At 40.6% G+C, this 136,210-nt stretch overlaps 2 protein-coding genes and 1 pseudogene across 2 annotated transcripts; 2 read left to right on the top strand and 1 right to left on the bottom strand.

The window, feature by feature from the left end:
• Positions 1 to 24,626: 24,626 nt before the first annotated feature.
• Positions 24,627 to 67,985, top strand: clmna (calmin a). The gene is given in 15 exon segments (XM_051078335.1): positions 24,627 to 25,080; positions 51,235 to 51,296; positions 54,122 to 54,217; positions 54,377 to 54,460; positions 54,542 to 54,634; positions 56,196 to 56,392; positions 57,615 to 57,808; positions 58,098 to 58,114; positions 58,116 to 58,181; positions 58,304 to 59,011; positions 59,888 to 60,550; positions 62,902 to 63,080; positions 64,258 to 64,348; positions 64,454 to 64,509; positions 65,202 to 67,985. Coding segments are annotated over 15 exon segments (2,715 nt in total). The 5' UTR covers positions 24,627 to 24,995; the 3' UTR covers positions 65,326 to 67,985.
• A 3,095-nt stretch (positions 67,986 to 71,080) lies between these two features.
• Positions 71,081 to 109,903, top strand: dicer1 (dicer 1, ribonuclease type III). The gene is given in 31 exon segments (XM_018697701.2): positions 71,081 to 71,317; positions 75,810 to 75,857; positions 76,765 to 76,872; positions 77,308 to 77,508; positions 77,679 to 77,841; positions 78,220 to 78,350; positions 78,466 to 78,600; positions 78,718 to 78,878; positions 79,377 to 79,545; positions 80,967 to 81,439; positions 84,378 to 84,510; positions 85,563 to 85,805; positions 85,969 to 86,123; positions 86,238 to 86,370; positions 86,486 to 86,561; positions 86,691 to 86,830; positions 86,984 to 87,163; positions 87,301 to 87,514; positions 87,654 to 87,807; positions 87,931 to 88,113; positions 89,244 to 89,349; positions 91,436 to 91,611; positions 92,085 to 92,826; positions 93,662 to 93,814; positions 95,517 to 95,824; positions 95,826 to 96,153; positions 97,397 to 97,652; positions 99,597 to 99,865; positions 101,399 to 101,561; positions 101,740 to 101,815; positions 102,526 to 109,903. Coding segments are annotated over 28 exon segments (5,700 nt in total). The 5' UTR covers positions 71,081 to 71,317; positions 75,810 to 75,857; positions 76,765 to 76,872; positions 77,308 to 77,394; the 3' UTR covers positions 102,692 to 109,903.
• Positions 109,904 to 125,492: 15,589 nt separating this feature from the next.
• Positions 125,493 to 125,672, bottom strand: LOC127143660 (uncharacterized; annotated as a pseudogene).
• Positions 125,673 to 136,210: the final 10,538 nt, after the last annotated feature.

Below are 136,210 nucleotides of genomic sequence, written 5' to 3'. Positions count from 1 at the left end.
AAGTGAAGCTTTAGCTCTTAAATTACGCTCAATCTTTTATATATATATATATATATGTATATGTATATGTATTTTTTTTTTTTTTTTTGAAGGTCAAAAAATAACTTGTGTGTTCTTAGTTTTATAAAATAAACTGGACTGTTATTGTATGTTATTGTATGTTCATACTGAGAGCAACTTGGCTAATGCTAATCAGCTTTGAATGTGAATGTTTTACTGATTTAATGTGTCAACATAACTAGTTCTCAGTCAGCAGTTAGATGGTGCACAGTGCTTTGTTTCCACATCACAGTGTGGGTTGTACTATATGGACCCCAGTCTGAATGAAGACTAAATGTAGAAACAGAGCAGGAACAGAAAGACCTGGTCCTGATACACCTCTGGGACCAGCTGATGTTTCTATTATCAGTGTTCCTGAAAAACTGAGTCATGTTGCTGGGGTTTACTGTACACATTACGTATTACATACATGAGTAACCAATTCTGAACTTGCTTTGATTTATTAAAACCACAGTCCTGAGCTCTCTTCTAATACCATCTTTACAAGTTTTTTTAGCTGACACAGTCCAGCCCTCCCTATCCATTCTCATATATTCCATTTGACTGTCTTCAGTCTTTCTTGCTGGTGACATTTAACATTTGATGGAGGTATTACTTTTTTTTTTTTTTAAAATCACCATCCCTGTCGACACAAATTGAATGAACTACATGAGATGCTCTCAGACAGGACTATGTTCTATATATGCATCACAAGTGTCATTGTGATTTTGAAGGTTTTCTTATTTCTTGACCAGAACTCAGAAGGTCCATTGGTTCACTTCTCTCTGCTGTGGATTCAGGCTTTAGATAGACAGTGCACATGTACACAGATAAATGGCACTGTCAGAGAGAGCGAGAGAGAAAGTTCTACAAATACTGCATTTGAAAAGAACCAAACAAGCTCCAAACTTTACCCAGCTAAACAGAACAAAGCCAGTCCCAGACAGGGCACCTTGTTGGAACCTGTTGGGTGTTGCAGTCTTTGATATCAAAGTTGTTGAACGGTGGTGATCATGTTGCTCTCAGTGTGGACACACAGCTGTGGCTGACTGATTCAGTAGCAATTCAGCTGAGGCAGTGTCACATGAAAAATCACAAGAGAATGGTGTCTTTATTTTTACAGTGTTGAAGGATGATGGTTGTTGACATTTTCTGATGGTTGCCCAATGAAGGTGTGTGTGGACAGTCTGCTGATGTAGCTCTCCTCCCTCACATTCTGTTCCCCACTAACACATTACCTCATGGAAACCATGGTCACTGCTCTGAAGTATAATTGAGCAGGACTGTTTCAATATTTGTGTATTATTTGCAGAATGTACTCTGAAGAACCAAAAATCCTCCTTTTAGGAGATTCTGTCTGAAGAAATCTGAGTTGGTTTAGTGTTTGTGCCTGTAAGCTTAAGCTTTAAACCTCTACTGTTATCCTGTTCATGACAGCTAATCTGTAACTACTGAAGCAGGGATAAGGAGGTGTCCATGGTCTTCATACTTTAAGTCTGTTTATGTTTCAGTTAGGTTAGATCATGTTTGCTTTGTTCTGTGTGTTTTAACTGTACAACCATCTCATGAGAGCTGATACTTGTCTTTTCTGAAGGTGCTATTTTAGTTTGAACACAGTGATTGGTCTCACAGCCAAAACCACCAGCTACAAAGCAATCTACCATTGCCTCTGACATTTACTTGGACCACAGCGTGCTCTTGATGCCATTGCCTGAGCTATAAAACTTGGTATTTGTTTTTTTTTGTTTTGTTTTTTTGTGCAAACCCAAAATAACCTGCAGCAGCTTTTTTATCCCACATTCTCTTTTCACACCACGCACACTCCTAAAAATACACCCAAACACCTCCACACACCATCACATGCACCGTTAGTTTCCCTTTTTTGGCAGTGTTTATGTGCATTATTGATTTATAATGTTGCTGTGGCAACAGTGGAAAAATCAGGTCTATTACGTGTTCTTATACAGCAACAGTCTATGTTCACAGCAGCTCCACAAGTTCTACAGCGTGTGTCTAATATCACATGAAATTAGGGCTTTGATAAAGACTCAAAGGGCACAGGTGGGAATTAAATAAAAGATGTTACATTTCAGAGAATTCAAAAACTCAGCCAAGACTGTTTAGACATGATCATAAAACTCCCATCAAGAAATGAGACCCCACTGCCCAGACAATAAGATGACAGCAGCCTCTTTTTAACACAAAGTACTGTGTTCACAGTACAGTGGAAAACGTTTACTGGGTAATTCACTATATCATCCTTTAGAATCAGTTGCAGGCTTGGTTACACAAGTGCTGATTCATTCTCCATACCAGGGCTTCCACTGTGTGAGAACTAAAACATTATGTATTTAAATAAATTATTTATAAACTACAATTAATTTCCATAACCATTCATCTTCTGCTGCCTCACTTGGAGTGGTAAGTGTCCTCAGATTTATTGTATTTGTTGTGATCTGTTCAGCAGGACACACTAGTTTTGGCAGTTTGGACAGATCAGTGTACATTTGTTAGTTGGACAGGCATATGCCTGGAAACCCAGTGTTGATCTTAGATGATGCTTTGTCCTGCAGTAGGTCTCAGTCTGTGTTGTCCTAAATCTACTAAACCCTTTGATGGGTGCAGCAGCATCCTATAACCCTGCCCTAACTTATCTTTAAGCTGCCTTTACTCAGTTTTATTATATTATATCTGCTAACCTACATTAGCATTACTGGCCCCACCGGTCCAGTTACAATCACTGTGTATCTCCACAAGCCAGGATTTTCCACTATAACGTGAACACCGCTTTATATAGTCAATCCCAAATCTGTGTAGATACCAACTCCATCTGGTAAAGATCAGGAACTGATTTATCTGCTGTTGTCTTTACTTCTAAGTCATGTCATCGCAGTCACACGATGACCATTGACAATAATAACTTACCAACATAATGACTGTCAGGCGTCTGTTCAACCTTTAAATCAGGTATCTCAAAGATAGTTCAGGTTGACAGTGTTAACACAGTGGTTTCTGAGGTTTCCTGAAAGGAGAATAATGGACAAAGTGGTTAAGAAGTTGCTGTGTATGGCACAACATTACTTTTGATGATTACTTTTACTATGTAAATATGCTACATGCAGTACCTTAAAGAAAAGTGCACCACATGTTAATGAAGGCATATAGTTATTCTGGCCTTAAAGCCTTATGTATACCATCCAGTTAATCACCTGTACTCATTCCATAACCACATGTATTTTATTCAGTGTGTGAGTCAGTATTTAGGCTTCATGGTACTGCTGTTATTGCACTACTCTGCTCTGTCGTCTCTTATGCATGTGTCCCTTTAGAGAAACCTATGCAACACCTGGCCAAATCCCACATAATTACTGTGTGTGTCTGTTGATTCTTTATGCAACATACTAAAACGACTTGAATCTCCTGAGCACAGCTGGTCCTTTAGAAACAGTATGTGAACAAAGCTGTAAGAATTGTTGTTATGCAAACATGTCCTAAATGCCGGTGTCTGCTCTCAGATTGAGGTATTGATTATGAAATGCACAGATAAAGATTGACAAGTCAGAGCTTTTTTTATTATTATAAAATGATACAATTCTATTTTATTAAAGTTTTGAAATAGAGTAGAAATGCTTCATATTATTCAAGAGTGCTTGTATTTAACCAGTGTTTTTTTTATTCCGATGAAATAAAAATTTGAATCTGATTCTTGTTTGTTCTTGTTTTTTTCATTTCAAGAATATGATCATTTCCAGTGGAGCTCCTGTTCTCTACTATCTCCATACAAAATGAAAGTTTTTACAGAGCTTCCGGTCTTTATGTGAAGCGAGGCTAAACAGTTCACCCGTGCTCAAATAAGGGCAGAGCCAGGGGCCCTCGCTCTCCTCTGTGACACCTGCCTAAGTGGTCAAATATAATTTATCAATGATGTGATGTTCTGTATGTTCATTTGTGTTTTATTCTACTGAAGCAGAACAAGCCTGTGGAGCAGCATATAGACCTTCCTGGGATTAAACATAGAGATAGAGAAAGAGAGAGAGACAGAAGAGGACAATACTACAGGAAAGGGAAGATATTGAGTTAGTAACATGTATTTATGGGATATGAATCCATACTGATACTGAGTTTTGCAGCTGCTTTCTCCAGGATCTTAGAAAGAAAGGGGAGGTTAGATATAGGTCTGTAGTTGGCACATAACCTGTTACCAAGGACAGATTTAACATATCTAATACAGGACTGCAAATTAAGGGCAGAGCTTCCTTAAGCAGCCTAGTTGGGATGGGGTCTAGGAGACAGATTGAAGGTTTAGATGCTGAAGTAATTGATGTGAGCTGGGGGAGGTCGATGGGAGGAAAAGAGTCAAGGATAGGTTTTGCAGCTGAGTCTATGGATCCTGTGTTTTGACATAAATCAGTGCTGGTTGAAGGCAGTGATTAATTTTATCTCTAATAGTAGAAATTTTATCATTAAAAAACCTGCTGAGGGTTATAGGGATGCGTGGATCTATAGAGCTGTGACTCTGTCAGCCTGGCTACAGTGCTGAAAAGGAACCTGGGGTTGTTCTTATTATCTTCTATTAATGACAAGTAATAGGCGCCTCTTGCATAACAGAGGGCTTTTTTTATATATTTTGACACTAGATATAAACACTGGGATTCTTCCAGTTTGGTGGAACGCCACACTCTTTCAAGCCTAAGTGCTGTTTGTTTCAGTGAACAGGTTTGGGAGTTGAACCATGGAGCTTGCCTCTTTCTCTTTATTGTTCTTATTTTTAGGGGGGGCGATGGAATCTAAAGTGGTACGTAGTGAGTCTGCAACACTGTCTACAAGATGATCAAGCTGGGAGGGAGTAGCTTCTGCTAAATTAAGATGAGGCACTGGACCTAAGTTAGTGGGAATCATTTCCTTGAATTTAGCTACTGCATTATCGGAAATATTTCTAGATGTTTTTTGCTGATGATACATAATCCAGCAATATGAAGTCAAAAGTGATTACAAAGTGGTCTGATAGAACGGGATTCTGTGGGAAGACTGTTACATGTTCAGTGTCAATACCATAAGCTAAAACAAGATCAGGTGTGACTGAAACAGTGAGTGGGTTTATTTACACACTGAGAGAAGCCAATACAGTCTAGTAATGAGGAAAAAGCATAGCTAAGGCTGTCATTGTTGACATCAACATGAATATTGAAGTCATCCACTATAATAACTTTATCTGTTTTAAGAACCAAACTCGACAGGAACTCTGAAAATTCAGATAAGAAATCAGAGTATGGACCAGGAGGACGGTACACTACAACAAATAGAATTGGCTTTAATGTTTTCCACCTTGGGTGGGACAGACTAAGAAGGCTTTTCAAGGCTTTCAAATGAATTATAATTTAGGTTTAGTGTTGATTAGTAAACTGGAATAGAAAATGGCTGCGACTCGACCTCCATGGCCGGTGTCTCGGGGAATGTGAGTATTAATATGACTGGGGGGGGTGGATTCATTCAGGCTAACATACTCATTCTGACACAGCCAAGTTTCAGTCAGACAGAATAGATCAAGATGGTGATCTGATATCAGATCATTAACTAGTACAGCTTTGGATGAGAGAGATTAGATATTAAGCAATCTGCATTTAATTATTTTATTTTGCCGAACATTTGAAATGGCTGTGTTGATTTTTATCAGGTTACTCAGACTAACTCCTGTTTTGTTGACCTTTGAGTTAGTTAATTTAAATGGTCGGGGGGCAGACACAGTCTCTATGGGGTAATGGGGGGGGGTGACTGCTCTAAAAGAAGCACAGAGAAGCGTGTAAGACTGCAGCTCTGTCTCCTGGCCTGAACTCTGGATCTACAGCCAGCGGCTGAGTGAAGACATGCGGCTATACATGTCATCACTGGTCAGATTGGGCAGGGGACCAGAGAAAACTACGGTGTCCGACATGGTCTTTGCAAATGTACACACCAAATCAATATTAACTTTTGTGACCTCTGACTGAGGTAGTCGAGAGTCATTAGCGCCGACGTGAATAACAATTTCACCACATATACACTTATCCTTAGTCAGCAGCTTATTATGATTCAATGTCGCCCGCTCTGGCCCCGGGAATACATTTAACTATGGTCGCTGTAGTCTCTATTTTCACGTTCCGCAAAATGGAGTCGCCAATCACCAGAGTTGGCTCCTTTTTTTGCTTACAACTATGCCTGTCCTTACGAACAGTCACCCAGCCAGCCTGCTTTCCCGGCTGCTTGGGAACTGCCGGGGGAATGCTAACAGGAGCTATGCTAGGTTGCTCCGCACCGGCTACAGGGGGCTGTTTAGCATTAGCTGCTGAATTAGATTCCATGGTGCGGAGCCGGGACTCTAATTCGCTAAGCCTCGCCTCGAGTACAGCAAACAGACTACATTTATTACACATAACATTATCATTAAACGAGGCAGAGGTGTAACGGAACACCAGACACGCAGAGCAAGAGAAGGCAGGAGAGGGAGAAGGAGAGCGAGAGGCCATGGCTGAGAGTTCAGCTAAATCACTAGCAGAAGATAGCATGAATCAGTAGCACAGAGAATTGAGGAGTTGAGGGTGTTTTAGCAACTACTGTTACCGTGAATGTACACATTAAATTGGTGGTAGACTCAGAGATGTAATGTCGGTAAAGAGAAAGTATCTGGTCTGAGACAGGTAGGCAAGAATCACCAAACACCGGTAACTGGAAGTGACAGAACAGGCTTACCACAGCACGTCAGCCCATCAGCCAGGGCATTCATTTGTATGAGTGTTCTTGTTGAGTGTGTTATGTTTCCATCCCATGTGTGTGTGTGTGTGTGTGCAGCCTCCCACACTGTTCTCACCTTGGCCTCCCAGCCAAGCCCACCGAGCTGTGCTGCAATCTGGAGCCTCCACTCTGCCAAATACATGGAGCAAACTTACCAGATCAGCTTCTGTCGAAAGGAAGGTTCCAGTCCTCATCAGTCTGCTGTATTTTCTCTGAAAAGCCTCACTCAGATAGGCAGTTCATGGAAACCTTCTATATTTGTGACATAAAACAGCTTGATAACTTCCTCACTGAAACTTGTTTGTAATGTTCTGATAAATATGACCACACAATAACATAATAATATGGATTATATGATAATACAACAAACTTGTTGAGCACATTTCGACATGTTGTACTGGAAGTTTTCTCGAAAACACAGTAAAGTAATTTTGTTTTAACAGATTTCAAAATTTCCAGATGGGAGTATCATTAAAGCAGGGTGACTACAGGGTGAGCATTACTACATACAGTTTTGACCAACTATAGAGTTGTAGAGTGGGAAGGGCAGCTGGCCCCAGCAGTGTTTTTCCTGTTCTGTACGCCCATTGTATTTTTTTTTCCTCTGTGGAATTAAGTTCTTTGTTGTTTCAGCAAACAGAATGAATTTACCCAGAACCAGAATGTGAAAGTGAATTGATTTGAGCTGCAGATTGTGTTTTCAGTTTTCAACACTGTAATCTTTAGCTAATATAAACACCCCCCCAACCCAATACTGTGTCTGGTTGGTTAGTCAGCAGCTGTTTGTCAGTCTGAAACTTGAAGTCCCACAGGATCTTACCTCTGTTGTTGTCATCCACTTTTGTGGTGTGTCCCATTGGGTCTTGGGGACTTCATATTTTGTACAGACGTCTACCTTTTACCCTTTGCCAGGCTGTCCACTCTCCCAGCCGCTTGGTTATGCCTCTCAGAGTACACTGCCCCAGCTTGCATCTTACAGCCTGCTACTACATGCTGGACTGTCTCAGGTGCACTTCAGGTGTTAAAGTGTTTACATCCATCTAAAAAACCCTGCAGTCTATTAATTGATCTACAGCTTATCCTCAGAAATCTCTGGAATTTCTTTAATCCCAGCAAGTCAACGCAAGGACCTCTGCAACCCATTAGAAGATCCATAAAACTTCCTTGACAAAACCTGCAACTTGAAGTTCCATAGATCATCCTAAAAGATCATTGCACTATGCTCACAGACTCTTGGATCTGCCCCAGTGATCCAGGGAACTTCTTCAAGGCTTCCTCATTCCTCCTGAGGGATCCACAGACACAGACACCTGAAGCCTTTGTCAACTTCTCCTAGCATCTGAAGGCTTCAGTGAAACTCCTCGAGGACCCCTAGGTGATTTCCACAACTTGTCATAGGACACCTGAAATCACTGGATCACTCTCAGAGGTCCATGGGGTGTCTTCAAGGACAGAGACCCTGCTCAAGTTATTCAAGGACTTTAGATCTTCCTGGAAGAAGAATTTTTCAAGGTCTCCTTTCGCTCTTCTGAAAGATGCATTTATACTGATTCAATTGATGCATTTTTCTTCAAAACAACACACTTATCAGGTTCAGTCTGAGTCACAGTGGACCAGGCTGAAACCACAGAGAATAAGTTCCATGTTCTACCTGACACAAATGCCACAGGGCAGCAGGGCAAGACTGCAGTTTCAGATCTCTGTAATCATTTAATTTCTTTATTCCTATCAGATCACTGAAAGGCAGTGTGTAATACCAACGTAAGAAACGATCTCATCTCAGTTAAAGCCATTCCCTCTGTTGATACATCTCTTTTCTGTCTACTTAATGTTAGAGTTTAAATTTTAATGTCCGTTTTATCTACCAGGATTTTATCACAACCAACAGATTAATCCTGATGAATATGCCCCTCTCACTGAGAGCCCAGCCCGGTTTGACAGGCTGAGCCGCACCCGTCTGCCCTGACAGCAGCAGCACCACCGCTCCCTCACTCTCACTCACCCACTCACTCTCTTGGCTAGTTTACTGTTAGCCTGCACACTGCAGCTAACAGACTACTGGTACCTAAAACTGTCAAGACCACCCGAGTGGTGAAGTCATTGCTCGTCAACCAAACTGCTAACAAAACTGGCTGTCCTTAATATACAGTTTCCAACACGTTTGTTTTCACAGTCTTACCTTCCCACAGACAGATCAGCTGCCTGGCTCCACAACTGTTGGTTATCCTGCTTCCACATAGATGCTTACTGGCTGGTAAAGCTGTGGATCCCCAAACACTGGGCCACGGACCGGTATTGGGCCACACAGAAAAAAGAAATAATTTATATTATTTGAATATTGGAGTCTGCGGGGTGTCTTGTTTTGAAAGATGAATGAATGAAATCTCTGCCCATCACATCCATCTGTGCCTCCTGGTGCCACTTAACAATCATGCTTAATAATCACATGCTCCAGGCCTCCTCTACATAACGTGGCAAGAGGCTATCAAAGGAGGAAATGAAGCCCTCGAAAGAGAGACAAAGCACTCTGCATTAAAAGACAAGCCTGAACCCGAGTTCTTTGAAGAAATAAAACGGAAAAAAGGACAAGAAGGACAAAAGCAAGTCTTCAGGGCCACCACAGCAACTGTAGCTGTACTGAGAACACTGTACTTCGTGGCTAACCGTGTTGTTAAGGCTAACAAGCCTTTCACCGTTGATGAAGAGCCAATGGTGCTGAGGACATCTGCCGTGAACTTGCTCCCTCTGATTCTGCCTTATGGTGAGTTTTGGTGGTCATGGTGTACACCGTACACAGACCATTTTCACACTTCTCATTTAATATAATGATAGTAGTGTAACATGTCGGCACAGAGCTGAATACTTGGTATATTCCTGTAGTTTGCTCTTTCCATCATCACTGACAAAACAGGCTGAACACATACAGGCACCACAAAAAGGCAGCTGTCACTGTAGGGGCAACGTTTAGTGTTTGAAAGAGGCATTCAGGGACGTCAGTGATTGTTTGAGCAGATGAGAGTAGCAGGCGAAGAGCTGTGATTAGGCTTAGTGCTCAGATTGATATGTATTGGACAGAAGCCTAGTGGAGCGACATTGATTAGTCAGAGAGCTTTCAAAAGCCTCACTGCTGCAGACAGCGGAACAATACTAGACACAGCTCAGTACCATTATGAAGGATTACAAGAACACTACTGTTGACTCAGTACTCAAAAAAAAATTCTATTGCAAGCCAACTTGATAAGGGAGGAGAATCATGTCACTTATTTTCATTCAAAAATACCCAGATATTTTTAAAGGTCCCCTGCAGAAACGCTCAAAAGACTTTTCTGGTCTCTCTGAAACAAGTCCTCCTAATGAAATGGCAACATACATCATTTGTTCATATCCTCTGGACCAACAAATAGAGAAGTGTTTTCTGATCTGATGCCTCCATCAGCAGCATCTTTGAGGCTTCTTGTGTTACAGATCACGTGTAACCTCGAGGGACAGGGTCTCTGGGCTGCTTTGGAATCATCATCACTGTGGACGAGGCAGTACGTTTCCTGGTAGAGAACTTGACTAATGACAGAGGTTTGCCACGCAAAAGCTTTCAATAAATGAGACGTAAAACACACTTTTTCTTCCAGTTTTTGTTCCATTAAACCAGACATGTCAACCCCAAATCATTTTATGTGCCCCGCAAGAGCTTTCAAAGACTGTGATTATTGTATAATACAATGCTGTCGCGAGTTGGGGGAGAAAACGTAAATAGAGTCCAAGAAATGTCCAAGAAAAGTTGATTCAGAGGGAAGGTAATTTAATGAGAGCTGGAAAAGAAAATACATGTTTGTGCTTAATGGAAACAAGCTGGTACGTCCTCTTTGCTACGAGGCAGCGGCAGTGCCCAAGGAATACAATTTACATCGATGCCTAGACACCAAGCATGGAGCTAAGTATGCTAATCTTAGCCACCAGGAAAAAGCAACTGAAGCTCCAAGAATTAAAAACATTCTGCATTCTCAGCAGAATGTGTCAGCAAAAGTTACAGCAAGAAAACTAGCAGTGAAAACTAGCTTTATTGTGGCTGAAGAAATCACCCGAGCGTCAAAGAGGTTTTCAGAAGGTGCATGTTAAAAGCAGTTTATGCTGAAGGTATGTGACCAGAGAAAGGCTTTTAACAATGTTAGCTTGTCAAGAATCACTATGGCAGTACAGAGTCAGGGAACTAGCACTGCTGACTGAAGAGGTGCACAGTTATCTGGCTTTTTCATTAGCCGCTTACAAAAGCACAGACAATACTGATACAGCATATTTAGCCATTTTATTATAAGGCATTAAGGCAGACTGTCAGTGAGGAGTTCTCACTGTGGCCACCATGCACGGGACAACAAGGGTTGTCTTGGTTGGACTGGTGGAAGAGAAAACTGCCACACATTATTTATTATTTATATATTATTTAAAACTAATAGTAATTGTTTGCAGACGCAATTGGCAATAGGCAATAATGGGAGAGTAGTTACATTTATACAGTCTTACAGTTACAACTGGCCCTTTGAGGTCACCAACACTGCTGATGTGGCCTGGGTTGAAATTGAGTTTGACACCTCTGCATTGAACAATTCTAGCAGCCCTGTGCTGACATAATGGTTTTGTGGTTCATCATTGGCTCATCCAGACTGTGGACTTCATCATGCAGCTGCTGTCACACACAGCGTGTCAGCCAAGTTGTCTACTGTGTGTCTGACTGGTAGAACCTCAGATAGCAGGACCTCTGATTTCAACTGCCAGTCTTCATCCATGTAGTGACATATACCTGTGTGTAACTGAAAGCCTGCACCATTCACCATGTTAACAGGCACCATGTCCTTTCCAATCATTAATCCAGTCATTACTAATTTCAGTTATTTTAAGATGCATTTTTAAATTTACAAAAGCTGTCATTTTTGCCAATCTTTAAACTATTTTAAAAAATGTGTCCAATACTGCAGAACTAATGACATGCCCATTACCTCAGCTGTTCTTTGTGTTTAGTTCTAATCAGCAAACGTTAGGAAGCTAAAACAGTAAAGATGGTGAACAGGGTACATAGCATACCTGCTAAACATCAGCATGTAACGTGACGTAAAGTGAAAAGGTTTTTCACATATGGCTATCAGAAAAAACAGAGCTAAATGGAGAGTAAATATCAGACTTACACCCATCACATGGACACAAACACCACCTCAAATGAGTGATACTGTTGCACTGTAACTTTGGGATGTGTAACTATACAACTCCTTTGTCATTGATGATGTGTCAGTGCTGTGTTCACAGCGTATCTGCTACACCCAGGTGGCCAAAAAAATCTGTCATTGTGGGTTTAATGAAACAGGAGGTTGAACACACTGAAATGTGCATATTTCCAAATGCAAAGTTTCAACCCACGAGGTCTTCATCAGGCAAACATCCACGTGAACAAATATCAGACTAGACAGACAAAAAAAGAGACGAACAATTAGGAGGTCACCTGATGCAAAATAATAACCCCTATTAATTGCACTATGGCCTATAAAGGATGTTTGTGAAACACATTATTATCATTTTTAAACTGAAGGAGCTTTTCAAAAAAAGAGAAATGTAAAGATTACACACAGGAAGCAAAGGAGTGTGGTCAGAGCTGTTCTAAACAACCCTGAACATCAGTTTAGAGAACGAGTGAAATTACATTTCTAAGAGAAAAGTTCTCTCTGCCACAATTAATGCAGACCGCACAGACTGTGGAAACAAGCTGAGCTGGTGCTGATTTGAAAGTGAAATGATGAGCCAGAGAAATAAGGTCATCTGCAGTATGCAAAGTGAAACCGAGATCACAGGAGAGGACTTAACAGAGATCACTATCAGGATTGTTTTACACATTATGATATTTGCAAATGGTTTTTCTAGTCCTGCTTCCTACATCTGCCAACGAATCCACATGTAGACACTCATATTCAGAATATTGTTGCTGAATATTTTTTGAATGCTAACTGAGATTTCACTGTTAGCTGCATGATGAGACAAAGTGAATCAGCTCTGTGTTGGTTTACTCAAGTGTCCTCTAACTGCATGTAGTCTCAGTGCATGGGAAAGGCTGAAACTGATGATGACTGTACTGTGTGTGTGTGTGTGTGTGTTGTGTGTGTGTTCTCTGGCCTTCAGCCTTCTGATCCATACAGGCACACAACAGATGGACTGGGAGGACACTGTGGCTGTGATAGGGATGGTAGGAATTTGTGTTTGTGACAGTGTGTTGGGATGTGTGTGTGTGTGTGTGTGTGTGTGTTATGGGGTTTAGGATAAGGAAGTGTTTATGACTGGATGAACCTGTTTCTGTACTTTGACTGTTTGCTGTGATTTAATTTGACCTTACTATGGCTTTTATTTGAATGTTGATGTTCAATATCGATATCAATAAATATTATTATAGATCAGTGGAATCGTTTTGCCGCTCCAGACTTTCTCACTGGTTTTAAAACAAAGCTTCAAACAAACAGAGGGAGAGTTTATCACACTAAATAAAGACATAATAACTATGATAGCTTCATTTTAATTGAAGAAAGATTCTTTCATCCACACACTGTTGAATATTTCCCATGATTATAAGTGAACGTCTCAGTCAGACCTCATCAGACATTAACTCCTCTCCTCTCTGCTTTGGCAGCAGAAACACTCTGATGTTACTTTATCTTTTTTCTCTGCACCACGTTTCAGAATAGTTTGTTCATCATCAGAGAAAAGAGCAAAAATACTGTTTCCTGTGTGTAGCTCCCAGTCTGTTTCCTCCTTGTGTCTCCTCCCTCCTCTGCCTGTGTGTGTGTGTGTGGTGTGTGTGTGTGTGTGTGTCTTTCCATGCAGAGGCGGGGTGTGGTACCTGGTGTTTTGGGCTTACCTGATTCTTATCTACTCATCAAGCCCAGTATAAGAACTCCAGTCTGACTTCCACTCTTCACTAGATTGTTGTCCACTCACTCTCAGCCGCTTAATTAATCAAAGTATTTTTCTCTCATGAATCTCTGGAGTTTAACTGTAACCTGTGTCTCTGGTGCTCTAGTGTTGGCAGTCACCTGTGCTGCTGCTGCTGCTGACTCCACCATTCACTCACCTGCAAGCCTCTGCACAGACAACAGAAAGATAATCTTGTGTATCTTGTCTCAAAAACAGAGGAAAACAGTGTAACAATGTTATTTTGCTTATTTCCTGCAGTTAAACCAAATAAGAATAAGAACGCTCTCCAATTAATTGTTGTCTACTTAGCTAAGATCATGAAGGTTTCAAATTCTACAGTCACGTGCTGCAGTTACCTAAGAACATGGACAGTAAGACCCAGATGCATGTTCCACTTTTTTTCAGAATAACCTATGAAAGGAGCCCTTAATAAGAAACTGTAGTGAGTTACAGAGGGTAGCGGAATAGCAGCTAGCATGACATTATATCTGGACTCTCAATAATAAAGGCATGTTGTGTGTGTGGTCTTACTGCCATATGGTGCATAAACATGTTTTTCTAACTCACATGAAGCTGCATTCGTTTGATTTTCCTGATTCCAGATCAGCTGAATCAGCTAAACAAGTACAACTGACATAGTGAGGCCTCATAATGCTGTCATGAACATGCTAACAGCCAACTCAGCAGATACACTGCAACATAAGCATTCATGGATGAGTCCAGTGTTCACTCATCAGCTCACCTGCTGCTGCTGGAAACCAGCTGTAGGACCAGTACTAAAACAATGATGCAAAAGAGGCTAAACATCTGTGTAGGGCTGAAGGAAGCTGCTCATTACCATGAGCGACCTGCAGTGTGTGGCTATTAAACACAGAGACTGGGCTGGTGAGAGCTGAGCCAGCATTAATCTCATTATCTAAAAGCCACGTCTCATATTTCACATTACGTGCCATTTCAGTCAGTGTTCATGTAAAGAATATTAGTGAAACTTGAGGTGACTTTTACTGGGGGAATAAGGGCTCAGGATGTTTTTAACAAGGAAGAGTCACAGTATTTCTGTGAAGTCCCACATTTACAGTTTTGCCTGAACCCAGACCAGATATGGTTAAATATAGCCTGCCCTGCTATGTGTCATCTTGCTCCTGATTGGCTGGGTGCCTTTCAGGCAGGGACTCTGTCCTATTAGCCTGCTTCTCAACCAGAGGAAGGGTTAACCTTGTCTCTGGCTTCTGGTGGAAATGTCCCCCCGAAGATAACGCCTGGTGAAAAACTGAGTTCATTCCTACACAAACGCTGTTAATGCAGTGAGGAGACTGAGTCACAACTGAGGGGCAACCAGCACCTCTGCTCTGCATCACCACTCATATAGAAATACATACAAGTGTGTTTATGTTTAAGTTGTCTGTATCTATAGAAATATTTCTTAGGACAGAATGTATCAAGCAGAATATATTAAAGACAGGTTAAAGAAGATGGGTAGTTGGGTAGTAAAGGAACAGTCCACCCCATAATAACTGTCTTCTATTATGATGTAATTGTCTGTCAGGTCAGTTCTTGTTGCTCACAGCGTCTGCCACTGGAAACACAGTTGCACATTGAGTGTTAATAATCTTGTCAATCTTGTCTCAGTTAGGTCCGAGTGACTGTGTTGCCAAAAAATGAAACTCCACCTGGTTTTAATGTATGTCACCAGTTCAGGGTTTCAGGTCATGGAGGTAATTCATTTAGTTCAAGGTCCCTCCCTTTGTGCTTTAATCTACAGGTCCTCCTTAGACCTTCTGCTCAAACTGTGTCCACTTATGTTTCATTTTGAGTCCTCAGTAGGATCTCTGCTGACAGCTTTCATCAGGCCCTCACTACTGCATCTATATGCACTATTGCATATACAGTACAATAAAAAAAAACCAAGCATGTCCACAGACTACTTCCTGCATAACTTCATCAATACATTTAAAGTTGTTTTGACTCTGTGTCACCTGCAAAAATCAGGAAACATCAAACCAACCCACACACAGCACATCCTGGCTAAACAACAACACCAGAGAAATAAAGAGAAAATGCAGACGAGCTGAGTGGAAATAGGAAAAGGGCTAAAAAGACTGGAGGTGTCATGAAATTCAGACAGAACTAACATCCACTTATCAGGGAGCTGTAAAAGAAGCCAGTCAGAAACCACTGCACACAGCGGGTGTGATATTTAACAGTGACTGTTATTTCGAAAAGAAAGCTACAAAAGATGTTGAATCATGTTTTTATCAGCTGAGGTCTTTTTTCTCCTGTCCTATCTTGAGAAAGTCATATGTGCTTTTTTGTAATCTCGGTTAGATTAATGTAATTCATTGTCCCAAGGGTTAAACCAGGAACCACCTCATGCCTTCAGCTAGTACAAAACACAGCTGCTGGTTCAAAGTTCAGCAGGAGACTGGTGAGCAGTCAGAACTGATCCAGTCTTCTTTTTTTTTTTTTTTCCACCAGATTCATTTGCATGTCACAGCCAAACAGGATGGAACATTCAAATTCATTTGCCAGGCTGTAAAGCCTTCCCAAACATGTCTCCTTCCAGGATAATTATCAACCTCCAAATGATCTGTACTCGTAGTCACTATGTTTCTCCATATCACAGTGATGATTATCTATATACCTCCTAAAAAGCAACAAGTGAATACTGTCATTGCCAGTTGTAGCATCTGACTCAAAGCACTGCAGTGGCTAAGTCTTCATCTTGTAAGAGAACAGAGGTTTGTACACTAATACAATGATAACACACTCACTAAATGGGTCACTCACGATTATTTTGATTGCGAGAAACATGAGGATTCACGTTAGACCTTAAGGTCGAGGACTTCCTGGCTCCTGCTAAATGTTTGCCATCTTTCAGCTATCTTTCTTCCTTGTTATTGTCGAGCAGGCAGTCGTCCCTCTTTAGCCGTCTGACAACACATGATGAGATTGAAGTTTCTGTACACAGCTTCCTCTCATCTGTGGCATTCCCCGAATTCCCCACAAGCTATTACTAGGCTGATGCACTTAGATAAAGGCCATACACACCAACAGGGTTGAGACCAAGTATGTGATTACGCTCAGACTGAACCACATAAAAATCCACATCATGGAGACCGCGGCGGTCGAATAACATACAGAACCATTTTTAGCACTGTCACTGGATGAGATGTGTGGTGTGCTTATTGTCTGACAGTAATTATAAGAAATAGACTGTTGTAGTGGAAGCATTGCAGTGTGATTTGATTATGTGTTGAGGACAGCTGGCTGCAGTGAAACGTGCCAGATGGCTTTTAAACAGATCAACTCCAAAATAAATAAATTACTCCACATGATATCAGCCGGTGGTTTGCTGATTTTAGCTCACCAAAGATTAGGATCGACTTTAAGGTTGATGCATTCACTTCAAAAACACAGTGTTTTTGTCAGTAGGAGGAGGATTACTTTGCTCTCTCAAATGGTTACATAACAACACTTGCCTCTGCTTTGTGTAGGCCAGGCTGCACCCACTCTGCTGTTTAAAAGACAGCATCCAAGAGGGTGAAAAAAACCTCCTAACTGTTGCACTGGGTTAATGTGGGTCAGCATGCAAATGTACTCCTCTTAGACATTCTCCCTCTCTCAGATCTGTATGTATTTATAGAAATTCCACTTTGTCTATTGGCTTGTGTGGGCTTCTACATGTGACTGCTTGAAATAAATAATCTAGTCAGTGATAAAATATGCATTATTTGCCTCAGGAATTTAACTGACTTCATGGCACTTAATATCAAACTCTTTTTCCTAACTTTTCCTAACTTTTCATTAAAGGAATAACCAGTTATTTGGGAGGTATACCAGTTTGCTTCAGGGTGAGATAAGAAGATCAACACCAATCTCATGTCTGTGTTAAGTTCTGAGCTGGAGTGCAGATTTATGTGTGGGTGTGTGTCTAGGTGTATGCATACATGATACATGTATGATACATTGATGCTCAGTAATGATTTGTGGGATCAGTTTAGAGGGAGAGAGACAGAGAGAGAGAGGAACGATGATATAAACAAAGAGAAGAGGGAGGGGGGAAAGGTCTGGAGAGTGTTAATGGATGAGGTGTAGTGAAATATGACATATGGCTATTAAATAATGAGACTGTGCTTATGAGGATAAAACCACGTGGTTCACAGTCACACTGAGTGTGATATATTAAAGGTTGGGTGTTCACACACAACTGCTGTAAGTTTCCAATAGGTGACGTCTTTAGTTCACTGCAGCTACTGATTGAAGTAGCATGTGTTTTTGCTAAGGCGTCGGAAAATGATTAAAATTTGCTTAAAAGCTTCAAAGTTGAGCAACGCATCGACTTGAATTTTTTGGTGAAACTGAACAAAACAGCAGCTGAATCTTTTGGTACATTGTATGGGGAACACTGCATGTCACATGTAGGTGTGTTTGAATGGCACAAAAGATTTAGTGAAGGCAGAGAGGACTTCCAAGACGATGAACGTTCTGGGCGTCCACATCAAAAACTTCTGAAAACATTCCACAAACTGAACAAATCAGTGGACATGGTCGAGGACTCAGTATAAGAATGAGAGCAGAAATGGTCTCCATTGATAAAGAGACAGCATGAAAATTTGAACATGACAAAAGTGTGTGTGCCAAACTTGTCCCAAAACGTCTGACTCCTGATCAGAAGGAAAAGCAGTTTCTGTCCCAAAAACAAATCCCAGTGCTTGATCAGCCGCCCCTGTTCACCTGATCCAGCACCGTGTGACTTTTTCCTTTCTCCTAAGATCAAATCTGTGCTCAGAGGAACACGTTTAGAGTCTGTGTCAGAAGTTAAGACAGAGGTTCTGAGACGACCTACTTCAGTGGGAGACCTGAATGCAGCGGTGTGTTGATGCAGAAGGGGAAAATGTTGGAAGGAGAAAGACACTGAAAATGTTTATGTTCAATGAAATTGTATTATCAGCATTAGTCTCATTATTTAATAGCCATACCTCATATTGAGTGTATGATATGTGTGTCACTGTGTGAGTATGGAGATGGGGTTGGTTTGGTGGCATTTGCTAACTGCTTAAACCAAAATGAAGACTGAGATTGGTGATAAATTTAGTCCCAAGTTTTCAAGAAGTGTATCATTTATTTTCTTTGAGTGGCAAATACTGTATGTTCCCACTGAGTAATATTCAATCGAGAAGATTTTAATCCACTGACTAATGTTTATTTGCTTGGCTTCCCAATTTAGGAAAGCAAGGATGACTCTCATGGAGATAGCCGGGGCAGAAAGACTGGGTTTTGTGTGTTGTGTGTGCACAGACAGGGGAATGCTGTGGAAAGCTTCTGTGTTACCTTAAACTAATACTGCTGTGCTCGTAGACAGTGCCATATGCTGAGCTGCAGTTGGCCTAGTTTAGCATGAAGACTAAAAGCAGAACCAAAAATTGTCATTCCTGTTTATATACACACTATGTAAATAAGGTACAACAGGTTAATCAGTGAGCTGTTTGTAGGTGCGATCTTTGCACAGAGCAAGGCTAGCAGCTTCCTCCTCGTCTAGTCTTCATGCTAAGCTAGGCTAACCAGCTAAATCCAGCACTGTAACTAACTCACATGCATGAGATTGATATTAATCTTCTCATCTCAAACAAGCAAAACACTTTTTTTTTTTTTCAAAATGCTCACCTATGACTCAAAAAACTTTCTGTTGTTGTTATTCTCCATTTAGCATTTTGTAGCCATCTTCAGCAGTGCAGAGAGTACTCAGAGCTTTGACTTAGGTAAGAGTAGCAGTGTAGAAATACTCAGGTGAAATCGCTGAATTTAACATCAAAGTAAAAAAAAACAAAAAAACATTAGCATCAAAATATAAAGCACCAGAAGGAAAGTACTCATTACTCAGAACAGCCCTTGTCAGAAAAATGCACATTATTATTATTATTATTATTATTGGATAATTATGAATCCATTACTGAGCGCATCACTTTAATGTTAGAGCTGGTATAGGTGGGATTGTTGATTGCAGTCATATAGATGTATGAACATTTCATCAGCAGCAGTATTTTGTGTTAAACTGGATCTGCAAAGTAACTGGCAACTTTAAGCTTTAGGAGAAATGTAGTGAAACATAGTGGAATAGGACTGATAGCATAAAACTACGAAGCATAAAATGAAATGACTAAATAAAGTATAATCCTACCAATGCAATGAGATTTGGGTGGAATGAGATTTGACACAAAAAGAGTCAAAGAAAGAAAATAATGAATAAAATAATGCAGTTTAATCAAAGGCTAAAGCCTGTACAACATAACAGACATCATATTGATGATTATAATTAGAATGAATATCTACTCAGTCCCACCCTACACTGTCCTCTAGCTAGAAATGGTTTTGTGTCACCTTCTGAACAAAAAAAGAATAGAAAAAAAAAAAGAATGGAAACTGAACTTTTGTCAGCTCACTGCCTGTGTACACTCTCACCTCCAAGCCTTGAAGCACCACTGTAAACTGAGATATGATGTGTATATACATGCGTCACTAATATGATCCTCATTTCCTGTGTGGTGACAGTGTACAGAGACCAGACACAGTTTCAGCCTGGATTTAATGACCTGCTGCACAGAAAGTGTCACAGTTATTCAACGACACATTCACTCTGCAGCGATGTTCAGCTGCAGTTAAAGCACAAAGTAGAAATACTAAACCAGCGTTCTACTTGTTTTCACATAATCCTACCTGCAAGTGATTAGGAGATTTTGTTGAACCATTATAATAGTTCATCAGAAGAGAATTAGAGTATTAAGAATCAAGCTTTCACTGGACTTTAGTTATAAAACTGAAGATTTTTCTGATTCAAAGAAGATTTTCACTCAGATTCTATTTGGACTCCAAATACACTTGGTTAAGCTCTAACAACCCAGTGATTGTCATCTTGAATGACCATTACACAGAACACATACACACACAGGATGTGACTGGACTAGTGATAATGTATCAGTGTTGAATTACTGTATGATCATGATAAATTGGAGGCTGTAGAAATCATTGTTATCTGGATGCTACAAAGCTGAATTACATGAACACACAGCAGTTGATGAAATGTTTATGTGTGTATATGACTGCACCGATCTCACACTATTTCAGGTTTAATACCACTGTATTTCAAGTTATAATAATACCAGAAAATGTGACAAAACAGCATGTGGTCCTGCATTTCAGTAATAAAACATAAAACAAGACAGACCAACCTACATGACTGATGAGCTGCTGCAACTCAGTGTCTCCTCTCCTCCCTCATAAACGACATGAATGAATGAACTGGAGGAGAAGCTGTGGACACCAGTGCAGACTGATTTACTGATGTTCCTGCTACAACCACTGTATACATTCATTTTTATGGCAGTTTAAACACATCTGCTGGTTGGATGTTCATTAATACATTAATACATTTTAAGCATTATTCAGTCATTGCTCCAAGCATTGAGTTTGCTCTTGTTAATAAAATAATTAAAGTGTCTTATGTCTCATGTTTACACTCATGCAGCAGCTCCTGTGCTCATGTTAGAAGTGGTGACTATCATGATCAATCACATTCACTACTTCAGTCCCCTTTGAACACAGGACTTTCCCCATCATGATGTGCTGACAGACTGGGAATCCTGCTAGGTGCAGGCTAGGACTCTTTAAAGTTGAATTCATGTATGAATTCACTTTGGATATGTTGATGATTTTTCAATCACCATGTTGAAAATGTGAAGCTCCACGTACTTTTATCCAGTGTTTTGGATGCAGGGGGAAGGACTGGACAGCCCAGAGGGAGTCGTCAGCCGAGGGAGAAGTTTTAATTGATCTAAGATTTTTCATGAGTCTGTGTTTTCAGTGTGTCAGTATCCAACCAGCATGCCTGTTGATTTACAGTAAAAACTGTAGAATAATCAAAACAAGACCTTTGATTTAAACAGAAGTACTTTAAACCATAGAAACCATTTGTGGTCATTTTGTTGTGTTTTGTTGCACAAAATGCAGAAAAAAAATCTGCCATGTGTAATTGTGACTTGACAGTGACAACACCACTCGTAGAGACAGGATGAAACAGACACCTGCTGCCTTCAGACGACTGTAAAGAGACTCACCACAGTAAAGGGAAGGCCTTCAGGATAGACCGCCTATTAACTGCTGCAGATCACTCATTCATCTTTATCCTGTCTGACTGGTATTAATACCATAATGTCTGCATGATCACATGTCAGAATAAAATTGGAGAGATTAACAATACATAACAAAAGTTCTCTGAGTGGTCAGCATGCTCTGAGCAAACTGCTGGTGAACAATGTAAATCGTACTCATTCTTGGCACAAATTTTGCAGCACACCACTGGATTTACATCAGCAAACACCCCCCCCCCCCGTCTACACAGCACACCGAGTCACCAAGATACCGAACAGGTGCACTTGAAGAAATAACCTGAGTGCACCTCGGGAAAATAACACCTCACCCAAGTGGTACGAAGCGAAAATAAAGCCCTGAGAAACATCTTCCATTAAAATACCAGCAGCTCAATTTGCATTACCTGATTTGATTAAACCTCCCACCTGCTTGTGACTCTGTTCCCATCTGTGCACAGGGCATCAAAACACCACACAACAGGCAAAGCAAACTTCAAGGTCAAAAAAACAAACTGCCAGAGTGCTGCTTGTTGTGCCACTACAAAAATAGGACTCTTGATTCTCTACTGAGTATTTGGGGCAGTGAGATGGTGTATATGGGACTGAGTCAGAATAAACTGTGTGTATTCATGTTAATGAAGTAACATGTCACCCAGTGCAATGGTAATAAAATAAAAAAATAGAATAACACCAGATAGTTTCCTTTAACTCAGAGGTCACTTACCAGCAGTAAGACAAAGCATTAGCTGTTTGTCAACACCTGACTGAATTCATATCTGACACCAGAGACTGCTTTTAAACAGAGGCAGGGGTTACCGTCTCCCCACATGCAACCATCCCTTATCTCATGACTGAGGTTCCGTATTCAGGTCACTTGATGAGAAATGAGCCATCTCCATGGCAACTAGTGGACTCCAGCCATTGACTGGTGTTAATACTCCAGAAAAAGTTAGTAAATAGAACTTGTGTTAAGACTTTTTCATTGTTTTTAATCCAACTACTGTTTCCAAAGTCAATAATATATATTATATATACGTACATATATGTGACATAATCATGTTAAAGTATGTTCTGTTCATTCAACAATTGCAACCTGTAGTTAGGTCATGAAAGTTTTTTGTGTCCTGTTCAAACACTTCATTCCCTTTACAGAAACCAATCTTCTGGTACATAGAAACCAATGCCTTCTACACATGGGAATAAGCAGTGGAGGACCTGGGCTGGCAGCATGGTTGGAACTTATACTTCTGTATTAATGATGAATGAGTGTTACATAACCAGCTGAGCTGAAAACAAGAGCAAACCAAACAGACCCCACCATCAGCCACCTACGAGCACATTACAAGGAGATTGTCAGTAATGATTGAAATATCTTTTTCTTCTGTCTTTACATTTGCACCTTACGCTGCACTGCTCTTCTGAACATGTTTACAGGTTCATTCATTTGACCTGTTAACCATACTCTGTGGATAGAGAGTGACATGAACTGGGCCCAGCAGTAGATTGTTTTAGATGGGAAGCTGTCAATACTAACAGCTGGCATTGAATGTCTGGTCAGATTTGTAGTATTGTTATCCCAATCTGATCCAGAATCTGTGGGATGATCCAGAACAAGTCAGATCCATGGAGGCCCCCACAGGACCCAAAGGATCTGCTGCCAATGTCCCGGTGCCAGACACTACAGGAGACCTTCAGAGATCCCATGTCCAAGCCCCAACAGGTCAGAGCTGTTTTGCCAGTATGAGGGGGACCTAGGCAATATTAGGCAGGTCCCACAGGTACTGAATCAGATTGGGATCTGGGGAGTTTGGAGCCCAGGTCAGCTTTGGTTCTTTGTTGTGTTCCTGGAGACATTTCTGAGCAGTTTTTGTGCTGTGGTGGGAGCATTATCCTGCGGGGGGAGGCCCCTGACATTGGGGAGTGTTGCTGCCATTGGAGGGGTGTGTGCTTGGTTTGTTACAATATGTAGGTGGGTGGTACGTGACAAAGTCCACCAGTGGTCATAATGTTATGGCTTATCAGTGTAGATTGTATATAAAAGATGGATGGAGCCATAGTGATATCACCCATTGGTTTGTTGGCCATTGCTCTAAAGCCTCGAGTTTGGCTTCTCATGACACAGTCTATGATAGGAGTGTACCAGCAGGAGGCATACCAGACCATCTGTCAACCTTAACGTGGATTGGTCAATTGGTCATGGTTTGGTTAGGTTTAGGTTTGGTTAATATAAGTATCTCTTTAAAGTTAGAGGACTGTCATTGTCATGGTTACAATACAGTTAAGGTCATGGAATGGTCAGTGAAAGCAAAATGAAAATGAACAGAACAGCTGTCTCCTGTGTAAAGGTTCTGTGTTTGGTCAGCCCATCCATCCACCCCATCCTCCTCCCAACACACACTCTGTCACTCTGTACACTGTGTCACCTAACTTCCTCTTTTGCTTCCATCATAAGAAACTATGTGAGCTAGAGGTCGCCTAACATTAAAAAGGAACTATTTCCATTCATTTTTCTTTCTTTTTTTTATAGGAGAGCAGTCTCCATTTAACTTGTTTTCCCCTTTTTGTAAATAGAGCTGCAACTAATGACTATTTAATTATGAATTCATCTGTTAACTATTTTCCTTAATAATTAAACCATAATGTCGAAGAATTTAAGGGGACAACTTCAGATTGGTTGTTGTTGTGTGCATGTGTGTGAGTGAGGAGAGAGAGAGAGAGAGAGAGAGAGAGGAGAGAGAGAGGTGGGCGGGCACTGGATCAGCTCCATCCCACCTCGGAAATACCAACCAGGTGCTGCAGCTCCTTCCTCCCCCTGCTCTCCACTCATCTCTCCGGACGTTTATCTCAGAGCTCCATCGCTTCCATCGGGAAGAAACCCGCAGAGTAAACACCGGCGATGCCCGCGGCCGCTAACTGAAACCCCTCCCGTTCTCACCCCGAGTGCCCGGCCTGCATGGTCCCCGGTCGGCCGCCCGGACAATAGACAGCCCGCCTGCCCGCTGCAGCAACGTCTCCTCTTGCAGCCGGTGGTGGTGGTGGTGGGGGGGAAGCTTTTCTGAGTGTTCCTGCCCAGGGTCCCTGCAGCACCGTCCGCGGCTCCAGATGGCTGGACACGAATGGGAAGACTGGTTCGAGCGGGAGGAATTTATCGGGCAGATCAGCGACATCCGAGTGCAGAATCTGCAAGGTAGGAGCATCCCGACGAGTTGTGGTGATATTACTGCTGTTTAATAAGACGGTGAGCTGCGGGAGCTCACCGTGGCCTGGCCGGCCACGCATGCACAACTTCACTGCAAAGTGTGTGTGTGCAAACTGTGTGTGAGAGTGACTTTCGGAATGGTTTTCGGGTTTTGGGAACTTTTGATTATGTTTCGTTGCTTTTCAGCGCGCGCAGCAGCCAACAGAGGCTCAGAGAGGTCCGCATTTCACCACAGAGCCTCATATCGCAGTCTGTACTCGGGGGGTAATTCATGAAGTGCTCATTGTGTATAAAGAACGGAGACTGTAAACAGCGAGTTTGGTCCCTGGAAGAAACTCTCTGCTGTGCTCTTTAAAAATAGGAGCTCAGGGTTCATTTGACTGTGCACGAGACATTCCAGTTAGAGCTAAAATATATAATCAATTAACTGATGAGTGGACTGATAGAAAAATCATGATCAACTGTTTTGATTACCGATGAATCATTTAACTTTAAGACACTCTCTGATCCCACCCTCTACAATATTATATCTGATCCTTTAAAGGCATTATTCAGAACACTCCCAGTATAGTCTTCACTTAGTATATTTGCAGCAAAATTTAAGTATCATTGTCATTACATACATTCATTTGGCATATGATTTTGTTCCTCGAGTTAACTGGTCAGTCATCTGAAGTTAGAAAGTAAGCTCTTCTCTTTTTAGCTCTCCTTTAAAAAAAAAAAAAAAAAAAAAAAAAACATTTGCTATATGATTAATTCTGTCACTTTTCATGTGGACACATGAATGCCCTCCAAGGAGAGAGTGTTGAAAATGTGTGGGGTTTATCTCTGTATTTAAATGATTACGTTGGCTCCCACCTCTCCTCCACAACAGCCAGCGTGTCACTGTGGTGTGGTGGCATCAGGTGTGGACGTTTGGAGGAGCTGTCAACACTTCCAATTCAGTACAGTCAGACGATCATGTCGTATGTCCAGACTAGAAGTAGAATGAAAATCTGTCACCATTACTTCATTTGTCCACCAGAGAGCATTGACAAGTAGATTTATTTCATCTGTTAATATTTTGCTCTGTATGAGCCTTGGCCACAGTTTCAAAGACAAAAACAAATCTAAAGGATCTGTATCAGGATTGACTTTTAACCTAAAAACCCTCTTGCCGATTAATTATTATCAGAGTTTTTAAAAACTCTTGAATATAGATGCGCTGGCCCCCACAGGTCGTGGATTTAGCTGTATTTGCAAAAAGCACTTAAAGGAACACTTTTACATTTCTCTTCCATAAAGTTCATGAGAGACAGTTAACATACGAACGGTCCAAATCTAAGCAGCAGAGACCAAGATATTCCGATTTTCTAGTATGGGTGAGATTTCAGAAACACTGGACATAATGCATCCAGTAATATTCTTTGTTTTGACTTGTTTCAACCTAAACATTGTATTTGTGAATGTTGAATATTGGTGGCAGAACACTAATACTGACTCAGTATCAGTTTTGGCTTTTAAGTATCCATATGTGTGCATAGATTTATTCTGCAGCTCTTGTTTGATTGGATTCTATCCAAAAGGGAACCCAGCTTTTAAGAATAACTTGTGACAGTGTTAAAGGTGAAATTAACCACTGTACCACTCTCTGCAACACCAAAACCTCATGCTCACTGTTGATGTTGATGAGATCAGTGAAATATTTTCACTTAAATTTCACTGTACCCACTGGAGATTTCTGCAACGATGAGGTTCATTTTTGATCTTCACTAAAATTTGGAACCACAAATTTGTGTAAAATAATCTTCTAAAGGTTTACTGGCTCTCTTATTTGTGAGCCTGTGATATATTCTGACTGACTTTTTCAGTTCTCTACTCAGATCACATAATTTGGGAAAAAAAATCTGCAATGTAAAGTTTTTTTATTGTTGGCAGTTAAAAGTTTAATTGTTTTTTGGTATTATTTATCAATATATGCACCAGAAATAGTTAAAGTTAGAGGACAGCATGCATCCACCCAACCACCCATCCACCCATCCACTCATCCATCCATCCATCCATCCATCCATCTATCCATCATCCATCCATCCATCCACCCATCCACTCATCCATCCATCCATCCATCCATTCATCCATCTATCCATCATCCATCCATCCATCCATCCATCCACCCATCCATCCATCCCCATCCACTCATCCATCCATCATCCATCCATTCATCCATCCATCCATCCATCCATCCATCCATTTGTGCTGCTTATTTGGAGTTTGGTTGCAGCGGCAGCAGCTTAAGGAAAATAGTCCAGATGCCCCTCTCTGCAGCAACATTTTCCAGCTCCTCCTGGGGAGATTTTAAGGTGTTCCCAGGTCAGATGAGATATATAGTCTCTCCAGCATGTTCTGGGTTTACCCTGGGCCTCCTACCAGTTGGATATGCTCTAAGAACCTCCAATGGAAGATGCCCAGGGAAGCATCTAATCAGATGCCTGATCCACCTTAACTCCTTGTGACATGAAGGAGCTGCAGTTCTACTCCGAGCTCCCTCCCTCCCAAGAAGAGCACTATAGTTAAAAGCAAGTATTTTCATATGCATGTATAGACCATGCTTGAACACAACCATACAGGCTAATATTGACATAATTAGCTACATGTTTAAGATATAACACAGAACATCCCAGTGTACCACTAACATGGCCTGTAATTGCTCTGGCGTTCCTGCATGTTGACAGATCTCAGCTCTGCTTTTTGAACTGGAGTGAACCTCTAAATCATGTGGGAATATCCAATATGTTGTAAGTGTTGCCAGTTTGCCAAACAGGGCTTTACAAAGATTAGAGGAGCAGACTAACAACAATTGCTCTTTAAAGTGGAAGTAATTGATTTAATGAGTGTGGTGAGAAAGAAAGCTTTGTTCCACCCTAACCCACTTCATCCCAAAGCCTGCAACAGGCAGAGCAGACATATCCTGATGCATTCAAACCATCACTTCATATTATAGGTGGCAGAGAATACTAGAGGAAGTGTTAAAGATTACTTCAGGACACAGCACGCACTTTATCGGTTACATCACGATACAGTTTTTCAGCGTCACGATGCCATATCGGCGTATCCCGATGTCACGGTGCATTGTTACACCCCTAGTTTAATGTCTCCATGTGCTCTAAATTAAGACATAGAAATAAATATAAACAACTGAATAATAAAAATAAATAAATAAGATTTTTTTAAAAAGGGAGCCAGGGAGTCTTGAAACAGTGGAACACAATCCCAACATTCTTTCTAGCAGTGGGACTCAAACATTGTTGGAGCTCATGCACAGTTGCACAAGTTCCCACAATGTGTTGCACTTGTTAGTTGTTTTACTTTGACCTTCTGTCCAGTTCATCTCAAACCAGCTCGTTTGGAGAGCGTGGAGAAGAGACTGTGCTGCCCGTTTCAGTCAGTCATCTACTTCTTTTCTTCTATGGTAGTTCTGTCATGGACTGGACCTATGCTTTGAGTCATTATCCTGCTGTAGGATGAAGCCCTGACCAAACAGCCTGTCTTCCTTTGTTGCTGCATTTTTCTCTCCATTCTGATATCAATATACAGACTATTTTCTGCTGTACAGTGTGTGATGCATCAGAGGGAGTAGCAGTGTTCCGACACTGCCTTTGCTCAGACAGAGGGTTGTAGGAATTATTTGCATTACAATTCAAGGCTTCATTTGCTTCCACTGCTGCAGAGAAGCTCTTTGTTGTTAACACATCACACTTCATCCAAGAAAATGTAATAATGCTGAAATGTATGTTTTTCAGATTTGGCTACGTAAGCTGTTTTTTACTGTGCTTAAACTGTTCTGAACTTCAATATAAACTGGAAAAATAGGGGTGTTCTAAAACAGAATGTATGTGTGTGTAACCATTCAGGAAATATGTCAGAAGTTTTAATAGTTTTGGGTTTTAGAGAGGAAAACCAGAATGTCTTCAGTTTAAAGATTCATTCTGCTACTTTATCAGTTTCAGGTGATACCACTTTTACATGCTCATATGAATGTTCACCAGCAGGAAATTGTACAATTGAGGTCGTTGTGGGTCACTTTGCAGCCAGAGTACTTGGAAGTATCACATGTTTGTACAGGACACATTGGATTGGACAAAGGCAATGTGAGCTACAATGTGTGAAGCCCCCAAGAATGTGCTAATCATGCTCTATCAGCCTCAAATCCTGTCCTGTCCTCTGCTGGAGTACGTACACTAATGAGTAGGCTGCAGATTCTCCGCACATGTTGGCTGCATGAGGGTTTTCAGCTCTGAGCGTTTCTTCTTTCACTAAACTGAGCTTTTCCTGTGAACTTGGACTTTTCCCAGCCGCTTGAAAAGATTCAGAAGTTTAGTGCTTTTGTCCACATTCTCTGCAACACACAGATGAGCCCAAGCCATCGGATGAGTGGCTGTGTTTCTCTGCATGAAAGCTGGAAGAGCAGCTAGTGCTTTAAAACAATGGCCTGGAGGCTGTTACATAACACACGATGAGACGAGGAGAGAGGGAAAGCAGTTCCCTCCGCATTACAGTGCTGGAGTCCCTGAACATTCCCACATCCCACACAGCTCACCCGCTCTCTCTCTGTTGCTCTCTCTCACACACACACACACACACACACACACAACCACACACAACCACACAACCACATGCTGCCACCCACCTCTTTGGGATGCAGGTTTCTCTCTGAGTGTAGTTCACATCTCTGGTGTGAGCTCAAGCACAGTGCTGGATTGATCATGTGTATTATTTTCAGATTAAGGCTCTGATGGCATCATCAGAATAATGTCAGCATGGGCTTTGAGACTCCAAACAGAAATTCTGCATTACAAAGGAGGGACAGAGTTTGAGAGATGTGGACTTTTACCAAGGAAGAAATAGTCTAAAGAAAGATGCTGTCATGTTGCATCATGGAAGATGTTAGGTCCAGCATTTTTTAAGCTTGCCCCATAATATGTATGAAAAAAAATCAGGCTATCTATCTATCTATCTACCTATCTATCTATCTGTCTATCTATCTATCTATCTATCTATCTATCTATCTATCTATCTGTCTATCTATCTATCTGTCTATCTATCTGTCTATCTATCTATCTGTCTATCTATCTGTCTATCTATCTATCTGTCTATCTATCTGTCTATCTGTCTATCTATCTATCTATCTATCTATCTATCTATCTATCTATCTATCTATCTATCTGTCTATCTATCTATCTATCTATCTATCTGTCTATCTATCTGTCTATCTGTCTATCTATCTATTGTCTGTCTGTCTGTCTATCTATCTATCTATCTATTGTCTGTCTGTCTATCTAGTCTGTCTGTCTGTCTATCTATCTATCTATCTGTCTATCTATCTATCTATCTATCTTTTTTTTTTTTTTTTTTTTTTTTTTTTTTTTTTTCTATCTATCTATCTATCTGTCTATCTATCTATCTATCTATCTATCTATCTATCTATCTATCTATCTATCTATCTGTCTGTCTGTCTGTCTGTCTGTCTATCTATCTGTCTATCTGTCTGTCTATCTATCTATCTGTCTATCTATCTATCTGTCTGTCTGTCTGTCTGTCTGTCTGCCTGCCTGTCTGTCTGTCTACAGGACTTGATTGTGTTTTGGCTGTTACTAAGCTACAGCTTCGCCCACTTGTTTGAGGAATAAAGTAGCGTTTGACCCAAGGCTGACAAAGTCAGTGCCAACACAAAGTTTCTTTTTAAAGAATGTTCTGCCTCCAGTACGGGGCAAAGCTCTTCTAATCTTTGGAATGTAGTGCCAGGTGGTCATTTCGATAACAGTATGGATCATAGTGTGCTGCTGTCCTGTACTTGACCCTTTGCTTCAAATGCTTCTAGTGAACAAGTGTACATAATCTATGGGATTTTCCTGGTCAGAATCTTCCTGCTGTCTCCTTCTTTGATCTGTCTTCTTATTTTCAGCCATTGTATGAAACCGATGATCCAAAGGCAGGTGTTTTTGTAAAAGTACACATAATATAAGGCAGAGGCATTACTTATTGTTAACTATAAGGGTTTCAGTGCATTATTTTGGTTACACAATGACCACTTGCCATCAATACAAAGGTACTGTTCATTCATATTTTGGGGCAGCATGCTTGCTAAATGTGACCTGTCTGTCACTTTTTGTACATTTTATTGTGCAGTAAATTTAATTGGGAATGAATAAAATTGCATTTTAGTGAAAATATGTTTTTCGACATTTTGCAGATTTATTTAAAAAAAAAAACCCAAATCTCTCATTTGCAGAAGCATTCAAGCAAGAAGCATTCACAGATGTGTCTGGGCTTTGGCTGGATCACTCAGGAACAGTCAGAGACTTGTCCTGAATAGGGCTGGACGATAAAACGATCTCGATCTGGGATCGTAATAAAATTTATGTCAATTGTGATGATAAGCTCAGGGCATTTTTATTTGTTTTGGGCATTTTATTCTAACAACCTATTACATGGCAGCATTACAAAGGCACATGACAACGGCCAGTCAGGCAGTAGTTTTTGGCTGCACGTCAAAGTACACGCCCATTTCCTGTCACAAAGCATTGTTGGACCAACAGTAAAGAAAGCTGTGGACAAGTAAGAAAGATGAGTGGAACTGTCAAGGCACAAAAGTCAGAGTAAAGAACTCCCATTATCCTCTGAACAGAAAACTGTTGACAAAAAAGGTTAGACCATGCCGATTATATGGAAGTGGTTTGGTTACCTTAAAAGCAACGGTCGCAAAACATGTCACTGGTCAGTAACAACAAAGATGGAAACACAACTAATCTTTTCAGTCAGCTGAAAAGGTGTCATCCAGCGACAGCACAGATGAAGGTTTGGATGAAGGTTTGGCTGTTTTTTTTTTTTTTTTTTTATCCACACCACAAGTCCTAGCAGGGCTAACAGGGCTGTACCAAAACTAAAATTTCGTCTTTTTCGGCCATTGCCCCATATGAAAAGCAATGGAAAGGAAGCGTGGATATAACAATCTAATTTGCACCACTACAAAGAAGGCCCTGTCAAAGGAATCTGTGATCATAATTGTCACAGGTTTTTGTTTTATTTACATTTTTGAATAAGCTCCCACACAAGTAAATTTTTAATGTTTAGTTAAGGCAGATAAAACGTGCATAGTAAATTGTTATTCTATTTTGATTAATAAGTTTAACTAATGAGCCTACTGGTTTCTTCAGGCTTCAGTCATTATAAGGGAAGTCTTCAAACTCACAGATTATATATTGTGATAAATATTGATGACAATCAATTTAGAAAAAAATTATGATCATATTTTTTGCCTTATCGCCCAGCCTTAGTCCTGTAGCCACCCCAGGGTTGTCTTGGCTGTATGCTTCAGGTCATTGTTGTGCTGAAAGTTGAACCATCGACCCAGTCTCAGGTCATGTTCACTCTGGAGAAGGTTTTCGTCAGCGACCTCTCTGTATTTGGCTGCATTCATTCTTCCTTCAGTTCTGACCAGTCTACCTGTCCCTGCTGCTGCAGAAGCCCATGCTTCTGAAACTGACACTACATAAAGGTGTGTGCAGTCACCATCTGTCAGTGTGTACGTGTCCAGTCCTGTGCAGTGGTGCAGTTGCGTATCTATTCTGAGAGGCAGAATGTGTAAAGGATTTCCCATAAACCACTGAGCTGAACGGCAAACTTCAGCGTGTCAAGAAAAGTTCAGACAAGCCAAACAAACAGGCTTCTCCCACTGTGCCTCTGTTGTCTCTCCACTGTCTGAGTGAGACTGTCTGCAAACAGCAGTGACAGCGTAGCCTCTGCTGCTCTCATGGGACTTGAACGTGCGCCCAGTCCCCCCCCTACATACCAGGAGCAGGGTGGACAGCACAGAGCCTTCAGTCTTCACAAACTTGCTGCTATGAGTTTTCTAGAGGTCAGAGGGGGTGGGACAACAAAGGTCCCTTCTATTTCGTTTATCCTCTCATTCTCTCTGAATTTCCTCTTCCATACTGTCAGTTGTTCCTGTGGCAGAGCTTTTAAACTGCCTTTAAACTGTTTCAGATGTCTGTTTGTCACAGCAAATAAGCTCTCTCTGTACAAACCCTCCGGCTGATATTTACTGAGTAGCAGCAGAATAAAGAGGCAGCACATGTTACAGGCCATGACAGTCGACTGGAAGACCTACATTATACTGCAAATGAAATTGCATTTTTCATACTCTCAGACCGCCAGCGATTATAGAGCTGCAGGTTGGACCTAGAGCACACACTGCAAATCTATGACCAGTGCTATATTCACAGAACGTCCTTATTATAAAGAATCTCCTCTCTGACCCACTCACACTCCTAAGTTTTGTCATTCACAAAGCAATTCAGTGCTCGAACTGCATTCTCAGAGAGGACACTCAGACCTGCTCACAATTAGTATGTACTGCAAACAATGTGCCTCAGAATAAATAAATAAATTAGCAGCCCACCAGGTTATACTCATGATATAATACTAAAATAACCTGTTTAAAATCATGATTAGGTAACATACTGATTATATCATGACTTAGAAATATCCTACCACCTTCACCAAAAAGTGTGTTGTCATTTCTTATGTAGGCTTAAAAGAATACACTTCTACAAAGTTGGTTACCTCTGCAGTAGAATTCAGGTGGTTTTATGCAAAGTGCTGCAGCAGTGTACACGCAGGTTTTTTCAGTTTCAGACTTTGCATATAATATTCATTTGCTTAGACAAAGTAGCTGTAGCTTCTCTCTGGTTCTGTTTTTTGTGAGACAGAAGTCTGTCGTCCTCTGCTCCAGCTACTGTATGAGCAGAGGACTGCCTCCACAGGTTGAGAATGGTCAAAACAACAGAGGCGCTCAGTCGACTCATTTAATAACATCAAGTAGTTGAAAAATACTTATAACTACAGTTTTAAATTCATTTTGCTATAAGCTACAGTATAATCCTGAACAGTTTTATCAAGAGCTTGTTTCCCTTGATTTCTGTTTCCTGTGAGTCTGTCTTTCTGTGCATTATATCCTTTCATGTTCATCACTCACTCTTAACAACACACTTTAAGCCACCAACTAACTCACCTATTCAACCACTTTCTCATTCCCTCTTTCCCACAGACCTGGCAGACTCGGATTCAGACACTCATTGATGCCTGAGGATGAATTCTAATGATGCCGATGATCCTCTGATTTAAATCCATACATTACTTTGCTTTATGACCAATATCTGCAAACAATGAATTGCCATGCTCTACTTTATGGTCAATGCTAATTAGCAATGTTAACTTGCTATTACACTAAACTAAGACAGTGATCAGTGTTAGATATACTTAATGCTGATCAACTTGGTAAAATAATTTTCTGCTGGGCAACTCTGGGTCCCACATTTATCTGGATGTTACTGACAGGTACCATCAACCTAAACATTGTTGTAGACCAAGCACACCCCCCACCCCCCCCCCATTGGCAACAGCACTCCCCAATGGCAGGAGCCTCCCCCAGTAGGTAGTAGTGCACCCACCATATAAACTGCTCAGAAATGTCTTGAGGGACACTACAACAGCCTAAGGTGTTTACCTGGCCTCCAGACTCCCCAGATCCCAATCTGATCCAGTATCTGTGGGACCTGTCTGACATTGTATAGGTCCCCCTTGTGCTGCCAAAACAGCTCTGACCTGTTGGGGTATGGACACAGGACCTCTGACGGTGTCCTGTGGTGTCTGGGACTGGGATAGTGGTGGTGGGTCTTTTGGGTCCTGTGAGTTGGGTGAGGGATGAGGCCTCCCAACATCTGGCTTCTTCTGGTACATCCCACAGATGCTGGATGACACTCCCAACAGTTTAAAACTTACTCAATACAGTTAACTCTGTTATATGTGCTACAGTGCTGACCTGTGTGTCTAATACTGGCCTTCACCTAATCTGTTAATTTATTGACATAATTATAGCCTGGGGTCTTCTTCACCTTAAGCTGAGGAGCACCAGGTATGCGACAGAGAGCCTGAAGCAGTTGTGACACTTAGGTTAGAAGCTATGTTAAAAGCTGCAGTAGTTCAGTGAGGTAATGCACAGGTGAGCTGTTTGCCCAGTTTGCAGACCCAATTATCTCTTTCCAGGAAGATTTACATTTTCATGATTCATTACTACTTCATTTATTATGTTTTTATTTCATGTAATTACACTTACCAATCAATGAATAATGCTATAATGCTATTATTGGTAGCTAATAATAATTGAATTTAACAACAGTAAGTAAAGTAGGTGCAGAGCACTTTTTGCTCTGGGAGAAATGCGGTCTGTTGTGCTGCTCTCTGTATGTACACTTATGCACAAATTAACCAAAACGTCTGCACAGATTAATCAAAATGTGTGCACAAATTGTATCTTGTGTGCACAAAATAGCATATCGAGTGCTTAATGTTGTAAAACAAGGCCTCTGCTTTTATATATCCTGCCTGGCCAAAAAATGTCACCACCTGGATTTAATTAAGCAAATAAGCAAGAGCCTTCCATTGGATAATTACTGCACTGATTAATATGTTTCAGCTGACAAGAAGTTATTTAACCCTATCTGATGCAGTGAGGAACTTCTCATTTCCTAAACAACCATGTCGGAGGACATATCCCATGGTCATGGAGAAGATATTACTCTGTTTCAAAAATCTTGAAGGATCAACAAATCAACAGTAGAACTCGTGGCTATGTGTAATAGTGATAGGTAAGAGCATCTCCACACGCACAAAGCAAAGAGAACTCAAGGGATTGGGACTAAACAGCTGTGTAGCCTTAGGAAAACCACTTATTAATGAAGCTAATCAGAAAAAAGGTTTCAGTTTGCTAGGGACCATAAAGATTGGACTCTGCAGCAATGGAAAAAAGTTAGGTTGTCTTATGAGTCCAGATTTACATCACTTAGGATGAAGTGATGCACTCATCATACCCAGTGCCTACCATACAAGCCTGTTTGGGCAGTGTTATGTTATTTTCATTGGCCCAATGAAAGTGCAGACCTTAACCCCATTGAGAATCTTTGAGATATGCTGAAGACTTTACACAGCGCTCAGACTCTCCAATTATCAATAGAAAATCTTTGTGAAAAATTAATGCAACTCTGTACAGAAATACAATGTTGTGACGTTGCATTAGCTTATCGAAATGATGCCATGGCGAATGCTTGCCACAATCAGAGCTAAGGAGGTCCAACAAAATATTAGTGTGTGACAATTTTTTTTTTTTTTTTTTTTTTGGCCGGGCAGTGTATATTCTCTCTATAACCACTCCAGGGCTCCACAGTATTCTGATTTTACAGCCCACCTCGACTCACAGTGAGTGATGAAGTGAAACTGAAGCGTGAGATGCAAACTCAGTTTCTCAGTGTAGGTGTGCTGAAGTGTGGGCTGACAGGCCACGTGAGGAACAGACAGATGATGAATAATCACCTGGTGTCTGTGTAGGAGGTGATGAGAGATCAGTTGTGTCACTCAGCTGGAGGGGACTATGCTACAGAGATTCTGTTGAAGCTGTCCTTATCATAAGTATTCTCTTCCCTTCTGACTAACATGATCTTCACTTCAACTAGAAACACTGAGATATGGTTTCTCTCTGTCCTGACTGGATGTCTGAATGCCTAATTTTAATGTGCACTAACACACTCATGAAAGCGTTGTGTTGATAAGATGTACACAAAAAACAGGAGGCCATTTTAGCATTCTACGGGTAAATTCCCTCTAAAATAATGCAGGGAGCAGATCTGCAACAGCTGCAAGCTCTTACCGTCTTCCACCTGAGTTCCACAGTGGCTGTATTTCATATGTCACAGTGGTAATTGAATGCAGAGGACAGTACTGTACTGAGGACACTGTATATCAGACATACACAGACTACACACCTAAACTAACAGGTTAGTTATAGAGTTGGTGTCAGTTCTTCACATTCAGTGCTGACCTCCTGTTTCATCAGAAATGGAGTAAAATTTGCATTTTTCTGTCATATGTAAGCTGTAACATCCATTAACACCTATGTTTGACTACACACATTTCATGCTAAAAGTCAGGTCATATGAATTGGAATGTTTTTGTCTGTTGTTGCCCAAGTGTTTAAGTGGATTCAGACATAAATTCCTGTTACCCAGTGCAGCTTTAACTCATACTCACTGTCTTTACCAAGCAATTACCTGTAAACCCACTGCATGGTAAGTACTCAGAAAGAAGTCTGAGAAGTGCTCTTTTTATGAAGCCATGCCCCCCCCCCCCCCCCCCCCCCCCTGTAAAAATACCTCGGCCCTTTTTAAAAGGTCAGTGGTTATATTGTGAGATAAACCTCCACCAGTGGGTGACGTAAACCTGGGTTCACTTTGTCTCCAGCCTGTAATTGGTCTGGAAGCCTGGGTTTTTATGAAATGTGCTGTTGGGCCAGAGATATGGTCCGGCACTAACACGCACTCTGAAGCAGAGCCTGCTTTCAAAGTGTTAACAGCAATGATGACAGAGAACCGTGCGCCTCACCATGCTGTGTTTCTAAGAGACGAGCTCTCAGGTTGACCTGTGGCTCCTGGGGGTGTTCACTAAGCGCTACAGAAAAACACACACCCACCAGGGATTGCTTTTCAATTTTCCAGTGATTCAACCTGAGCTGCTGTAGCTCTCACTTTGCTTTCCCCTTGCAGTCACAAAATGTTTTATGGCATTATTGCCTATGTGAACACAGAATGCTTTTTTACCTTTAAACACCTGGTGAAAACCTATTTATTTCTTTATCCAAATCCAACCTCCTTTTTGAACTCATTGTTTCAGTTTTTGGTTACAGAGCTCAAGTAGGGTGTTGTGTGAGCTTATCAGTTAAATCGTACCCAGAAGCCTGCTTTGAGAAGCTGCTGGTTTGTATAATCTGCTGGAATGTGGAAGATGTTTGATACGAGATGACATCAGCCAGTGTGTACTGTGCTGGGTTCTCAGCTCAGTTAGTTCAGCAATTCAGACAGGAGCTCTCTCAAAGGCAATCTATCTGATATGATGTGAGGGATCATACCCCATTATGACTTTGTGTTGTCTTTTAAGTATGCCACGTGTGCAGTCAGATAGAATTAATCGAGGTTATGTCTTCCTTTTGAGGATACGATCACATACGATCACAAGTTTATTTTATTTGCTTTCAACTAGGGCTTCAACAAGGCCAAAAAGTTAAATCTCTATTTTTTTTTAGCGTTATGGATGACTCCATGAACTCATGACGAGTCTTCATTAAAACTATATGCCATATATTATATATATTATATTAACACAGGACAACAATAACGACAATAACCTGGAAAATTAGGTAGCTTAGGTGTGCTGCTTTTTACTTGTGGTTTTAAGAACTAGCATCATAATCTCCAAGAGACGCAAATTGCTGCCATTCCACTGCATGCTTTTGTTTCAGGTGCTGGAACTGGTTGGTTTGTGCTGTTGAACTAATTGAACAGTATTTCCTGTAACACAGGATATTCTCTGTAGCTACAATTTACAGATATCCCCTAAATACCTCAGATGCAGACTGTCACAGATGCTAGCCTCTAGTTCCCACTCAGTTGCTGCAGAGCACACACCTCAGCCAGGTGTGCGGCCGAAAATTAGTTTGAAAAGACAGAAATAAGTTTTAATGTCATATTTTCTGAAAGGTGATTACATCTACCTGCTATTCCCTAGTAGAGCTTATATATAGGTAACCCTCTACTTTTTACAGAGCACCGGAGTGGTTTTCCATGTTGGACTTTGCAAAACCAAACCATTCCCATATTACAACTAGGTGGGCGATATAGCCTTAAAATAATATCGTGACATTTCAGGGTTATTTGTGGTAATAATATTCAGGACAATATGAAAAAAAGAAAAATGCAACCTGTTGCGTAAATTCATTCTACCATTGTCATACAGAGTTCCACTCCCTACTGCTCCAGTGATGCTTGGCTGAGTCATGGTTTGCTTTTTGGCCACACACCACCAGCTATAGCGGCTAAACTCTAGTCTTCATACAACCTTGGAGTTTTGTCATACTTGGATCTGTGGTTTTGCTTCAGGTGGTGAAGCAAACTGGCTGTGTTGCTGTCTTTAGCTGTGGCTTTTTCTTGCAAACCTTGCAGAAAATTGTGGCTTGTTGGAGGTCTGACTTCTAAAGCCAAACCTCTTCCACACAGCAGACGTAGCTCCCCCCTTTTAGGAACCAATTCCTTGTCAGTGGTCGATACGCTGCTCTGGCTCCAGCCATTGTTGTGATGAGAGAAGACTGGATTGTATGTATGTCCCAACACGTCATCATGCTGCTACATCATTGATATCATGATGTGATTTTTTTTTTCTTGTAAAAAGTGGCACCGATGTTATTGTGAGCTATATGGCACAGTCCTAATCATGACCTAATCTTTTTTTGGTATCATTCTCATCCTCAGCAGCTGCAGCTGCCTGCCTGTTGTTGACCAGCAAAGCTCAGATGTGCAGGTTTCTCCAAGGAAACGATGACAGCCTGTTACTGTTACTATCCTTTGAGTGACACAGAGGAGTCTCTAATCACAATTTTGCAATTTGGGCATTTTTGACATTGCTCTAAAACAGAAACCATAATTAATCAACTGAAGTGGTTACATTGCCCAGCTCTACTTTCAGCTATAGATAGTAGAAACTTATAAACATGGGGATGATCAGAAGAGGTTTTGTTTTATTACCAGGATTTGGATTTACCACCAGAATCCAATTTTGCAGTGCAGGAGAGACCCATCTTCACTGACTCTGCTCAGTCAAACAAATTTGCTTTTACACATTAATGTCTTTTTTGTATTGACATTTGTATTTGGAATTTGTATGTTTTCAGCCATAAATGAATTCCCCTCACTTTTAGTCTGAGAAATGGTAACCTCTAATGATGAAAAAACAAACTAATCATCTAATCCTTGAACCTCTGAGTGGGTGTTTCCCACGGCATCTGCTGAGTCACAGCTGAGAGCTGATGTTGCTAGGAGACATGCTGACAGCATACGTGGTGCACTGACTTCTTACTGTACATTATATGAACAAGCCAATTATTCCCCATTATCAGCCATCAGTGATAAAAGCTGTCTGTCCCTTTACAATACATTTTGGTGGACCCACCACATTGTTAAGATTGTGTTCCCCTCAGAAAAGGTAGTTAGTTAGCCTAGTTTGGTAATAGCACAGATTACTACACAATTATTTTCCCTCATGTTATTTCAACACCTAGTGAGTCAGTGGCAACTCATGTACAGTCAGTACTTGGTTTGTTTTGCAATACAAGTCACAAAGAATGTATGGAGTCATGGATTACCAATCAACTACTGTATTTTTAGAGAGAAGCGGAGACATTTAAGTTACTTTGATACAGTCTTAAGTTATTAGAAGCCACTAGTTAGCATAAAACTCTGTCCAGAGACACTTACACAAGGTGCTATCAATAAGTTCCAAGACGTCTGGCATGGTAATGCGCATGCAGCAGATGTTAGCACTTTACTTACTTAACTTACTTAAGTCAGTATTCTGTGTTATGTGGTTTCTGTGACCACTTGCAGGTGTGTGTTTGTTATTTTGCCAGGGGCCTCAGAGTTGAGCTGAAAGCTTTAATCATTGCCCTGCACCTGCCCTACTGGTCTTGTTCCTGCACTCCTTCTTTCCCAATGAATTAAGCTGGTCGCTGTTTTGACACAGTGGAAGATATCCAGTGCAAGTTTCGGAATGGTGGGTGCTTGACTCTTACAGAGCGGGACCTCCAGGAAGCATTCCAAGTGTGGCAGGAGCGCTGGGAGCGGTGTATCGCTGCACAAGGTGACTACTTTGAAGGAGGTGGTGGCTAAATTTAAATCTGGTATAGTTTTTGCTTGTTACAGGCACAGTCTTTTTGTATTCAGGACTTTTTGTATTAAGGTTCATTGTGACCAAGAACATGACGGTCAGTCTATAGCTCCAGAGATTCTGTGTGGAGATTAGAGAAACAACCAGCTCTAAGTATCATGTCTGGTTTCAACCATCTGGCCCCTCTTACCATAAAGCCCACAGTGGTGGAATGTTGCAGTGGTGGTCCTTCTAGAAGTTTCTCCCAACTCCACACAGAACCTTAAATGCAGCAGATGTTTTTTGTATCCTTCTCCAGATCTGTACTTTGAGACAATCCTGTCCTCTGTAGACAGTTCCTTTGACCTTGGTTTTGGCTCTGATATGCATTGTCAGCTGTGAGACATTAGACAGGTGTGTGTGCCTTGCCTTTCCTCTGCTGTAACAGAAGCTTTTACCTAATGTTGACTTCTTAGTTTATTTGTACAAAACCCATTCATCCATTAGTCAAGTCTTGTATTTGCTGATCCTCTAAACAAGTAAGAGTTAACATTTCCGTTTGTCGATTTTGAATTTAGGTATCTATTGTCCTGCTCAAGGACACTAAACAGGCTCTATAATAGACCCCTCGTCCCTGTAAACCCTTTTAAAACAGTGATTGTAGAAAATGAAACACTCCACATTTCAGTGATGTCAGTGTGCTGAGGAGGCAGTGTGTGGTCCAGGGACAGTGACACAAGGACAAGCACTTGCCTCCGGTCGTTGACCTGTGATTACACAAACATGCTGACTACATTACAGGGAGAGATCATGTTAGTGTTGTGCAACCATAATGAGATGATTCAGAGGAAGAAAGATTATAATTCCTCAGTAGTGCTATATCTTAGCTGTAGAAATGTATTTCTCTGGAACTGATATGCAGTGGTCCAGCTTCATTCCTCTTACAGCACGCTGCTCAGGTGTTCAGACTGAAACAGCTCAACACAAGGGTTACATTTATATGGGCATGACAATAATGTAAGATCCAGAAAGTCCAGATTTGACTAATTGAAGGTTAGGACTAATTGAAGGTTTATCAGACCCCAGATTACTGGGCTCTGAGGTGAACAGTAGAAATAGCCTGCTCACCTTACAGCATCATCTACCAGGAATGTGTGCCTGCATACATTGCTTTACATAGCAGCATGTTGCTTTATGATCTTGGCTGTTCTGCATTATGTTGCTGCTGCCATCATGATTCCTTGTGTACATCATGGTCACATTGGGAATGTGTTGCTTTACGTTTACGGGACTGGTGTGTTACGTTACTTTATGATGCAGTGCTTTGCTGTGCATGACATTGCTGTGTGGTGCAGATTGTTGCTTTGTGTTACATTGCATCAGCACAGTGGCCTCACTGAAAAGAATGAAGCACTGTGTTTTTCCATGCAATAGTAATGTCAGTCTGAACATGGCCTTGGAAGGAAATTGTGGGTTTTATACAACGTTGGTCTTTTTCTGTAGTTTAGTTTAACATCATTCATATTCACACAGATTGGAAGCCAGTCCTCATGTGAGATTATATCGATCAGTTAGGTGGTTAAAAAATCTGCATGGAATGTTGGTTTGTTTACAGCTTGTCAGATTTTGTGTAGTGATGTTGTTGTTTCAAGATCTCTGTAATTACTCTGGTGAGTATCCTGTTATAATTACTGATGAAAACTATAGACAATACAATGAAAATGAGACCCATGTTGTAAAGTAAACCAATATCCTCCTTCAGCTCATTTATCACATTTTAATCCAGGAGAATGAATGTGAGTGCAGAAATCCTGTCTCTGTAAAAAGCACAGATCATTGGGACATTTTGGAAGTAATACCTGCTCATTATCCAGGTTTGTGATTTAAGCACAGAAATAACACTTGCAGCAGTCTGTTTGGATATGAAAAGCAAAGGTTTCCAAAACCTTCTCATTCTGTTTTTCAAACTTCCTTTTTGTTTAGTTTTCCCCTCCTGCTCCATGACTTATTAACCCTTTCCAACAGATAAGCTTCATGAGTAACCTCAGCTGCACAGATGGTGATTGGTCCACATCTTGTTTCTCAGTTTTCATTCCATTCAATCATTTGTAGACATTAACCATTAAAATGCTTTCTGTACAACTTTATTATTTTATAGACATTTTTTACAGGTGAACATGATGTTAGTCATGTGACAACATCAGTTATAACACACAAAAATAGATCTGAGGCAAACTATTCCTTTATTTAAAAGTTTTGTGTGTTCATTTTACTGATCATACTATGGAAAAGTGGAAAATTGTGTGTGGCTAGTTTTTTTATTCCTGTGACTGTGAGTAAGAAAGACATGCTGTAAATGAGTGATTAACTATCCAGAGCCACTGAAGCCTTCATTGTTTATCAGTCTTTATCCTCATCCTTGCTCTGTCATTCTACAAAGTGCAGTGTCTTTTGGAGTCAGGCTATGTTATCATACTTTGTAAGACTAATTATCTTCTCTTGAAATGTTATTCAGCTGGTCTGTCTGTCCATTGTACATTTTGGTGCAGAGAGAGGTAACTTGATGACTACTAATCAAATTGCCATGGAAATTGACTTGGATAGTCATTGGGATGATAAGCTGTTCTCACACCAGACATTTGAACTTGTCAAATAGGTGCAACTGATAATGCAAACAGTAGGCTGCATTCCATTCAGGTGACAAGACAGCTGGCCAGTTAGCGTTAGCGGACTGGCCTGGTCACAGTAATGGACAAACATGCTCATCAAACGTGTGCAATGCAGATGATACTTACTGTAGTTACTGTTCCAATTGAAACACCAGCCAGTTGAGCAGTCTGTGACTGAGGCCATCTATGACAAAACACTGAACCCTCTTTCAAAGTCACTTAGATCTTCACCTCTGTCTATCTTGATACATAATCAGTATCAGCTGGGCTGGTATATTTTGATGGAATGCTGTGATAAAGTTAAGTTTCACAATCATTAACAGTTAGCAGCAATCATTTCTACTTCCAAATAATTCTTGTGCTGGTTACGCTCTCTGTTGCAATAAATTCACTTTTACTTTTGCTTTCCCATCATTAAAGGAATACTTGAAAGTTTTATGCCTGACATAACTTCATTTCAGAATGTCAATTCAGTGCCAAATGCATGACATAAAAGGCTAGTGTAATAGACACATTTTTTCATGTCACTTAAAGGACCAGTGTGTAGGATTTAGTGACATCTAGTGGTTAGAATGCAGATTGCAACCAACTGAATACCTGTCCCCTCACCCCTACAAGTGTTATAAATCTTTGTAAAATCATAGATGGACAGATGTTGGATGTTGTTAGATGGAGACATGGCGGCGCAACGTGGCGGACTCTGTGGGAGAAGACCTGCTCCCTATGTTGATACTTTATACATGGCTCAATCTAAGTGAAACACAATGATCATTAATTTTAGGTGATTATGCACTAACAAAAACATGTATATTATATTCCATTTATGCCAACAGATCCCTGTAAATGTTACACACTGGTCCCTTAAAGGTAGTCTCATGGGAGTTTTGACTGAACACATTGGAAATAAAAAGGCTAAAAAAGAATTTGACCTTTTATTTAATGTAAAATAATAATTAAATGATAAAATGCAAATGCAAGTTTTCAGTTGTCAGTTACAGTTATTACACCTTTAATTTAATGTTGTATAATTTTTACTAATCATTTCATGATGAACTGCAAACTTGCATTTGCAGTTATTATTTTCATCACATCTCTACCCAAATCTGAAATGACACAGATCTGCAGCAGTGATACAAAACAGGTAACATGATGATTTAGTGTAAGAGACAAGAGCAAAGAGCCTTTCTGTGAACTCTGCAGTTATGTAATACCTCTGGATGATGCAGCACTGCAGTCTAAAGGGATGCCCCTGTGAGAGCTGTGGGATGAATATTTCAATAAAAGAGCACTCTTTTTATTTTTCATATTCTTACTCTTACCTTGGGCTACATTGAGACAGAAACTTATGAGTCATACTCCCAGTCTGATTCTAATGTACAGTGGCACATAGGACCAAAAAACAACCATTAAAAGAAAGACTTTCTCAGGATAGCGCGGTGTCTTTCATCTCCTGAGTGAATATGGGATTTGCGTAGGTGGTTCCAGAACATCTGCAGGCATTTCTTTATGCTGTTTAATCAGAGGAGAGGAAGTCATCTTCATGGCTCTAACTGGCACCCAGGAAGACAGCGCTCACAGCAAGTTCACTCTCAGCTAAGCACTGTAGCTGAGGGTGAAAGAAAAACACATAAAAAGGGTGTCCTCTACTTCCCAGGTCAGTTTATTCAAACACTGGACTGAAAGCAGAAGTAAAAACCCCTATTATCTTAGAATTCAAGCTGATATGGAGGATATTTTATTGGTTAAAGTATGAAATGAAAATTTGATTGTAGAAGACAATTGTTAAAAATAAGCAACATGTTTAATAAGGTTAACCTAAATCAAACTTATTTAAGGACTTTAATTTGAATTACAAAACATAAAAACATGTTAACAAAAAAGAATGAGAAAGTGATGTGATCAGGGAGCACCAGCTGCCAAGCTGACTCAGCCGATCCTGACCCATCTTGAATCGTTAATAATTTAGTTACTAGATGATGGTCTGAACAGTCTGCTTCCTTATTAAATACATGTTCCAATCCATGCTAGTCACCACTGTGCTTCTTAAAAGACATTCAGCACAACCCTAATTGACACGACTGTTTATTTGAAATCACCTTGTCTAAAACTGCAAAAACATACACGGTGGCTGAAAATCACAGACGTCACTGATGTTAATTCATTTACAGCTAAAATAAAAATGTGTGTTCTCTGTTTGGTTTGGTCCTTGCAGCAGGTGTCTGCATTCATCCGACTTTTTAGATTGTTTGTGCATAAAAAGACACATCACACCACTGTACAACAATCAGTTGGTGTGTTTTGTAGTCCAACAGGGACCAACAGAGTCACTGATTATTTCTTTAGAGAAGACTCACCAATCACGTCACCATGATTCATATCATATCAACATTTTAATCTGACTAGCTTCACAGTTCTGAATTAGGAGCTTCAGTATATTAAGTCAGATGCTGGTTGTGAAGAGCAGGAGGCTACAGCTGCTCACTGAATGTTAAATGCAGCTAATGAATCTTTTTATATATTGGTTTGAGGGAGCAGGTACCAGTAACTGTGTATAATTATTTCCAATAACAAAGAAATGTTTACTATAGGGAGCTGGGGTGACAACATTTTTTAAATCAGGATCCTGTGCCAAAGCAGTTGGAAACCTCTCTCCTACAGTCTTGGGTGGTTGCTCTGACAGACTGCTGGTGTAACATTTACTTGGTGTGTAGTGGTTACCATAGTTGCCATTGTGTTTACCCCTTGTTTGTCTGGCTTTTTGTGTGAATGGTTCTGAGTCTGCCTCTGCACCAGGCAGAGAGGAGGCTCAGGTAACCTCGGCTCAGGCCTCGCACCTGCTCACCTGAACACACAATTGTTAAATATGCCAGATTCTTTGTTTTACTGGGATTGTTTGTCATTGCAAAGGATAGCTTAGAAGAGCTACAGGATAAAATGCATGATTTATAATCAACACTATTTCTGTCAGAAGCACTGTTGTCTCTGATATCCAATTAATTAATGATATCCATTAATCCCTCCTCTGAGGGAATACAAGACAATGAAGTTGTGTGCTTCGGTTGGGAATCACAAAGCAAACTAACGCCTCAGAATCATACAAAAAAAACAACAAACCAACCAAAAAGACAGGTAAAGAATAATATCCCATGTTTGCTAACCAAGCTTAGATAATTTTTACTCCATGTTACGGTTTTCCAGATTTGTTTGGTCTCAAAAAACTTCACACTTGATTTTGAACAACAAGCGGTGTGTGTTAAACCTTGTTGCATGCTGGGAGCCACTTCAGCAAACTGACTTCACTGTAAGAGGAAAAAATGATGTTGCTGGTCTGGATGTACCTGTATCTCAGGAAGTGCCTTGAGTATGTAATTTGAGAAGCTCAGAGCAAATTGTGGATTATGAAACCATAATGTGCATTATGTTCACACACATGCTGGTGTTTATCAGGGAGGTTAAGGTCAGACAAAGGCTGGTTACCACACAGACTGTCCCTCGCCAGTGAAAAACAGTCAGTGGAGGTGTCAGGTGTCATTTTCTATTTAGATCATCCCCACCACCAGTGATGGAAATGATCATTCACTTTGTGTGATTCACATATTAAGGTTATTTGTGAGTAATATGGAGGAGAGGGAGATGGTCTTAATGTTGTAGACCTGGTTACTGGCCTGATAGTTTGTGCTGTGGATTTCCTTGGATGGACACATTAACTAAGCAAAGTGGACTGCAAACTGGCACTACCTATAACCGAGCAGGCTCTGTACTCACCTGTGACCTGCCAAGTACATAATGTTAAACATGTGTCCTGTATCTCTAAATAAAATAGAGCCTACATCCATACAACTTTACAAGCTGTGTTAAAGCTGCTGGTGTTCTGTCTCGACACAACTGCACATTTACTCTTGGCCCAAAACATCAACAGGTCTTCTCCCTGCCAACATTCACACACTGCTGCTAAAAAAAAGGCTTTGCGTAATTTTATTATTCATCAGTGAAAACATATAGAGATTTTCAATTCAACTTCCTCATAGACAGATTTAGTCACGCGTTTTGTTTTGTAGTGTAGACTGGTCAGAAGAATGGGCCCTGTGCCCAGGGCTCCATCTCTCTTCAGAGGAGGTCTTGGCTTGACTCCAGCTATGAGGAGTGGCTTTTGTGAATGAATTAAAAATGGACATCAGTAGCCATGAGAGGGTGGGGAGCACAGTAAATAAATTCCACTCAAGAATCACTCAAGGTCTGGGCAGCCCTGCACACGGACGCTAAAGTCTGTTGTGTTTGAATCTCCAGTGGCTGGAAAAACTTTATTCAGACTCGTCTGAATTGCATATAGCACATTTGACCGAAAGAGTCAGCAGTGCAAGTCGCATTTTGAGTAATGCCAGTGCTTGGACTTTTACAAGGAAGAGGAATGTGTAGATTAATTATTTTTTTGTTAAACTCTAAAATGAATTTCACTGCAGCATACATAATACAGTACATCATAGTTGCTGCTGTTACCTTCTGTGTGTATATCTACATGCTTACATACAAAGCAGCAAAATAACAGAACATACAGAGATGCACCGATCAGCCACAGCATTAAAACCACTGACAGGTGAAGTGAATAACATTCATCATCTCTTTACAATACAAAGTTCTGCTGGGAAATCTTGGAGCCTGACATTCATCTGGATGTTACTTTGATACATGACACCCAATTTAACATTGCTGTAGACCAAGCACACCCCCACCCCATAGCGAACACACTCCCTGACGTCAGGGGCCTCCCCCAGCAGGACGGTGCTCCAACCACACCACAAAAACTGCTCAGAAATGGCTCAAGGAACTCGACAAACCAAAAGGATCTGCTGCCAATGTCCCAGTGCCTGACACCACAGGACACCCTCAGAGGTCCTGTTTCCATGTCCTGATGGGTCAGAGCTGTTTTAGTGACACAAGAGGGACCTATGCAATATTATACAAGTGGTTTTAATGTTGTGGCTGATTGGTTTATTGGTGACTCTACCCTTCATGTTATGTTGATGCTCCCTTTTACAGGCTTTCTGTTTTACTCAAGCAGTGATGATCAGATCAGATTCACTGCAGTAAATACAAGCACCTTATTTGTGTCTTTGCAAAGCTGTCATATTCCATATTAGATCAACAGTGCCCCATTTTGTAGGCAATTATGTGAGTAGTCACTGTGGGGAGATACAGTCAGACTTGTAAAATAAAACTATCCATAACTTTAAAAAATAAAAAAAAGCCCATTATGTAATTTTTCCAGGTATATCATCCAAAGCTGAGCTCTGGTCTCTGTTAGGGAAGTACTGCATGGCGTCTTTGGCAAGCGGTGGCCTCGGTGTGTGTGACGCTTTTATGAAAGATTAGGTCACAGTATCTGGACTCGCTCACATAACTCAGAGTGGATCCTTATGAATGTACTGTATTGTAAGCTCTGGTGGTTTCTTTTATGCAAGTGGCTGAGAAAGGAGTCATTTTATGCATTCACTTCACAGAGTGAATGCTGTTGTAGCTTGTTATCCCTCAGTTTCTTTCACACTATGCTATTGGTCTCTTTTGTCCAGGGAAAACAAAACGCAGTATACAGAAGTGAAGCTGAGGTGTCCTAGCAGCACTAGTGTTAAAAAATGTTCCTCTTCAACTGGCACTTGAACCGGCCCTAACAATTCTGATGATCCCCTTGATCTTTCGTCGAGCACCATGTCAAACTCTTCCTTAGACCAGCACTTTGTTCTGGTCAGGATGATGCTCCAACCACACCATAAACCTGCTCAGAAATGTCTGAGGAACACAGCAAAGAGCCCAAGGTGTTGACCTGGGCTCTGCAGATGCTGGATCAGATTGGAATCTGAGGAGTTTAGGAGGCCAGGCCAACATCTTGTGCTCTTTCCTTTGCTTTCTTGGGGGGTGGGCGGTCACGTTGGTTTGGCCTTTTCATTTCATCCCCCACATTACTCCTCTCCCCTCAGGCTCTGTCTTTCACTTCCTCCCCCATCGTCTCCTCTTCTTGTCTGTTTTGTCTCTTCCCTCCCTCCCTTCCTTCTCTGCCACCTCCCTGTGTCTGCTGTGACAAAGATTCATGCATTAAAGCCTCAGCTACGCCTTCTGAATACCAACCCAACTTCAGCAATCTGTGAGACAGAGGGAGAAATTCTGAATGTTTTCCTGTGAGGAAACAGTTGATAGGACACAATGACAAATCAGTGGCTCAGGACCCAACCTTGACCCCTCCCCCATGATGGAGAGCAATATTTTCTACTGTTGTATCTGTTGCTATGATGCAGAGCTGTCTTTCCCCGTCAGACCTCAGTGAAGCAGTCATGATTCTCCTGAAGGAGGAAACAATCGATATGATTACAGCAGCCACAGCTCTCATTACCTTTGGTGTGTACAGTGCAGAGTTAGCCCCCTTTGCCTCCAGTGAGCCATACTGGACATAAAGATGAATAACAGCTGACTTTGCTACCATGGTAACCCCTCCAGAGCTCCTCCCACCCTCCTTCTAGTTGCCATTCCCCCCATATGTCTCCTCTGTGTACTGTGGTGCAGCAGAGTCAGTCTGGACTGAGCAGACTACAGCCCCTACAGGGTTCCACAGCAGGGCCAAGAAATTAATAGAATTTTTCCAAGAAAGTCAACAGTAAACATGCTGCAGTCTCCCTCCCAATCTATAACAATATGTCATTTTATTTTGACCTGTAATTATAATAACTGAACAACAATTCATGATATAAACTTTCCGCTAATCAGTCCATCATTACAAATACATTATATGCTGTTAAACATTCTTCAGAAAGCACAGGACTTTACTTGAAATGCTGCAGTGGAGAATCTCAAAGTGTTGGGACAAGGAAACATAATATACTGTATATGAGATTTTTCATGAGGGGTTTATAAAAAATAACTTTAAAGTAGTAAAATAGGAAGTTTAATCTCCTAAACCACTGATCATCAACTGGTGGCCCTCGGGCCACATCTGGGCCGCCGGAGCTTCCTATCCAGTCCACAGAATATTGATGAATTCAGTAAATGTGGGAGATAAAAAATGTGTTCCAGTATTGAGTATACCTAGCATTTGTTTTCTTCAGTGTTTCCCCATACTATGATTTATGATTGATCTATGATTTTCTTTTTTTTTTCTATTTCAAATTGGTAAAATATCACTCAGCACTTCCTTGTCCTGCTTTCACTCTTTCTCTCTCACACACACACACACACACACTCTCTCTCTCTCTCTTTTTAAGACAGTGAGAATATAAAACAACAGTAGGCCAATTAATTAAATGTTATTCTTTTCATTTGAAAGCCTGGCCAACACAGTGTCTGCTTAGACCCCTACACTAAACCATTCTGAATTACCACCAAATGAACTGCTGTTGGCTCATATCCTTGTTTTAAAACATCATAGAGAAATAATACAGGTGGAGATGAAAGGATGATGCAAGTGACAGAGGATAATGACGGAGAAAACTCTAATGCTGTAAAATGTTTAACTTTGTTGACTGCTGCTCTAAGACAGGTTGTGTGTGTCTGTGTGTGTGTGTGTGTTGTTGTTGTTTCTTTGCTATGGTGATAGGTCCTTGGCATGAGGTGATTTATGCTTGCTTGCTTCTTCAGGCTCTGATCAGTACTGTGGCCCTGCTTTACTCTCCTGATGACTGAAGTCTTTTGTCCTCTCTCTGTGTTGCAGTTGAAAGAGAACTGGTTCAGAAGAGGACTTTCACCCGATGGATGAACCTACATTTGGAAAAGGTTTGTTGATAGCTTCTTAAAATGGTAGCCACAGAAAATACACACAGAGGAGAAACAGTAATCATGGTTTCCACACTCAGTTATTACAGAGCTGCTTACTGAGCGTCCAGTTACTACCTGGGTGGAACAAGACAATTTCTTTTATTGCCACTCCACCCCCAAAACACAGGGTAGCTCCATCTTTACTACAGACTGTATCATGAAGCTTAGATTGCCCCACCATGCTCCCTGTATGGGCTTTACACTGCAGCTGAGACACGATGTACACAACAGTAGGTCTAAATTATACATGTGGTTGTGTGGAACTGCCTCTGTGCCACATTAAAGTTTGATACACTGTAAAGAGTTCATCTGACAGAACAGTGGTGATGTTACAGGCTGCTGCTGTGTCTGAGCAATTGGCTAGGAGAGGCTTTGGGCTAAATAGAGGATAAATGATTTGTGGTAATTGCTGAGAATCCTGTCAATGAATGGAATTAGAAACTAACAATGTGTGGAGGCCAAAGAGAGACACAACAATGGATAAGTAAGTACATAAATGTGACTCATGAATTACAAATATCATTTTAAATAATCAGTATCTTTCTCAAAAAATCCAGTACTGGTCAGATTATCATGGAAATAAAACATTTTTTGGCAATATTTTAATATATCGTTTTTTAATTTAGTTTATACATTTGTTTCTCCTGTCCCTAACGCTAGCTTTGTTCGTGTGTGTTGTCATCAGTTTATCATGGTAAATGCTACACGATGTAGCATCTCCACCAATCACCACAGGTGTCCACAGACAGACACAAATGTTCTAAACTTAATTTCTAAACCAGGTTTTCAAACTGTGACACTCGTCACCAAGGGGGCGTGGCAGAAAACAATAGAAAGCCATGATCATCAGTAGCAGCAGCCACACAGCTTATGGAGATAATGAAGGTACTTTGTTGCAATTTGCATAAAGAATTGCTCTCCTTCTTCTCTGAGTCAAAATGTAGTCAAATCTTAACACACAGACATGATACACATGCATTTAGAGTCTTTATGACTTACACACATATCATGACTCAACATCTTAACAAATGTTCAGAAATCCACTTAGAAATCAGGCAGGTTCTGAAGTGTCTAAACCCAAGTCCCTCACCTGCGATTAAAAGTCTTGGATGTTCTTGTTTCTGTCTCCTGGACACCTTTACATGATAACTAGAGTCAGCAAAAGGCTAACAATTAGTTTTTATCAACACTTAATCTACTTGTTTAATCAGCTACTGTAATTGTTTTCTATATAGAAGTTCAGACAGTGGTGGAAAAATGGCCATTACAGAGTCTAACAGGATGTCTATGTTGTTTTGTTTTGTCTAATCAACAGTCCAGAAGCTGTGAATCCTCACAACAGAGAATCTGGAACCAGATAATATTCAGTGTTTTTGCTTGAAAGATTACTAAAACTATTCATCTGTTATCAAAATAGTTTCTAATAAACTTTCAGCTGATTGATTAATCAGTTAAATGACCAATCATTTCACCTCTATTAGAAAGTTATCAGAAGGTTTGGCTGAAAACTATAGTATCAGTCAACCAGACTGATGAAGCGATTTTCTTTCCTTTTCTCACTTATGTGTAGTCCACCTGTACCTTATCAAGCTGTCAAGCTTTATGTCGAACATACCTCAGCATAGATAGGTTACTATGGGTCACTCCTATAAAATGACTGTACAATGAAATGAAAGTTATTTCATTGTTAGCTGTAGTTACAGTACACCTGTGCTTTGCAGTGAACTCCTGCAGAGCCTTACATCACTGTGTTTCCACTGACACGCTGTGTTTCTGTGGAAACTGTAGTTTCACTTCTGAGCCTTTTTTTTTTTTTTTTTTCATTTCTGATTTCACTCCCCAACCAGGGGTGAGTCAGGGTGAGTTGAGAGTCTGATCACTTCTTCTGTTTTCTCTCACACAATGGGCCTCTCTTCTCTTATTCACTGTTTGGCCCTGCATCAAATCTCTGACCCACTAACAGACAATCATACATTTGTCTCTGTGTCATCTTGGAAAGTTACAGTCACTTTACCCTGCCGCCACCCTCCCGCCACCATTCACCTATTCACCTTGTTCAGACAAGTTCACAAATACCTGAGTTAGCAATGACTTGTTGTGATAACAGAATAAATGTTGGCTCAGGCAGTGCAGGCTGCAGGTTACTGACTGATTTTCAGATAAATCTGCATAGTTTACACTTGTGTCAACAGTTGGGTATTCAAGATGTAAGAACATCTCCACATATGTCCTTATAGTTGCTTAAAGTGTACAGCGGTCAGTACAGGTGATTTTTCTGGGTGTTTGGCAGGGACGTTGGCATGGCTCTGCTGTTATTTAGGTTTGATGCTGGACAGATTCCTAGAAATGTCAAATAATCTCCACATTATCATGTTTAGGACACCTGAAGACCTGTCTGCAGGTCACAGAGGTTTTAGTAGAAACATTGAATGACAATCATGAAGGCATATTGGCTCAGAGCATGGTGCATGGAAGCCTATTTCATTTTTACACAAACTACAAGCTAAACAAAAGTGTGATTGTCTTCGCAGGCTCTCATTCACGTTGCTCTCTCATCCACACAGATCGTTCAGTGATATTGAGCTGATTAGGGATCAGTTTATTTACATCTTGCTAGAACGTAGGATCAGTTTGTCTCTAATGCTTTAGCTTTTAACATCCAGTAGCTATCTGAACTACCCCTAACTGTCTAAATGGGGTCACAGACTTTGAAAATACATCCCTGTCATGGGATCCATTTTGATAAAATATTCTGAAATATTCTCCTTTCTCTTCATTCTCAGTGTGACCCAGCCATTGAGGTCCATGACCTTTTCCAGGACATCCAGGATGGACGCATCCTCATGGCCCTGCTGGAAGAGCTCTCTGGCTGCAAGCTGGTCAGACAATTACACTGCCAGAAATTTTCACACATGTAACTGTACAGTGTTGGGTATAATAATCACAACAGCAGCTTTCCTGACACAGATAGCAGTAGTTGTTGTATAGGCAGTATTTATATCATCTGATTATATTTCTTATTCTAAATAATCTTCCAGCTTCATTGGTTCAAGAGGTCCTCCCATCGTATCTTCAGACTCAACAACATTGCCAAGGTCCTGTCTTTCCTTGAGGAGAGAAACGTGAGTACCACGGCCATCAGCTGCTGTATTGCTCAATGAATAGCTAAACTGTTGACACATATAGAATGTGTGTGTCCCCAGGTAAAGCTGGTCAGTATTGATGCAGCTGATGTTGCTGATGGAAACTCCTCCATCATCCTGGGTCTCATCTGGAACATCATCCTCTTCTTCCAGGTAATCTCATTTTCAATCTCTGCCACTTTGTTTGATATATCCTCATTTAAAACCCATTCATCCCCTCTACTGTGTACTTTGAGTTTCCACCTCATCTCCTTTCCTCTGCTCCTTTTTTCATACAAAATAAGGTCAAGTGTAAGAATAAAATGTCTATTTCACAGCCTGTGCACTTTCCATTCATAAAAGCCCATCAGAGTGCAGCTTGCTGGGTAGTTTATGTAATTCACAGTGTAGCTCTGTGCCTTGAGGAAACAGTTCACACTGTCCTCTCATTCCAGACTCATTCCACTGTATGAAGCTGAGAACACTGTCAGGTCTCAGCTGGGATTAATGGTAATGATGAGCGAGATCTGGTCTGATCTGGTCTGGTCAGAGGAACTGATGGGTAATTTCTCATAAGTGTCCTGTTATGTTTCAAAGAGCCCACAAGTAATAGGTACTGCAACAATTCAACAGATCCTTAATTTTCTCTTCAGTTCTGCCACTTACTGTCTCATCTTCGAAAGCAATTGCTTGTTTCGTGCAGTAATAGCAAGCAATGAGAGTATATTCATAAATAAATCTGACCATGAAAATTGATTCTTGACTGCAGGAACAGTAGTTTGACAAAACACTTGCTGTCCTCTTAGCTTGCTTTTTCAGTGCTTTCATTTTTTGTTCATCTTTTTCCTTCTGTTCTTACTGACCCTTACTAGAACACCACAGAGGTTGCACTTGTTCCTGTGAAACTGATGGGGCCAGAAGCTTGGTGACATAGGCCATTTTCTCATATGAACCACGTGTGAAAACGCTATTACCCTTTTACGCATCAAATGAATTCCCACTGGAAATCCTCTTGATGGTTTAGGTGAGGCATGGTGCCCATCTAGAGTGTGCAGGAGGAAGGAAGGAGGATAGTAACATCATCAACACTCCCATTCATTCACTATGAATTCTCCTGTTTACAGATCATGTCAATCGGCCATTACACAGACTTTGTACTAGGGAGCATTAAACCTGGATGGTGTTTTTTAAACACAACAAAAACCTTTTGACTGACCACTTCAGTTTCTTATCAGTGTATACTCCCAGATATTTTGGTAATGGTCTTTCTTTTCTTTTTCAAAAGCCAATAACTTGCTCTCTAAAAGATTTTTTTGTCCTACTTATTTTTATCCTCTTCACTTACATGGCCACCTCTTACCTCCTCATAGATTTCCATCTCATTCTAAAAGGCAGCTTGAGACTCTAAATCAGTGTGTGTGCTCAGTAAATGAAGTCACGTTGAAACAACAAACAGCTGCTCAAGAAACATTAGTGAAGTGTCCAGTTCCTTTTAACCCTCGAAATTTGGGCACTATGTGTTAAAAGGGCTCCATCTCCCATATAAGTTATTTCAGTGTGCTGGTTACTTTTTAATAGCAATATTCAGAAAAATATTTGCTTGAGTGTCAGTATAAAACACTGGGATAAACAATCTGTTGGAGAAACATGGATGAATTTGATACTCAACATTTGAACTGACCAGTAAGACCTTTGACTAAAGTGGAAAACAATCCAAATTTCTGTCTCTGTACAGATTAAGGAGCTGACTGGGAACATCAGAAGCCAATTCCCCTCCACCTCCAGCCTGTCATCCATTCCCACCAGCTCTGACTCTGACACATCCTACTGCAGCACACCATCAGATGAGAGACAGTCAGCGTCCACAGCCATGCGAGAACACAGCAAGGCCATCAAGAAACTGCTACAGTGGGTGCAGAAGCGAACACGCAAGTGAGTCTGCCATTTTTAGTTAAGATTAAATCTTGGGTTAAAAAATGTGACAATTTCTTAGTCATCTGTTTTTGTTTTTCCTAGTGAATACCTAGTACAGGGAAGCCCAGTGGTGCAGTGGTTAGCAATGTTGCCTCATAACAAGAAAGGCCTGGGTTCTGGTGCAACCAGGGCCCTTCTGTGTTGTTCTGCAGTCGTCCAAAGACATGCAGGTTAATTGATGACTCTAAATTGCCCATAGGTGTGAATGGTTTTTTATCTCTATACACCAGCTCTGTGATAGACTCTCACCCAGTGTCCCTGGAATTGGCTTCAGCCCCCGTGCAACCCTCAAAGGAAAAGTGGTCAGCTAAGGGATGGATGGATAAATAGCAGCAGAGGGGCCCACTAGTGTTCCGCCTCCTGACATCCAAATGGCACCCTGCTGGAGCCCAGCTCTGTCTCCTCAGTATCACAGTGTTGCCAACTCTCACACGATTCTAGAAGCATCCTGTCTCACACTAACCGGTGTAGGCTCTTTTTCTTTGACCTTATCAAATGGCTATGACCCAGCAGCCCAATCCATGCATCGCTATGGGCATGGTACAGCATCTTACTATAGCCTTATTAACCCAAATGCTTTTCTGACGAGCACACACGTGAGCTGTTACAGACAAATTACAAGTTTATACAATGAAACCCATTGGAATTCAGTGGCTGTGCTGCAGGATTCCAGGAGTCCATCTTCATTAAAGCCTTCGGGACATTTTTATTTCAGCAGAAGATTGTCTTTGTGGCAAGTGGCTTATTAAAAGGACCTATCTAATCTGTTACACAAATAAAAAGTAAGGGAACCGATAGTAGGGTCTAATAATGAAAACACAGCTTACTGCACTCAGCCTGTACGTTGTTGTAGATACTAAAGTTGCCTCAGGCCAAAGATGTGTCCTGAACCATAAAGTAAATAACATCAGCTGTCACTGGCAGTGTGTTTGGGTATAGATCTCTATATTTGCTCCACCCAAATTACCTTACATTAATAAAATCAAATAAGAATTAAAATGTGAAAAAGGTGAATGGAATTTAATTTATGGTATGGCATTAAAAAATTACATTTAGACAATTCAACAGCAACATCTCATTCAAGAGACAGTGCTACTGTTACTCCACATTTACACAAAAAAGTAGTTTCTTTGTTCCTTTTGATGCACAGTCTGATCTGTGAACTTATGTCTGCTCATAGGTATGGTGTAGCAGTTCAGGATTTTGGGAAGAGCTGGACAAGTGGTCTAGCCTTCCTGGCTGTCATTAAGTCCATTGACCCCAGCCTGGTAGACATGAGGAAAGCCCTGCTGAGGAGTGCCAGGGAGAATCTAGAGGACGCCTTCAGGATAGCCCACTACAGCCTCGGTATCCCACGCCTCCTGGAGCCTGAGGGTAACAAGAAAATATCTATTTTTCCATATTAGCCTTATCTGGTTGCTTCCCACAACTGTGATACCATGATGAGCCTTACAATTACTGATTTTCTAAAGGGGGAAAAATAGAAACCACCCCCCAATAGTAATACAGTTGATCCTCTTTTAGAGAGTGCTTATTCATAAGGGTGATATACTTAAACAAATGACAGATAGAACTGACATTTTGTGGTCATTTCCATAATTAGAATAAATAAAATAGGCATTTATTTGTTAACAACTGTGGCAATTGTTCTTTATTTGCCCAGATGTAACTATCAACGCACCCTGATGAACAGTCCATCATGACATATGTGTCACAGTTCTTGGAACACTTCCCTGGCATAGAGGAGGTAAGAATTGGTGCTAACAGTGCATGGATGGTTTGTGTCTGACATCAGATTTTGACCAAACACTGATTTCTGATCATGAGCACTGATTTCTGATTTCTGCCATTTTTTTGTTTCTAACTCAGCCAGAGGAGCCCTGCCAGCTGATTGAAAGAAGCGTCTCTATGGGCCGACTCAACTTCCGTGACACTGATTCTGACCACATAAGAAATGGTGCTCAACGAAGCAGAGTGAGGGAGAGGTCCTACAGGTTCCAGAGGGATTACACCCAACCCCCACCCAAAATCTTAATTTCCTCAGTGTCAGAGGACAGGAGTGCCATTTCACACCCGTTTAGGACAGCTACAGCTCGCTCGTGGTCAACTGAAGACTTCTTAGCAGATTCCCCCCACATGGAAGACATGTCCAGCAGTGTGGTTGAAGACTCCAAGGAACCGGTCAATGAGGTCTTAACCAACTCAACCTCTAACTCCCCACAATTGTCTTACACTCACTCTCCCACCAGTTCTTCAGTGACTGAGTGTGTAAACACTGAGTCAGTAATCGGTGACTCTGCAATCAGCTCACCAGACTCCTGGGTGGAGAGTGAATTCGGGGTGATGCCAGAGAAGTTTTGTGAGAGCCAAAGTGACAGTTCTTTGTGTGACAGTGGAACAGCCTGGGATGTGTACCATGCCACCCCTGTGGAGGTCACCAATATTGATGAAGGGTTCGTCCCATCCATAGAGGATAGAGTCCCTTATGAGCAATCGATTACCAAGTCATACGATGATGAAGGGATTTACTCACTGAGCTCACTTGGAGAGAACACAGGAACAAATCCAAGGGCTATCTGAGAAAAAGCAAGCAGAAGTACTGAAAAGAGAAACAGGTAATCCTTGAGAACTACAACCAGGACATGACACTAGAGCAGAGCAAAGCAGAGATCACAAGAGAAGAAGATGCAAAACAGATGAATACAAGTCCACTTCAAAAAGATAAAGAACCCAGAGAGCAAGAACCTTCATATGAACTGTGCGATGCAGAAGTACTGGCCAACTCTGGTGCTGACGATCATCTTGAAACCGATAAAACTAATCAGTCCCATCTTAGCTCCAACACTGAAATACCACTCCCTGACCAGTTTGCAGATTCTGTGAAGCAAACCAGTATTGGAGAGAGCACTTGCAGAGAACCGGAATGTTTAAAGGAAACTGTAGACTTCACTGGTGATGCACAAGACAATGAAGGACAAATGAATGGTCGAACTGAGAGTCTGAATGAGAGAAATAACTCTGAGGAGGCCTCAGTGGAAAGCCAGTGTCAGAGAACAGATTCTCCTTTAGCAGAGAAAAGACAGGACCCAGTGGATGAAGGGGTTGTAGAAACACAAGAAAGTGAAGGAATTCTAAGAGATTACCCAGATCGTCAAGAAAGCATTAGCACAACAACTGTTGGTGCCTTAGCAAACACACATCCAACCGACCAAGAGGTAGCACCAAGCATTCCTCTGATCTCCATTTCCTGTGAGCCTGAAGAGCAGAATGAAGAGGAAACATGTGACCCAGAAACACAAGCTCATGCTGAGGATGAAGAGGCAAAACAGCCAGAGGCAACTGGAACTAATGGGACTGACACAGATGTCAATAGCCTTCAAAATCCAGATGAACAGAGTTGTGACTCCAATGACAATGCTGACGAAAACCTCGATAACAGAAGCCTGATAACAGAAAATGTTAAACCAACAGCTTCAGAGCAAATATGGGACATTAGAAAATGGGCATTTGGATTATACAGATGAACATGACATCAGGAATTCTTCAAATGTAGACACATATGTTCCATACACAAGAGATAACATGGAAATAAGTGAAACCAAACAGGAATGTGAGTTTCCTCACAATAACTCTCAGACAGATAATACTGACAAGGACTTAATTGCTCAAACTTCTTCTATAGATGATACATCTCAGCCTTTGACTACTACTGAGCAGGACAAAATGGGTGACACCTTTTCTGACAGTGAGACAGCAAACACACAGCAGAGCACACTGGATTCAGTCAACTCAGAGCCAGATGGTAAGATAGGTGTTTCATGTTATGAACCACCTAGTGCGTCCAGAGACATGAACTTCTTTTATGCAGATCGAAGTTCTCCCACAGAGGATCTAGTTGGTGATCCTGTTGAACCCATGGATCTGTTCTACCCAGACAAAGAGGAAACCATATTTACTGAGCCCCTTGATACTGAAATGCAGAGCTGGCCTTCAGTTCTGAGTGTATCAGCTCTCCAGCCAGCACCAACTTCAGAAACTCTGCCCGATGACCAACCACTCAGCTCGCAAGATGAAGACTTCAGGAACAGAGTGGATTTAATACAAGAGAATGACAAGGTAAATGCAAGTTTATTAAACAGTGCCTCTGTACAGGCTGACCATTTCAACCTAAAATTAGCTTCAGGTTTATGCAAAAAAATTAAGTATTTCAGTTTATTTTCAGTGACATTTTGGCCATTTTAATACTTCTGACAGATCCAATGGCATGACTCTAGGGGTTCCAATATTATTTGATAAGTCGGATAGTGCCACCATTTTATTCCAGACTGAAATTTATTAAATGGATGGCAATTATTATTTTATACAGACATTTTTGATCTGAGAATGAAGGCTAAAAACTTTTCTCTATCAGGTTGAGGGTTTGAGTGAAATATCTTGATATTTTTTTAACTGGTTGTCATAAAACTTGAACTATTAAAACTCTGATGATCCCTTGACTTTCCATTTAGTACCATCATCAAAACTCTCTGACCAAATATGTAGAAAACTAACAATATTCTAACCAGGTATGGAGCCCCCAAATCTTTTATTTTGTGTGGAGTTTAACTGGGGGCTCCATACCTGTGATAATACTAAACCAAGGAGGTGAATATGTAGACATTACAAACAAAAATCAAAACTACAAATTGAGTCAAATTACAACATGAAACAGAAAAAACATTTTTTCAGCTCAAAACCTGAAATTAATTTTGTCAGATAGCTCTGCTGATAAAGTAAAACCAGCAAAAGTCTTTTTTTGGTCAAGTAAGCAGCATTATAGAAAACACTGCCTTCACACTGCTTGTGCGTGTGTATGTGTGTCTGATGGTCCAAGTGCCCAAACAGGAACATGATGCAATGTGGCACTTCACACTTCCACAATATCACACATAATGGCCTGATGACCTGCTGATATTCATTATCCACAGTCACACCATTCTGATCCACTGATGCTCTTTGGAAGCTCTCGGCCAATCAGTATGATGTGCTCAGGCTTGTTCTCTGTTATTATGACTTATTTACTGGAGGGATTGGATACAGAGTCAGAGTTAAACAAACAGTAAATGCTGTCTGACAACTTAAACTACCTGTTATAAGCTCTGGCAAGATAATTCACAGAAACAGGGGAAAATATCTAGATTCCTTTTTATTCCATTTGTGTCCAGTGTTTTGTGGGGTGTATGTACATATAATTGTACATATGTACATATTAAATATCCTAAAACAAGAATTTGTTTAAATAAGATTATATGTGAAGATGACAGACAACAATATTAAATTGTCACCTTGTCTTAATTTTGGGTTTTGTCAACAAAAGAAGGAAGAATAGCTGAACACATGCATCAGAGCAAATATGTCACTGTCATACATCAGTTTTTTGCCCTTATCAAGAATATGTCTTTTCTGCATATTTTTCTTAAAATTGGTTCCCAGTGTCCTCCAAACGTAGGTGTTTATATGGTGTGCTGTCAGACCATTGCCCAAGGCAAAAGAGTTTACTGGGTACTAATGAGGAGAACAGCTTACGCCTTAGGACAGTCTTTCCATGAAAGCATTCATGGTGTTGCAATGGTTGTCCAGGTTCTAGATGATCCAGCAGACACAACTTTTAAAACATACTGATCCTTAAATAGTTATAATCACTCCAAGCAGCCATTGGAGTCAGAAATGTTGGTTTCATCTCAGCATATAAATATATTGGATGCAATGATAATATGCTGATAAGCATGAAAAGCTTTGCTGTTCTGATAAAGATGGTGTGGAAAGGTAAGAAGTCATTAAAAGAAAAATGCTTCATCTTCTGGGGGCATGGATGTAGTCAGTAAAAATCTGTGGTAGTAGATGGTAAACAGACTGCACTGAAATAGCACTTTTCTAGTTATGTTGACCACACAAAGCGCTTCACACTACAGGTCAGGGATTGGACCTCTGACTTTCTGATTAGTGGGCGATCTGCTATATCTTCTGAGCCCTAGTCCATTTTGTTCCATGTTGACACTACAAGAAAGTTCACAGGGTATCCAAAATAGAAAGTGTTTATTTTCTCAGGAACATGAATCAATTGAGTTTTTCTTTTTAAACGGAGTTTCTTTAAACTCCAGTTTTGGCCTGCAGGTAGTGCTAGAGAAAAGGTCCAATAAACATTGGGATTCATCCTCTGGGAACGGTGAATATCCACAGTAAATTTCATCAACAAGCTGGAGTATGTTTTACATATATATTGCTCTCGAGCACTGGCTATTTGATCAGTAGTAGATGAAATGTCTTTGTTTAGATCTAAGTGAGTAACTGGTGACCTGCATACCATCGCCATGCTTAGGCAACCCTGCAAGTGCGACAATAACATGCAAAGACACTTTTGACTTTACCTCCTGCACATAATTAAGTTCCTAAAGGATTTCTCTCTCTTTGTTTCTTGCTGTTGTTAGGTGATCACTAAGACCAACCAGGAGACTGACAAAGCATCTGAATCCCAGGAGCAGAGTTTGTTGCCTGGGGAGAATACAGGAGCACTGTGGGGTGATGATAATCCAGCAGATGGCAGTGATATCAGTGAGGCTGAGCAACAGTGCCCAGGCTCTGCCAGGGAAAACACAGATCCTGTGAGGTAGGTTTTCTATTCTTAGTCAGCTCCCCGGAACACTGAGAAACACACTTTACCCAGGGGGAAATCAGTGTTATGGCAATGGATGGGACTGCTTTGACCCGGCCTTCCTCAGTTGGCTCAGATATTTCCTTAAATGTACTGAGCAAAGTATTCTCTGTAGGTTGGTGACGGGAATGAAGACAGGCCTTATGAGGGTTGAACGACTGTGGCTTAAAAAAAGTAATGAGGATTACAGACATTAATGTTGTTGAATTAATTAATGTAATAGAGAGCTTGATTCTGTTCATGTTCAACAGAGGAATTAACTTGATTCTTAAGACTTTCATATATCAACCCCATTTTTGATACTATTTATACGTTGCATTTTTTCTGCAACAGCTGTTCGCTGTATTTACATTCTGTAATCATCTCTTTATGCCACAGTCTCTTTTTTCAAGTGGGAGTGATTTATACAGGGATTCAGAGGAAATGATGTATACATGAAGACAATATGATAGTTCACTATTTTTTTCATACTTTATCATCATCAGTTGACACATATTATTGATGGGCTCATGCCCATTTCATTGGTAACATAGCACAACCTTTTAGCCCATCATTTTTGAAAACCCTCAATAATGCGTTTATTTCTTTCCAGTAGTTTTTATTTAGCTCTTCTCAAAAATGTCCCTTTGTCCAGTATTTCACAAGACTTTACACCTAATAAAACAAATAAATACAATTCTGGACCCATGGAGATTTTTTGAATACATTTTATTTCCTTTTAACACCAAGAAAATGGGATCGCAGCATTCCATATGACCTAAGAATATGGGTGAGGTGAGCATAGAAATTTCCCAGTCTCATCCATTGTCATAATATAGTTGTGTGTGTTTATACAAGTGTCCAACTGATTAGTATCAGTTACAGTTAATAGTTTTTCTCAGATTTTTGCTTTTGCTACAGTTGGTGTCCAAAAAATAGATTTGTACATCTTTAAAGGTGAAACAGGAAAAAATGACCTCTGAAGTTATTGGTTGTAGTAAAGGAGACCAACATCCATTTGTACATTTGTTCTGGGAAAGTAGCATTTTGGTTTTGGTTTCACACTTATGTTATTTCAATGGCTTTTCCCATAGCACAACCTGGGTCTGCTCTCTGCTGTTGAGTCCCAAACTAATGGATTTTGTCTTTTCAGGAGTGACAGTAAAAGTTTCAGCAGACAATCTGAAAGTCAGATCCCTCCAGTTCTCCGTCACAGAAAGGGGGCTCGCCTCACTGAGTCTGTGGTTAGTCTGACCTTTCTTTCCCTATGGAGATATTACTATCTTTGGATAAATAATCACTCTGATATTGTACACTGAGTGTGTGACTGATAGTTTTCCCACTCACAGGACAATCAGAGAGCTGTGACTGCAGCATCCAGTACAGCTGACAGTGGTGACATTTGGTAAGAATGTGGTTACATCATATATCCTACACTCTGCTGAATAGAAGGTTGTCATCCTTGTGTACGAAATGAAGAAAATCACAATTTGAGTGATTTCACTGATGTTAGGTATTCACTGATACTAATCATGATCAGGCCTTAGTTAATAATTTAAAGACAAAGAATATTATTAATTGGTGTATTTATCAGTTTGTATTTATTCATCTATACCTCCGCTTTATAATTGTGTGGAATCAGCCTAATGCTGCTAAAACAAGTTGGAATCCATCTCCCTCCTTCTTTAGTTAATGCAAGTTAAGTTTGCAATGGATGGTGGGACAGTGAGGGCTGCAGAGCATGAACTCCAAATTTGAACAGCAGAGGGATTTCTCAGTCTAATTTCTAGAACAGAGGAGCTATCGACCTAATGTAATTGAATTAGTGCTGGAAAGCAGACTGCCAAGGAAATGCTCCCTAATTTGGGACACAGCACACAAAACATCCTGAATATTTACTAACACTAATACTACTATGACATATGACAGAAATGAGAATCAATCCATCCTAAGTTTCAGAACCTGGTGGCTGCTTTTGGTTATAATCTCTTTATTTTTGCATCTCCTCTGACCTTTTTCTGACTTCTCTTTCTCTCTCTCGCTCTCGCTCTCTCTCTCTCTCTCACACACACACACTCTCACTCTGTGTGTGTGTAGGTGGAGTGAGAACTGGGAGCTCCATCTGCTGCTGCTGCTGTGGCTGCTGCTCTACTGTTTCTGGTTACTGCCACAGATGGACCTGAAGACACTGCCCAGCCTGCTGCTGAACCTCAACCACTGAACACACATTTAGACAAACACACACACACACATAAACAGAGAAACTTTATCAGTTACAAATATATAAACTTTATATAAACACACACACACACGCACACACACACACATATACATACATATATATACATATATATATATATAGCTCAACTGCCACTCATTAAACTTTCATTACTCTGGGTCAAGTGAAGGCATTTAAAAGATAGGTTTCAAACTTTTACAGCTTTTTTTTAGGTTTTTGCTTAGCTTTTGATGTGGCTTGAAGTGATCTGTATGAGTACAGTATAAGGACCACCAGTGGGGGAACAAGACACTTTAGAGAAAGTAATAATGCTGTGAAAATAAACAGAATAGATTAGAATTGTAATTTTACAAAAATAAGATGTAATGTAATGAATACAATCATAATTTCACAAGGTAATAAAAGTAGAATATTTTGAGAGGAAACTGTTTTAAAAGTCCAATTGTAATTCTGAGAAAAAGCCATATTTCATTTTTCTTTATTCAATAAAAGTATAAAGTAACTATTTTAGATTTAAAACTCATAAAACTAAAAATAATGTCACTAATTAGGTTGTAATTTTATGAGGAAGAGTGTTATGAATTAAGTTATAATTCAGAGAAAAATTGATAATATTATGAAATAAAAAACTACTGTCATACATTTTTTTTTCTCATAAAATGATAACTTCTTGTAAAGAAGCAACTTTATTCTGAAAATACTCACTATTTCCTTATAATTTTATGTGCGTTTTTTTTCTCAAAATTACAATGTCCTCTCAAAAATGGCACATTTATATTTAAATATTAAAATTTTACTCTTAATATCCCCTCTAACAGTGGCCCTAGTAGCTCTATTGCAGATCTGCTCCTGTTTTAACAACACTATAGAAGTTTGTGTTTTATTGCTGTGCAAAGCAGATCGAGTTGACCTTGTAGGACTATATGACTGTACAGCACACTCTGATTTGTAGATAGAGATATATGCTAGGGATTTATGTATGCACAGTTGCCTGATGTGAATAGCCATTTAACCCAGATGAAGATATTATATATAACATCTTCCCAGATGAAGATGTTACATATATACATATACAAACTGCCAAAGATAGTGTTGGAAGTGCCAATACAGAAAGTACACAACTCACCGAAAAAGCCCAGTAATGAAAATGTTATTTTTAACATGTCAGAACTCTGGTATAACTCTTGTACTAAAACATCACCCCAGCTCTCCGTTGTATAGTTGAGGCAGAATATGTATTTGTAATATTTTATGGCTCATGAGATGTATGAATGGATTTTAAAAAGTTTTATGATAAAGAAATGTTTTATGTGACTGAGCTATGCTTGAGCTTGCCCAAGCCTGTCAATGGAAAGAGAATGCTTTACAATGAAATATCTTTCTATATGTTATTTTTGAACAATGTCTGTAATGAAGTGTTATGACAAAGTGATGCTAAATATTTTTCATTTAATCATCATAGTCATCGGTCCTCCATCAGCAAGCACAATTCTGCTTCCACACCAGCCGACTGGTGGGTGAAGTCTGTTTACTCTTCATACAAATACAGCTCCTCCGTCCACTGAGGGGCAGCAAAAAAGCCATTCATTCAGTTCAGTACAAACTGGGTCATTCCAACAACACAGTGCATCATAATCATATCTCAAGTGTGGGTCTGGATGTGGTCTTGTACTTTTATCCATGTGAGAACTAGAGCTGTGTTCCAGTTCCATTCTTTTCACTATTGCATACATACGGACTATATGCTAATCATCATCATTTAAGAAATCAGTTCATGTGATTGTTTTATACTTAAAGGAAACAGACATCAGCCAAACTGCAACTTTGGAATGCCACTGCCAATTAAACTTCACAAAAAGACAGCAATGCAGTTGTTATTGTGACAGATGACAAACACTTTTTATGTCAAAACATAATTATTTCATGATGATGACACAACCATTCTGTGATCCTATTTAACAAACCACAGTAGTAATGACACCTATGGCCTTTACAATCTGATTTAGGGTTGAGATTATCATTAGAATACATTAGGTAAGCATTCAATACAATTTAATATTGGATTAGGTTTACAATTTAGATAAGAAATAGATTTGGATTAGGATAAGGCTTCGCTTTAAATTTCAAGTGGAACCACAATTAAGATTAAAATAAGGATTAGATATAGGTTAGAGGCAGAGTTTAGGTTAGTGAGAAGGCTTGGCTTTAGAACTGGATTAAAACCTGACCCTGGTTTAGAACTGAAGTCAAATGAGTCCTTCAGGTTTTATAACATTTGGTCCATTGAACATGTTGGTGGGTACACACAGCAAAGATAGGCACCAAATTCATTGTCCCCAGTAGAAAACTCCCAAACAAAGGCATTAGACTCTTTGTTCCTACTGACCGTTAAGTTATTCAATCATTCATTCTTGGTATTTTGTGTTATCCTAAATGTGTTTAAAGTGAGTCGGTGTTTAGTCCTTGTTTAAGGAAATGGAATGGCCCGCAGGACCATATCAGCTGCCTCCCCACCTCCACCACCAAACCATTGAAAGGACTGACCCAGTTAAAGCATATTAGCTTTTGTATTGGAACCTCAATTGTTTTAATTGTTTCAGCAGCACCAGTCAAGTGCAATAAATGATCTGTTTTAAACTCTTTTTCTCTGGTTATGTCTGTGTTTGTTTACACCTCTTAGCGTACTGGCAGATCCTTTAGCTATCTGTGAGACATTTATAGTTAATTCAATATGAGTAGTACATTTTTTAGTACAGTAGTTACATTCAGTGATATGTAGTTAGCTAATGACTCTTCTGTGTGTATAAACAGTTTAATAAATAGTGAAATATATTTAATCAGTCCAAGTAAGGTGACACAGTAAACTGCTGGTTTTAAGCATAACCAAACCATGCTCATCTGTATTTTTGGGTAGAATGTAAACCACTGTGATGGTGTACTTCTTTGGTCATTGTGGATTTATTTTAGAGTCACAGAGCTTGAAGCCAGTTTATCTTCTCTTGGAGGTTTAGTTTATTACCACCATCCACATGAACATGTCTCTCCTGGATGCAGGGAATGATAGAAATAAATAAAATGGTTCATACTGAGATGCTACCTGTTGGTACTGTTTTTTCAGGTCAGTGTGTTCTGAGTGACAACGTTTTCATGATGGAAAATAAATTTTGTTAGGAGTTGATCTTGAAATATAAACACACAAAGTTGCATGTGAGATTAACCTGTAGTGCTAAACTGCATGTTGATCAAGAGAACTCTGTGAGGAGTTCTATTAACCTTGGTGTCTGAAGAGACACTGTGCCTATGTGTAGCAGTGCTGCCATCTGGAGGACACTTTGTGACACAGTCAATTATTTCAAGAGGAACTTAACTGCACCCAGAGGCAGTGAAGTGCTCCTACAGCTGTAGCTGGTGTTGTACGTCCTGAGCATGTTGGATTAGGAAAAATATGGTTTTATCTGCCAACATAACTGTAGGATATTTTGTTAAGCAATTCAGCAGTAGCTTTCTCTCTTTCTAAATTGGATTACAGTGAAATAAAAGTCCTTAAAACAAATTAACAAAGACACTTGCACAACTTCAAATATGAAATATTCTCTGATGAAGAATACATTTTAACTAAGCTTTACTTCTTACAGGTCATACACAGGTAATGCATAATTTAGGTGATAATACAATTTCTGCCAGAAACAGCCACATCTTGTGTGTCATTGAAAAGAAGATAAATTCTGTATGAATTTCTCGTTCTTGTGTATTCTAACGTTTATCTAAAACATATGTATGACATTGATTTATACCAATTTATGGGGACACATAACATTTTTAAAAACATCTGTTTTTCAGTGCTGTAGAAGCACTGCATTTTGCTCCTGTTAATAGTTGCATATGCAGGAGTGAATGCCATTATTTACAGTGCACTATGATATGGTAAATACCATTATCTACATTAATATGTAGCACCTGACTGGTACCTGCTGGGATAGAGTATATTAAGAATCTGTTTATTTCTCCATTGTTTTCAGCTCACTGGAAACATAATTTTAGATGTGCTTGTTAAAAATGCAACCAAATGTAAAGCTCATTCAGCTACAGTGTGTCACAGTTCTACCTTGGAAGGCCTGCAGAGTTGGACAATACTAGATTTATTACTTCTACATATACTACCTTAACTGTGCATTTCGTTGGGGACACCATACTAATACTGGGGTTTACCTTTGCTCTCAAATCTGCCTCAGTCCTTATTGGCCTGGGTTCAACAAGATGTTGGAAACTTGCCTCTGAGATTCTGCTCCATGTTGACATGACTGCATCACATCATCTCAGCAGATTTGTCAGCTGCACATTCATGCTGCCAACCTCCTGTTCTACCACATCCCAAAGGTGTTCTACTGGATTCAGATCTGGTGACTGAGGAGGTCACTGAAGTTCACTGAACTCACTGTCATGTTCATGAAAGCAGTTTGAGACGACTTCTGCTTTGTGACATGGAGCGTTATCCTGCTGGAAGTAGCCATTAGAAGATGGTGAACTGTGGCCATAAAGGGATGAACATGGTCAGCAACAACACTCAGACTGTGACATTCGAACCATGATTGGTTGGTATTAAGGGCCCAAAGTGAGTCAAGAAAACATTCCCCACACCATTACACCAGCAGCAGCAGTCTGGACTGTTGACACAAGGCAGGTTGGCTCCATGGATTCATGCTGTACAAGCCAAATTCTGACCCTACCATCTGCTGCCTCAGCAGAAATCCAGATCCACCAGACCAGGCTGCATGTTTTCAGTCTTCAGCAGTCCAGTTTTGGTGAGTGTGTGTTCACTGCAGCCTCAGGTTTCTGTTCGAGGCTGACAGGAGTGGAACCTGACGTGGTCTACTGCTGCTGTAGTCCATCCACCTCAAAGTTGGAGGTTTTGTGCTTTTCTGTTCACCACAGTTGTAGAGTGGTTACCTGAGTTACCATGACCTTTCTGTCAGCTCCATTCTCCACTGACCTCTCTCATCCAGCAGTTTCAGAAACACTCAAACCAGCCTGTCTGACACCAACTATCACATCACAGTCAGAGTCACTGAGATAACATGTTCCTCATTCTGATGTTTGATGTCACATTAACTGAAGCTCATGATCTGTATCTGTGTGATTTTATGCATTATATTGCTGCCACATGATTGGATAATTGCATGGAAATGCAGGTGTGTAGGTGTTCCTAATTAAGTGCTAGGTGAGTGTAAATTTGCATTCTGTCTGTACAATGCACAAAGCATTGTGCAAAATGTGTGTATATGGCCTAAGTATATCTGTTGTGAGGTACTGTATAGCTTTTCCATGTCCTTTCCTTAAGTGTTTGTCATCTTAAATAGCTCTCTACTGATCTACCTCTTCAGACTGTCCCCTGCTCTCCTGTAGCATGTGGTTTTCAGTCCCTCATGGAGGATAAATCTTATTATTATTGTTACTATTCTGATTCTTCTTATCATTATTATTGTAAGAACTATATCTGCTCCATTTATCTGTTATCGATGGATGTTATTTTAATGTGTAATCCTTGAAGCGTTCCTGCAGCTTAAATTTCGAAATTGATGTTAAAAAAAGAAAACAAATGAAAAGTTTTAGAAGCGGTTACGGCTCCTGATATTTCCCTTACTGCTCCAAAACATTTAGAGGCGCGACCGAAGCCAACTGTTCCTTCTCAGTCTTCCCTCAAATGAGGCCAGTGACAGAGGCTCCAGACTTCCAGCACATTACGGGCACGGGGATTCTCGTTCACTAAGCTAGAGTGGCGTGCCAGTGCCCGACCCGTAGTTACGTAGTTTACGTTAATTTTGTGGCGTAGCAGAGGCCCAGGTGAAAGGAAGTGGTCCCACCGTGGACGAACAGCCACCAAATCGGGACAGCAAGGGTGAATGGCAGCGTAAATTTCCAACGAATGATTTCAAGCCTTTCTAGTCAAGACCATCAGTCGAAAAACAGAGATCGGGTGAGGTTATGTGCCGACTTGTATGACTCGTGTGTTTGGAATACTCTTTTGGATGTGTTGGCCTTCTTAGCTGTTAGCTTGCTAGCTTTCTGGCAGTCTGACACGGTGATGGTGCATGGTGGCTGCAGTTACTGCTCAGACGTTGTGTTGCATTACACGCAGTAAATTTTGGGTGAAGCCATGTTTTGGGACCAGCCAAGCACACTCAGACACACATGCCTTTGGCCATTACGATAGCCAGGTTAGTAAATAGTTCCGGACAGGCTCGATCCCTTTGATTTAACGTTCGTTAGTCATGCTAGGTTAAGGTACCCTGTTGAACGCTGCAAGAGGGTTCCCACTGCAGTTTTGCGAGTCTTTGCCCAGTCGTTAACACAGTGTAAGAGGCTAATAGGCTATCGCAGACATTGCCTACTTCATTGATTCCAAGTCTTTCTTTACAACAAGCATCATTTAAGCTAACTTAACGCTAATAAGCTAAGTTGTCATTAACTTGTTTTTCAGTGTTAGCTAACGTCACGAATCACACTTTCCCACCAATTATCAGGCCAAGGACCTCGAAAGGCTCCATTGTAAAGATAAGTTAATGGAGGCATCTGGATTTATTTAATTAAAATGTTTCATATTCAAGTGTATTAACTCGGCTAATTAGTTAAATACTTGGCTGCTTAGTTGCTAACCAGCTAGCTAATGATAGTCTGCATGGTCTCTGCTAATAACTTCGACTGAATGGTCAAGTGTCCAGCTACCCAGCTAAAGGCTTTTACTTGCCATATATGTGTTAATGTGGTGTACAAAAGACAAGTGAACGTGTGTTAATATTTGGGTAAGTACTGTGGAGTACAGAGAATTGTGGCAACTAATAAACTGGCCCGAGGTGATACAGTATGTGACAGCTACAGGCTATGATGCAGTAAAAACGCGTTATTCTGGCTAATGTTCTGAACATTGTGTTCTGCATGTATGCCTTACTTCACACAGCTGCCAAAGATACTTGTCTGTCTTGCTCGCCATAACCTTTGTTAACAAAATTGTAAAACAATGGTAGATGTGTTGTCATGTCAACATAAGCTCACAGGTGTGAAACATTTAGAAATTTAAGGCAGATGTTGGGATCAAGACAACCAGCACATCTCTGTGTTACTGATCTTCCAGTTTAACATTTCAGTGTCAGTTCTGAAAAAGACTTGAGATCTTTCTGTTAAAGTTGCTCTGGTACTCTATCTACTCAGGGCCTAAATGTATGTAAATGTTTCTATATAATTTAAAACTGCACACGGTGCAGTTACATTAACAGTTACAGTATGTATTTTGTAGCCTAATGTGGGCCAGATAAGCGGCTCCTATGAAAATCTGTTTAACAAACCACTTTGCAAGCAGTTTACTGCCTATGTGTCAATTATAAGTGAAAGGACAGATGTCACATCTTTTGTCAGGTGACACAGTGGCTAGATTTGCCAATTAAATGCATTGTTGATTCTAAGTGGTTTGTTGATTCTTGGTATGCCGCTGTGCCTTGCGGTACACTTGTAAACAGTAAGTCACCAGTGTGTCACGGACAGACACTACTTATCACCAGCATACACAATTCTTATTGACATATGCCACTATGATATGTTGCTGTGTGATTTGTTAACAGTATGTCACTTGTGTTCTATTGACAGATACCAGTTATTACTATTGTATACAAAGGGTGTGCCAGACTTGTTTGCACCATTCTAATGATTTGCTGTTTTGGCAAGCCGTATGTTACTGTACCCATGCAGGCTATCGGTAAGATGCTAGCTAGTGTCTGCACACAGAGACATCTCTAGTGCCCCTTCAGTCACAGTACCACATGCAGCTCAGACAGGTGTGTGGCCAGAAAGGAGTTATTCTGAAAAGAGTGAAATAAGGTGTTCTAATGTAAGATCACCTACGTTTAAACAGAGTGATTCTGTGTTCCTGGATGGGTCATCCAAGGGACAGGGGAGACTGCATTTTTCTTGATGGAAAAAAATAATCAATAATTCTCTCCATTTTGAATAACTGGTACATTTTAAGGTCATGATGTCACCACAAAGCATTGGCATACCAATAATCACCAGTGGAATATGTGAATGGTCAGAATCGGGTTTATTGTGAGCATGTGTCTCTGCGTGTTTGGACTTGTTGACAGAACAATCTCAAGAAGAAGAATTAATCAAAGTACAGTAGCCAGGATGTGCTGATCTGTGGAACAAATGTGTCAAATTGGACAGTGGTATATGTTGATTGTTACGCATATTGTGTGCCACCAGTGTGTTTCCCTTTAGATAACACCTAGTGGAGTTACTGAAAAGGTTAGCTAACAGCAATCAAACTGTCATTCAACTGCAAACACATTTTCTCTTCAGTAAGTGCTGCAGAAGTGATAGTACTTTTCACAATTTTAAGTGACAAAGCTCTCCAGGGTCAAAGGAAATGATTTAAAATACACCAGTTTTCTCAGTTCATTTCAAACCTCAGAGTCTCTACAGAGTAGTAAACAAATATTGGTCATTAATACCATATTAAACAACCACGATCATGATGCTGAGAAGTTGCCACTACAGTGTTTCCCCCAGGATTTCTTCAGTGGTGCTGTTGTGCAACAGTGGAGGAATAGCTCAAGACAACCTTAGAATTGTTTTAGTATCACAGGTGTCTTCAATCAACTGACATGGAGAAAAGTACCCATTTTGGAGTTTGGTATCACTGCATGCACCACACTGAACATGGACAAGAGAAAGAAAGAAAGAGTAGTCAGAGGAGATAGTGGTGTTAAAGTTAAAAGAAAATAGAGAAAACTGTTTTTTGCTTAATTAATTTTCTGATTAGAATAAGGAGGCACAGATGTTCTGTTTTATTTGCAGAAATATCTTTGTCATGGATGTTAATGTGTTGCTAGGCAAGGGAGGTGTATATATATGTGTGTGTGTGTGTGTGTGTGTGTGTGTGTGTGTGTGTATATATATATATATAGAGGCATAGATTCATTAAAAACATTAAAAATAAGACAAAAAGAGGACATTAAAATAGCTTTTAAAAGACAAAGCAAATAAACCTACAATACATTAAATATTAAAAATAGATTACATATATATTTTGGTGTTGAGCTGCAGCAAACAATAATGTTTTAAACTTATTTAAATGAGCTGACTGTTTTGGCAGACCTCGGAAATTCAGGAAGCTTGTTCCGCAGGTGGGGGGAATAGAAACTAAAAGCTGCTTCACTTTGTTTGGGATTGATTCTGGGAACACTGGGAACAAATCTGTCCCAGGCGACCTGAGGGATCTGGATGCTTTGTAAGGTTCATCAGAGATGGATTTTAGGCCTGAGACAATGTACTGCTTCATGGACAAGTAACAGGATTTACAAATCTATCCTTTGACATATAGGAAGCCAGTGCAGTGATTTAAGGACTGGTGTGATGTGCTCTACATCATAGGTCTGTTATGCTGACATAGTAAACCAATGCTTAAGATTTCAATATTTCACAAAAATGGCTTGAGCACATATTTTATTTGCACAGATGAGCTGAAATTGTTTTATTCTTATCCTGATCACATGGGGCGCCAACCACAGGGATGCGCTGTGTTTGCACAAGATTTGGTAATATTCCCTGTGGACGTCAGTAAACAATTCACTATCATACTGTCTGTTTAATTAAGACACACAACCTGAGTAATTAATGCTAAATATGCAACTATTTTGATAAGAGATTAATCATTTCTTTATCTTATATCATTGTAAACTGAATATCTGAACTAAATATATACATTTGCACTTTTAGTTGAACACAGCAAGATATTTGAAGATGCTGAATTGGCAGACTGATAATGAAATTAATTGTTACTTGCAGCTCTAGTCTTAAAGGCTATCGTCCAAGATAGGGACTGATTGGGATTGATAGGGACAAAAATCTTTGGAATCAGTGCTTGTTTGGACTTCATCACATCACAGGTCACACTGAAGTCCACAGTCCATCAAACCACCCCGAGCTTGCATTTTCCCTACCCCAGTGTTGACAATATTTGAACCTGCCGGTGTTTGAACTGGAGTTGTTCTGTTCTCGTTTGAAATACCTCTTTGGCACTAAATATGTCAGAGGACTCACATCAGAACTGTTCATTTTGGCACAGACCAACAAATAATCAGGTTAGATTTGATTAACTGCTCGCATGAAACTCCATGGATGTGCATCAAGTTGCGTTAACCACCTAGGAGCTCCCCCGGTAATATAAGGACTTGTGCTTGCTTCATCAAGCTGACTGCTGGGATTGGTTACAGCTGCAGGACTTAGCAGTCTTCACGGTAGAGTTGTGTGGTCTGGTGGTGATTATGGGTTATGTCAAAAGTGTGTTGAAAAGCTTGTCTTACTGTAGTGATGGATCTTTCTTCCCTCTCCCCCATGTAACTCCATCAGTATCTAGCATCTGGGAACCAGCAGTACCTCGCCAGTCTCATTTAGAGCTGTTTTTGTTTTTGCAGGGCTGGAGGATCCAGTCACAGTTCCTGCCACTCCCCATTTGTGCCGAGGTAAGACGTTTTACTCATGAGTGCTGTCACAGTATAATAATCATCAGTAACAGAAACTGTCTGGCAGCCATGCTAACCTCTATCACTTACTGTATATTCATGTTGAATAAAGTGATTGTGTGAACACTCGTTACCTTATTGGAGACTCCATCCATCCATGCGTTATACAGTTTATTCTTTGGGGCTTGTTGGAAGGGATGGGCATTTGAAGAAATTCCCTTGATTGGTCAATCATTATTTTTTATACTGAAAATGCTTATGACAGAGTATAGGCTACCAAAGACAGTGTGTTTTTCCTCAGTTAAATCTTTATTCCAAGAAGAACTTCTAGTCCAACAACAATCCTCTTCAACAAAGCCTTTAAAGTTGAACTAACAGAGCAAAACAACAAAGATCTGCAGCCTCATAATAGCAGCAAGGTCCAAGGCTCTGAGCCAAACCCAACAAGTTAACAAACCAAAGCTACGGTGAGTCATTCAGACACAATACAAAAAAGTTATCAATCATATCAAACATTAACAAAATACTGAAAAAATAAAAATATAATATATAATTCTAACATTTGGCTATTTAGTGCAGACAGTTTTCCCAAAATGTAACTTGAACGAGCACACGGCATTGCAGTGTTTACAATGAGCTTTGTTATTTCTTAGCTCCAAATGGTCCCATACCAAACTTCTCTTGCTCTGTTCATCTTCACCTTTGATTTCTATAACCGCTCGAAGGCAGCTAGGTTTTCTCTGTGAATTGTTGCTGCCATGTAGTGAAAATCATGATGTTTCTTCTTGACCCACTACCCAACCATGTTGATGCAAACATATTGATAAACTTTCATAGACTTCTCTATGTCTGTGCCGTATCTTAAATTCATGGACATAACAATGCTCTGTGTTTTCTGGTTTCTCAGGTCTATTCCAATTTAAACGTGGGGGAGCATCAGGAGTTGGTTAAGAGATTTTTTATCATGAAGCCCAGATTAAGTGTCTGCTTATCCAGAAAGTCTCAATTACTACCTGTAAGTATATTTCCTAAGAAATCTGTTTGCATTATTGCCTCCTATTCTCTCCAACCATCTTCCCTTTGCCATGTTTGCTCTCAAGCTCTAAACAAGCTGTTCTCACTCCCTACTCAAACTCCACACATGTTGGTCTTTACTCTCTAAACTAACTAGTCCTGTGTAACTTCAATTAAAAGACATTTAGTCAAAGCAGACAGCTCTTAAACCAATGAAAGACCATTGTGCACTGGAAACAACATTTTCCCAGTCACTGTCTATGATCAGTTACCTGTGCCAGTACCTCTCTCTCAAGCTGTCATTGGTAGATCTGAGGAGCTTCTGCTCATCATGGCTGTGCTGATATGGTTTTTCAACTTTCAGGATGGCGAGTTCATCAACTGTTGTGTCCGTTGCCTGTATATATTAATGCAGTATCTTCATTTCTCTTGCCAGTGAACTTCTGAAAGGAGGAGGATAATGAAATGAGATAAAGTGGACGACTGGAGGAGCCCAGCCCCCTTGCCTCCACCTCTTTGAAGCATGGCAGGCTTACAGCTTGTCACCCCTGCTACATCACCCATGGGGCCTTTCTTTGGTCTGCCATGGCAGCAGGAGGCTATCCATGATAACATCTATACACCTAGGAAATATCAGGCAAGGAGTCCTCCATCCACATGGATGTGTTTATTAGCCGCTTGATGTGTTAAATATAAGTAGACCTTGTTAGTAATTTGGCAGAAAAAAGTTTTCATTGATTATTATTTGTTTTTATTGACACTTCCTTAATCAGTTCGCTGTTTGTAAACCTGGACTTTCTTCCACAGGTAGAACTTCTTGAAGCAGCTCTTGAACATAATACTATTGTCTGCTTGAATACTGGCTCAGGGAAGACCTTTATTGCAGTACTTCTAACAAAAGAGCTCTCCCACCAAATCCGTGGAAATTACCAAGGAAGTGCGAAGAGGACTGTTTTTCTGGTGAACACAGGTACTGGCAACGCACAATGTCTGCTGCTGTTTTTTTTATGTACTTTATTCTTTGTAGTTTGTTTTCAGAACTGTAAAAGACATTTTGGAAATGGCATTCATCCTCAAGTTTCATCAAACTCATTGTTTATTTCAATTCGAATGCACAGAGTTAATAGTATATGAAGCGATTACCTCTGCAAAGAGGTTACATTTTCACCCATGTCTGCTTGTTGGTTTGTTTATTAGTCAGTAAGATTATGCAACCTGAACCTAAATTAAAGTGCAGATCTTGGTTAAAGGGTCAGTTATGACAAATAAATAAATAAACAACATTATCTGACTACATCCAATTTCTCTTTATTTTTCTCTTACTGTGTCGCTGGTCTTCATCATGCAGCTTCGTCTGTCGTTCAGCAAGCAGCTGCAGTCAGGACTCACTCTGACCTCCAGGTGGGAGAGTACACAGATTTGGGGGAAACCTCAGCATGGACTGACCAACAGTGGAGTCAAGAGATAATCGAGAATCAGGTGTGCCTTTCAGTGCTTGCCCTAATAAGTTTACAGTGGTTTAATACTCAATCAATTTAAATCATATTTTCACCACATATTACCATTGTAATTACTGTTACTTTTTCTCATGCAGGTGCTGGTCATGACTTGCCACATATTCCTGCATGTTCTGAGGAATAAAATTTTACCGTTGTCTAAAATCAACTTGGTGGTTTTTGATGATTGTCACCTGGCCATCACAGACCACCCCTACTGTGAGATAATGAAGGTGAGATTGTTGTCTCAAAGGAAAAACAATCCGTTTTCTCCCAGAAATGATAAACAGTCAGGACTGACAGGCACAGGACTTGTAAATGATGTAGCTCTTCTCTCTGTGTCTCTGCAGCTGTTTGAAGGCTGTTCCTGCAGTCCTCGTATCCTGGGTCTCACAGCCTCCATTCTGAATGGAAAATGTGACCCATCAGAACTAGAGCAGAAGATCCAGAATCTGGAGAGAATCCTGAAGAGCAATGCTGAAACTGCCACCGACCTTGTCGTCCTAGACAGGTACCATAAGCCAATTTACACTCACCGAGCACTTTATTAGGAACACCATGCTAATACTGTCTATTTTCTGGTTTGGTTTTCCAGTTGAGTAGAGAGAAAACAAGAGAAAGAAGAGAAAAAAAAGAGAGAAAGGTAGATTTGACTACCGATTTAACTGCGAGCATTAAGTTAGAATTGTAATAATTCTACTGGGACAAATCCCAAATCCAGTTAAGTTGTTATTGGTCGTGTCTGTCTCTACCGGGCTCTCACGCTATGTTGCGCACTTTGGAGACAAGACACAGCATCCTATCCTGAAGATACTATATTGACACAGCAACCCCACCACTCTACAAGACCAAAACCGAAGTCTCAGGAATCACTGAGGAAAGCATTATTGACATTATATATGTCATTATGGAGCATTACAAAAAAGAAACCGAAGTAATCGACTCGTGAGGTGGCTGAAGACTCCCACCCCTACTAAACTGACGTGTTTGGTATGTCCCCCTGTTTCAGATATGCCTCTCAGCCAAGAGAAGTGGTGCTGGACTGCGGCCCCTACGTGGATAAGAGTGGTCTCTCCTCTCGTCTGCAGGCGGAGCTGGACGAAGCTCTCCACTTCCTGAATGACTGCAACATATCAGTTGCCAGAGAGGACCGTGATCCCACATTCATCTCCAAACAGGTAAGAGGAATTTACAGTACCACATCAGCCTTATTACTGTTCACAGATTGCTTCATGCCAAATCAGAGCTGCGTTAAATTACTGCTAAGGCAGTTTGGACACTTCCTGCTGCTGTCAGCGGAATTTTGTCAGCAGTGTAAGAATTGAATAAGAACTGGTTTACACAACAAGATATGGATGTATTCTACACAAGTGGATCAATTCTAAAAGTTACCAACTTTATTTATAAAGCGCTTTAAAACCCACTGAGGGACAAAGTGGTGGTACAGAAAAGATAAATACGAAAATGAATACAAATAAAACCCAAAACAATAAAATGCATAAAAAGTTAAAAATGTAAAATAAATACATAAAATACAATAGGAACACGGCTCACACAACATAACTTGTATACTACGTATACACAAAATACTAATAAAATCAGCACCTTACATGGTGTCATAAGCCAAGGAGAATATGTGGGTTTTAAGAAGAGGTCTGTTTTCTGTGCAGCGGCAAAACATTCCACAATTTTGGGGCTGCAACAGCGAAGGCACAGTCCCCTCTGTGCTTACACCTGGTTTTAGGAACCCTCAGGAGAAGCTGGTTAGCTGACCTGAGAGGACAGGTAGGGGTATAAGGGAGTAACAGCTTAGAGATGTAGGATGGCAAGACCCTTTAGATCTTTGAAAACAAATAAAAGAATTTGAAAATGGAGCCTAAAATGTGCAGGCAGCCAGTGGAGTGAGACTAACATAGGTGAAACGTGCTCATGCTTTTGTGTGCCAGTTAAAAGACATGCAGCAGCGTTCTGTATTAGCTGGAGATGAGCAACGGAGGACCACCTAACCCCCACATAAAGTGCATTACAGTAATCCAGCCGACTGGTGACAAAGGTGTGGATTACTGTCTCAAAGTGCTTCCTCTGAAGAATAAGCTTAATTTTGGCTGCCTCAACTGAGAAAAGCGTGATTTAACGACTGCCTTGATCTGACTGTTGAGCTTAAAGTCTGCATCAACTTTAACGCCTACGTTTTTAATGGTAGGCTTGACAAACTGGGCCAAGTCAAGAGGGGGGTTCATAGAGGTGCCACCAAAAACCGTTACTTCTGTCTTTTTCTCATTAAAATTAAAAAGGTTTAAAGCCATCCAGGCCTTAATGTCATCAAGACACTTGAGCAGTGCTTTGATAGATTCTTAAGAGGCATGTAAATCTGACTGGAAATGTTTGTTTTTTTTCTTTAACTTTGATTAGCGTTCTTGAAGACAAACTCCTAGAACTGTGTGAACTGTTAGCCCCATATTCCTCCAGTCTATGTAAAATATTCAATTTGTGAGTTTGGTAAAAGGTTCTCAGAAAGGTCCCTGAGGCTAAAGTGAGGGAAAAGTAAGCACACAACAAATGATCAAAATGCTGTTCACACTGTCCCTGTCCTGTCCAGGTCCTGAGTGACTGCCAGGCTGTGCTGCAGGTGCTGGGGCCCTGGTGTGCAGACAAGGCGGCAGGCATCATGGTGCGGGAGCTCCAGAAGTACATCAAACACGAGCAGGAAGAGCTCAACCGCAAGTTCCTGCTCTTCACCGACACCATCCTGCGTAAAGTGCACGCCCTCTGCGAGGAGCACTTCTCCCCTGCCTCACTGGACCTCAAGTTTGTCACCCCCAAGGTCCTCAGGCTGCTTGAGATCCTGCACGAATACAAGCCCTTCGAGCGGCAGCAGTTTGAGAGCGTGGAGTGGTACAACAACCGTAACCAGGACAACTATGTATCCTGGAGCGACTCAGAGGACGAAGATGAGGATGAGGAAGTGGAGGCCAAAGAGAGGCCTGAAGCCAACTTTCCCTCACCGTTCACCAACATCCTGTGTGGGATCATCTTTGTGGAGAGACGTTACACAGCTGTTGTCCTCAATCGGTAGGGTTACATCTTCATAATGTTTGTACTCTGGCCAATCGATTTCTATGACCTTAGACCAATTTTAAATTTTGGAAATGGAAATTCTATGATTTCCATGTATTATGCACAATAAATTACCTACAATAATTCTCACATTTGCACATTTGTATTAGGGCTGCATGATTCTGGAAAAAATCATGATTCTCTCTCACAATTTTTTTCAATACGTTTATTGCACTCATTTACCAGATACACATGCAAACAGAAAATATAATGGTGCTTGGTATGTGACAGGCACATCAACTTTCAACAACAAACACAGAATCCTCCTGTTTTTATGTAACAGCCTCCTGAGCCTGGCACTGAACAGAAAAACAATCAACTTCACTCTCCTGTTGTCTCTTACTCGGTAGTGCTGCCACAATGGTAAAACACCGCTTGCAATGGATGTGACTTGACCTGCGTTTTGTCTGAAACCATGCACACCACAGAATGTGAATTTTTTCAGCACGAGCACAGCAGGGGTAGTTAGATTCCTCATCTTGTTCTGGCCGCCATTAGTGGGGTTGTCTTCTGGATTCATTTTGCAGTTTTTATGTGTCCTAACACTTCTGGCCTCATGCTGTCATTAGCCAGTGTCACTCGCTCTCTGGGTTTATTTCTGTTTCTGCTGCTCTGAATCATGTAGTGCAACGGTGCATTGTCATTTGCTCAGGGAGAAGATATAAATGTTTGTTTTGATGCAGCTGGTGTCCCTGGTGAAAATGCAGCAGAATGGTCACTTAGAAATGAGATTGCGTAGAGCTATGAATCGAGTTTGTGATTTTATTACAATTAATTGTGCAGCCCTAGTTTATATACAGCAGGACTTGGTGATGATTGAGTGTATCTTATGTATTGTCTTATCAACCGTTAATGGGAGTGCACAGCTTTTCAATTTCTTCCAGTTAACACCATCACAGTTTCCAAATTCTGTAGCTCTTCCAGGTTTTTCATCACCATACAAACTCCAAGTGTCTCCATGTGTAGTTATGTAAAGAGTTATGTTTTTTACTTACTTGCTGGCTTTTAATGTGTAGTAAATGGCTCTTGTCTGTTGTGTTGCCACCTTCAGCTGTGACTAGGCAATTTTGTGCATTTTCTTAGCTTATAGTTGAATATGTTAACAATTTTTGGTAAATCATCAGCAAAAATAAATAAATAAATAAAAACATCTATAAGATACGAAAAATCTTTCTAAAACAATAAGGTTCTCACTTGAAAAAGCCACTCTTGTCCACCTGTCCTTATTCAGTAAATGGCACAACAGTAACTGCCATTTTTACACAAGGCAGATCAAACTAAACTATTTTTTTAACATAAATAATGCTCTGAATGTCTCCACAATTAACTTATGCAGCCAGTTCAGGACTCTGGAGTGAGTTTTTAGTGCAAAAATACTCTTTAAGTTCAGAGACCATATTAAGCCAAACCCGTTTTTTACATACATATAAAGTGCTCTGTATTAATGTGTAAAAGGAAAATGAAAAAATTATCTGAGTCAGACTCCAAACCTTGAACCTTGTTGGTGAAAGTAGCTGTGCCTTGAACCCGTCTTTCTTTCTTTGTACCACTTCTCGATATGGATAGTAATTGTACCCCTTGAGGGGATGTGATGGCCTGATTCAGTGTAGTTCAGTAGCTCATGATATCACTCGCCACATATCAGCATCATGTTCTTTCCCACCATAGAGCAAATCCTCTGAGTTATTTCTCTGCACACTCATCACTGCAGCTTCTCTTAGCTAACTCAGATGTGATAGTTTGTTGAGAAGACAACATTCCACTCCTTCCATTCCTCCTTGCACTGCAACCGTCAGGTGCTGACTTTTCAGGAGGTACAACATTCACAATGTACTGGAGCTGTATTTGAGAACGGCATAGTAATATTTACATTGCGCATTGTCCTCTGCCTGCTTCGTCTTGCCTCGTTTTTCTGACCAGTTGATTTCTTCCTCCGCTGTTATGTTAGTAGTTTGGGTGAAGTACACCCTCTGCTGGTATAAAAGGTAACTACACAGCACTTGTCTTGAGCTCTGGAGAAATGGTACAGAAATGAAATGAAATATATATTGTCAGGCTCTCCCGGTTAAAAGAACCAAATTGAATTCAAACTTCTCCTGTTTACCTTCAAGGCCATCCACAACCTTGCCCCACACACATTACCACCCCACCCCGCTCCTTCAGATCTTCTCTGGGCCCTCTGCCCGCCCCAGCTCTGGAACTCTCTGCCACCAGCCCTCCGAAACATCGACTCTTCTTCTCCGCTCACTATCTGTTTACGATGGGTATGGCCCTACTCACTGTAACCATTGTAACTGCAACTGCACTGTCCTACATTTCTTTTATTGTATGTTGATTTTATTCCATTGTTTTATTGATTATTGAGTGTTGTACAGTGTCCTCGAGTGTCTAGAAAGGCGCTTATAAATAAAATGTATTATTATTATTGATTAATACATTTTTTAATAAGTTAAAGGTTGAAGTAGTTAAAGTAGTATCATTAATGTCCCTAGCTGACATAGGGACTAGTCAGAAGTCAATGTGCTGCCCTGGCTTCCCTGACATTGTTGTGGTAAGAAGTGGTAAGGTTTGGGTTGTGTATAATGAGTAGTGAGTGATTTTGGACACAGCCTAGATTGTGTGCTACATACGTGACTTTGGTATGTGAAATGCACCAACACGTCATCATGCTGTTACATCGTTGAGGTCGTTATATGAAGCTTTTCTTTGTGTAAAAATTGGAACCAGTATTATTGTGAATGATATGATATGACACAGCCCTAATATGCAGGGTATTTTACATGATGTTTTAGAATAACGACTGTGTTTCCACAGTTGTTCCACTGCAGCTGAGAGAAAACTCTAATGTCCCCTGTGTGTTATCATTGACATACACTCTGTGTTTGTTCCTCAGTCTTATCAAAGAAGCGGGGAAACAGGACCCAGAGCTGGCTTACATCAGCAGCAACTTCATTACCGGCCACAGCATTGGCAAAAACCAGCCACGGAACAAACAGATGGAAGTGGAGTTCAGGAAACAAGAGGAGGTACGCACACCATGTGGAAATAACATTCACATGAATATCCATGTTCATGTTTCACAATCTCCTTTGCTCTGAATTTTGCTGGTGCGGCTTGTTCACATTGGTTCATAGATTGTGTTCTTAGAGTGATAGTCCAACAAAAACCCCCTGTCTGTATTTTATTAACAGAGAAACTGCCGCTGAGGTCGAACATTTAATCATCTTTATAAAAAAAATATATAGCAATTTGAAAGAGTGCAATTTACAAATTTCATCAGCTGTAAATTGAAATAGAACTGACATAATTAACAGTATTTAAACAGGCTGTAGCAAATCAGAAGGTGAAGCTGGAGACTGCTGATTTCACTGGCTATAATAACTGTCAGTGGCCAATTTACTGAGATGTACTTCACCTTAATTCTGTCAGTTGATGAATCAACAAAAAGAACTCTTGGTGCTCGACGTCAAATCACTTTCTTACTGGTGGCTAAGAATTGCAGGTAACTCTTCAGTTATTATGTGTTACTGAATTATAGCAGAATTATCTGGTAACTTTTAAACACATCATATTGTTTTAATCTTATCACGTTAAAAGCTTGGAAAATCGGGAACTGTGGATATTTGTGGCTGTGAAGCATTCAGGACTGCAGCCAAGGTACAGAGCTGTCAACATTAGGGGTCACTGGTCCAATATCAAATATTTTCTAGACGTGACTTACCAGCAATTTAGTCATTTTTACCGTAACTGCAACTATGCAGCTAATGTCACTATAATATCTTAATAAATGTGGACTGAACTGATCATTTGTTCTGTAGAACACAAGGTAAGTTTACTTGAAAGTTGACTTTTCTTTAACTTTCCTTTGCGAAGGTTTAACAACAAGCAAATGTAATATTTTATCTGATTGTATTAATGAAGACACAAGCCATTCCTTAAATGACAGTTTGAGTCAAGAAGACCAACAAATACGTCAGAGGTGAGGTTGTCAGACAAACCACTGATAAAACAATGCAGAGGGGGGGTGTTCCAGTGGTCACAAATGTTATCTAAACAGGCTGCTGTTTTTCTCACACAGGTTCTCCGCAAATTCCGGGCTCATGAAACCAACCTGCTTATCGCCACCAGCATTGTGGAGGAGGGCGTGGATATTCCAAAGTGTAACCTGGTGGTGCGGTTTGACCTGCCCACAGAGTACAGGTCCTATGTACAGTCCAAAGGCAGAGCTCGGGCACCTGTCTCCAACTACATCATGTTAGCTGACAGTGAGAGGACCAAAGCCTTCGAGGAAGACCTCACTACCTATAAGGCCATAGAGAAGGTAACATTTACTTGTTTTAGTGAGTTGTTAAGTATTTGAATAATGTCAGGAGCAATTTAGAAGTCAGTTTCTGTCTCACCAATGTTATGTTAGTAGAAATAGTATAATAGTGGAAAGTGAGGCAGAGTGGGGTAATGATGATAATCATTTTACTTTTGTGCAGATCTTGAGGAACAAGTGTTCCAAATCAGTGGAAGTGAGTGAGTTTGAGGTGGAGCAGGTACTGGATGATGACAACATCCTCCCGCCCTACGTGCTTCGATCTGAGGATGGAGGTCCCCGGGTCACCATTAACACAGCCATTGGACACATTAACAGGTATGGTGATGTCTTCCTTGAAGTCATGAAATCCTCAGTTCACAAAGAAAATAACATGAGGACATTAGCTTTCAGCACAGCGTTTTGTAATGTCCTTTTTACTGTCATGCTCAGGTATTGTGCTCGGTTGCCCAGTGACCCATTCACCCACTTAGCACCCAAATGTAAAACTTTGGAAACACAGGATGGACGCTTCCAGTCCACACTCTACTTACCCATCAACTCCCCTCTGCGAGTTCCTGTTAAGGTGAGAAAGAACATACACAATTTAACATAATTTTGGTAATGTGTCCTGAATGTTAAGAGTGAATCTTTGTCACTTCAGGTTCTTTCATTTTATGGATGTGTCATTGTCTTCACAGGGTCCTGCAATGAACTGTGCCAGACTGGCAGAGAAAGCTGTTGCACTAGTATGCTGTGAGAAACTCCATAAAATAGGTAAAACCAGAACTGAGACTTTGTAGTGCATGATTAGGAATATTTACCGTACTTCTATAGAACCCCCCCCCCCCCCCCCCACTCCAATCATCTGTTTTAGCTTGTTTATCTTGCTCCCTTTCTTCCCAGGTGAGCTGGATGATCACCTGATGCCAGTGGGGAAGGAGACGGTTAAGTATGAGGAGGAGCTGGACCTTCATGATGAGGAGGAGACCAGCGTCCCGGGCCGGCCTGGCTCTACCAAGAGGAGACAGTGCTACCCTAAAGCCGTAAGAAAGTCATTTGTTAGGTCTCATCTATTGCAGTTAGAGTTACCCGACTCTCATTGGATACTGGATGTTAGGTGTTAGGAACTGACTGCATCTGGAATACTGCTGTAGAATTGTGTAAATAGTGTCTTACCTTCCTTCTGTCCTCTCCAGATACCAGAGTGTCTGCGGGACAGTTATGCTGTACCGGAGCAGACTTACTATCTATATGTGATTGGGATGGTCCTCACCACCCCTCTCCCTGATGAACTCAACTTCCGCAGAAGGAAGCTCTACCCACCGGAGGACACCACCAGGTGCTTCGGCATCTTGACTGCCAAACCCATACCTCGAGTAAGTCACAGAGTTGAAACCTTCCTCCAGTCTAAAATGTTATATGGAAATATTCTTTCATTCATCATCAAAAACAGACATGGATCCAGCCCTTTCCTCTCATCATGGATTGTAACTGGTGCCTTCCCTCTGTCCAGATCCCCCATTTCCCAGTGTACACCCGCTCGGGTGAGGTGACCATCTCCATCGAGCTACAGAAGTCTGGCTTCACTCTCACCGCCGCCCAGCTCGACCTCATCACCCGCCTGCACCAGTACATCTTTTCCCACATCCTCCGCCTGGAGAAACCTGCACTGGAGTTCAAGCCCATGTTGGCTGACTCAGCATACTGCGTTCTACCTCTGAATGTTGGTGAGTAGAGCTGCGCTCAGTCAAGCTCGATGGATTATTTCCCAGATGTATGTATGATGGAGATGCTTCACCTTGTCTATTCATTACTGATTACGTTCTTCTTATTTCCCTCTCTATTCTGGCTCATTGCTTTGTTCAGTTGGGGACTCCAACACACTCGATATGGACTTTAAGTTTATGGAGGACATAGAGAAGTCTGAGGCCCGCACTGGCATTCCTACCACTCAGTACACCAAGCAGAACCCCTTCACCTTTAAGCTGGAGGACTACCAGGATGCCGTCATCATTCCAAGGTACCACTGCACCGTATGATAACTACAGTTACGTTTACTGAGAAGTGGTTGGTATCAGATACAGTAAGAAGTGGTCAAAGTGTATAAAATGTATCTGATGTATGGCATTGTTCCTCCTCCCAGGTATCGTAACTTTGACCAGCCTCATCGTTTCTACGTCGCTGATGTATACACAGACCTGACGCCACTCAGCAAGTTTCCTTCACCTGAATATGAGACGTTTGCTGAGTACTACAAAACCAAGTACAACCTGGACCTGTCCAACCTGAACCAGCCGCTCCTGGATGTAGACCACACCTCATCCAGGTCAGCAGCACGGGGATCATCACTACTGGACTCCACTGACAAAAACAGTCATTTTACAGAGCAGAACACAGGAGCAGCTGGAATACTGCTGCCTTGATCTGTTAGTTTGTTTGTGTTATTAACAAACTTTTTACTTCTGTGAAGGATCTGAATATCTCTTCCACTTATGAAAGTCACACAGTAACACAAATAAACTAACTGATGGAGGCAGCAGTATTCCAACAACTCCAGTGTTCTCCTCTGTAAAATGACTGTAATTATCAGTGGAGTCTGTTCATGGTTTGTGCAGGTTAGGTTTTAGATTAGTTTGTTTAGATTTTATCATTATAATTGTTTGAGAGTTCTACTTTTAGAAAGTTCTGGAAAGTCCACCTCAGATTTGTTAGACTGCTGATCAGCAAGTGTTTGTCATGTTTGATCATAAAGAATGGTGTAAAAACACAATTGTGATTTGACATTTATCGCGATAATTATCAGTATCGACTGATTAGATTAAGATTTTTTTTGTTGTAATAACAATTTTGGCCATGTCTCCAAATCCAAACTGTAAACACAGGCTGCAACGTGCCTGACTGGAATTTATTGGCTGCTTTCATTTCAGTTCTCATCTAAGAATTATGTACATGTTGTAAAATAACAATGCAATTCCTGGTAGCCTAAAGCTGTTTTTTTTAGTTAACAAAGTAATATATATAAAATATACTATATATATATATATATATATATATAGTATATTTTGGGAATAGTGAGAGAGACATAGGAAATGGGGAGAGAGTAGGGGAGTGACATGCAGCAAAGGTTCAGCAGGATCAGGGGTCAAGCTGGGCTCTAGCTGCTCAGGGTGCTGAGGTCCATGCAGTATGTGCCCTAACCATTTGGCTATGGGGGCGTCCCAATGTGAAATGTTTTTTTAAGGAGCAGTACTTTCACTAGAGAACAATTTTCCGGTGCTCTTTCCAACCTGCTTGTTTAAAGAGCTTTTAGAGGTATTTTGAATCAGTGCTTGATTCTTGCTGTCTTAGTGTGATCAGTAACAACCAAAATTCTGTCATAAAGTCACAGTGTAATAACACTGCTTTGTAAGAATTTTCTAAGAATCAGTTTTGTACACGTGGACTTATTCTTTTCAGACTGAACTTGTTGACTCCTCGGCACCTGAACCAAAAGGGCAAAGCCCTGCCACTCAGCAGTGCAGAGAAGAGGAAGGCCAAGTGGGAGAGTCTGCAGAACAAACAGGTAATACTGTGTAATTAACAGTATTTTTCTTTCCTTCCCGGCTACAGAGTGTTATCTAGATCTGAACGCCTGGCTAGAAGTGTTAAGCAATCGGTATTAAGTTTGGTGCCTGATTTTAATGTGGTTTCATTCTCAGGATGAAAATATAAATTAATTTGGTCACATTTTAGTCATCTGGTAGGTGTTGGTTTTAGTCAGAAAATTTCACTTTTAGTGTAGTTTTCAGTTTCAAATGTTAACCATGGTTACAGGCGTTGTTCTCACATATCGCATGATTAGCAGAAAAGTCACTGTCGATCCTCTTACACCAGACTGTAGTGTACACACACACACACACACACACACACACACACAGTACTTACAGCTGGTGTAGTGTAAATGACTCATCTCAGTAAATCCAGTTGTCATTCCTGAAGTCTGCTTGTTTAAACAGATGCTCTAATGATGCTCATCTAGTATTGCTGCAGCTATGTGATGGTGTATATACGCAAAATATAGCCAACTAAAGCAATGTTAATTTTAGGTGATCCATGTGATAATGTTGTGTTAATATCAGGAGTAGGAATGGCCATTTGAAGAAATTTCCTAATTTCCTCATCAGGAAAATTTGCAATCAATTATCGATTAATCTGAATTTTTTTTTATTCTGAAAATGCTTATGGCAGAGTATAGGCTACTAAAGACAGTGTTTTTTTCCTCAGTTAAATCTTTATTCCAAGAAGAACTTCTAGTCCAACAACAATCCTCTTCAACAAAGCCTTTAAAGTTGAACTAACAGAGCAAAACATCAAAGATCTGCAGTCTCATAACAGCAGCAGAGTCCAAGGCTCCGAGCCAAACCCAACAAGTTAACAAACCAGTGCTATGGCACACGTTATTTGAGGTCGTTGTTATGTTGTAGTAATACACAGCATTTTTATCAATTCAGCTGTCTTTATTCGGTTCTTTTTTGAAGAAAGAGAAACAAAACACAACTTTTTACATTTCCAGTAACAAAACCAAAAGGGTATAGGCTGAAGCTGAAGCTTTTTTTAACACCTACCCCTCTTACCTTACAAGGACATATATATATATCACTAAATCAGGTTGATGACAACCACAGGCACAAATTATTAATATGATCATTTCTGCTGTTTCTAGTATTGTCACATTAGTTTACATTTTCTGTAATATATTTCACAATGAAACTAGTCTTATAAAGTTTTTTGAACCTATTCAGAGTACTACAGGTTTTAACATTTTCAGAGTAGTCATTCCACAGTTTCACACCCCTGACTGACAGACAATGATTTTTAACAGTTGTTCATATCTTAGGTTTTTCAAATATGAATGTTCCTCTCAGATTGTACCTGCTGTCTCTCATTTTAAACAACTTCTGCATACTATGTGGTAACTGTTCACATTGCAGTGTTTACAATGAGCTTTGTTATTTCTTCTCCAAATGGTCCCACATCAAACTTCTCTTGCTCTCTTCATCTTTACCTTCAATTTCTTGAAGCCAGCTCGGTTTTCTCTGTTAAATTGTAATTGCACCTCCTGCTGGTTGCTGCCCTGCAGTGAAAATCATGATATTGCTTCAAGACACACTACACAACCTCGCTGATGTGAACGTATCGATTAAATTTCATCTGATTGACAAAGTTCTTAGCAATCAATAATCGATCGTCAATCAATTATGCCCATCCCTAGACAGGAGAACATGTTTGATTGTACGGATACATGTAGATCAAAGAAGTAATGTTTGTCCATTCATCTACCTTTCATACTGTCATTTGTTTAACACTAATATATTTTGTCTTATTTATTTATTTCAAAAGATATTTTTCATTTCATGTTTGACTCCTTTTCATCTTGGACAAATACATAACTATTTAATATGCATTAATCTGCATCTGTGCTGATGCAGATCAGGCGTTGTCGCTACTTGGAAAGAAGCAGATGATGTTATGATGTTTTGGTTTTCCTCATGCAAAGCACTGCTCTTGGTCTACATTTATATGTCGTGTTTATGCGTCTGTATGAACAGAAATGACAGAGAGGAGTTTCAGCAACAGTCCCAGTCTAACAGGAGTGTTGTGTTTGTCAGATCCTGGTTCCAGAGCTGTGTGCCATCCACCCCATCCCTGCCTCCCTGTGGAGGAAAGCAGTGTGTCTGCCCAGCATCCTCTACCGCCTCCACTGCCTCCTGACTGCTGAGGAGCTCAGATCCCAGACGGCCATTGAAGCTGGAGTGGGAGCCCAGACCCTCCCCCCTGACTTCAGGTCCCTGCTGCATACACAACACAATACATTACTTTCTATTCGACTGTAATGTTTATTTCAGTTGATGGTGATTCAGGTGTTTAAAATGGAACAACTTCTTCTACAGTGTTAGAATGCAACATAAGAGTTCTGGGAAGTAAACTGTTAAATCAGGTGTCCAATATTGCATAAAATAATCCCTGGAACAAAATAAGATGGCTTTATTAGTTTCCTTTAAGAAATTTCTGTGTTGTAGTTGAGTGACACGTTTTCAGGTTTTCTGACATACACAGTTTGTGCTGTGTTCTCTTGCTCTGTTCATTGTCATAATCATGTCAGGTCATCCTGTTGTGCTCAGAAGATGTGCTTGCATGTATCCCTTTCAACCTCAGACAGTATTGTTGCCTCATCTCTCCCTTTCATGGTCTCTTCAGACTTATCCAAAACTAGTTCCCAACATTCTAAAGTAGAGATGTTCTCTTTGTCTGTTGCAGGTATCCAAACCTGGACTTTGGCTGGAAGAGATCTATTGACAGTAAAACATTCATCTCCTGTCCTGAGTCCTGCAGTGAGGATGGTGAGGGTCACTGTAAGCACCAACAGACTGTAACTCCTGACCCCAGCTCCCTAACACAACCCAGTAGTCACCACTCTTCCTTGCCTGAGTCTGGAGACGCCACCTGCACCAGGAACCTAACTAATGGCACTGCCCTTGTCGCCGACTATGACGACAGCAGTCACCAAGACGAGCACCTTCACCAACATGACAATTGCCAATGCTCCCAGCCCAGCTCGTCTGGGCTGCAGAGCTCTGAATCAATACAAACCACTACCTCAGTTCCTGTGCAGCCCTCTCACAGCTTGAATAATCCCAGCTCCAGTCCTCCACAGCCTAGTGACGAATGTACACCTGGGAGGACCTCAGACCACACAAATAAAGCTACCTCAGTCTGCAGCCGGGCAGCCACGGGGCCCAACGCTCCCACAGCACGTTCTCCTGATCTCGCTGCTGGCCCCCAGCACAGAGCCCAGGCAGGAGACTCCCCCAAAAGCCTGGGGCCCAACCCAGGCCTCATCCTGCAGGCCTTGACCCTATCAAACGCAAGTGATGGCTTCAACCTGGAGCGGCTGGAGATGCTCGGTGACTCTTTCCTTAAGCATGCCATCACCACATACCTGTTCTGTACCTACCCTGACGCTCACGAGGGACGACTCAGTTATATGCGCAGCAAGAAGGTGAGATTGTTCGTGACTTATTGATAAGAGCGTGGGGCATCATAGGGGAAATGATAATTGTGGTAATGGACAATTTTAAGTCATTTTATTGCAGAAATATCTCTAAAAATAAAATGATGTTGGCTTATTAAACAGTAGGTGATTACAGCAGTCTAAGACAATGTTGTAGGAAAAATGGGACAGTTTTAATAAATTGAAAAAAATCTATATTTGATCAAATTTGTTGTTCTTCAGCCACATCTCGTTTCTCTTATTATCAGTTGAGTTTGTTAAGTTGTCATGGAGATGGATTCTTGTCATGTGACATTAGTATCATGTTCTGTAACATTGTAAATGTGGCAGTGTTTGATTTTACATGTACTGTATTGTCTTAATAATTTCCTGGGATTTAGTTCAGAAATTCATTCTTTGCAGCTGACAAAACAATCTCACCTCAAGGACCATTTAGTAGGCAATCTGGAGCTTTCAGTCATATATGATCTTCATCAGAGGTTTACAGAGTTGTCATGGAACTATAGACGGTCACTTCACTTGACATCCTTCCTGTTGCTTCAAAGTAATTCCTAGGACATTCCCTGGCTTTCCTGTAATTTGCCATTAATGACAGAGATAGTGTTCAGAGTCTAATTCACAATCAGTGTAATTCCATGTGTAAAACGACATGAGAAGTTACACAGCCTGTGTAGATGGCTGGATTGATTCAAAGTAGAAGACTGGTAACTGAAACATGCATCTGAAACTCCTCCCGTGTAGGCACACTGTAAGATTACACTGTGTAACTGATAATGGTGGATAAAGGTGTTGACCTGGTCACTTTGGTCTACCTGTTATCCAGGTGAGCAACTGTAACCTGTACCGTCTGGGGAAGAAGAAGGGACTCCCCAGCAGGATGGTGGTGTCTATCTTCGACCCCCCTGTGAACTGGCTGCCTCCTGGCTATGTGGTCAACCAGGACAAAAGCAGCACTGACAAACTGGATTCAGGGGAGGTCAGTAGACTTCTTGTTCATCTCTTACTTCATACTTCTTGTTCATCACCCCTTTTTCTCTCTGCTGTTTGACTGGTGTACGTGCTGGAACTGTACATCTGCACAATACAAACATGCTTATTAATCCTAATTTGTAAACAGTGTTTGTGCTTGGTGAAAAGCCACCCAGTACAGTTAAGGTCTGTTCATTCAGTCATTCATTTATCTCTGTCATGGATGTTGTCATGTCATCCTGTTGTCAGGCCACCAGAGGGCAGGCTTCTACCTTGTCTGGCAACACATCTTGTTGATGTTTTGGTTTTAAGTCCCTCAGCCTTTAACCTCACATATTAATCACTTTCACTAATGTTATTAGTGAAAGTAAAATATATGTAATACTTCAGCACTTAGTAGAATAAATGCATTAACATAAAACAACACAATTGTGGGTGAGGAGTTTAGACAGTTGTACTGAAGAGAAAGCAGACAACCAGCAATTTAAATGCTTTTCTTTTATTATAACTGGATCACACCACTTTCCCTACAGTAGTCAACAAGTTTCTTCCTCAGTGGACGCAGGAGCAAACATTTCAATAAATGACTTAATGTCTCCCAAAGGGTGATATGTAGGAACAACATGTCTCTGATAGGTTTGGGTAATTTGATGATGCCATGAGATCATAAGAAGTTTATCAACTGACAGATTTTTTTCATAAGGATGCAGCATTTTTTTTTCAGCTTCTCAGGGATGATATCATTAATGATTAACCAGAAATCTGAAAATGTCAGATAATAGTGAAAATGTTGATATTTTTTTTTTGTCTTCAAATATCATGTTTAGTCCAAAGATATTTTCAGTTTACAAAATATAATAGACAGACTTTGCTGCTGAATGTTTTTATGTCAGTTGACTATTTGATACATCAGCTTATTGTTTCAGCTCTTTGTACTGACGGTTTAACCAGTTGCCTCAGTTATTCATTATTTTGCCTTTGCTGTGTGATGAGGTGCTAATTGTCTTTTCCCTGACACACAATATGTGTATGTATTCATAAGACTAGCAATAATTACTTCTAACTTAATTGGTGTTAAACACTAAAGGCTGTATGCATATACATACATGTCTGTGTGAATTCTCAATGGGCCGCATTGCAGTCACTATTACATGCTTGTTCTGTTGTCTGACAGGAGAAGCAGAAAGACATCTTTAGTGTGAATTTAGCTGGTATTAAAGTTCTGTGCATGTGAACACAGAGCAGAAGAGAAGCAGACAGATAAAGGGCTGAAAACAGCTGACACTGGGCACAATTCAGCTGCAACATGATGACATCATGACATATTGCGCCATCTAGCGACGCTTTAGCTACTTTCCATTGAAAGCAGTAGTTTGGAACAGTGGTTCCACAACAGCTCTCAAATACTTGCTCACTTTTGCACATTGACCATACACTGTCCCATATTACCAGGTTTTGACCTGGTCCAGTTATTGAGCTGGTCATTCCTAACCACAGTTAAATAGTAGCTTTTCTGTGAGTCATGGGTTTGGTTTGGCAACATGTCCTCACACACTGCAGATGGCTGTATAAACATAATAATCTGCCTGTCTTTTAGCTACCATGTTAACCACATGAAAGGCAGCTCATGTTAGTTCCCCTTTAACAGAGAAGATCATTTTCTTTTTATTTGAACTCTGCTTTCCTTCCTCTTTGTGTCCATCATCCAGGCCAAAGAGGAGCTTCTGGCCAATGGGCGATCTGTGAACGATTATGATGAGGAGGATGAGGAGGGTGAGGAGGTGGATGAGGACGGTGAGGTGATGTTGAAGGACGAGCCAAAGGACGAGGTCAACATGGAGGACGATCTGGAGTACTACAAGGAGCACATTAAGTTCATTGATAACATGTTGTTGGGATCTGGTGCATTTGCAAAGAAGATTTCTCTGAGTGTTTTCCCTCCCTCTCCTACCCCGGCCTCGGGTTCCTCCCCCGCCATGGAGTCTCCATACGAATGGAAGGCACCTAAGAAGCCCCTCCATCCCACCACAGGCCCACTTTCCCTCAGAGCCAGCACCCAGCGGGCCCTCGGCTGAGGAGTTTGACTACAGCTCATGGGATGCCATGTGTTACCTGGACCCCAGCAAGGCTGGAGAGGAGGACGACTTTGTGGTGGGTTTTTGGAATCCGTCGGAGGAGAACTGTGGAGTTGAGCTGGGAAAGCAGTCGATCTCCTATGACCTGCACACAGAACAGTGCATCGCAGACAAGAGCATCGCTGACTGTGTGGAGGCTCTGCTGGGCTGCTACCTGACCAGCTGTGGGGAAAGAGCTGCCCAGATGTTCCTCTGCTCATTGGGCCTGAAGGTGAGCTAGGACCTCCCTGTTCTGTTCTATGTTAATATTGTGCCAATCAACATAATGCATCGGGTCAGAGCATGTAACAGTTTGTAAATGGGTACCACATGAAATGACCAGCCTAGAATAAATGAAAGAAGAACTTTAATGACTGTAAACATGATGGAACTGTGTTAAGGTGCTGATATTGCAAACTGAATAACCAGCTGTGAATTACTGAAATACAGTTATATGGAATGCAGTGTGTTGATCGAGATTAGTAGTACATTGTTACTGGTACCACCATTCAATAATAATTGATCCACACACAAAGGTAAGGACATATTTGGTGACATGTTGTCAGTGGGTGAGTTTTAAAAACCACAGTGAGCTGTTAGATGGGGAGTTGCAGGTGACAGCAGCATGGGATCAAGGTAAACAATGGCTTTTACTCTGTCATCAAGTGGTTTGGAAAAAACATACCACTTGTGGTGTGTGTGCTTGAATCTCTCACTACTAAGAGGAGGTAGAAAGCACTCTGCCACCATCATCATATCACAAACTAAAGTGATAGCTTTTGGAAGACTGCTCATCCTGCACACACTGAACCTGTTGTGGAGGATCCTGGATGAATAACACCTTATGATGGTTTTCAGTATTAAGTTAATTTCAATACCAAAGATCACTTTATAGTACAGTTAATGCTTGGGGGCCCTCTTATAATAGTTTTTGCATTAAAGGTTGCATTACAGTAATTTGTTATCAACTCTTTAGGTTGTTATATAATAGTATGTTTTTACTATTTCTTGACAAACAGCACTTTCTCTATCCATCCATGCTTCTGTGCAGCATCTCCAGCTGCAGATTTTGCAAGATACAATCAGCTAGTGCCGGTGTTGATCTCTGTGGAGGCATCATAGTACCAAACCTCATCAACTTCCTTTCTCACTACAGGAAGAAAGGAAGTCCGTTCACCTGGCTGCTGTTCACCAGCACATAGATCCAGCACATAATTCCCCCCCAAATCACAGATTGTTTGTGAGCTTTAGAGGTGTTGCTAAATACATTTTGAACTTAAGCTGCCTGTTTCCCCATATTTCCTGTCTTTACATTTAGCATGGATAACCATGCCCTGATTCCAACTCACATACAAAATGCTGTTGTCAGTGTTTTCATCTCACTTCCAGAGAGAGCTTTTAAAGAAGACACAAACTTAATGTGCTCTACTGCAGTAATGAGAGTTTCTTTGCTTTTGTTTGTGTTTTTACAACAGGTGTTACCATTAGAGAGAGGGACCCTAACAGGAGCAGTGGTGCAGAGCCGTCAGACCACAGCCATCGACCTGTGCTATGGCTGGCTAAAGATCCCGCCCCGCTGCATGCTGGACCATCCAGACGCAGAGCGAACTCTCAACCACCTCATTTCTGGCTTCGAGAACTTTGAAAGAAAGATCAACTACACCTTTCAGAACAAGGCTTACCTCCTGCAAGCCTTCACCCATGCTTCCTACCATTACAACACCATTACAGGTTAGACTCCACCTCACAGCATCAGGACAGTTTGATTATGTATTGCACAGTTCAGTGTTTTGGAATTAGAAATATCATCTGAGAAGAAGTATTAGTTTTTGATGAATGATGAAAACTGTTGTTGGCAGTGAATGTGGACACACAATGAATTTAAAGTAAAATTACTGACTGTAGAAGTTGCCTGAAATTATAAACTGACTGGCCACTACATTTGAAGCACTGACAGATTCATTCTCCTCCCCCTCCACTGTCTGTGTGTTGTTTTCAAAATCCCATCAACCTCCAAAGTAGAAGCCCAAATGCTGAAAATGCTAAGTTTTGACAGACACTGCCAACACTATTTTGCAGAGCCATCATTACTGTATTCTGTGCTTAGCGCTACCCAAGACGATTGTGATTGGTTTAAAAAAAATGCCCCACAGCAGAATAATAATGGGTTTAGCCAGACCATTCTCCAGCACTAAGACAGTGCTGTGGAAATCGGTCTGGCTATTCAAGGCAAGGCAGCAAATGAGTTGTGTTGGAAGCAGGAAAAATGGGCATGCGTAAGGACAGGTTTGCGAGTGTCAATTCACACTCAGGTGCACTGGGAGTGAGGGCTGGTCCATGTGGTGGTCTGATCCCTGAGATGAACTACTGTTGCTGAACATTAGTGTTAGTGTTGATAGAAAGCTGTCAGAACACACAGTTTGCTGTTATGGGGTCTCTTAGCCACAGACTAGTCAGAATGTCCACTCTGACTCCGTCCACCTACAGTGGGCACATGCACATCCAAACTAGACCACGCAACTAGAACAAGGTGGTCTGGACTGATGAATCACATTTTCTTATACATCATGTTGACAGTTGACTTTTACTTGGAAAATATGGCACCACAATGCACTATGTGAAGAAGGCGAGCTGGCAAAGGCTGTTTGATGCAACGTTCTGCAGAGAAACCTTGGGTCCTGGCATTCACGTGCATGTTATTTTGACACGTACCATCTACTTAATCAGTGTTGCAGACCCCTTCAACACCCCTTCATGGTGGCCTTTCTCAGCTGGATAATGCTCCCTGCCACCCTGCAAAAACTGTTTGAGGAACAGGACAAAGATTTCACGTTTTTGGTGAAATGTGCTGAAAAACAAGTCCGACTCATGGAGACCCCGTCTCACAACTTACAGGATCTGCTGCTGACATTTCATGCCTGATAGCACAGGGCACCTCCAGAGAGTCCATGCTTTGACTGGTCAGAACTGTTCTGGTGGCACAAGGGGGACCTGCGCAATATTAGACAGGTGGTTTTAAGGTTGTGAGTGATTGGTGGGTTATCCATCCATCCTTTCCTGGTCAGATCTGGACAGTGAATGTGAAATGACTCTGCCCAACCTCAAACTGCAGTGGCTGTGACACACAACTCATGGAGGCAGTTAAGGAACTTAAGGTCCAACGTCCAAAGCTTGTTTCCCACAATTGGACACAGTGCCTTCACTGAATGAACCAGAAAACTTAGAGTGTTGCAGTATAGTTTGTTTGTAGCCTTATGCTGCTTGGTTAACAAGTGTTAACAAGTTGGTCTACAATGACTGTCAGAGTTCTGTCAGGAGTTTCCAGAGATTTCCGTGACATGTTGTGCTGCCACCGAGGAAATAAATTCATGCTGAGTGAGAGCGAGTTCTCAGCATCTCCCAACATCTTTACTGCAGAAATAAACCAGAGACAAATGTTAACTGTCAGGGAAGGTGATAATGAGAGAGGAATCAACCTGCTACCGTAACTCCGACAGCTGTCTGACAGTCCAATTTTACTGACCCCAGTTTGAGCCCAGAGTTACAGCTGTGATGCTGCAGTGAGATTAGATTGTGAAGTTTCTACTGACAAAGACTCTTTTCATGGTGCATCCCAGTTTAGTAAATCACTAGTGTGAAACTAGATAGAAATAGTTTGTTATGTCTCTTCCTCAGATTGTTACCAGCGGCTGGAGTTCCTTGGTGATGCAATTCTAGACTACCTCATAACAAAGCACCTTTATGAAGACCCGCGGCAGCACTCTCCTGGTGTGCTGACCGACCTGCGCTCAGCACTCGTCAACAACACCATCTTTGCCTCTCTGGCCGTCAAGTACGACTACCACAAATACTTCAAGGCCATCTCACCCGAGCTTTTCCACGTCATTGACGACTTTGTGCAGTTTCAGCTGGAGAAGAACGAAATGCAAGGCATGGACTCTGAGGTGAGTCCTGACCAAGAACACTGCTAGCATCAGCACTGAACAACAGAGCCCTGTAGGATGAAACCTAATCTTTGCAGTTGTAGTTGTTTTCCCCATAAACAAGAGTTAGGATTCAAAAAAAAGAGCTGCCTGAATAACAAGGCGGTCAGCTTTTATGGATCTGTTTCAGTGATTTCAGTACTATAGAGAAAATGCAGTTGGATTTAATTTGCCTGGAAATGGCTATCTTGGCCCCAGATCTCCTCTCATTCTGCTTGAGAGGTACATTTATGCCTTAGGGACAGCAGGCACATACACAAACATACTCCAAAAAGCAGCTGAAAGAAATAAAGAAATGTGCTGCAGTAATATGGTACCACTCCTCTGCTCACCATTCTTCATCAAATAACAGTAATAGTAACATCATGGAGCTGCAAATATGGCATGCTTTAAACAGTTCCATGCAGTATTGTAATGTCAGTACTTTAACAGGCTGTGTAAGTGCTAATAGTAAATCATTTTCGAAATATGGCTGGTAATGACATGTATTTCTGCTGCATGACCCAAAGCATTTTTTTACTGGCCTGAGAAAGCAGTGACAATGATTCTGGTCCTTTTGAGTCTCCACCTTCACTAATGGCTCAGACAGTGGTTCAGAGCTGGACTGTAGCTGCTTGGTTAGTGAGGCTGCAGCAGATGCATCAGAGGCAATGGAGAGTGACAGGATAGGGAATGCTCATGGTAATGCACAACTCCAAAAAGCAGAAGAAAAGTGATCCTAATATTTCATTCATAATCACAATACAACTCTGTTTGCACATTCCATGACCGAAAAAGAGCAGCGAGAACAAAAATCTTATTCCCATGTAGTCACAGTCACTTACATCATTTATTATAAGCCCACTTTTATCAGTGTTCTCCATGAGATTTTTGAAAATATTGTCAGGTAATGTTACACAGGTTGAGCTTATTGTACAGGGCTTAATGATCAGTGGGTGTAATACATCCAGAAAACCCTGATGTTTTATGTTGAAATCTCCACATATGATAAATGTTTTACTTTTATTCAACTCATCCATTACTGCTACCAAAGTGTCTCCTTCTCCTACTGAAGCATTGTTAACCAGCCAGCCCCGGCCTAGTCAGCCCGTCACATCACTTTCAGATGGTGACTCACTGCAGTGTCCTGAAGAAATATTGCTGCTCAGAGTTTGTATTTTAACTTCTTGTGTCAAAAACAACATCTCCATTTCTGTTTCCAGCAGAACTGGAGAAGCTGCTACCTGAATGTTTTGTACACTGATCTTTGCTAAGAAAGAGAGAGAGAGGATAAAAGATCCAGTAACTGATTTGTTGGTCCTAGGTGTCTCACTCACTCCAACAAATGTGCCCTTAATTTTCCACTTTTTCATACACAGCCTCACATATTTAAATTATGTCATTTAGACAGCTCTAACATATGAATGTGTTTTTTTTTTTCCTCCATGTCAACCAGCCCTAAGTGTGTGTATTATGATTGCATCATCTAACAGCTTTGTGTGTTTTTGTGACCAGCTGCGACGCTCTGAAGAAGACGAAGAGAAGGAGGAGGACATCGAGGTCCCTAAGGCCATGGGGGATATCTTTGAGTCGCTAGCCGGAGCAATTTACATGGACAGCAGGATGTCATTGGAGACAGTGTGGCAAGTGTATTATCCCATGATGAGGCCACTTATAGGTGAGAGCGAAAGCACATTTATTTATTTATTTATTTATTATGATAGTTGAGCAGTTCATACGGGCGACTTGAGTTGTTGCAGATATTCAGGATTTTTTCCAGTTGTCGAGACATGTTGAAGAATTGAATGTTTATGATGCTCTTTCCTCATAACCATCCATCCACTCACCACTTACAGAGAAATTCTCTGCCAATGTGCCACGCTCTCCTGTGAGGGAGCTGCTCGAGATGGAACCAGAAACTGCCAAGTTCAGGTAGGAAATCGGAACACACAACAATATTTGATCTGTCACTGTGTCTGATTTGGACTGGTTGCTTTTCTATTCCCTAACTTTGACTGTATTCATATAGCAATACACAGATGAAAGGCCAGACCAATCATAATAGACTTAACTAGGGTAATTGCCATTGGAAATTGTGCATAAATCTGAAATCAGTCAGTCAAATTCAACAAACTCCCTGTACTGTAAATTCCAACCAACAAAGGCTGGCTGCTAAAGAAGGCTGGTTAAAACACACTGAGATATCTGAAGTTACCTGAGCCATGATTCCTCACCTGAGCTTTGAGTTTCTCTTTTTTTAATGGGAATACATTCTCTAATATCCAGCTTCTTATACTTGACGGTTGTGACAATCATTGTTAAGTTACTGTCAAGGAAACTTTGCTGAAGAAAGAATCACAGGTTCCTCCTTCTGAATCAGTGTAGTCAGCTCACAGGTCATCACTACCCCTGTCCACGAGTGTCTTATCCATGTCCATGTCTGTTAGATCCAACCTGCTGGGCGACTTTTAATGTGAAATATTTGTGTAGGAAACATTAACTTAACATTGCAAACAAAATGTTTCAGGGGAAACTGGGAAAAAAAAAAAGTCTGCCTCTAATATTAGCCTGTTTCAAAGAAACTGTCAGAGAAGGTATTATGTCTACAGTCTGAAACCCTGTTACCTCTCCTCTGTTTGCAGTCCTGCAGAGAGAACATATGATGGGAAGGTCCGGGTGACGGTGGAGGTCGTTGGTAAGGGCAAGTTTAAAGGAGTTGGCCGCAGCTACCGGATCGCCAAGTCAGCAGCAGCACGACGAGCTCTGCGCAGCCTCAAAGCCAATCAACCTCAGGTCCAAAACAACTGAGCTCCTCCTCCGAGCTCTCAGCATTAGCACCTAAGCTATTGACGCTAATGGAGAAAAAGCAACGTCGGCTTCCCAACACAGCGCGATGCTAGTCCCGTATCTTCAGCCTGCAATGGTACAACCAAGGCAGCCAGGAACACTGTGTGGAGATGCAACAAAAGAAACAGACTGATCTCACAACGGATTTCACATTGGATCTTTTACCTTTTTTTTTTCTTTTTTTTTTTCTTTTGCGCAAACACAATCTTTACTTTCCCTCTCTGCTTTGTGTAATCACATGAGTGCTTTATTAACGTTTAGTTAATTGTTAAAAAAAAAAAAAGGTCAGGTCGCAGTGTCTATTTCTCAGTTTATTTAGTGGGTTTTTTTTTTTTGTTAACCTCTATGTCATTGAGATGAGGCTTATGCTTATTGTGTAGTGTTAGATTGTACATAGTTCAGTCAAAGGTGTAAATCAAAGTATGTAGGAAGAAAAAAATAAAAACAAAAAACGCTAAACTCCTCAGCCTGTGCACTAGTGCCAGTCAGTTTTAAAGCGGTTTTTAAAACGCTAACGGCAGACATGGCTAACAGATACCACTGGAACAAAAACCTGGTGGCACTTCTGTCTGAAATCTGTCTTGAAATGGTATTCTTAATAATTTTTGCACTTATTCCATTAGGGTCTGTTATTTTGAGAATTGTGTGGTCACATTGACACCAAAATCATATTTGTAGCAAAGTATATAAATATATATATAAAAACTATAAAATACATGAATGATATTCTTGGCCTTTGATGCTAAGGCTCACCCTCATATCCTGCAAGACGGATAGGAATTTCAACATTCCCAGTTACTGTAATTTAAACTAGTTTTTAACCGCACTTGAGGTTGCATGTTCTTGTAGCTTATGTATAAACCATGACAACTGGATGGCTTCTATAAATATTCTAAGTCTATGGATATATCTAGAGTGTGTGAGAGCAATTGGATGTTTATGGCATTATCTTGGTGATTTGGTTTAATATGTTTTGATACCAAGAATGGATGGAATTGAATTAGTCATTCTTGCGCACTAAATGTCTTTCCATGGAATGAATCACCCAGTTTTGATATAAGAAGAGAAAGACATATCACACGTACAATATGCTGCAGACTTTTCTACAAATTGGATACTCGTGTAAGACACATAGAATCTTTTCAAATACAGTCTTTGTGAAAAAGGCCAATTCATTTCAACACACTAGTGTTCCTCACATCCCGTACCTACCAAAGCTATAGCAGATGTGACACTATGAGGTTGAAGTCAATTCCTAGGGATAAGGATACCAGCCTGTTTTCCTTTTCTTTTTTTTTTTCTTTTTCTTTTTTTTTTTTTTTTTTTGGTTTCTTTTTTGGGGGGTGGGGGGGGTGGAGTGTTTTCAAATTTTGCTTCTTGCTAAATGTCTTTTATTTCTCATCAATAAGCCCTTTTTTCACTTGAATACCTCAGTTAATTGCATGCATTTCCTTGTCTTTATTTTTTTCTTTTTGTTTGGTGCTATGTTTTTGTATTAAGCTTGAATTTCTCATCTTTTTGCACTGTAACTATGATACCTCTTTATTTGACTTTTTTTTTTTTTTTTTGGAAATCTGTTTGATTTGGTTGTCTTGTTTGTCAGCCATCTAGCTGTAGAGGAGAGCTGCGTTGTTGTCCCTACCCGTTCCCATACTTGAGGTTGACACTTGATGATTTTTTGTGGCGGACATAGGAAGTGTATTCTCTGCACAGAGCCTAACTCTTTTTATTCATTAGCTATTACTTGTTGAGACTCCGGAGGATGCATTGGTCAGATGAGGATCAGTGCTTGTAGAGGTAATCAGATTGCACTCTTTAACTTTAAATATAGTCCAAAACACTTATTTCTGCAGAACTGTCTTCATAGATAAGGTTTGGAAAAGACTTACACTTGTTTGGCTCCTCAGTTGTGTCAGTATAGGTATCTGAAATCAAATTCACAGTTACAAAATCCCACTGTAATGTCTCTACCTCAAAGGACAGTGCACTCACTGTTCATTTGTGGACAAGACTGCAGCTCAGTAACTGACAGTGACACATACGTCTTTTTACTGTGACAACTGAACCAACTACATCACACATTATACAGTATACAACTCATCAAATATCTCACTGAGTCGACATTCGCAGTAATCTCAGTGCCTTCTCTGTGGGAGATTAGTGTCAGCATAGCCTGAACTGGAATCATTCTGAACATCGTTTACACAGGGAGCAGTTGATTGAATTGATGATAATTTGAAGTTACAGTTGAAAATAAACATGACTGTACTAAATAACATATTTATATACAACAAAATATTTCAACCAGAATGGCCAGAGAAACCCATCCAGTCCCATCCATCCGAGGCTGAGCTCTGAAAATACAGTCCGAAACACTTCCCTGGGTTCTTAATATATGTTTTAAATGTCATTTGGGGTGCTGCGCAGCAAGCTGTAAACAGATCGCTGACATAATCACGTGATAGAAGTCCAGTCTTGACTCTGCCTTTACCTCTGTTAGCATGTTTGTTTACTGAAACAGCTGTTGCTGCTGCTGGAAACAAAGTTGATGAGAGCAGACTTAGCAGGAAGTAAAACCAAAAGGATGAAGTGAGAGATGCTGAAAGGATGTATAGAGCTGAGGGGGACCTGCAGAGTTGGTCACCCTCTCATATTACACATATTCATTTGATCGGTTGTTTTGAAAACAAGTATTTATTTATGCAGATTTAAGGTATTATTACTCAGGGCTCTGTGTTGTGTTGAGTTAGAATCCGTTTCAAAGCCTTTATTATTTCATGTTTGATCGTCCATATTCCTAAAGCAGCACTCAGAAATTTGCTACAGTTAAATTGACTAAAGGTTCAACAGATGTTGCTCCTGTTTACAGACTCTTTGGCTGTGTTAAATATTTATTAGAACAAACAGAAATTTGTGACTAGTAGCAACTCAGGCTGGACCTTCAGAAACCAAGTGGTAACCCGAGTCCCAGGATTTGAGGCACAGAGGTAAAATAAGAGAACGTCAGATAACTGGAGGAAAATACTCGTACGTAAACCACAAACAAATGTCTTTGACATGACAACTGTATTTGAAATGATAGCTCCTGCATTCATATTGTAGGTATTAAATTTGTTATTTCAGTAGGTTCGTGTTTGAAATTCAGCTGGAAAAAAGAACTCGATAGTTCTGTCCTAATCTTTGTTGCCTGCCAACGACTGAATTACTCTTAGGTACCTCTCTGGGTGCCATACATTTCATATGTTGGGTCTTGCAGAGAGAATTGAAAAATCAATGCAAACTCAGTTGCACCATAAAACTTGTAAAAGTATATCATTCTGCAGCCTGTCCCTGTCAAACAGAGTGCAATCTGTCATTACTTCTCAAGCAGGTGTCTGACCCTCTGTAGTCGACCCATATAAACCCTGAAATCTTGGCTGTGCTTTTTGATTTCCTTATTAGAGAGAGAGAGAGATTATATTATCAGACTTTAGATTTGGAGTGTATCTGGCTCTCCAGACTCATACCCTCCCTCATCTCAGTCTGTAGCGCGCACACACACACACACGCACACACACACACACACAGCCCTTTATACTTTTTCTCTGGCTCGACACACTAATTATTTGTGAGATGCCAGGAGGGACAGGGGGAGGGATTACTTAACAACAACAAAAAAACAAAAACAAACAAACAAACAAAAAAGAATGTGAAATCACTCATGGTGCCACACCCACCCACATTTTTGTTTGTGACTGATGACAATAAGGATCACAATTAATCTAGTCAGCCACAAGTGGCATCAGTATCCATCAACCTCGTATGTTTTTCTTTCTCTCTTTTTTTTCTTTTAATTGAGGAGGAAGGTGTGTGTGGCTGAAGTTGAGGTGGTCCTGCATTATTCAGAGCAGACTACGTTTTCTTGTACTGGCAGGTTTTTTTTTCTTTCCTTTTTTTTTTTTTTTTCTTGTTTTGTACATGTAGCACAATTGAGCATTGCACTTGGGCGCCATACTTTACCTCATGTCAGAGTGTGAAAGGGAGTGAAAGATGGAGGAAAAAAGAAGTGTATATATGATGCCGTAATGTTAAGAGGACTAATGCGGTTCAGTCTTTGCTGCTGTTTCAATTGCTGGTATGACACAAACCTATTTAAACAGAGAATAAGGGGCTTTGGGAGGGGACACAAAATGTGCCTGCAAATTATCATCTGATGAATACACTGTAAAAACAATCTTTGTAATTTGGGGCTAAAATGTCTGGACTGATGTCCTGCCTTAAACAGCTGTTTGGAAATGAATTGTTAGTCAAACTCTGCGTCCAATCATGACTTGAATGATGAAATGACTCTTGATTTAATTCTCTTCTGACTACTTTGAAATGGATGTCAGTCAAGTGATGATCCCAGCCTCTTTTGTACTCCTGTTGTTTGTTACTTATAAGACAAACCTCCCCTAGCCCTTTATTGGGAACTTAAAGGAAAAATCCACTCAAACGTGCTCCTGTACTTTTGGATAAATCATAGCCCATAATGAAGTGTTGTTACTTGTAGCAGTGTTCACACTTGTCTTTAACATGCCTAGTTTACGTCTCCGCAGGCTGGTGAATTCCTGTGAACTGGGGCTGTCACCTTTCTTTTTTTTTTTATTTAAATGATTGTTTGTATGTTTAAGAAATCAAATATTTGATCTGTTATAATTCAAAATTCTTAGTGAACAAGGGGGCTTTCATAAAATGTAGTCTTTCCTACCCAATTGTTCTTTCACAAATGAGACTATTGTTCTTTTCATTAATGCAAAGCAGAGCATATTAAACAGATAATCATGATGCATTATAAGTAATCTAAAAAGTAATGCGTGGAAGCATTTTGGGTTTGACACAGTTACAATAAAGGACTGTTTGATGCCTTTTGCAAATATGACTGCCTTACAGTAACACTTGCCACCCTGGTGAATGTAGTTTAGGATTATGCTGTGTGGGTTGCATTTGAATACGGTCATTTCCACCCCACCACATCTTTTATTTTTTTGTGACAGCCCTTATTATGTGTTTGTTTTGACCAGATCTGGATATCTATGAAAAAGAATACAAAGCAGGTAATCAAGGCTGTGAAAAGGGCTTCCAACTGTGGCTGAGATTTTCACTTCAACACCCAAGTATCCTTTGTCCTAAGTATTCCAAAATCTATTGTGCGCTAAGTGAACAAAAACTTAAAAGTTCAGCTTACAATCCTTCAGTCCTTTGAAGGCCACAACTTTGGTGGGTACATCCTTTAATATGGGAGGCTTATGAAATGGGACAAAGCTATCTTTGACAAGATTTTTTATTTAATATTTGTGGAGACAAGATGGCAGCCCCAGAAGGAAGCCTTTTTGCCCTTTGATTTTGGGAGACGGATACTAAAATCTGATGTTTGCTTTCGTTATTTGAGATTGTTTAACTTTGCCATCACACCATTGTAGTTACATTTAAAATCCACTGCCTCTAAAAAGTGAGTTTCAAATGTATCCATGTACAATCTTGAATCATCGTGGATGTATTTAGGACTTTTTCACAGTAATCAGCAGAAAAAAAATAGTCAAACATACACACCTCCCTCAAGTTAGTATTTGGCTTCAGTTACAGTTTTGAGTCTTAATATGGATCAGTCTGTGTCAGTTTTGATTATGTAGATACTGCAGTTTATCTTGATTTTCTTACAAAAACGCTCTAGTTACAACTCTAGCTATTAAAGGTTATCATTTTGACAGCCTACTTGATAGAGATTTAAAACTGTCATATTTTTTTCCTCTTTTTTTCCAAGTGAACTCTGAGGCCTCAGGAGTTTTCTTGTATCTCTCCAGAGATTGAAAGTTCTTAATAACCTTGTCACATTTCCACACATCTCCATAGGACTGATCCAGGACTGTTACAATCTGTATCACAGTCCTGTATCACAACCTCCTGTAACTCTGTCAACAAGTAAACTCAGTGGTGCAAGAAGTAATATGGCATTATTAGATACTAATACATTAGGGCAGTTAGGGTTGTTTAGTCCAGTGGTTCCCAACCAAGGGATTGGGCCCTTAAAAGGGTCTCAAGAGAAATCTGTGGGGTTGTAAGCGGATTAATGGACAGAAGAATGGAGACAAACTAAGTTCTGATACATTTTTTTTTTCTCTTTGGTAGAACTATTGATGCACACATCTGAAATGTGGCAAATGGTCCCAAATTCACACTGCATTTCTGTAAGGGGATACAGACCAAAAAGGTTGGGAACCACTGGTTTAATCTTTAAGTTAGTTAATCGTATGTTTATTTATTTCAGTCCTTTTAATCTGAAAAATTACTATTTCCCTCTGAAGTGTAGTGGCAGAGAAGTATAAAGTATCTAAATCCTAGGCGACGGTGATGCAGGATTAGTGTGATGGTCCTGGATCGGGGCTTGCAACAGGAATGGTTTAGCTTTAGATGCAGTCAGTTACTGTTGGATTTAGCTTTGTTCTTAATTTATTATATATATTATTATGTGAGTAATTGATGTTCAATGTTTTCTGTTACCCACTGTCAACAAATCCTGTTTATATCCACTTTGATTCTGAAGTCCTTGGAAAGCTTTTACTTTTATTAGAACTATATCTGTATGTGATGTCAGTCATTTGGCCAGAGACTCAGAAGAATGGAACAGAAATGCTCCACCAAACAAGAAAATCTGAACCATGATAGTTGGTATGTTTTCCAACAGTACTAGTGTTTTAGGGTGGATTTTTCCTTTAAGGTGCAGTTGGAAAGTGAACAGTGTTAAAAGAGAACTGAAATGCCTTTGATAAACAGTGAAAGTGGGGTGGGAAGAGAACTCTTTTGGCAGCAGATATTGGTCTCATGAAGCCAGCACGGAGCACCGACAGAGACTGTTCGCTGAGCAGCAGAACACCAGCAGAGCGGAACTAAATGGAACGAAAGATGAACTGTCATCAGTATGGGGAATTATGGGCCATTACAACCTGCAGCAAATGTTTAAGGGACATAGTATATGGAATAGAAATTGAACTCCTCACTCATACTGTAATACCGTGCTGCAGTGGTTTGCGGTCTGCACCTTATGGATCACAAATACCTTTAATTTTTTTTGTTTGAATTTTATTTTCTTTTTCTTTTTTTTTTTATAATTGTAGCCCAGTATATCTACAATAAAAGTAATGGTATGGTCATTCACTTTGGGTCCTGTGGGCTTAATTCAGTGTTATACGTGATACACATGCGGGGCAGGCTGCTGGACAGACCTCGCAAACCCAAGCTGTAGTGAAGGTGAACTGGGAATGTCTGCCAGGGGCCCCTGTCTGCAGAGTCTTCAACTCCCATTTCTGGAAGAATTTCTCATGTATCCCGTGAGAGGTTTGGGACATGGAGTCCGAGTGGACCTTGTTCAAGGCCTCCATTGCGTAGGCTAAGAGCTGTGGTCACAGGGTTGTTGGTGCCTGTCAAAGCGGCAACCTGAGAACCCATTGGTGGACACTGGCAGTGAAGGAGGCCATCAGGCTGAAGAGGAAGGCCTTTCAGTCCTGGTTGGTCCAGAGGTCTGTTGAAGCATCAGAGAGGTTACAGGGGGGGCCAGAGGGGATGCAGCTTCTGCAGTCATGGAAGCAAATCCTCAGGTGTGGGAGGAGTTCTGGCAAACCATTCGGTGACTCAGGAAGGGAAAGCAGGGCTTGGCTCAGACTGTGCTCAGCTGGGGAGGACCCACTGCTCCTTTGCATTGAAAGGAGCCAGTTTAGCTGATTCTTAGCCTGCTGCCACCACAACCTGACCCCAAATAAGCAGAGGAAAATGGACAGACATTGAATGTGAATGATGAATTCATATACTGAAAGAAAAGGTCATAAAAAGATCATATTTCATTATACTGTACACTGTGTACTCGCCTACACTATTCCAGCTCAATACTTAGTGTTTCTATATGCACACTGATGTATGCATATGTGTACATACACCCAAAATGATCCTCAGTTGTTTGCATCCTATTGCATTCCCCATATTCCAATCAACTGAAATGGGTTGCCATAAAAGTGAGCCACAAAGTGTGAATTTGATCCTTTTCCAATTTCAAAAATGACATTATGATATGTTTTGGTGGGGTGAGCAATCTTTCCATAGGAAATTAGAGAAGCAACATAAATTACATTGGTTTGTTCAGTAGTCAGTCTTATTGCAGTCTGAGATGATGGGTCCATACTCAGATTAATAAAAAAAAAACTTCCAGTATTTCTCCAGGCTCGGGCATGATCAAAACATGTGGGTCAGGTCTGATGGTATCTGAGAGCATCTGTCACAATTATCAGAAAGGTTTGGGTAAATCTTTAATAGATTCCATTGCGTACAGTGAATTCAGAAAGTATTCAGACCCTATAATTTTTTCACATTATATCATGTTGCAGCCGTATGCTGAAACTGAAAGAATCAGTCCACAATCAATACCTCATTATAACAGAATTTTAGATTTTTTTGCAAATTAATTAAAAAGGTAAAATTTAAATATCACATTGATATAAGTATTCTGACCTTTTGCTTTGACACTTGAAGTTTATCTCAGGTTCCTTCCATTTCTCTGGATTATCTTTGAAATAGTTCTACACATTGACTGGACTCCACCTGTTGTAACTTTAATTGATTGGACACAATGATGGATGATGGAGAGGCACACACCTATATAAGGTCTCACAGCTGACAATGCAAATCAGAGCCAAAACCAAGCCATGAGGTCGAAGGAACTATCTGCAGGGCACAGAGGCAGGATTGTGTCGTAGCACACATCTGGAGAAGGCTACCAAAAAAAACGTTCTGCTGCACTGAAGGCTCCCAGGAACACGGTGGCCTCCATAATTCTTTAATAATAGAAGGACTCTTCTTAGAGCTGGCTGCACAACCCAACTGAGCAACTGGGGGACACAGCCTTGATAATTGAGGTGTCCAAGATCCCAATGGTTACTCTGGCCCCCATTCATAGTCTCAGTTCTACATGCAAGAATTTTGGAGAGACCATACTGGTCCAGAAAGATAGCACTATCTTGGAGGATCTAATTTTTTTGAAGATATAATAGAGATATAATTTCCATATTACCCTAATTTGAGGCATGTACACATGCAAGAACTGGAGTTTGCTAGAGGGAACCGATCACTATGACCTATCATCTTTTAGGATCACAGATGATATTGGAAGAAATATGATGTAAATCAAGATGGTTGTGCCTCTATTTTTAAAGTTGAATTTGGAATGAAAATTTTGACCTATCCAGGACCTGTTAATTGTTCATGGTTTGTTGGACGGAAGTGTGTTTCTAGAAATCCCTTCTTCAAACAGTCTTTCATTTTATAAAGGAACGAACTGCAGTATGTGCGGTAGGTTAACGTTAAAGTAGGAAATTTGGGAAATACATTTTGGACCTTTTTTATGCCTTTATTAAATAATTGCAAGAGGGATTGGGAATGACATGAACCCAGAATGTTGCAATTCATGGTCAGCAGCTTAACCACAATTATCTGTTAACTTTAAACCTTGACAAAATGTGTAATAATGAAAAACCATACATACACTAAGTGAAAGTGTGTATATTATCCTTTTCGTGACACTCCAAATCCATCTCCTCCTGACCTATTTACACTCCTCTAGCTCTGTGTCCATCATCTGCTCAGCTCCTCCAGCAGGCTCTGAGCCTCATCAGCATCACCCACTATATTGGCTCTGTCCGAGGTGTCTGCTGACTACATACCACAGCAACTTTAGCAGGTCCCAGGGAACAAACAGCAGGAGAGAAGGAGAACAGGTTCACCAACAGGATCAGGTTTCACTCTGGAGTAACAGTCAACTCATTTTGCAGCAAAGCAAAGAGTCTGCAAACTGCAGCTAATAATACATATTAGGCATGTATTCACAATTATGTATTAATATTCACATATATGGATATTTAACTAACAAGTTAACCCTTTGCATTACTTTTGTAAGTATACAGAGCTGGGATCTGATTCTGAGGTCAATAGCTGTTTGCTAATCTGTCAATACTGTTCTATGAAATAAGGCTGTGTGGTTGAGGTTTGAAGGACTCTGGCAGGGTGAGAGAAACGCACGCCTTGGTTTGCTGAGGGGAACAGGGACAGTTACTGTAGAGCTACACTGTAGGAACTCAGTGGAAATGGAATCAGCACAAGTCTAGTTATACACTCTGAACACACAAGTTCACATCATGATATAAAAACAAGAAACACACACATACATTCAGCAAGCATTTTATTAGGAACACCATACTAATACTGGGTTTGCACTGTTGTAATTACTTTCAGAGGAAACAGTCCATGCCTTGGTGGCAGTAACATTCCAGGAAACACAACAAGGGCAAAAAGAGCTTGTGTTGTAAGTTCTGAAATAGCTCTAAAACTAGTTAATAATAAAACATTAATAGATTCCACCAAATTCCTGTATGAAGTTGTACAGTGTATTATATAGAGAGGCAGATACACTGAATGGCTATTTCTGAGAAAAAAAAAAAAAAATAAATAAAAATAATATTTTTCAAAATGGGGTCTAATACTGGGAAACTCGTAAGGATTACAACTGTGGAACACTTCTATCACTCCTGACTGACAAACACTTTGACAAAACTATGATCTGCTGTTTCAGTGCAAAAAAACAGTCATTTCAAACAGCGTATGGATTCAATATGTCAGTTTGTCAGTGAAACTGTAAGCTGAATGTCAGGCGGGTGGTGAGCAGTGGAGGGTCAGGGGTTTGTTATGTGGGAATGAGCAGGCTTAATGGTGACTTATTGCCTGTGTTGATAATGTGCAGACTAATGCTGTGTCACATGAGCCATTTATTCTGTGCTGTAAAAACAAGAGTCCATAAATAAACATGCGAGTGGAGGGACAGGGGTGTGGGGTGGGGGTCTGCCCTCATTTGCTTCCCTCTGAAAAGAGTTTTGCAATGTGACCTGAAGAGCTGACGACCCCAGTTAGTGCTAAAGTGTCTGTCACTCAGCACAGCTTGCCCCCTCACCTTCACAATGTTTTCTTATGCTTCAACTTTTTAAGCTCTCTGGCATCAAAACTTAGATGAGCTTTGCTCTTTCATGCCTACTATAGGTAAATGGATCAGTCATCTTCAGCCACGTGGTGTCTTGTGGACAACATTTAGTTCCACTGTGATGAACTGTTACTACTGAGGGTTGTTGATGGGCCTGGTCTTCCCCAGTCCTAACCACATGCAGGTACATAAGTTTGTGTGCACGTGTGCACGACAGAAATCAGTGTCCTCCAATGAAATGGAGAGAGGATAACAGTTTGATGAAAAAGCTTCATATCTGTGATGTCTGTTGCTCCTCCCAACAGATATATGAAAACATCATCAAACATACAGCCCTGAACATCCTGAAGGTCCTGGTGATGATGTGCCAGTAACTGCACTTATAATCTGGTTTTAAGAGCAATAATCCAGATGAATTCTGCATGAATCTTATTATTGTTGTCCAGTAACTACACAGTCCTGGCTTAGTATTTTAAAATCTCTGTGAGTAGCTGAGCTGGCAGGCATGGAGATTCACAGGTGTATTTTCAAAAAGAGGGTTTTGTTTAAACCAGTAAGCAACAAAAGTTCTAGGCCCATCAAAGACGTCAGTTCAACAGAAGTGAACTCAGGCCACGACTGAATAGAACTGAACAGACCCAACTGACCTGGCTTACTGAACAAAAAGAGGAACCTTTATAACGTCTGATCAGACCACTGTAGGAGAAAACAAAAAGAAAAAACACTCACAACTAAACTACAAATACAGCAACACTGTAATTAGCCAAAAATTAGCCAATAATTAGCCAAAACAAAAATATGAAAAACAACTGTATTGTAAAGCATGGCAGCCTCAGCAGTGGCAGCTCAACTGCAACTGAAATGAGAAAGGCAAGGCAGCTGTAACTCAGTGTGACTGTAGAGAAGTGAACTAAATGTGCGCACTATAAATACAAACTCGTTTTTGGACGACTTTCTAAATAACCTGAGTGTGACGTATGAAGTTGTGTGTCATGGTTTATCTGTATCTGTTACCTGTATGTGCAATGTGAATGTGATATGCATAAGGTGAAAAGGTGTAAACTACAAGGAAAAGAAAGGTGCCTGAGTGCAGACGACATACGACAAACTGACCCTGGATCTGCTATAAATCATCACTTTTTGAATTTTGTGTATGTGTGTGGCTATGTGTGTGATTTTGGCATTCACATATGATTGTTGTAATTCCTTATTTTTAAAGCTATTTCTAAATTGGGCGGCTGTGGCTTAGGAGGTAGAGCAGTCGTCCACCAATCAGAAGGTCGGTGGTTCGATTCCCGGCTCCTCCAGTCTGCATGCCGAAGTATCCTTGGGCAAGATACTGAACCCCAAATTGCCTCCGATGTGTGTGTTTCACATCGGTGTGTGAATGTGTGTGAATGTGTTTAGAAAAAGCACATTAAATATATAGAATATGTGCTGTATGAATGTGTGTGAATGGGGTGAATGTGATCTGTAGTGTAAAGCGCTTTGAGTGGTCGAAAAGACTAGAAAAGCGCTATATAAGTACAGTCCATTTAAATGATTTTATTATGTTGATCCACTGCGTTAATGTTTATGTTGTACGTTGTTTATATCATCAGTGCCTTGGTAAAGCTGCTATGCAAATAAAATTGATTCACACCTGACTTGACTTACAGGTTAGGACACTGGTTCTGAGCCTGGAGATCAGACCTTAAAGAGTCCCAGGATAAGTCTAAGAGGTTACAGGGATTTAAGATGTGTTCTTGTTTTTCCAGCTTTTTGGAAAAACTCTGGAGCCCTGTCAATACTCAATGTTATATATGCACATAAGGCTATAACTTTATCTGTATAATGTAACAACTTATTACATTTTGGTTAAGTTGTTGAATGTGAACTCTTTATTAAAGATATATTGCTTTAAGGTCCTGTATGTGCAGTATGTCATATACTGTATATAGCATCGTTACCATCCCAACCATCACATCATGGCCTGTACGATCCACATTACAATTGAATTTTAAATTATGTAACTGTCAGACACAAGTCACATACAACTGTAGATTCTCCTATTTATGTGTGTTTTACTGAAATAAAGCACCTTTCCTCAGATTTCTAACAAGTTTCTAACAAGTTCTGTCATGTAGGTTTCATAACATGTGTCTTCCCCTCAGGAATATGAGGAAACGTCAGAAACTGAATTCATGCACAAACTGTCTATTACATCATCAGGGTGGCGTTTACAGGCAGTGTTGCCAAATCAGCACCTCACTGACTTTTCAGACGCCTTTAGAGACATTTTTTTCTACAAAGGCACCTCATGACAAGTCTAGTGACTTTTTGGACAAACCTCAGCTACTTTCTGTAGAAGATAGTCGCCAGTATCGCCCTGCGAGAGCAATGTTGAGCTTTCCCTCTGCAGACACACCTCTTTATGGGTCTTGGCAGCTGACACTGACATGAATGAGCTCCCGACTTTCTCTCTGAGTGGTCAGTATTCACAGCACAGCTTTTGTTTTTTTAACGTATGTGACTCACTGGTTAAAAAACAGGTTATGTAGCCTTAATGAATCATGTTTCAGTCACTTTTTCATACTTTTTCCTGACAAAAATGGAAAAAAAAAAAAAACATGTTTATGGGGATTCAACTGTATTAAAATACAAATGTGAACACACAGAGTAAGAGAGAAGAAAGGGCTGAAGCCAGCTGACACTAAGCAGACAGCAGCTGCAACATGATGGCATCATGGATATGCTAATCAGTGCATTACATCATCTAGTGACACCTAACAACTCTCTCTCTGAGCAGGCTTTAGCTACTTTCCATTGAAAGAAGTTGTTTACATTGGTTCCACAACAAATCTCAACTACGTCCTCAATCTGACACACTGACCATACGCTGTCCAGCTTTATAGTAGGATTTGACCTGGTCTTCTTCTGTAAAACTCATAGTGACAAATAGTAAAAGAAGACATTTCTAATCCTTTTAAACACTGAATCACAATCCATCCCTGTAGAGATTCCACATAAGAAAGTAGCATAGACTTTAAATTCACAAATAGTTTTGAAGAAAAGTCCCATTCAGTTCAAGGTTGCAGTGACTTAATGTTTCATACATATGATTTATTGTAAATATGTATAATGTTAAACAATATATAGTTTTCTAGCACAGTGTTGGCTAAGAGAAAAGAAGTTAAAATAATCAGATACAGTTGAATGTGTTGAGTGCTCCAGGTGAGAGCAGCTGTGCAGATGACAGAGAGCAGGAGCAGAGCAGCACAGAGGATTCACAGCCACAACCCCACAAGCTTTTACAGCTGTTTGGTTGGCAGGATAATGTTATTAAGCTCAATTTTCTGCTCTCAGAAGTTCTAATATGCTAACTACCAAAGTGCTCAGCATATTTTGTCTGTGTGATTTTCTCTGATCTTGTTACAGGAGAATTCAATGAAGAAAGGAACGGCACTAAAACAAATTATGTTTGCGGCTGTCATTATCACTGTACTGAGCAGTTTCAATTCTAATCTTACATTCATTTCTCAGTAAACACATTGGGATACTAAAAAATGTCTATTTGATCTATAATAACTATTATCAGTATATAACACTGTACAGGGCTTTCTATTTCATACTGTTCTACAAATTCAGATAATTAAAGAAATCAAATGTGTCTTTACTAGATAGTTTTTGGTATCGGTGTGTCTAAAGGTCTGTATGGGTGGTGGTGTGTCCCAAAGGTGGGTTTTGGTGACAGGCCGATGTTTGTGCCCTGAATGTGCGACCTCTAACTGTCATCTCTTATTCCCAGCATTCCCTCATACTGCTCTAATTCTTCTTTTCTGAAGCAGAGCCTAAGACTGCTTTTGTTTCCACCTTTAGTTGCTGTTGTCAGTCGCCCTTGATATCTCAAAAGCCTCCATAATGAAAACCAGCACAAACCAGAAGTAAATGAGAATCAAGCTGTTGATTGAAGCCTTAGTGAGTGTTAGTGAATAGGAAAATGAGCTGACAGCGCCTGCTTAGGCAGATAATCAACGCAATGACAACTTTCCACGATGCTGCGACTGCTGCTGTTTTGATTTGTTTGTGTGGACGTCGCTGGGAGAGGACGCTCACCTCCCTCTACCCAAACACGTCCTCCGCTAGCATTCAAATACTCTCCCCTTCCCCTCTTTCTGATGAGACGCAAATACTGAAATGAGGCTTGGGCGTTGAAGGCTCATGTAACAGCATGGGAACTGTGGGAGAGGTGCTACATAATTAAAAATATCATTTCAGCTCCTGCGCTCGCCTATTTCCATTCAGCATTACCATGTCTCCACAGGTAAATTGCTCCCTGTACTCCAGCGATGATGGTAATGAGGGGTGGTTAGGTCTGACACCACGTCTCTTTGATTTAACTTAAATGAGAAATATGCCATCAACAGGGGGGGACTCAATCATAGCGACTTTAAATATGATATGAGCCCAGCTGAACTAGAGGGGGTGAATCACACGGTAAAAGTATGATATTAGGTTGGCTGATGGAAAGGGATACTCACACCATCAGAGGTGTGTGTGTGTGTGTGTGTGTGTGTGTGTGTGCATGTTATCACTTGAGTCATGTCAGCTCTCCTAGAAAAAAAACCTTATTATACAGATAATAATATATAAAAAAACATATCAGTTTTGGCATTGGCTCTGGGCTCATTTTCACAAAACTGTGGCTGTCACTGCATTTCACTCTCAGTGTATTTCAACTAATTGTGTATTTCATTTGAACACACACACACACATACGAAAAATAAGATTTGATCTCCTCCCACAAGAAGTGTATTCATTTGAGGAGACATTTTATAGACTCGGAGCTAAAAACTCTCTGATGTCAAACCTCAATTAATCAGATATCCATCAGTGATATCAAAAGAATCAAAGTTTTTCTTGCAAGAGCACTTCTGGCTTTTTGTTAAAGGGCTCAAAGCACCGATCCTTCAACAGATGAATTTCAAATAAATGTCGGTTTTGCTGTTTAGTTTGTCTGAGGGCTCCTGCTTAAAATGAGACCATGTGAAGTGAATTTTAGGAATGCAGTGTTGTGGAAAAAAATGGATCTAGAATCAAATTAAAATTGAGATTAATTATCATTATGGCCCTGTACTAATTAACCTGTTTATTTTTCAGACTACAGCATTTGTACAGGGTCTCAGTCTTGAAAACCAGTGTGTTTTCATCCTTATAGTGCAGAGATACATGCATATTTCCATTTAGCTGGTAACTATACACCAGCTCCTCACCTACAAAGCTCTTAATTGTCAGTCACAATCATACCTTAAAGATCTCATAGTCCCCTACAATCCCACTAGGACTTTGCACTCCCAGAATGCTGGTTTACTGGTGGTTCCCAGAGTTTCTAAGAGTAGACTGGGAGGCAGAGCCTTCAGTTATCAGGCTCCTCTACTGTGGAACCGTCTCCCAGTTTCAGTCCAGGAGGCAGAAACACCCTCTGTACCTTTAAGAGTCGGCTTAAAACTTTCCTCTTTGATAAAGCTTATAGTTAGGGTTGGCTCAGGCTTGAACCATCCCTTAGTTATGCTACTATAGGCCTAGACTGCTGGGAGATCTCCCATGATGCACTGAGCTTCTCTCTCTCTCTCTCTCTCTCTCCTTCTCCATTTGTACGTATTCATATCTCCAAATACATGTACTATTGACATCCTCTCTCTCCAGTAGTTTTTTTGCTCTTTAGCCTATCTCCTCTCCTCCATGATCCTGCAACACACTGCTGTATTATTATTATTATGATTATTGTTATGATTATTGTTATGATTATTGTTATGATTATTGTTATTATTATTGCCTCCCCTCTTCTCTCTCTCAGTCAAGGCAGATGGCAGCTCACCCTGAGTCTGGTTCTGCCTCAGAAGTGTCCGAGACTAAAAAGGCAGGACTCAGACGCAGAGATGACGTAAATAAAACAGACTTTATTTACAACTAAGGTTCTCTCACTGAGTGACAAAGAAACAGAGGCTATAAAATTATCCTAGGGCAGATAAGAAAACAAAAACAAAAAGTCACTCTCAAGAGGAGGAAAAAAACAAATGAACGGAGGCTAATAAAGTTAGAACAAATCAAAATCACTCACAGAGGAGGCAAACAAAAGGCTATGAAAAGATTTAACAAAAAAACGCTCCAACAGGAGGAAAACCAGAAAAGCTCTAAATAAAACTCTCTACTAAAAAACAGGAGGACCTAAGATAGCTATGAACATAAACGAGTAAAACAAAATCGCTCCAAAAGGAGGAAAACAAACAACTAGGAAAGTACTCTAAGGCTAAGGCGAGAAACTAAGATATCCTCTTACAGAGGAACAATGGCTTACTGGAGGCAACACTGTGGCTGTGGATACAAGGCTGGAGGTGAGTCGGGTGAACGGACAAAGACACTCTGGCAAAAGACAAAGGAGACACAGACTATTTAAACACTCAGAGGTAATGGGAAACAGGTGGAGACAATGAGTAATCAGGACACACAGGTGACACATGAGGAAGGGCAAGTGCTCTGAAACGAGAGGAGAGTGAATCCTTCAAAATAAAACAGGAAATGACAAGACCAAAATCCCAAGACAAGACAAACCTCACCGCTGTGTGACAAGAAGTTTTTCCTGGTGGCAGCTGTTGGGTAAATATAACCTGTAAATATGATAATATATCGAGTATGGACCTAGACCTGCTCTGAAAAGTGACTGACCTGACCTGACTTGAATTCACAGGTAAATAATGACAAACAGTTATTATCATTTTTATCATCCTGATTTTCCATGTAGTAATTTTTGCTGGTCTACTCTGATGTTCTCCATTCCAGACAGTTTCTAGTCTCCCAAACACTAAGAAGCACGTACTGCACTTTATTACATTAACTATTGTCTGCCAAAATGGCATCCTGCCTCTGTAGAGGAGCACAGCACAGCCCAGCTGAATGGAGCTGAGCTTAATATTTCCACTATGTTAGCCTATGATTATTAGTCATTAGTAACTCAAGACGAAAATATTAGCTTGATTGTGCCTGGTACTCTAAAGGCATAGCACGCTAGCAGCAGACATGCATTATTAGAAGAGAAACTAAGTCGAATGATTGTTGTGTGCTTTGAGCATTGGACCACAGCAATTGGTGTGTCGGTTTAAATTAGACACTGATCACTTAAAGCTCCTCTGTCTGAGTATCATGTTTACCCTGCAAATCATGGAGCACCACAGGACAGACGGATTGGCAGAGACACTTGGAGGATTTCATTCTCTCTCTCTCTCTCTCTCTCTGTGTGTGTGTGTGTGTGTGACTGCCTTCACGCAGTGAGTGCATCTTGGTTAACACAATATCAGACTGAGGAAATAAGCACAATTGTAAAGAAGAGATTTTATGTTGTTAACTTATGTGGAAGTTAAGTGGAAATGAGCTTGCTCTACAGAGTGTGGGTGGTGAGCTGTCATCGGGCAAATCAAGCTCTGATCCAGAAACATATTGTAAATATTTAAGATAAGGTAAGTTATCATTTTCATTTGTATCAATATCATATCATATACTATGAGTTATGAAGCTACAAACAACATCACAGTTGATAAGGGATGGCAGTGTGGGCTGCCAGCCCCTGCAGCCTGTGTGGACTAACAGTTTGTTCACTCCTTTCAGAGCTCAGGGTTAACTATGGTCCAGAGCAAGATATTATTTTTCTCTTGGGAGAATAGGCCAGGATATGCCACTTGGATCCTATAAAAAATCTAAATCAGATTAATCAGAGTATCATGAAATTTGCAATGGATATTCATTGTTTCCATTTCTTCTCATCAGTCTTAGCCAAAAGGTCTCATTTCAGGAAACAACCTGTGCAGGTGTGTCCATGTCGTTTATGCTTGTGGCAATTTTGGTGTTAGTTTTTTTGTCATTATTTTTAATGTGTTGTATGCAGCTATTTCTCTGTCTGAGAACAATTACATCCCCATTATTAATCCTGCCTATAAAACTTGGTTGATTGTTTCTTCAAACTCCAAAGAGCTGTCAGTGACCAAAACATCTCATCTACTTCAACTGCTGAACTATTTACTTGTATCAATGGTAACTCTGAGGTCTGACAATGAATTAATACACTGATCAGCCGATCGGGTGAAGTGAATAACTTCCATCATCTCTTTACAATACAAAGTTCTGCAGGGAAACCTTGGAGCCTGACATTCATCTGGATGTTACTTTGAAACATGCCACCTAATTTAACTTTGCTGTAGACCAAGCACACCCCCCCCATAGCAAACACACTCCCTGACGTCAGGGGCCTCCCCCAGCAGGACGGTGCTCCAACCACACCACAAAAACTGCTCAGAAATGGCTCAAGGAACTCAACAAAGAGCCCAAGGTGTTGACCTGGCCTCCAAATCCCCCAGATCTAAATCTGATTGAACATCTGTGGGATACACCACAACAAACCAGATGTTGGAGGCTCCACCCACAGGACCAAAGGGATCTGCTGCCAATATCCCAGTGCCAGACACCACAGGACACCCTCAGAGGTCCTGTTTCCATGTCCTGATGGGTCAGAGCTGTTTTAGTGACACAAGAGGGACCTATGCAATATTATACAAGTGGTTTTAATGTTGTGGCTGTACACTCTGAACTAAAGCTGTGATGACCTCTTGGAACTCACTCACATTCATACAGTTTCTGCTAAGCAGGCAGGACTGTCTTGTCATGCCGTGTTGACAGCTGATGACTGCAGAAACTGTAGCTGAAAAGCTCATTCTACACATTGTCTGAGTTGCCATGGTCACTGAGCTCTGTAGGATATAACAGGACTCTTAGTGATTTGTTGATCAAGTGTGACATATTGCTAAACTGTGTGTGAGTCATGTAATGGACCATGAAGGGAAAAGATGGAAGGAGGCGATGAATGATATTTATATATTTTTGAACCTCAAAAATACAAACTGAAGGTAAATCCCTTGGAAGGTAAATCCTTGCCTGTGGTGACTGCAGGCTGATGAGGATGAGATGGAGTTATCAGTCCAGATGGTTCTGCTGAGCATCACAATGACATAGATACCAGCAGAGATAAGCCGCAGCATCTCCTCGTGCGGAGAAACTGCGGCGGTCTATGTCGAGCTGTTGTGATTGGTAATACGCTACAGCTGTGACCATGAAATCAGGACTTAGCGTAATTAGCCACTTTGAAGCAGATATTTAATACCAACATTTTCAACAAAATACCAGGGGTTCTGGTGCTACTTGATGATAATCTGATATCCAAGCCTCTCGTCTCATGTATTTTCCTTCTTAACAACCGTGCCATTTTGGGGCAGGGAGATGGGACATGGGTTCCATTTGGACCGTCTGTTCATGAGCCAGACAAAAATGCCGCGGTGCAATAACCTCAATTCCTATTTGTAGGAGGGAGCCGAATATGACACATGCACTTTTTGAAAGAAAAATAAAGAGCATAGGTATAATATTACAGTGTTATTGGGGTGGCTTTTTCCCTGCTGTAAATACCTCTGTATTGGCCCCATGCAGCTTTAGCTTTGAGTTGATTTGCAGTGGTATATTTTATGTGAGGCCTTTGACTCAGGATGCAGGTTCTAACTGTATTCAGGGTGGTAACATGTTTCTTGTACAGTCTTCCTTTGCCCAACATATTTCATATAGTTTACATCTTCCTGCTTCATCTTTGACCCACTGTGCTTGTTGAAGTAGTGCAAACCTTCTTCTTTAACCTTTTAAAAAAGTTATCAGAGACTGTACAGGTGCCTGCGCCTTTGGTTTTACCTTGAAATAAAGCAGAAACTAATCTGACAAAACTGTTGGCTTGGTTATAACTATGTCATAACCTGACGGTCCTGACTGCTTGTGGTCATTTGTCTGTCTGACCTATTTTTGGTGATGTTGCTGTATTCTGAGTTCTCAGCAATTACTTTAGTGAGTACAGTGTTATTATATCTGATAGAAACGATGGCAAGGATCACAATAATATTTAAGTCATAATGAGCCTGACAATTATTTAACAACAATTATTCGAATGTGCTTCTAGTGATGGACCCACAGATAATTTTCACCAACTCTGCAGTTAGTGTCAGTACTACAAAGCTTTTTTAGCCTCTTTTATCCTGTTATTTTAATTTTAAAACCCACCAGTTGTACTCTCATCAACCTTGTTTCCAGTGGCTGCCAGCAGCTGTTTTCAGTGAAAAAACTCTGATAAACCAAATGTGCAGTACCTGCCCAGCACCAGACAGCAGACCAACACAGTTATAGAGCAGCTGGTGAACATGGTGGAGTAGCTAAAGAGACGAATGCTGATATTGCTGTATCTGCTGGATGTTTAAAAAGGTTTATTAAGGTTATTAATGTATATAGTATCAACACAGTAGCAGAAAAAAAAGTAACGTAGTTTTAATTTTTGTGTGTATAAAAGTGCCATGAACAATGAGGCGACTTAAATTCATGCAAATCTTAAAAACAGACATTTTCTAGCCTGTTTTTTTTTTTTTCCTTGCTCACAACACAAGTCACTTTTTTAATGTTCAGAAACAGACGACCTTCTTTGGCCTCTCTGCTTTTTTGTACTTTTTGGAGGCTATCAAGCTGAATTGTTTCAGACAAAGTAATCCCTCTAAACTCGCAACTGGTTGTTTTGCGCAATATCCCTAAACTGCATCAAAGCTAATTTGGCTGATGGTAACTCTCCACCAGTGATGTAAGCTGAGACCCCAACGACTGATGATGAGGCATAAACGGACCAAATCAAGGCTCCACTTTGCGCTGATTTGGCTCAGGCCTCTCAGCTTTCGCCCTCAGCTGTTTAATACCTTCCACTGGAGCAGCCGGGGCAAAGCTGCAGCAGCAGGGAGGCCCTTAATGAAGTGCTTTCAGATGGAAAGGCTTTTCAGGCCTCGCAATGCTCCTATCAACCCCCCTTCAAGTCCAGAATAAGAGAATTAGCTAAGCCTTGTCCAGGCCCTCACCCTCACCACCCAATCCTCAACACCAAACCTACAGGCCCCTAACACCACCCTTCTCAAATCCCCTGTCCCATCCATTTTTCCCCTGCTGTGTTGTCCATGTTTAATGAAGCTGTGATATATTTATGGCCAGCCAAATCCCGCTCTAATCCCACCCTTGATAATAACGGCTCAGTAACTGTTTTCCTTAAACATGCTTCATGAGCACTGGCTGGAGACCCACCGGTCCTGGCTCTGTGGATATTACTCAGTAACCTAATTTTCACTTGCTGTATGTAATGTACACCGATGTACAGAGGGGAGGGGAGGTAGCTGCAGGTCAGTGGCAGGCTTCTGCATTGTTGGGGGGTGGCTCTGAAAAAAAAAAAAAAGGGGGTCCTGTTTGCGTCACGAAATGGGCTCCTCATGGGGTTGAAGGGGCAAAGGCAACAGCAGGGCCACCTCAGCGAGTAACGAGGTGTTGCTGGACCCATTTTTTAGAGTCAAATTACATCAGAGCTCATGAGAGCCATTGTAAACACGAATAAACCGCGCCGGTCTCCAAAACGGTATTTGAGAGAAAACAATAATACGCCTGTACAAAAATGACGTAAAGGCGCATTAATACTGTGTTTTGAGAAACATTCTGAAATTTCTGTTGGCAGATGGAGCGGTGATTTAACGTTTTTATTTTCACCATAAACAAAAATGCAATGGACACAAACATGTTGCTACTCAGCCAGAGCTCACACCGCTGATGATGCAGAGATGTTGACAGACCGTTCACTTTTAGGGTAAGAAGTCTTAGTTAAGTTTAAGGCCTGGTTTAGAGGAGACAAACTAGGATCAATCACAATGCAGTCAATTCAAAATTTTGACTAGACTTAGACTTATTGATCCCTTGGGATGACTCCCTCAGGGAAACTAAGTAGAACAGATACTACGCTTGATCTTAGCCAAAAGGCCAAGAAGCGTTTACTGCACTGAAACCTGGATACCAATTTATTGTCAAGAGCAGGTAAAAGGACTGGTTTAACACTCATCAAAAAAGCCTGAATAAGATAAAAGATTAATGGGAAAAGATCACAGTGAGGGAAAAGGATTTAAAGGATCATTTACCCTGATTGATAAAAAAAACAAGAAGAAAAAATTCAATCTCAGTACACTGAGGTGAGAGGGATTACAACATCACATTTAAAGGCAGATCACTAAAATGTGTTCACAGAGATTTGGCGTGGTTTAAAGTAACACATCTGATTTGATCCAAGTGTGATGGGAGGTAGTGGAAGGCAGGAGGGTCAGAGGGGGAGCTGGAGGACCTCTTTGATTCTCTGAGGGTGAAACTTTCACACCTGAGCCATCGGCGAGGAGAGAGAGAGAGAGAGAGAGCGTGGGCGAGAGAGCACGGCCTTCCACGCGACGTCAGCGCTGGTAGTCCGGACGCCTGAGAAATCACAGAGTCCCTCTCTGTGGACTGTTGGTGCCATTTCAGGCGTGCTGTTTATTTTCACCGTTTCACACAAGAATTTTAATTTATTTCATCGTCCTTTCATTTTTCTCAGCAACGCTGACCGTTGTTTAAGGATACTTCAGCCCCCCCCCCTGGCAATTACTGTGTCAGGAAGAGTGAGCTTAAACATCTGCAGCCACTGAGGGAGATTTAACTGCATCCTGTAAACTCATCCATATGAACCAGCTTTATGCATAGAGCTGTATGCAAACCACTCATCTCTGTCATCACATTGAATGTGGAATGATGTGACCTGTTCTATTGACCTGGTGGAACAATAAACAGTAGCATGAGACAAGAAAATAGTATTGTTGCTCTCGACAATAAAAAAAAATCCTCTTACCTCCAAATAACGCAGTTTGGCTTTTATCTGCAGAGCAACACCTCCAGTGCAAATTTTCTGCAGGCCTTTTATTTGCCAAGCCACGGCTGGAGACTGAGTGTGGATTAGCATTCTTAGCTGAAAAATACCTCCCTATTACCCTTTTACACTGTGACAATTTCTGGGGCGATGCCTTTAGAGTATTTCTTTGTTTAAGCTCTGTGCCTCTCCTATAAGAGCGACTCAGCCAAACGCACATGGGCAGTGTCAGCCGTAATTAGCTTTGACAGGGGCATTTAGTGGTTGTAATTCAAATCTAATTCAGAACATCTTAACCCTGAAGTCTGTCAAGACGCTTGAAATGCACTGGAACATTCATGGTCCCAATCAGGTCTGCGTTTGTGTGGCAGCACGCTGATGTGTCAACAAGGCCAGTTAGAAAAACAGGCACAGAAAACTCATTTACAGTACAGAGCCCGATGGATCCAGTACAGCAGAGTGTGCTCTGTGTAAATTCTCTCCCCAGAAAAAAAGGAACGTAAATACTGATAAATCTGCTTCAGATTTTGGCTCTGCCACAGTGATTACTGAAGCCTCTTGTAGCCTCTTGAACTCATTTACAGTACGACAAAACATCATCTTTGGTTGTGGAAAAGAAAAAAACACAGGTGCGACAGAAAGAGAGGAGCACGGGATTGGGGGGACGGGGGGGGACGACCTTGAACAGCATGGAGCTTTGTAATCCCCTTGAACTACACACACAGCACTTAGCCCTCTGCTACAAACACTTTGTTGTGAAGTCAAGGTTTAAATTCTAACTACATTACACTACATTTGCTTCAGTTTCTGTTATCATCAGCTTGTGTCTCAAAAAAGTAACAGACCTGTACCTGCATATAAAATAAGTGCATCTTCTGTTTACTCTCATCACTAACCAGGAAACAGGAAAATGTATTTAATGTTGGCGACTGTAAGTTCAAACTAGAGTGCTGTCTGTTTTAACTTTAAACTAGGCTTTATCTAAGACTGTTCTACCTTGACCTGCATCACATTGTTATGGAGGCTACAAGAGGCATGGTTGAAATGAAGTCTCTTTCAGACCAGCGCCTCGCTGATGGAAATTTCACATTTACATGTGAATGAGTCACTCTTACCATAAATAAATTACAAGAATTTTTACAGGGTCAGACCTGAGTCGAGACTTTTCTCATGTCAGATCAGTGTATGAAAAACAACAATACTAATCACACTGACGCTGCCCCATTTTCACTCATGTCAACTGCCTCACGTCTTGTCATTCTAAGCCTCTGTACAGTCAGACGTAAACGAAGCGGCAGAACTCTCCAATCAACAATCAAACAGATTCACGGGGATGAGCGGGCCGAGTGTTCTTCACACTCCAGATGTTCATTAGTGAAGGTTGTAATCCAGCACCGATGCGGCCTGTTCTCCCCTCATCACAGCTCTGCTCTCCAGCAGTAACACTGCTCCCTCTGTGGACCAGCGACGAACATCACTGTGGCTCTTTGGTTTTTGAAAGTTCTAGCTGTGTCTAATAAAGCCATCGTTTACCTAACAAACACCTGTGTCTGAATGACAAAAAGTCACTATAACCAGTAGATGAAGTGAAGCATTGTTCTGTTTTATACCTGAAAACTGTTTCATTTTTAGGCCTTGATCATATTTTAACTTTCTGACAATCTACGGACAAGAAATGGAGCTTACTTCTAGTTTTTCAGCTTTACATCCAGAGCGACTGCTTTAATTTCTGATTCTTATTTTCCTCTGTTAAAATAAATAACTACGAGGGTGAGGACTCCCGGCAGTCTGAGTTTTCCTGTCAAGATCCTCCACCTAATAAATGTCTCTCTTCCTACCAAATGAATGAATGAATCTAATTGGTATGAAAAAAAAAGTTTAACAAAGTAAATAAGAGGCCCACAAAAGCATAACTTGTTTTGTCCTGAGACTAACATAATTTGTCATGGCTCGGCCCTGGGAGGACTCAAAAAAAAAAAAAAAAAAAAAAAAAAAGATGAAAAGTTCAGAAGTTCACCTTTATTTAGGCTTGGCAGAGTAAAGCAGGGAAGGATAAACAGGAGGTGAAGTCAGTCAGGGAGCAGCAGTGGTCGGCAACAGACAAACAGGAGAAGGAGTCAGGTGTTTAGAAGGAGGGAAGGGCTGGGGGTTACTGCAGGGCAAGAGTGAGTGGCAGGGTCTGAAATGACAAGGGAGTTGGTGATGAAGAGAATGGAGGAATAACTCCATCAGTGGTGACATAATTAAACTGTGAACTGGACATAATGGATGCAGAAAATAATAAGCACCCACAGCTTCTCGGCTCCTGTACATCAGATCTGCTGCGCTCTGACCTCGGCGCAAAAATATTCAAAATTCCCAACTTGTTAAAGTTTATTAGACCAAATCCTTAATATCAATATTCTTCCTGACATTCTATAACATCCATAAATCTGCACACCATCAAACATCTTTTCTCCAGAGCAGAACACATGCCCTTCAAACGTCCTTTCTAATTACACCCTGCTGCAAAGCAGCGACGTGCCTGCTGCCAATCCCGTCCTTCATCCAGCACAGACAAATCCTCTGCCAGACGACTACTTGTAATTTTCTTTACAGTGAAAACAGTAAGCAGACATTCAAAGAGCCGGGTAAAGCCAGCTGTCGGAGAGCATGCATTTAAGCCGGCATATTTGCATTTCTCCCATAATATAACACTTCTGTTAAGTGACACATGATTGATGATGGGGGAGCGAGGTGGCTTCTCTAACCCCTGTAAGTGCTCTAAAAACAAATTAAAGCTTTCATCATTGTAACACGTCTATTACAAGATGTGGTAATAGCCCCTCGTTGTATCAAATTATTTGTGTGTCTAAATAATTTTGAAAAATTAAACTATTAATCATCCCAGAGAGCGTCTGACAAAAGATCAGGGTGAGTTCCCGGTGGAACGTGCTGGCTCCATTCACAATACACTTAGAGGTGTTTATGGCTTACTCTGTGAAATGGGTGTAATTGCTTAATTGCTCATCTGTTGGTGGCTGCAGTGTTTTCCGAGTAAAAGTTACCGTCTGACTTGAGTTTCAGTGGAATTATCCAAAGTAAAACCAAATGTTCTCTTTGAGGTTTTCATTGCTAATTTGAAAATGTGATCTCTCTCTCTCTTTTTTTTTTTTTTTTTTTTTTTTTTACAGCGCACAGAGGGTATCGCTCAGACTCGTCAAATAAATAGTCAAACCAAAAGGAACAATACATCACAGAAAAATAAAGAAATTCACAATTAAATTTCCTGCTCTGTGCAGTGAAAGGACTGTGGGCTAATAGCCTTCTCCTATAGTAACGTAACTCGCAAGATGGATTTCCTGAATGTGATTTATCCCAGCAACAGTGTGTGTTATGGTACAGTCAGTCAGAGGAGAGAGAAAGAGGAGAGAAAGTTCACACATGGCGGTAAGTGGAGGTGTCGGCTCTTCATGCTCCAGCAGCTCTGTGAGGCGTTCACGGGCAGAGCGATCCGCGGGCCGCCCGTCCTCTATACTCTTTGTTATTAAGCAGGTCCAAGCAAAACACAAAGGGATACTGTGTTTTTTATATGAGTAATGCATTAACCCGCTAAGGAAAAGTTCATGTTAAACGTATGGGCTCGGACAGCACAAGATTTATGGCGATGGCTGCAGAAATTATGCTTTTCTTCCCCCCAAAGGCACTTTAATTATGTAATTATTGCCAGCTGCTTTTCATTTGCGGTCGCCGTTAATTAGAGCCCGGGGTCCGCAGTTCAAGTGCTGGGTCTCTCTCTCCCTCCCTCTCTCTCTCTCTCTCTCTCTCTCTCTCTCCCACTGTCTGATAAGTCCAGTTGTCCCGGGGCAGCGGCGGCCTGAGATGATTAGCCAAATCCTCAGCAAAACTCATTTGTTATTCAAGCTTTACCCAGCAGCCTCCCACCGGGCCGGAGAAAGAACCCCGGAGCCCAATTTCCTCCACATCCTCCACTGCTTATCCCTCCAACTCATCAACAACAATTGTCCTCAAATAAGAAGCAGCAATATCTGTGTTTGCTTTCCTCATTAGAGCCCAAAATGCAGGGAAAACATATCAGGAGTGGGGGGAGCCGAGGGGCCCCGGCACCTGATAATCTCAGTTTATCTCTACCATCATATTTCACTGTGGATTTGTGTGTGTGTGTGTGTGTGTGGTGTGGGGGGGGGGGGTGCCTAGAAAGCACGCTAATTGCTGGATTGATATTCAAGTCAAACTCATGTGAAGCAGACAAATGAAGCGTACTGACCGTCACCCCCCCCCCTCACCCCCCCAGAATTGGAGATTTGGGGTAAAGAAGGTTAAAGCCACAGGATTAGTCACAGAATATTCTGTGACACATCTGCAGTGTCAAATGTTCAGGGGATGACACAGTTTCAAATTTTGTAGTTTGTGTTGGAGGAAAAAGCTGGAGCAGAGGGATGACCAAGCCTTTAAAAATGAAGCTACATATTTTTAATATGTGGACTATGAAAATGTGTACATTCTGAATTTATCCACAACAGCCTGAATAATAAGATGATGAGGCATCATAAATATCTTGTGGATGTTTATTAATTATTACATGGGATAAAGAATGGACAGAAAGTTTTCTATGTTATCTATTGCACAGACTGCTGATAGGCTTATAGTTGTGTGTGTGTGTGTGTGTGTGTGTGTGTGAAATAAAGCTAAACACCCGTTGATTATATATGTGGGTGTTTTGATGTGCAAAAGGCTGTTGACAGTACTGACAGACTATATATGTGTTATATGTTATTTATATATTTTAGGTTATTTATTTATTTAAGAGGCAGGTAATAAGTGTTTTCCAATCACTGGATGTGTGTGTATTATTTTGACACAGATTACAGTTGATATGCTATATAAAATTTTATGATAGAAGTGTACACTGATGTGATTGAACAAACACATAATGAAAATATTTGTTTCTCTGTATAAGGAATTGTTTTTGTCTTTTTTCACCCTTCTAATACACATGACTTTTTTTTTTTTATTACAACTGATCTCTTTTTAATGCTATAAATACCTGTGACTTTAAAATTAGAATAAGCCTGGGTTTAAGAAAACCAGAAATGATTCATGTACTTTATGGATGAAATTAAATTCTGTTATTCATAAGCAGCAAAAAGTCATAGCAACAAAGAACAGAATAAAAAAAATCACACAACAAAAGCAGGATCCTAGTTACGCTCTGATACAAACAGTACGCGCTGCTCATTCAGGACAGTGAGGCCGTTCTCTAGGAGTTTTGGGGTTATAGCAACCTGGAGGAAAAAAAATAAAATTAATAGGCTAATTCCAGTGTTTTTAAACTCTGTATATTTTTAATCTGACTACATTTAGGCCAAAATAGTTATCATTTATTTAACTGGGACAGTGCACAACAGGCTGACATTTATTACCAGATGCAGCTAAAGGTTAGTTTAGGAAAATAAGGGATTCTGGCAGCAAGCAGAGAGATTTCAGGCAGCATGTAGACCACCGTTTTGAATGAAGCAGCAGTGGTTTATTTTACAAGTCTTTGATTTCCTAACAATTCCCTAGGAGTTTGTAATCTGGTACTACACAGAGACAAAATAGTGTGACAGTTACTAAAGTTCAAATTCTGTTACTTTCACAGCACACACAGGAGCAAGATACAAGTCAGCCATAGTCATGTCTTGTGTTGGTACTGCTGAATGTTTGAATGCAATAATTATTCTTTCCTGCACATTGTACTGTACATTTTAGTTTTGTTTCAAATAAATAAGATGTATTTATAATAGCGGATCACTACTGTCTATTACCTAGAGATTAGTTTCTAAGTTGTTGATTTTCAAATGAATTTTGAGATACATATAAATGCTTAATTTAAATAAAACTTACAAAAATATAAGGGAACAGCTAATTACTAAACAAATAAATAATAAAAATAAAATAATAAAAACTATTGAGAATGTCTTGGGGCGAGGGGCTTTGACTCATGACTCACAAGACAAGTGGATCAACAATTTATCTGATATCTTAAAATACTGAAGCTCTATCCAAGGTGTCAAGTATGCTGTCATTTGAAGTCATTAAGACAGATATAAATTATGGCATGCTCTGCACCCCAAACGTTTCAAATCTGAAAAACCACATGCCATACATCCATGAGAAAATAAACAACTTTGAGGGAAAAAAAAAAAAGTCTGCAAGTCAACACTAATGAAGAAAAACAGACGAGACAAATGACTTTTCCTCCACAAACCTCTTTAAGCCACAGTGTGTGTGTAAATGGTGCCAACTGAAAACAAAATGACTTGCTGGGGCGAAGCACTGGCATTACTCTGTGTCTGCTCTGGTCAGGCAAATGGTAAACCACCTGACACTGAGCAAAAAGCAGCATCCCATCGGCCCCTGAAGTGTCACACGTAAATACAAATGCTTTCTTTCCTCCCATGAGCCCCTGCATCCATTTGGCACTCAAAAGGAAAACTCGAGAATGAAAGAAATACATATCTGGAGACATGGGCGTCGCACAGGATTCCCAGCATGCTTTGAGTTTATGTATGTGTGCTTGCGTGATTGTGTGTGGAAGAGTTGACAGGCCTGACAGGGCCCTGATATTTTACTCATGGAAATGATGCCCTCACCCAGCCATCAGTGTCACACAGTCTCCCCGGGTGTCCATCACAGGCTTTGGAGGAATAAAAAAAAAAAAAAAAAAAGGGGAAGAAACATGTTGTAAAAAGGATGTTTTTCATGTTTGGAGTGCTTGGCCGATTGGCCTGTCAGTGGGGGGAAGTGGTGAGAACTGACACACATGTGATTACCTATGCATTAGGGGAGATGATAAGGGCCTTACAGCTCAGGGAAGCTTCAAAAGAGCTGTGAAACATTAAGGAAACCTAGCATCAAATGCATTACAGTGTAGGACTGTTTATCTGAAGCTTATGTATTCCAGCTTTCATAATGCTGGATGAGAAGTCTGTGGTTGCAAATAATGCACCAACACAAATGGTGAATTACTGAGAAAGTCAGTGAAATTTTGTTGTGGTTATTGCAACTCCAAAACCTCATCAGCTTTGGTGCAAGATTAGAATATCACATTAACTTCAGTTTAAAGCTGCACAGATCAATAGTTTACATGAACAATGGATTAAAGGACTGTGCCTTGTGTGAAGGTGTCGCTCATAGTGATGAAGCTACAGAGAATGTTCACCAAGTCTTCACACACACCCTCAGTTCATTGGGGCTTCTCAGTTTCTTTCAGCTCATTGTTAAACCCTGAACCTTTACCAGTTTGTTCATTCTCACAGTTCTCAGCAACCTGGTTATTAGCAGTGAATAAGTTATGTCATCGAACCAGCACCAAACAGCAGACAGGCGAAGTAACAGATTTGCTGGTGAACATAGCGGAGCATTTAGCAGCTAAAGAGCCGGGTATGTGACAGTAACATTGTCTTTCAAATGTTTAACTCACAAAACATCATGGAACAAATGTAACTTAGGACAATGACAATGTTACATAATAGATACAGTACATCATTCCCAATAGTTTCAGGTGGAGTAAAAAATGTCTTTGAAAGTTTTCATGCTGAGTTTATTGTTGATTGTTCTTCAGGAAACTTTTACTACACATTCAGCCTCAGATAATGCCAATTTCTGGGCTGTGTAGTGCTCTGAACAAGCTCCATCCAATCACAGTTAGCTGAGGTAGTGTGTCAGAGGTGGGTCACAAATGATCTTTGGTGGATCTGGCTTGGGATCATACACAGGCCGGGTCTGACAAGATACCTGCAGTGTTAAATAAAAGACAAAAGTTAGACTTCACTCAAAGTCAAACACAGAGCTTAGAGTTTGCTCACAGCAGCTGTGGTAAACTTGAATTCATGTCAGGTTTCCAAAGACAAGAACTCTTGTCTAGCAGAAAAAAAAAAAAATAAAATAAAAAAAACTCAAGCAACTGGATCACAATCTACTTCACTGGTATGTTGGTATGCGAGTTCGGTCAAATGGTCAAATATGCTACTGAGCTGAAGGCTACACACATGAACTACAGATGCACAAAAACACAATGAAACAGGCAGCAGTTTAAACATTAAATGGAAAAGTAATGAGTGAGTGAGTTGGAACAGGCAGTAGGGTCACGAGGACCAATACTTTCATACCAAGTTGATGCAAAAATTCTGGAAATGTGACAGTGCTTGTTTTTCTATAGAATCATGTACCAAAGATATTATAGATGTCATAGGTACTTTTCAGACTAAACAGAGCAGCATAATAACCCTCCAACTGCTGTAGTCTGACATCAATCACACAGAGAGGAAGAAGGAGGAGGCCATCACAGTAACAACAATAACAAGTGCAGGCACAGCTGACAAATTATACACAACCAAAAAGCTGGAGTAAGCATGAGATCACCTTAAACTTATCTAAGCACCTCAAAGACAGGCAACCAGATCTGTACATAGAGTTGTTGAGTTGAATTGTTAACTTTTAAATCACCAGTATATCATCAAAATGTTCACATCCTGAAATGTTTCTGTTATTACATGCTCTGTTGGTCTGTCAGCAGGTCTGTCTGTGTGTGTATGTGTGTGTGTGTGTGTGTGTGTGTGTGTGGGTTGGTATCAACTACCAAATTTCTGGTATTGTGACATCACCTAACAAACAGATACACTTCCAGTTCAAGTTCAGTGTATGACAACAATTTGTGAGAACCCATCATCAGAACATTAATACTGGCTGACTCAGCAAAGCTCTTGGATAACATTCAGTTACAGTGGTTTGTAATGTTTAATCCCAGCAGTGGCCTAAACACTGAATTCTATTTTATATAAGCTTTTTCTATTAATACTATCTGTATGAAATTATTTCCAGTACTCTTCTCTCTACATCTCATATCTTTCTTCTTGGTTGCTCTGCTTCCAATACATTCTGTTTATGTTCGAGCTTTTATCCAATCAGGTTTCAGCTCTGTGTTGCCAGGTTAAAAATAATCTTCCTTGAAGCCTTCAGAATCAACAGTGCAGCCCCTGGAATTTAAAATAAATAGTGATGAAACTGTTACCTCACAGATCCTTTAACCAATCAGATTTCGCGTTGGTGAGACCAGGGGCCATCTAGCAGGCCTTCGCTAACACCAACATTTCCACATCATTTGATTGGATGGTCAGAGAGTGTACTGGTCAGAGCTAGCAAACCACATCTATAGCTGCTAGCTCAAGCTAAAACATCTTAGTACAGATTTAACATTTAGCTGTTTTTTAACCCACAATGGCTGAAGGAGGAGGAAGAGTTCAATGAGTCTGTTGTAGAGGTTATCTGTGCGTCTCAGTTCCAACAATAAATCCTTTTCTATTTTTCTCATTTGTCTACAAATAATCAGCAGTTTCAGTGAGTAAAATGCTCATATATTTTACTGTTTACGTCTTTGTCATTTTATCAGTTAATATTGATGCTTCTGCTGGAGATGATGTGTGTGGAGCAGCTGTGGCTGCAGTGTTTGGAGACCTATTGAATTGTGTTCATTGGGTTTTTATAGCATTGCTTTAGTAATGACATTTATTCTGGCTACATGACCTGTCTGTCTGTGATGCAAAGCTCTGTTATACTGTTTTTGTATATTGTTGATGGTTTCTATAGCTGTGACATCACA

This window comes from Lates calcarifer, linkage group LG19 (genome assembly GCF_001640805.2).
Source record: "Lates calcarifer isolate ASB-BC8 linkage group LG19, TLL_Latcal_v3, whole genome shotgun sequence".
NCBI lineage: Eukaryota > Metazoa > Chordata > Actinopteri > Centropomidae > Lates > Lates calcarifer.
Note: the sequence above shows the minus strand (reverse complement) of the source record. Positions and strands in the feature narration are given on the sequence as shown.